General features: G+C 44.6%; 1 protein-coding gene across 1 annotated transcript; it reads left to right on the forward strand.

The window, feature by feature from the left end:
• The first annotated feature begins 12,090 nt into the window (after window positions 1-12,090).
• LOC137364006 (probable G-protein coupled receptor 139) lies at window positions 12,091-90,558 on the forward strand. Its single transcript, XM_068027498.1, has 2 exons — window positions 12,091-12,313; window positions 89,660-90,558. Exons 1-2 carry the CDS (start codon window positions 12,091-12,093, stop codon window positions 90,556-90,558), a joined length of 1,122 nt encoding a protein of 373 aa, XP_067883599.1.
• The last annotated feature ends 53,621 nt before the right edge of the window (window positions 90,559-144,179 follow it).

A 144,179-nucleotide genomic window follows, 5' to 3' on the forward strand; every position in this document is an offset into this window, starting at 1 on the left:
AACTTGCTAATACAGCCTTCCACTTCCTCACCCAAGTCATTTATAAAAATCACAAAGAGCAGAGGTCCCAGAACAGATCCCTGTGGAACACCACTGGTCACAGAGCTCCAGGCTGAATACTTTCCATCTGCTACCATCCTCTGTCTTCTATGGGCCAGCCACTTTTGTATCAAGACAGACAACTTTCCCTGTATCCCATGCCTCCTTACTTTCTGAATGAGCCTACCATGGGGGACCTTATCAAACGCCTTGCTAAAATCCATAAAGACCACATCCACTGCTCTTCCTTCATCAACGTGCTTTGCCACATCTTCAAAGAATTCTATAAGGCTTGTGAGGCATGACCTGCCCCTCATAAAGCCATGCTGACTGTCTCTAATTTAACCATGCATTTCCAAATAATCATAAATCCTGTCTCTCAGAATCCTCTCCAATAATTTGCCCACCACCGACGCAAGACTGACTGGTCTATAATTCCCAGGGTTATCCCTATTCCCTTTCTTGAACAAGGGAATAACATTTGCCACCCTCCAGTCATCTGGTAGTACTCCAGTGGACAGTGCGGACGCAAAGATCATCGCCAAAGGCGCGGCAATCTCTTCCCTCGCTTCCCATAATAACCTTGGTATTATCCCGTCTGGCCCCGGGGACTTATCTGTCCTCATTTCAATTCAAAATTTCCAGCACATCCTCCCTCTTAACATCAACCTGTTCGAGCATATCAGCCTGTTTCACGCTGTCCTCACAAACGACCAGGTCCCTCTCACTAGTGAATACCTAAGCAAAGCATTCATTTAGAACCTCCCCTACCTCCTCCGACTCCAGGCACAAGTTCCCTCCACTATCCCTGATCGGCTCTACCCTCACTCTGGCCATCCTCTTGTTCCTCACTTAAGTGTAGAACGCCTTGGGATTTTCCTTAATCCTACCCGCCAAGACTTTTTCATGTCCCCTTCTAGCTCTCCTAAGTCCATTTTTCAGTTCCTTCCAGGCTACCTTGTAACCCTCTGGAGCCCTGTCTGATCCTTGCTTCCTCACCTTAAGTAAGCTTCCTTCTTCCTCTTGACTAGCTGTTCCACATCTCTTGTCATCCAAGGTTCCTTCACCCTACCATCCCTTCCTTGCCTCATCGGGACAAACCTGTCCAGCAGTCGCAGCAATTGCTCCCGAAACAACCTCCACATTTCTGTCGTGCATTTCCCTGAGAACATCTGGTTCCAATTTATGCTCCCCAGTTCCTGCCTAATAGCATTGTAATTCCCCCTCCCCCAATTAAATATTTTCCCATCCCGTCTGCTCCTGTCCCTCTCCATGACTATAGTAAAGGTCAGGGAGTTGTGATCACTATCACCGAAATGTTCCCCCACCGCGAGATCTGCCACCTGGCCTGGTTCGTTGCCAAGCACCAAGTCCAACATAGCCTCCTGTCTGGTCGGCCTATCTACATATTGAGTCAGGAAACCTTCCTGGACACACCTGACAAAAACTGCTCCATCCAAACTATTTGCACTAAGGAGGTTCCAATCAATATTAGGGAAGTTGAAGTCACCCATGACAACAACCCTGTTACTTCTGCACTTTTCCAACATCTGCCTCCCAATATGTTCCTCCGTGTCTCTGTTGCTATTGGAAGGTCTATAGAAAACTCCCAATAAAGTGACTGCTCCTTTCCTGTTTCTGACTTCCACCCATAATGACTCAGTAGACAAACCCTCCTCGATGACCTCGCTTTCTGCAGCTGTGATACTATGCCTGATCAGCAATGCCACTCCCCCAACTCTTTTACCTCCCTCCCTATTCCTTTTGAAACATCTAAACGTCGGAACATCCAACATCCATTCCTGCCCCTGTGATATCCAAATCTCCGTAATGGCCTCAACATCGTAGCCCCAAGTACTGATCCATGCTCTCGGTTCATCAACCTTATTCCTGACACTTCTTGCGTTAAAATAGACACAGTTCAACCCATCATACTGGCTGCAACTTCACCATGCCAACTGTCTAACCTTCCTCACAGACTCTCTGCACTCTGTATCTGCCTGTTCAGCAGCTACCCCATCCACTGATCAGTAGCTCCGGTTCCCATCCCCCTGCCAAACTAGTTTAAACCCTCCCGAAGAGCTCTCCCAAACCCCCCGCCCAGGATATTGGTGCTCCTCCCGTTCAGATACAACCTTTCATTCTTGTACAGGTCCCACCTTCCCCAGAAGGTGTCCCAATGATCCACATATCTGAAGCCGTCCCTCCGACACCAGCTCTGCAACCACATGTTCAGATGCACTCGCTCCCTGTTTCCAGCCTCACTAGCACGTGGCACCAGTATCAATCCTGAGATCACTACTCTGCTCGTCCTGCATTTTAACTTCCATCCTATCTCCCTATGTTCGTTTTTCAGGTCCTCATCCCTTTTCCTAGCTATGTCATTGGTACCGATGTGTACCACGACCTCTGGCTGCTCCCCCTCCTCCTTAAGAATCCCTTAGATTCGATCCGAGACATCCCTGATCCTGGCACCCGGGAGGCAACATACCATCCCTGAGTCTCGTTTGTGACCACAGAATCTCCTGTCTGTTCTTCTAACCACTGAATCTCCTGTCACTATCGCTCTCCTATTCTCCCCTCTTCCCTTCTGAGCCAAATAGCCAGGCTCAGTGCCCGAGACGTGGCCGCTATGCCTTTCCCCTGGCAGGTCATGCCGCCCAACCGTAACCAAAACGGCATACTTATTATGGAGGGCAACGACCACAGGGGATCCCTGCACTATGCGCCTATTCCCTTTCCCTCCCCTGACGGTCACCCAGCTACCTTTATCCTGTAACTTAGGTGTCACTACTTCCCTATAACTGCTCTCCATCACGCCCTCAGCATCCTCAATGATCCGAAGTTCATCCAGCTCCAGCTCCAGTTCCCTAACGCGGTCTGCGAGGAGCTGGAGTTGGGTTCACTTCTCACAGGTGAAGTCAGCAGAGACACAAGTGGTGACCCTTACCTCCCACATCCTGCAAGAGGAGCATGCAACTGCCCTAGCTTCCATCCCCTCTGCTCTAAATTGACAATAGAGATTTAAAAATAAATAAATAAAAGAAAACCTTACCTTATCAAACCCTCCACACAACAGTCCTTTTGTTTGCTTCGGGGAGGAGAATGGGAGACACTACACGTGTAGTGTTTCGGGTTTAGCCACTGCCCGAATATATAAGTTTACTTACCCAGTAGTCCCCGTGTCCACCGAATCGCGAGGTAAGTACTTTATGCTGAAACTTACCTTCCCAGCTGCCCCCTCGCTCGCACTATCGCTGAATGAAAAGAAGCTGCTGAATCGCGAGGTCAGTACTTTATACTGAAACTTAGTTTCCCCGCTTCCCCCTGGCTTGCACTATCGCTGATCTGAAAGAAGCTGCCGAATCAAGAGTTAAGTACTTTGTACTGAAACTTATCTTCCCAGCTGCCCCCTGGGTCGCACTATCGCTGATCAAAAAGAAGCTGCTGAATCGCGAGGTAAGTACATAATACTGAAACTTACCTTCCCAGCTGCCCCCTTGCTTGCACTATCGCTGAATTAAAAGAAGCTTCCGAATCGCGAGGTAAGTACTTTGTACTGAAACTTCCATTCCCAGCTGCCCCCTCGATCGCACTATCGCTGATCAAAAAGAAGCTGCAGAATCAAGAGGTCAGTACTTTATACTGAAACCTACCTTCCCAGCTGCCACTGGCTCGCATAGGTCTCATATTCTCACACTAATGCTAATGCCGGTTAGATTATCTTTTGTTGGAGTTGGCACTTGTGTGGCGCGAATGTAATTGCCAATTTTTAGCCCGAGCCTGGATATTGCTGCATTTCTACACGGACTGTTTCAGTATCTGAGGAGTCACGAATGGCGCTGAATATTGTGCAATCGTCAGTGAACATCTGCACTTCTGATTTTATGATTGAAAGAAGGTCACTGAAGAAGCAACTGAAGATGGTTGGGCCTAGGACAAAATGTGAGGAACGCCTGGAGCTGAGATCGACCTCCAACAAACACAACCATCTTTCTTTGCGCGAGGTATGAATCCAACTGATGGAGAGTTTTTCCCCTGATTTTCATTGACTCCAGTTTTGCTAGGGCTCCTTGTTGCCATACTCGGGCATATGCTTCCTTGATGTCAAAAGCAGTCACTTTGACCTCACCTCTTGAGTTCAGCTCTTTTGTCCATGTTTGAACGAAAGCTGCAATGATGTCAGGAGCTGTGCAACCCGGGCGGAACACAACTGAGCATCTCTGAGCTGGTTATTGCTAAGCAAGTGCCGTTTCATGATGAAACGTTCAATCACTTTAATGATGATTGAGAGTGGACTGATGGGGTGGGTTGGACTCAGAGTCATACAGTCGTACAGCTTAGAAGCAGGCGCTTCGGCCCACCGCGTCCATGCCGACCATAATGCCTATCGATACTCATCCCACCTGCCTGCATTAATTTCATATCCCTCTATGCCTTGCTCATTCAAGTACCTGTCCAGATGCCTCTTAAATGTTGCGACTGTTCCTGCCTCCATCAACTCCTCAGGCAGCTCATTCCAGATACCCACTATTGTTTGTGTGTAAATTTACCCCTTTGGTCCCCTTTAACCATCCTCCCTCTAACCTTAAATCTTTGCCCAACAGTTTTAGTCACCCCTACCACGCTCTCTGGCTATCTACCCAACTATGCCTCTCATAATTTTATATCCCTCTATCATGTCCCCTCTCAGCCTCCTTCACTCCAGGGAAAACAGACCCAGCCTATCCAATCTCGTTTTATAAATCAAACCCTCCAAACCAGGCAACATCCTTGTGAATTTTTCTGCACCCTCTCTAGCTTAATCATATCTTTCCTGTAGCGCGGCGACCAGAACTGCACACTAATGCGGCCTAACTAACGTTGTGTACAACTGTAACATGACGTTCCAACTCTTGTACTCAATGCCTCAGTTGAAGAAGGCAAGCATGCCATACACCTTCTTCACCACCCTGTCTACCTGTGTTGCCACTTTCAGGGAAATATGTACTTGTACCCCAAGGTCTCTCTGCTCAAGAACACTTCCCAGGGCCCTGCCATTCACTGTATATGTTCTGCCCTGGTTTCACTTCCCAAAATGCATCACTTCACACTTGTCTGCGTTAAATTCCGTTTGTCACTCCCTTGCCCACTTTCCCAGTTGATCTATATCCTGTTGTAACCTTAGTCAATCTTCTTCACTGTCCACTATACCACCAATTTTGGTGTCATCTGCAAATTTACTAATGATGGCCCTGACATTTACATCCAAGTCATTAATATATATGACAAACAACAGAGAGCCCAGCACTGAGCCCTGCGGCACACCACTGGTCACTGGCCTCCAATCTGAAAAACAGCCCTCCACTACCACCGTCTGCCTCCTATCACCAAGCCAATTTTGTATCCAAATTGCCAACTCAGCCTGGATCCCATGTGTTCCAAACTTCTGGACCAATCTGCCATGCGGGACCTTGTCAAATGCCTTGGTAAAGTCCATGTAGACAACGTCCATTGCCCTGCCCTCGTCAATCCTCTTGGTCACCTCCACGAAAAACTCAATCAAATTCGTGAGCCTTGATTTCCCACGCAAAAAGCCATGCTGACTATCCCTAATCAGACCGTGCCTTTCCAGATGTTTCTAAATCCTATCTCTCAGAATCCCTTCCAATAGGTTTGCCACCACTGATGTAAGGCTCACCGGCCTGTAGTTCCCTGGAATGTCCCTGCTGCCCTTCTTAAATAAAGGCACAACATTAGCTATCCTACAGTCTTCAGTATTGTGCAATAAAAATGGCCAATGAATAATTTCTTTGCAAAGGTGCCTCTTCAATGCCTTTTCCTACAGTATCATCATATCCCTTTATATCGTTGGTATTTAGAAATCTGTTGATCTCTCCTTTAAGCGTACTCAATGACTGAGCTGTCACAGTCCTCTGGGGTAGATAATTCCAAAGATTTACAAATCTCTGAATAAATACATTTCTCCTCATTTCTGCCATAAGTAACTTTCCCCTTATTATGAAATTGTGTCCCCTGGTTCTAGACTCCCCAACCAGGGGAAATGTCTTAGCTGCAACTAGTCTGTCTATCCCTTTAATTATTTTGTAGGTTTCAATCAGATCACATTTCATTCTTCAAAATTGCAGTGAATGCAGTCCCAGTTTGTCCAATCTCTCCTCGTAGGACAGTCCCATCATCCAAGGAACACATTTGATGAAACTTCGTTCACTTCCTCTGGGGCATTAATACCCTTCCTTCGGTAAGGGGACTAAAAGTGCACACAGCACTCCAAGTGCTGTTAACCAATGTTTTATTCATTGCTCCTGGACTCGAAACCTCTTGCAATGGAGGCCATAATTCCATTTGCCTTCTAATTGCTTGCTGCACGTACATGTCAGCTTCCAGTGGTTTATTGACAAGGACTCCTATGTACCTTTGTATATCTACACTTTCTAATTTCTTACCATTTAAGAAATACTGTGCACATCTATTCATCCGACTAGGGTTGATAACCTCACATTTTTCCACATTATATTCTATCTGCCATGTTCTTGCCCACTCACTAAGTCTGTCCAAATCCCCTTGAAGCCGCTTTGCACCTTCCTCGCAACAGACATTCCTATCTAGTTTTGTGCATCCGCAAACTTGGAAACATTACATTTGGTCTCCACATCCAATCATTTATATACATTGTGAACAACTGGGGACAAAGTACTGATCCCTGTGGTACCCCACTAGTCACAGATTGGCAATGCGACAATAACACATTTATTCCTACATTCAGCTTTCTGCCTGTCAACCATTCTTTAATCCATGACAGTAAAATACCTCCTAGCCCATTTGCTTTAATTTTGCTAACTAACCTCCTATGGGGGACTTTATCAAAAGCCTTCTAAAAATCCAAGTATACCACGTCCACCGATTCTTCTTTATCAATTCTGTTGGTAACATCCTCAAAAAACTCCAACAGGTTCGTCAAACAAGATTTCCCATTCATAAATCCACATTGACTATGCCCAATCAGATCATTATTACCCAATTGTCCATTTATTGCATCCTTTAGAATAGATTCTAGCATTTTTCCAGCGATTATGTAAGGCTAACAGGCCTTTAATTCTCTGTTTACTCTCTCCTTCCCTTCTTAAATAGTGGGGTGACGTTGTGACCTTCCAATCTGCAGGAACTATTCCAGAATCTATAGAATTTTGGAAGATAACCACTAATGCATCCACTATTTTCATAGTTACCTCTTTCAACACTCTGGATGCAGAATATCAGGTCCTGGGGACTTATCGACCTTCAGCCCCATTAATTTCTCCAATACAAACTTCTTCCTAATACTAATTTCCTTCAATACCTCATTTCTCCTAATCCCTTGGATCTCGAATTCTGGAAGATTTCTTGTATCTTCTTCAGTGAAGACAAACACAAAGTAATTAGCTTCTCGACTATTTCTCTATTTCCCATTGTAAATTCTCCTGACTCTGCCTGTAATGGATCCACATTTGTCTTCGTGAGACGTTTCCTTTTTAGCAACCTGTGGAAGCTTTTACTGTCTGTTTTAATACTTTTTGCTAGCTTGCATTCATTTTCTCTTCTCCCTTTCTTTATCAGTTTCTTGGTCCTCCTTTGCTGTATTCTAAAATCCTTCCAATCACAGGTTTACTATTATTTTTGGTAACGTCATGGGCCTTTTCTTTTAATCTTATACAATCCGTAACATCCTTTGCTATCCATGTTGACTGCCTTTGTGTTCCAGTTACACAGATCATTGATGAGATCGCATCTGGAATAATGTGGGCAGTTTTGGTCTCCATATTTAAGGAAGGATGTCAATGCGTTGGAGGTGGTTCACAGGAGGTTTATTAGATTGATCCCTGGAATAAGCACCTTATCTTATGAGGAAAGGTTGGACAGACTGGGCTTGCTTTCACTGGAGTGTCGAAGCGTGAGGGGAGACTTGATTGAAGTTTATAAGATCTTGATCTGTCATGACAAGGTGGATGTAGGGGAGTCCAGAACTAGGGGGCACTGTTTTGTTATTAGGGGCCACTATTTTAGGACAGAGATGAGGAGATTTTTTTCTCTCTCGGAGGGTTGTGTGACTTTGGAATTCTCTGCCTCAGAAGGTGGTGGAGGCGGGATCATTGAATATTTTTAAGGCAGAGGTAGATAGCTTCTTGTTAGGCAAAGGAATCAAAGGTTATCAAGGGTAGATGTGAGTGTAGAATTCGAGACAGAAATTAGCCTTGATCTTATTGAATGGTGGAGCAGGGTCGATGGGCGGAATGACCTGATTATGCTCCTAATTCATATGTTTGTATGTTAACCTGATGCATCACCTGTCGCTAACTAAGGAAGTTAAGGATGATATCAAATTTAAAGAAAAGGCGTACAATGCTGTGAAGATTACTGGCATGTCATAACATTGGGAACAAAATGAAATTAGTAAATGATGACTAAAGAAACGAGGAAGAAATTAGAATTTGAGAGCAAACTAGCAAGAAATATAAAAACAGACAGAAAGAGCGTCTACAAATATATGACAAGAAAAAGAGTAGCTAATGTAAATGTCGGTCCCTAAGAGGTTGAGCCAGGGGAATTAATAATGGAAAAAAGACAATGGCAGAGACTTTGAACCAGTATTTTGTAACTGTCTTCAGATACTAAAAGCATCCTAAAAATAAGAGAAAATCAGAGAGGAATGGAACGGTGGAACTTAAAACAATCGCTATCAGCAAAGAAAGAAAATACGAGCTAAACTAATGGGACTAAGGCTGATAAGTCCATTGGTCCTGATGGCCTGCATCCCAGGATCATAAAAGAAGTGGTGTAAGAGAAAATGGATGCATTGGTTGTAATCTTCTAAAATTCCCTATATCCTGTAAAGGTCCCAGTGGATTGGAAGACCGCAGATGTAACACTATATTCAAAAAGCATGGAGACAGAAAGCAGGGTACTATAGGCTAATTGGCCGACATTACACCATTGGGAAAATGTTGGAATCCACCTTTCTTACTCTTTTCATGAGATCTAGGCAAGGCCAGCATTTGTTGCCCATCCCTAATTGCCCTTCAGAAGGAGTGGGATTTTGCTTCTTGAACTGCTGCAGTCCATTTGGTGCGGGTACACCCATAGTGCTGTTAGGGAGGGTGTTCCAAGATTTTGACCTAGCGACAGTGAAGGAGAACGATGGCATATTTCCCGGTAAAGATGGTGAGTAGCTTGGAGGGGAACTTTCAGGTGGTGATGGTCCCACGCACATACTGCCTTGTCCTTCCAGGTGGTCGAGGTTGCGAATTTTGAGGGTGCTGTCAATGGAGGCGTGGTGAGTTTCTGCAGTGCATCTCGGAAACGGTACACAGTACTGCCACTTTGTGTTAAGAAGTCGTAGCAGGACATTTAGAAAATCTTAGCACAAGCAAGCAGAAACATGCAAGATTATTAGGTCACTAAAAGTTACTAACCAGATTCCTAATTATTGCAATTTAGCTATTATAAATTAACAAATGACTTATTAGCATAAACTAACATGTAGCTTTATTAGACCCATTCTTTGTAGTATTGTAAAGTTGAAAATCTTAGGAGATAGGGCACAATATGGATAAGATGTCAGGGAGAGGGATTCTGGGATTATTATGTCACGTTTTAAAATGTTTACTTGCAGCAAAAGGGTGAGACCCTGAAAGCAGACAGTAAAAAAAGATTCTGTGTAGATTTGACTGGTAGTGAGAAAGACATGCTCGAAATGTAAAAGCATTGAGATAAAGTAGTCAACACGAAGGAAAATTACTTGTACAAATCTAAAAGGTTAACAGCCACCATAAAACGATCCTTGGTGAGTTAAGAAATGCATCCTTTAATACAAGACTAATCACTGATTGGGAAAGGGGAGGGTTAACTGGAAACGTACTGCTGTTTGGCAGAGAACATCAAAGACAACAAGAGACAAGTGAAACTACGAGACACACACACACACACACAAACACACACACACAGACACAGACATTGCAAAGATTGAGGACCCAAAGCTGCAAAAGAAAATAGTCATGCGCTCTTCCGCCCAGTTTCTGACATCATCTGACTATCATTAGACTGTTAATCGCTGCCTAATTTTGTAACTAATAGTTTAATCTGAAAAATTAACAAACTTGGCTTGAGCTTTGTCTTCGTAAAGTCGATTCACAACAATCTGTTGTGCTGCAAAGACTGTTTCCATCTTAGAAGGCGATTTTAAACACACCTATTTTATCAAATCTTACAGTCAATATTGTTTTATGAAAAGCAAATTGCATTTGACAAATGTATTAGAATTCTTTGAGGATGTATTGAGCATTGTATTGAGTAGATCCACAGTATTTGGATTTCCAAAGACATTCGATAAGGTGCCACATGAAAGCTTACCACACAAGGTTCATGGTTTTGGTGATAAAATGTTAACGTGGATCGACGATTGGCGACCGAACAAGAAACAGAGAGTCACGATAAATGGGGCATTTTCACTTTGGCAAATTGTAGCCAGTCGGGTGCAAGAGACAGCACTGCTGCAGTCTTAACTGTTTGCAATTTAGATTAATGACTTGGCTGAAGGGTTATAGGATATTGTAGCCAAATTTGCTCTCGATACAAGGATAGATGGAAAGGAAAATTATGATGAGGATGCAGAGAGTCTGCAAAGTGATTATAGATAGGCTAAGTGAGTAGGCAGATGGAGGATAATTTAGGAAAATGTGAGGTTATTCATTTTGGTAGGAAGACTAGAAAAGCAGAATGGCATTTAAATGAAGAGAGACTACAGATTGCTGCTGTTTAGAGGGGTCTGGGTATCCTCGTACATAAATCACAACAGAAGTTATCTTGCAGGTACAGAAAATAATTAGGAATGCAAACAGAATGTTGGCCTCGATTGCAAGGGAGATGGAAAGTCAAAATAGGGAGGTCTTGCTAGAACTGTGCATGGAGTTGGTGAGATCACACCTACAGTACTGTGTACAGTTTTATTTTCTTTAAGGAGAGATATACTTTCATTGGCAACAGTTCAGCGAATGTTCACTAGGTTTATTTCTAAGATGAAGGGGTTGTCTTATGAGGAAAGGTTAGGCAGGTTGGGCCTTTGTTGTTTGGAGTTCAGAAGAATGAGATCTGATCTTATTGAAACATATTCTGAGAGGGCTTGACAGGGTAGATGCAGAGAATGTGTTTCGTCTCTTGGGGCAATCGAGAGCTAGGGGATTCAGTTTATTTCGATTAAATGGCCTTTGGTCACGCGCCTTTTTGAAAGCCCATTTACATAACATCAACCACACTACCCTTCTCCACTCTACCTGTAACATCATTAAAGAACTCGATCAAGCTTGCCAGAAATGCTTTGCTATTGATATATCCATGCTGGTTGTCATATATCAACACATTTCTTTCCAAGCAGCAGCTATTTTCCTTCTATACTATGACCTTTTGAAGCTCCTCACTGCCGATGTTACGCTGACTGATCTATAGTTACAGGGTTTACCTATCTCTCCTTTTTTTTAAACAGGGGGTAACGTTTACAACCCTCCAGTCTTCTGGCTCCACTCCTATATATTAGGAGTGACAGATTCTGGCCTGTACCTCGGCTATTTTCCCCATTCCTTATCTCAGCTACTGCTCATACATCCCATTTATTGGAACATGGGGAGATAAAAACAGGAGTAGGTCATTCAGCCCCTCGAGCCTGTCCTGCCATTCAATGCGATCATGGCTGATCCGCGGCCTAACTCCAAATATCTACCTTGTCCCATATCCTTTAATATCCCAAACTCCTCATATATCTCCTTCAGACTGAGTAAATGATCTACTGAATTGAAATGGGTTAACTGAACCTGTTTGTTCAGTGTCTGTAATTAACGTCAGTCTCCAAGGATCCTAATTGTGCCACTGGAGTGTTGCTCCCTTCTATTAATAAGGAACTCGTTTGAACGTAATATCACATAGTGTCAGCGGGAGCATAACCTCCAGCACTAACAGAGATCTGAAACTCCAGAGAAAGAGGCGACATTCAATCTGAAAAGAAAAGATTGGAATATTGCAACGATGGTTTCGAAATTGAGAACAGTAGATTTGAATATTACATCAACTGATCAGAATCTGAAAACAGTGGATTGGAATATTACATCAATGGGCAGGAGTTTCTCCTTGGAATTTGACTATCTCCCCAGATATCATGGGACTCATTCATTAGAAACGTGGTTGTTAAACACATTTCTAATTATTCAAAGCATTTACTTTCCTATCCTCGTTATTGTTGGCGTCCCTGGTAAGTCTCTCCATCAGCTATTAATTTTATAAAACATGTTTAATTGTCGTATTGTCCTTGTCATTTACTCTCCCTTCCTCGCTGCTGTTGTTGTTCCTGGTACGTTCCTGTATCCAGCTATGAACTCCACAAAATTTTGAGACCTGTATTAAAATGTTTGTAATTTACTCTCATCTTTTCTGTTTTTGTTGTCCCTGTTCAGTTTCAATTTCCAGCTTATACATCTGTAAACCACATTTCACTGTATTACGGTTCCTGTTATGCATTTATTGTGAAGGCCAAGTCCATTGTCTTCGGTCCCCATCACAATTTCCGTTCCCACTCCAGCAATATCATCTTTGGGCAATGTTTGAGGCTGAGCAAGACTGTTCACCACCGCAGTGACCCCTTTGACCCTGAGGTGAGCTCCAACCTCAAATCGTCTCCATCACCAGTACTGTCTACTACCACATCCGTAATCTTGTCTATGTCCACCTCTACCTCAACCCATCTGCTGCATACACAATTATCCATGCCTGTTTTCCATCTAGACTTAGCTGGCAAGGCGGTGGCGTACTGGTATTGTCACTGGACTCGTAAGGCAGAAAATCAGGGTATTTGTCTGAAGGCAGGGGTTCGAATCCCACCACAGCAGAAAGTGGAATTTGAATTTAATTAATTAAAAAGCTCGTCTAAAGATGGCCATGAAGCCATTGTCGATTGCTTCAAAATTCCATCTGGTTCACTAATGCCCTTCAGGGATGGAAATCTTCGATCCTTACCAGGTCTGTTCTCCATGTGCTTCCAGACCCACAGCAATGTGGTTGACTCTTACATGCCCTCTGAAATGGCCTAGCATGCCACTCAGTTGTATCTACTCACGACGATGTCTACAAAAAGAAATTAAACCAAACGGATCACCCAGCATCGACAATGGCAAACCCAGCCCTGTCGATCCTGCAAAGTCCTACTTACTAACATCTGGCGACTTGTGCCAAAGTTGGGAGAGCTGGCCAACAGAGTAATCAAGCAACAGCTTGACATAGTCATACTCACGGAATCATACATTCCAAATAAGGTGCCTTACCATCCCTGGGCATGTCCTGTCCCACTGGCAGTGCAGAGCCAGCAGAGCTGGTGGCACAGTAGTACACAGTAGCGATGGAATTTCCATGAGAATCCTGAACATCGACTCCAGGCCTCATGGCATCAGGTCAAACATTGGCAAGGAAACATCCTGCTGATTATCACCTGTTACTCTGCCTCAGCTGATAAGTCAGTACTCCTTTGTGTTGAGCAAAACTTGGAGGAAGCACTGAGGGTGGCATGGGCGCAGAATGTACATTACTAAAAGTGGCTCAGTTATAGTACGACTGACCGATCTGGCCGAGTCCTAAAGGAGATAGCTGCCAGATTGGGTCTGTGGCAGGTGGTGAGGGGAAAACGTGCTTGACCTAGTCCTCAGCAATCTTCCTGCCACAGATGCATCTGTCCATGACAGCATTAGTAGAAGTGACCACCGCACAGTCCTTGTGAAGACGAAGTCCCGCCTTCACATTGAGGATACCCTCCATCGTGCTGTGTGGCACTATCACCGTGCTGAATGGGATAGATTTCGAACAGACATAGCATTGCAAAACTGGACATCCATGAGGCGCTGTGGGCCATCAGCAGCAGCAGAATTGTATGCAACCACAATGTGTAACCTCATGGCACAACATGTCCCCCACTCTAACATTACCATCAACCCCGGAGACTAACTCTGGTTCAATGAAGAGTGCAGGAGGGCATGCCAGGAGCAGCACCAGGCATACCTCAAAATGAGGTGTCAACCTGGTGAAGCTACAACACAGGACTACTTGCGTGTGTGCCAAACTGCGGAAGCAGCACGCAATAGACAGAACCAAGCGATCCCATAACCAACGGATCAAATCTAAGCTCTGCAGTGCCACATCCAGCCGTGAATGGTGCTGGATAATTAGACAACTAACTGGAGTAGGTGGCTCCACAAATATCCCCATCCTCAATGATGGTGGAGCCAGCGCATCAGTGCAAAAGATAAGGCTGAAGCATTTGCAACAATCTTCAGCCAGAAGTGCCGTGTTGATGATCCATCTGGGCCTCCTCCTGAAGTCCCCAATATGTCAGATGCCAGACCTCAGCCATATCGATTCGCTACATCTGATATCTAGAAACGACTGAAGGCAGTTAATGCTGCAAAGGCTATGGGTCCTGACAATTTTCTGGCAATATTACTGAGGACCTGTGCTCCAGAACTTGCCACACACCTAGCTAAGCTGTTCCAGTACAGCTACAACACTGGCATCTACCCGACAAGGTGGAAAATTGCCCAGGTCTGTCTTGTACACATAAAGCAGGACAAGTCCAACCAGGCCATTTACCACTCATCAGTCTACTCTCAATCATCAGTAAAGTGATGGAAGGTGTCATCAACAGTGCCATCAAGCAACACTAGCTTCGCAATAATCTGCTCAGTGACGCTCAGTTTGAGTTCCGCCAGGGCCACTTAGCTCCCGAGTGCATTACAGCCATGGTTCACACATGGACTAAAGAGCTGATCTCAAGAGGTGTGGTTAGAGTGACTGCCCTTGACAGCAAAGCAGCATTTGACCGAGTATGGCATCAAGTAGCCCTCGCAAAACTGAAGTAAATGGGAATCAGGGAGAAACCAATGCTGGTTGGAGTCATACCGAGCGCAAAGGAAAATGGTTATGGCTGTTGGAGGTCAATCATCTGAGTTCCATGACATCACTACGCGAGTTCCTCAGGGTAATGTCCCAGGCCCAACCATCTTCAGCTGCTTCATCAATAAATAAGGTCAGAAGTGGTGATGTTCACTGATGGTTGCACAATGTTCTGCACCATTCACGACTCCTCAGATACTGAAGCAGCCCGTGTAGAAATGCAACAAGACCTGGATAATATTCATGCTCGGGCTGAAAGGTGACAAGTAGCATTCACGCCACACAAGTGCCAGGCAGTGACCATTTCCAACAAGAGAGAATCTAAACATCTCCCCTTGACATTCAATGGCATTACCATCGCTGAATCCCCCATTATCAGCATCCTAGGGGCTACCATTGATCAGAAACTGAACTGGAGTAGCCATATAAATACCGTGGCTACAAGAGCAGGTCAGTGACTAGGAATCCTGCATCGTGCAACTCATCTCCTGACTCCCCAAATCTTGTCCACCATCTACAAGGCATAGGTCAGGAGTGTTATGGAATACTTTCCATTTGCCTGGAATGGGTGCAGCTCCAACAACTCTCTAGAAGCTCGACACCATCCAGGACAAAGCAGCCCGCTTGATTGGCACTCCATGCGCAAACATTCACTCCCACCACCGACGCACAGTGGCAGCAGTGTGTACCATCTACAAGATACACTGCAGCAATGCACCAAGGCTCCTTAAACAGCATCTTCCAAACCCGCGACCTCTACCAACTAAAAGGAAAGGGCACAAAATGCATTGAAACACCATCAAATGCAAGTTCCCTCCAATTCACACACCATCCTGACTTGGGATTACATCGCCATTCCTTCACTGTCGCTGGGTCAAAATCCTGGAACACCCTGCCTAACAGCACTGTGGGTATACCTACCTCACATGGACTGCAGCGGTTCAAGAAGGCAGGTCACCACCACCTTCTCATGGGCAATGAGGAATGGGCAATAACTGCTGGCCTGGCCAGCGACGCCCACATCCCCTGCATGAATAAAAAAATGAAATGTTGTTCCAGCCAGCCTGACAATTACAAGCCTCCATAAACGTCATCTCATCCAAATCTCTGCTGACCTATCCTCACTCACACAAAGTCCCGTTCACCTATCACTCCCGTGCTCACTGACCTACATTGGGTCCCTGTCTGGTAACACCACAATCTGAAATTCTCATCCTTGTGTCCCAACCCCTTCCATTAGTTGCAAGCATTAGCCCTTCACCGCAATCATGCAAATATTTCCCCTTCAGATATTTATCCAGTTCTTTTTTAAAGTTCATTTATTTTCCTCCATATCTCTCACTGTCATTCTGTCTCTGTCTGTGTTTCTCTTTCTTTCTTTCTTTCTATCTCCCTGTCTCTCTTTTCCTCTTCTCACTGTCTCTTTCTCATAAAATCGTAGACTTCTGCATAGCTGAAAGAGGCGATTCTGCTCATTGTGTCCATGCCGTCTCTTTTAAGGAACTATTTTATTAGTTCTGCTCCCCTCCTCTTCCCCCATAGCTTGCAAATACGTGTTTCGATAACATTTACCTTGTTCTCTTTTGAAAGTTGTTATTGAATGCGATTCTTCCATCATGTTTTCAGGCAGTGAATTCCAGTTCCCAGCAATTCCCGGTGTGGCATCAATCAGCCATTTTGGCAGATTGACACACGTATTTGGCCGACAGCCATTCTCACTGTATTTGACCGTTAACAGAGAACCAGGATGTGGTTTCTCTGTGAATGAAGGCAAACACCTCTGTTCACGGCTCATGATGTCCAGACGGACACCCTCAACACCCAACGCTACCAACCAGCCACGCACAAATAACACCTGCACACCAAAAGAAAAGGAACCACCAGAAACATCGTGGCGCATACGATAATCAAGATTACATTAACGGTTTAGACGTGAATATAGGGGGTATGATCAGTAAGCTCGCAGATGACACAAACATTGGTGGTGTCCTAAATAGTGAGGAGGAAAGCCTTAGATGACAGGACGATACAGATGGTCTTGTTAGTTGGGCGGATCAGTGGCAAATGGAATTTAAGCCTGAGAAATGTGAGGTGATGCATTTTGGGAGGACTAATAAGGCAAGGGAATATACAATGGATAGTAGGACCCTAGGAAGTACAGAGGGTCAGAGGGACTTTGGTGTACTTGCCCATAGATCACTGAAGGGAGCAGCACAGGTAGATAAGGTGATGCGGAAGGCATTTGGGATACTTGCCTTTATTATCCGAGGCATAGAATATAAACGCAGGTAGGTTATGATGGTGCTGTATAAAACGCTAGTTAGGCCACAGCTGGAGTACTGTGTACAGTTCTGGGCACCACACTATAGGAAGGATGTGATTGCACTGGAGAGGATGCAGAGGAGATTGACCAGGATGTTGCCTGGGCTGGAGCATTTCAGCTATGAAGAGAGACTGAAAAGGCTGGAGTTGTTTTCCTTAGAGCAGAGAAGGCTGAGGGCGGACCAGATTGAGGTATACAAAATTATGAGGAGCATTGAGGGTACAGATAGGAAGAAACTTTTTCCCTTAGTGGAGGGGTCAATAACCAGGGGGCATAGATTGAAGATAAGGGGCAGGAGGTTCAGAGGGGATTTGAGGAAAGAATGTTTCACCCAGAGGGTGGTTGGTATCTGGGACACACTGCCTGAAGAGGTGGTAAAGGCAGGAACCCTCACAAAATTTAAGAAGTATTTAGATGAGCACTTGAAACGCCATAGCATTCAAGACTACGGGCCACCTGCAGAAATATGGGATTAGAATAGGTGTTTGATGGCCAGTACAGACACTATGGGCCGAAGTGCCTGTTTCTGTGCTGTACAATTCTACGAAACTATGAAGAAAAAGCACTTCAGATATCTGAACCACTCGGAAGGAGCCCTCCAGCTCATGTTGGAGCAGCTGCTGAAATATGTGCTTTTCTGCTGCATCCTTCGTGTGATCACCATTGTTGGAACGCAGATCTTGCCACAAAACACCAGGAAACTACCTCAGGAGGGAAAGAAGGACTAGAAACCATTGAAACCATAGAAAATTACAGTGCAGAAAGAGGCCAATCAGCCCATCGCGTCTGCTCCAGATCAAATAAGCTAGCCACCCAATCTAATGCCACCTTCCAGCATCTGGTCCGTAGCCTTGCAGTTGCTGAATATCAGGTGCATATCCAGGTACTTTTTATAAGAGTTGAAGGTTTCTGCCTCATCCACTTATCCTGGCAGTGAATTCCGGACAACCACCACCCTATGGTGAAAATGGTTTTCCTCATGTCCAGTCTAATTCTTCTATCAATCACCTCAAATATGTGTCTCCTGGTAATTGCCCTCTCTACTAGGGGCAACAGGTCCTTCCTTTCTACTCCATCTTGGCACCTCATAATTTTGTACACCTCAATTAAGTCGCCTTCAGCCTCCTCTGCTCTAAGGAAAACAACCGTAGTCGATCCAACCTTTCCTCATTGCTGCAACATTCTAGACCTGGCAACATTATTGTAAATCTCTGTACTCTCTCCGGAACAATTATGTCGTTCCTGTAATGTGCTGACCACATCTGTATGCAATACTCCAGCTGTGGCCTAATCAGCATTTATACAGTTCCAGCGTTACATCCCTGCTTTGTTATTCTATACCTTGGCCAATAAAGGAATACATTCATATACCTTCTTTACCACTCTATCTACCTGTCCTGCTACCTTCACAGAACTGTAGACATGTACTCCAGGGTATCTCATTTCTTCTACCCCCCCAATTCCCTCCCTTTTAATGTGTATGACCTTGCTTTGTTTGCCTCCATGCACTTCTCCGGATTGACATCCACTTGCCACTTTTCCGCCCACTCAACCAAACCATTGATAACATTCTGTAGTCTGCAGCTATCCTCTCTACTATCAACTACACGGCCAATTTTTGTGTCATCTGCAAATTTCCCAATCATGCCTCCCACGTTTAAGTCCAAATTATTAATACATACCACAAACAGCAAGCGACCATTCACTGTGCCCTGTGGAACGCCACTGGAAAAAGCTTTCCATTCACAAAAACATTTATCACCACTCCACATTGTTTCCTGTCACTGAGCCAATTTTGTATCCAATTTGGCACATTCCCCTGCATCCCATGGGCTTTCATTTTATTGACCAGTCTGCCATGTGTTATCTTTTTAAATGCCTGACTAAAATCCATATAGACCACATCGACTGCACTACACTCATCAATCCTCCTTGTTACTTCCTCAACAAGTTCAAGCACGTTATCACATTCAGGTTAGTACATTCCATTCAAAAACAAAAACTCATCAAGAAAGTCGCACCCATGGCTGACTCAGGAAATTAAGGACAGTATTAAACTAAAAGAAGAAGCTTGCAATGTGGCAACAATCGTAGTAATTCTGAGGATTGGGAGTGTTTTAGAAACCAGCAAAGGGTCACCAAAAGTTTATAAAACTGGAAAAATAGAAGATGAGAGTAAACTAACCAGCAACACAAAAACAGTTTGTAAGAGCTTTGAGAAGTACATAAAACGGAACCGATTAGCCAAAGTAAACGTTGATCCCTGAGAGGCAGAGACAGAAATTATCTTGGGGAATGAGGAAATGGCAGAGGCATTGAAGAAATATTTTGTGTCCATATCAAAGGTTCCATATCAGAAACAGACGGTAACCTCGGGGGTAAAAAGAGTGGGGAAAATAAGGATATTGATAACAGCCTAGAAAATGTAATGGAGTAATGGAGTATATTTGGGAGTTGGCTGTACCCGAGACACTACACGTGTAGTGTCTCCCAGCCACCCTCCTCCTCTAACCCAAAGAAAAAGGACTCTGGAGGGTTGATAAGGTAAGTTTTTTATTTAAAAAGTTCTGTCCGTCGGATTGCTAAGCTAACAAGATTTGACTTTTTTTTTGGTTTTTCAGTAGATTTGTTGGGAATTTAGAATAGTGGGAATGGAGGTTAAGGCAGTTGAATGTTCCTCCTGCAGAAAGTGGGAGGTGAGGGTCGCCAAGAGAGTCCCTGCTGACTGCATCTGCGGGGAGTGCACCCAAATCCAGCTCCTCGAGAACCGCGTTAGGGAACTGGAGCTGGAGCTGGATGAACTTCGGATCATTCGGCACGCGGAGGGGGTTATTGAGAGGAGTTATAGGGAGGCAGTCACACCGCAGGTAAAAATGTAGGTGGATGGGTTACCGTCAGGGGAAGGAGAGGGAACCAGCAGGCAGTGCAGGGATCCCCTGTGGCCGTTTCCCTCAACAACAGGTATACCGTTTTGGATACTGTTGGGGGGGATGACTTACCACGGGTAAGCAATGGGGTACAGGTCTCTGGCACAGAGTCTGTCCCTGTTGCTCAGAAGGGAAGGGGGAAGAGGAACAGAGCATTAGTCATTGGGGACTCCATAGTTAGGGGAACAGATAGGAGGTTCTGTGGGAACGAGAGAGACTCACGGTTGGTGTGTTGCCTCCCAGGTGCCAGGGTTCGTGATGTCTCGGATCGCATTTTTGGGATCCTTAAGGGGGAGGGGGAGCAGCCCCAAGTCGTGGTCCACACTGGCACCAACGACATAGGTAGGAAGAGAGATGGGAATTTAAGGCAGAAATTCAGGGAGCTAGGGTGGAAGCTTAGAGCGAGAACAAACAGAGTTGTTATCTCTGGGTTGTTGCCCATGCCACGTGCGAGCGAAGCGAGGAATAGGGAGAGAGGGGAGTTGAACACGTGGCTGCAGGGATGGTGTAGGAGGGAGGGTTTTTGTTTCCTGGAAAATTGGGGCTCTTTCTGGGGTAGGTGGGACCTCTACAAACAGGATGGTCTTCACCTGAACCAGAGAGGAATCAATATCCTGGGGGGAGATTTGCCAGTGCTCTTCGGGGGGGGGGGGGGGGGGGTTTAAAGTAATTCAACAGGGGGATGGGAACATAAATTGTAGTACCAGTGTACAGGATGTTGAGAGTAGTGAGGTCAGGGATAAGGTTACAAAGACGCAAGAGGGCACTGGCAAGCAAGAACTTGGTTTAAAGTGTGTCTACTGCAACGCCAGGAGTATCCGGAATAAGGTGGGTGAGCTTGCAGCATGGGTTGGTACCTGGGATCTCGATGTTGTGGCCATTTCGGAGACATGGGTAGAGCAGGGACAGGATTGGATGTTGCAGGTTCCGGGATTCTGATGTTTCAGTAAGAACAGAGAAGATGGTGAAAAAGGAGGGGTTGTGTGGCATTGTTAATCAAGGAGAGTATTACGGCGGCAGATAGGACGTTTGAGGACTCGTCTACTGAGGTAGTTAAGGCCGAGTTTAGAAACAGGAGAGGAGGGGGTCACCCTGTTAGGAGTTTTCTATCGACCTCCGAATAGTTCCAGAGATGTAGAGGAATGTATAGCGAAGATGATTCTCGACAGGAGCGAGAGTAACAGGTTAGTTGTTATGGGGGACTTTAACTTTCCAAATATTGACTGGATATACTATAGTTCGAGTACTTTCGATGGGTCAGTTTTTGTTCAGTGTGTGCAGGAGGGTATTCTGACACAGTATGTAGACAGGCCAACCAGGGGTGATGCCACATTGGATTTGGTACTGGGTAATGAACCCGGCCAGGTGTTAGATTTAGATGTAGGTGAGCACTTTGGTGATAGTGATCCCAATTCGCTTAGGTTTACCTTAGCGATGGGCAGCAACAGGTAGATACCGCAGGGCAAGAATTATAGCTGGGGGAAAGGAAATTATGATGCGATTAGGCACGTTTAGGATGCGTAGGATGGGGAAAGAAACTGCAGGGGATGGGCACAATAGAAATATGGAGCTTCTTCAAGGAGCAGCTACTGCGTGTCCTTGATAAGTATGTACCTGTGAGGCAGGGAGGAAGTTGTCGAGCGAGGGAGCCATGGTTTACTAAAGACGTTGAAGCGCTTGTCAAGAGGAAGAAGAAGGCTTATGTTAGGGTGAGTGTGAAGGCTCAGTTAGGGCGCTTGAGAGTTACAAGATAGCCAGGAAGGATCTAAAGGGAGATCTTAGAAGAGCGAGGAGAGGACACGAGAAGTCATTGGCGGATAGGATGAAGGAAATCCCTAAGGCTTTCTATAGGTATATCAGGAATAAAAGAATGACTGGAGTTAGATTAGGGCCAATCAAGGATAGTAGTGGGAAGTTGTGTGTGGAACCAAAGGAGATAGGGGAAGCGTTAAATGAATATTTTTCGTCAGTATTTACAGTAGAGAAAGAAAATGTTGTCGAGGAGAATACTGTGATTCAGTCTACTAGGCTAGATGGGATTGAGGTTCACAAGGAGGAAGTGTTAGCAATTTTGGAAAGTGAGAAAATAGATAAGTCCCCTGGGCCAGATGGGATTTATCCTAGGATTCTCTGGGATGCTAGGGAGGAGATTGCAGAGCCTTTTTCCTTGATCTTTATGTCGTCATTGTCGACAGGAATAGTGCTGGAAGACTGGAGGATAGCAAATGTTGTCCCTTGTTCAAGAAGGGGAGTAGAGACAGCCCTGGTAATTATAGACCTGTAAGCCTCACTTCGGTTGTGGGTAAAATGTTGGAAAAGGTTATAAGAGATAGGATTTGTAATCATCTTGAAAAGAATAAGTTCATTAGCGATAGTCAGAACGGTTCTGTGAAGGGTAGGTCGTGCCTCGCAAACCTTATTGAGTTTTTCGAGAAGTTGACCAAACAGGTCAATGAGGGTAAAGCAGTGGATGTGGTGTATATGGATTTCAGTAAGGCGTTTGATAAGGTTCTCCAAGGTAGCCTATTGCAGAAAATACGGAAGTATGGGGTTGAAGGTGATTTGGAGCTTTTGATCAGAAATTGGCTAGCTGAAAGAAGACAGAGGGTGGTGGTTGATGGCAAATGTTCATCCTGGTGTTTAGTTACTAGTGGTGCACCGCAAGGATCTGTTTTGGGGCCACTGCTGTTTGTCATTTTTATAAATGGCCTGGATGAGGGTGTAGAAGGGTGGGTTAGTAAATTTGCGGATGACACGAAGGTCGGTGGAGTTGTGGACAGTGCCGAAGGATGTTGTAGGTTACAGAGGAACATAGATAGGCTGCAGAGCTGGGCTGAGAGATGGCAAATGGAGTTTGATGCGGAAAAGTGTGAGGTGATTCACTTTGGAAGGAGTAACAGGAATGCAGAGTACAGGGCTAATGGGAAGATTCTTGGTAGTGTAGATGAACAGTGAGACCTTGGTATTCAGGTACATAAATCCCTGAAAGTTGCCACCCAGGTTAATAGGGCTGTTAAGAAGGCATATGGTGTGTTAGCCTTTATTGGTATGGGGATCGATTTTCGGAGCCACGTGGTCATGCTGCAGCGATACAAATCTCTGGTGCGGCCGCACCTGGAGTATTGCATGCAGTTCTGGTCACCGCATTATCGGAAGGATGTGGAAGCTTTGGAAAGGGTGCAGAGGAGATTTACTAGGATGTTGCCTGGTATGGAGGGAAGGTCTTACGAGGAAAGGCTGAGGGACTTGAGGTTGTTTTCGTTTGAGAGAAGGAGGAGGAGAGGTGACTTAATAGAGACATATAAGATAATCAGAGGGTGAGATTGGGTGGACAGTGAGAGTCTTTTTCCTTGGATGTTGATGGCAAACACGAGGGGACATAGCTTTAAGTTGAGGGGTGATAGATATAGGACAGATGTCAGAGGTAGTTTCTTTACTCAGAGAGTAGTAGGGGCGTGGACCGCCCTGCCTGCAACAGTAGTAGACTCGCCAACTTTAAGGGCATTTAAGTGGTCATTGGATAGACATATGGATGAAAATGGAATAGTTTAGGTCAGATGGTTTCACAGGTCGGCGCACCATCGAGGGCCAAAGGGCCTGTACTGCGCTGTAATGTTCTAAGAAAATGTTACACCGCTTTTCAAGGATGGAGGTAAGGAGACAACAGGGAACTACAGGCCAGTTACCAAGCATCAGTCGTTGGGAAGATGCTGGAAACTAAAATTAAAGAAGTCTTAACATTGTACTTGGAAAAGCATAGGATGATTAGAACAAGTCAGCATGATTTTACTAAAGAATATTTTGTTTGACAAATTTATTAGAGTTTTTTGAGGATGTAACTGGTCGGGGAGGTAGTTGCTCGATGTTGTCTTCCTGGATTTTCAAAGGCATTTGATAAGGTGCCACATAAAATATTAATAGGCAAAATAAGGGCACTGGTGTAGGGGGTATTATATTAGTTTGGATAGAGGACTGGTTAACAGACAGGAAGCAGAGACTTGTCATAAATGGGGCATTTTCAAGTTGGCAAGCAGTGAATAGCGGGGTGCCGCAAGGATCCGTCCTGGGGCCTAAGCCGGATATTAATGACTTGGATGAAGAGAGAGAGAGTCATGTATCTATGTTTGCTGATGATACAAAGCTCGGTGGAAAGATAAGCTGCAGAAGAATTTAGAGAGGCTGTAAAGAGATATAGGCAGGTTATGTGACTGGGTACCAAGATGGCAAAGATAGATTTTTAATAGGATAAGGGTGTTTTATGCCCCTTGTTAGGTGGGAACAGACTTAACAGCAAAACAGCTTGTTGTGAATCGACTTTATTAAAACAAATAAAGAACAAAGAACAAGAACAGTACAGCACAGGAACAGGTCATTCGGCCCTGCAAGCCTGTGACAATCTTGATGCCAGCCTACACTAAAACCTTCTGCACTTCCGGGGTCCATATCCCTTTGATCCCATCCTATTCATGTATTTGTCAAGATGCCTCTTAAACGTCTCTTTGGCAGCTGCTTCCACCACTTCCCCCGGCAACAAGTTCCAGGCACTCACCACCCTCTGTGTAAAGAACTTGTCGTGCAGATCCCCTCTAAATTTTGCCATTCTCACCTTAAACCTATGTCCCCCTAGTAACTGACTCTTCCACCCTGGGAAAAACCTTCTGACTATCCACTCTGTCCATGCCACATATAACTTTGTAAACCTCTATCATGTCGCCCCTCCACCTACGTCGTTCCAGGGAAAACAATCCGAGTTATCCAACCTCTCCTCATAGCTAATGCCTTCCAGACTAGGCAACATCCAGGTTATTCTCTTCTGTACCCTCTCCAAAGCCTCCATGTCCTTCTGGTAAAGTGAAGACCAGAATTGCACGCAATATTCTAAGTGTGGCCTAACTAAAGTTCTGTACAGCTGCAGCATGACTTGCCTATTTTTATACCCTATGCCCCGACCGATGAAGGCAAGCATGCCGTATGCCTTCTTGACTACCTTCTCCACCTGCGTTGCCATTTTCAGTGACCTGTGGACCTGTACGCCCAGATCTCTCTGCCTGTCAATACTCCTAAGGATTCTGCCATTTACTGTATACTTCCCACCTGCATTAGACGTTCCAAAATGCATTATCTCACATTTGTCCGGATTAAAATCCATCTGCCATTTGTCCACCCAAATCTCCAACCGATCTATATCCTACTATATCCTCTGACAATCCTCATCACATTCCGTAACTCCACCAACCTTTGTGTCATCCGCAAGCTTACTAATCAGACCAGCTACCATTTCCTCCACATCATTTATTTATAGTACAAACAGCAAAGGTCCCAGCTCTGATCCCTGCGCAACACCTCTAGTCACATCCCTCCATTCAGAAAAGCACCCTTCCACTGCTACCCTCTGTCTTCTGTGACAGAGCCAGTTCTGTATCCATCTTGCCAGCTCACCTCTGATCCCACGTGACTTCACCTTTTGTATCAGTCTGCCATGCGGGACCTTGTCAAAGGCTTTACTGAAGTCTATATAGAGAACTGCCCTTCCTTCATCAATCATCTTCGTCACTTCCTCAAAAAACTCAATCAAATTAGTGAGCCACGATCTCCCCTTCACAAAACCATGTTTCCTCTTGCTAATAAGTCCATTTGTTTCCAAATGGGAGTAAATCCTTTCCCTAAGAATCCTCCCTAATAGTTTCCCTACCATTGATGTTAGGCTCACCGGCCAATAATTTCCTGGATTATCCTTGCCGCCCTTCTTAAACAAAGGAACAACATTGGCTATTCTCCAGTCCTCTGGGACCTCACCTGTAGCCAATGAGGGTGCAAAGTTTTCTGTCAAGGCCCCAGCAACTTCTTCCCTTGCCTCCCTCAGTATTCTGGGGTAGATCCCATCAGGCCCTGGGGACTTACCTACCTTAACGCTTTGCAAGACACCCAACACCTCCTCCTTTTTGATAATGAGATGACTGAGACTATCTGCACTCCCTTCCCTAGGCTCATCATCCACCAAGTCCTTCTCCTTGGTGAATACTGATGCAACGTACTCATTTAGCAGCTCGCCCATTTCCTCTGGCTCCACACATTCCCTTCTCTGTCCTTGAGTGGGCCAACCCTTTCCCTGGTTACCCTCTTTATCTTTATATACGTATAAACAGCCTTGGGATTTTCCTTAATCCTGTTTGCCAATGACTTTTCATAACCCCTTTTAGCCCTCCTGACTCCTTGCTTAAGTTCCTTCCTACTGTCTTTATATTCCTCAAGGGATTCGGCTGTTCCTAGCCTTCCAGCCCTTACGAATGCTTCCTTTTTCTTTTTGATGAGGCTCACAATATCTTGCGTTATCCCAGGTTCCCGAAACTTGCCAAACCTATCCTTCTTCCTCACAGGAACATGCCGGTCCTGGATTCTGATCAACTGACGTTTGAAAGACTCCCACATTTCAGATGTTGATTTACTCTCAAACAGCCGCCCCCAAGTCAAGGACAAGTTTGTTAAGTTCTCCGATAAACTATACTCACAAACTCAGGCAGTTATTAACAGTCTAACCTATATTATAGACTGAACAGCAGAGGCAACAACTCTCTCTCTTGCATCTTGTGGTCTTCAAGCCTTTGGCTCTCTCTTTCTCTACCATAAGTTCTCTTGTTGATGTTCAAAATTCTCTGCTGCATAGGGGCACAATTCAACTTATTCTGTCAGCTTTACAGTTAACCCTCCCCTCACACCAAGCATTGATCAGTCTTGTATTAAAGGAAATCTTCCTCAGAAAACCAAGGATTATTTTGTGATGGTTGACAAGCTTTTCATTTCCACTATTAATACATAAAAAAAGTCTTGGTGTTAACCACCTTATCTCAATGGTTGTACATTTCGGGGGATTCCTTATCTCACGATGAGACAAATCTATGCAGAGGCTGCCACTGCCTGCTCACAAGGCCTGACAATTTTATTGCAAGCAAGCATTTTAAAACTTTACATAAGACAGAATCTCTCTGCCTTGACATCCTACCTATACTGTGCATTATTTCCTAAGTATTTTTACTTTATCATACTGCAAAGAAGGAACCGATTGAAGCTAAATGTTAGCTCATAATCGAAGGCCATTTGTTAGTTGAAAACAGCTAGATTCCAAAAATTGGTATACCGTTTAGTAACGCTTAGCTACCTAACAATCTTACAACAATGCTAGGAAGTGTGAAGTTATTCATTTTGGTCGTAAAAAATAGAAAAGTAGAATATTTTTGAAAGGTGTGAAAGTGGTAAGTGTTGTTGTTCAGACAGACTTGGGGGTACTCGTATAAGGAACTCACAAAGTTAATATTGTTACTACCAGGTGAGAAAGAGATCTAGGGTTCCCTTTCAGCCTTCAGCTGGTCTTACTGTCACAGGGTGTTATTTTTAAACACGCTGTGTTTTTAGCTACCCCTTGGTGAATCCTTGTTCACTGCTTTCCAAGTATAAAGAAAAGAAATGAGCACAAACAGGCTTTCTTAGCTTTAAAGAAGAAAGGTGAAATTTTATTAAACTTGATCTTAAACTCTAATTCGATTAATGCTTACTGATACACAACGCGTCCACGCTAATATACATATGCAATACAAACTGGCAGATTGGGACAGAAAGTACGGAAGGAAAATAAAGTGGAGAATTTTGAGGCAATATCTGCAGAGGGTTTATTTGTTATTGTGCTTCGAGCTTGCTGTAGAGTCCTTGATTGTAGCTATAGCTGGCTTTTCGTTGGGGCCCACTAATCTTCTTAAACCTGTTCACTGCAGGAGGCTTTTCTCTCTTGAGGTTCATACGTCTTCGGGGTTTCAGTTCTGTGAGAAAGAGATGGGAACAGACAGGTAGACAGGAGGTCTTCTTTAGTCCAGAAGCAAAGAGCGTTCTGCCTGTTCAAACACTGTCTATACAATTTAAAACACCCTAAGTTGGCCAGCAGGGTGGTCATTTGGCTGACTGGTTTGACTAGGTCTGTTCTGTGTATTGTATGGGAGCAGGCAACAGATAGCCCCTTTGTACCAACACTATCTGATAATATGTAAAAATGTCTTTCCGGCCAGGAGCCTGGCAATTCCTTGCAACAGGCCTTATCTTCTTCCCAGCAACTATTTGAAAGTTAATGTCCATGTGGCAAAATGTACCTCATTCTTGGCAGGTGGGGGCCTGCATGATTACATGCATATGCAGCAGGCTAATAGGAATGCAAATGGCATGTTGACCTTTATTGCAAGGGGATTGGAGTGCAGGAATAAAGAACTCTTTCTAAAATTGTACCAGGCATTGGTGAGACCCCACCTGGAATACTGTGTGCAGTTTTGGTCTCCACGTTTAAGAAAGGATATACTTGCACTGGAGGAAGTGAAGCAAATATATGCTAAATTGGTCCCTGAGATGAGGGGTTGTCCTATGATGAGAGGCTGAGTAAATTGGGCCTATATTCTCGGAGTTTAGAAGAATGAGAGGTGATATAATTGAGACATATGAGATTCTCTAGGGCTGGATATGGTAGAATCTGAGAGGTTGTTCCCACTGGTCAGGGAATCTAGAACACGGGGGCGCAGTCTCAGGATGAAGGGCCGTTCATTCTGGACTGAGATGAGGAGAAATGTCTACACTCAAAGGATTGTGAATCTTTGGAATACTCTACCCCAGAGGGTTCTGGATGCTTCATCAATGAATACATTTAAGTCTGGGATAGATAGATTTCTGGTCTCGCAGGGAATCAAGGGATATGGGGAGCAGGCAGGAAAGTGGAATTGAAGACCAAGATCAGCCATGATCGCATTGAATGGCGGAGCAGACTCGGTGGGCAATATGGTCCACTGCTGCTCCTATTTCTTGCATTCGTATGTAAGACACGACCTTCCCCTAACAATTCCATGCTGACTGTCGCTGATCAATCTGTACCGTTATAAATGGCAGTTTATCCTATGTCTCAGAATTGATTCTAATACTTTACACACCACCGTGCTCAGATAGACCAGCCTATAATTATTTGGCATATCCTTCAAACCCTTTTCAACAATGTTACAGTGTTCACAGGCATCCAATACTCTGGCACCTCGCCTGTATCCAGTGAGGATTTGAAGATGATCCTCAGCGAATCCATTATTACCTCCCTGGCTTCCTTGAACTACCTGGGATACAATCCATCCGGCCTTGGTGAGTTATCCACTTTCAAGGATGTCAGACTGTCTCGTACTTCCTCTCCCATTTTGCTTATCGTATCTAATATTTCACACTCCTCCTCTTTTACCAAAGTGCCTGCATTATTTCTCTCCTTTGTGAAGACAGAGACAAAAAACTTATCAAGAACCCTGCCCACAACTTCGGCATCCACACATGATTTCTCTTGTACACTGTCTGACAGGCCCCAACCCTTTCCTTAGTTATCCTCTTGCTCTTAATGTACTGATAAAATATTTTTTGAGTTTGGTGGTTTCGAAGCACAAAACTTGAATACTGCTGAAAATGTTGTCGAAGCTTTTCATCTTGCACTCATCAGGACAGTTCGCAAGAATACCCAATGTAAGAGAAAGCAACAACTTATACTGCATGAGAAGAGAGTACTCATTGGTAGGCAAGTGAACTCTAATTGGTAGAGCTGTTGCCACTGAGAATGCACCAGTATCTGGTGACTGGCATTTAATTGCCAAGCTTGCTTGAAATTTATCCAGGCAGCTTGACTCAGATTGGTCAAGGCATTGCCCTGAGAAGTGAACCAGCAAATGGCTGTCAGCTATTTCGTTCAGTTGAAACAGGTGCAATGTTTGTACATATTCTTTCTGTCTGCAAAGAACAGGGCCCTGTGTATTAATATTCGTTGCTTCCAGCATGTGAAAATATGCAATGCTGTGAGCCCTGCTGATAATGTCAGCGTAATTCTTAGCACAATGTGGATTATTTAACAAATGCTGTCCAAACACGGAATCACATTTAATGTTGGGCACTGTTTTTTGAGTTTTGCAAGCACGGGCTAGTTGGGTACGACCTGTACCTTGTCTGTTGCGAACAACAGAAGGGACATGTTGTTTGATGTGATCCGCCAGTCTTTGGGACGTAGGGCTTATATACATTGTATCACACTGGCATTGATATTCATATGTCACGTTACTCATTTGTGTGATAGGCAGGACGTATATTTGGCTTAATGGCAATATCCTGTTGCGGACGAACACCACACGTGTTGCTATTGCATAGCAGCAGCGTCAAACAGCTAACTTTACCTGTTGCTCAAATGTTTGGCGTAATTTGAGGTAGACTGGGTACTTTTTTAGTGCCCAATAAGACGAACTTAGGTCTATACATAGGTTTGTGTGAAAAACAATGAGAAGTTGTTTGATCAGGGTAGCTATTGTCACGCAGGATGTCTTTAGAGTCACACGGTAATACAACACTGAAACAGGCACTTCGGCCCCTCGTGTCTGAAACAGAAACAAAGAAAATAGGAGCAGGAGCAGGCCATTCGAGCCTGCTTCACCATTCATTATGATCCTGGCTGATCATCCAACTCAGTAACCTGTTCCCACTTTCACCACATACCCTTTGATCCGTTTAGACCCAGGAGCTATATCTCACTCTTTCTTGAAAACATGCAACATTTTGGCCTCAGCTGCTTTCTGTGGAAACAAATTCCACAGGATCACCATTCTCTAGGTGATGAAATTTCTCCTCATCTCAGTCCTGAAAGGTCTATGCGGGCCATGAAGCACCTATGTGTTCTAATCTCATTTTCCAGCACTTGGCTCCTCGCCTTGTTATATGTTACGGCGTTTCAAGTGCTCATCTAGGTGCTTCTTAAATGTTGTGAGGCTTTCTGACTCTCGCGCCACTTCAGGCAGTATGTTCCCTATTCCAATGACCCTCCGGGTGAAAGCAAATTATCCTCAAATCCCCTCTAAATCTCCTGCCCTTACCTTAAATGTATGCCCCCTGGTTATTGATCCCTCCTCAAAGGGGAAATTTTTTTTCCTATCTATCCCATCAATGCTCCTCATAATTTTGTACACCTTAATCAGGTTCCCCCCTCAGCCTTCTCTGCTCCAAGGAAAACAACCCCAGCCTTTCCAGTCTCTCTTCATAGCTAAAATGCTCCAGCCCAGGCAACATCCTGGTGAATCTCCTCTGCACCCTCTCCAGTGCAATCATATCCTTTCTATAGTGTGGTGACCAGAACTGTACACAGTTCTCCAACTGTGGCTGTTTTATACAGCTCCATCATAACCTCCCTGCTCTTATATTCTATGCTTCAGCTAACAAAGGCAAGTATTCCATAATAATTAGGAACCAACTTATCACATTATCAACCACCTGTGATTGACTATTACATGCCCTCTGAAATGACCTAGCAAGCCATTCAGTTGTATCTAACCGCTACGAAGTCATTTAAAAGAAATGAAACTGGACAGACCACCCAGCATCGATCTAGGCACCAGAAACGACAACGGCAAACCCAGCCCTGTCGACCCTGCAAAGTCCTCCTTACTAACATCTGGGGGCTTGTGCCAAAGTTGGGAGAGTTGTCCCACAGACTAGTCAAGCAACAGCCTGACATAGTTATACTTACAGAATCATACCTTACAGACAATGTCCCAGACTCTGCCATCACCATACCCGGGTATGACCAGTCCCACCGGCAGGACAGGCCCACCAGAGGTGGTGGCACAGTGGTATACAGTAGGGAGGAAGTTGCCCTGGGATTCCTCAACATCGCATCTGGCCCCCAGGAAGTCTCATGGCTTCAGGCCAAACATGGGCAAGGAAACATCCTGCTGATTACCACCTGCCACCCTTCCTCAGCTGATGACTCAATACTCCTCCATGTTGAACACCACTGAGGGTGGCAAGGGCACAGAATGCACTCTGGGTGGGGACATCAACGTCCATCACCAAAAGTGGCTTGGTATCAAAACTACTGACAGAGCTGGCCAAGTCCTAAAGGACATATCTGCGAGACTGGGTGTGCGGCAATTGGTGAGGGAAGCAACACGAGGGGACAACATACTTGACCTTGTCCTCACCAATCTGCCTACCGCAGATGCATCTGTCCATGACAGTATTGGTAGGAGTGACCACCGCACAGTCGTTGTGGAGACGAAGTCCCGCCTTCACATTCCGGATACCCCCCTTCATGTTGTGTGGCACTGCGGCCATGCTAAATGGGATAGATTTCCAACAGATCCAGCAATGCAAAACTGGGCATCCATGAGGCGCTGTGTGCGATCAGCAGCACCAGAATTGTACTCAACCGCAATCTGTAACCTCATGGCCCGGCATATCCCCCACTCTGCCAACACCATCAAGCCAGGAGACCAACCCTGGTTCAATGAAGATTGCAGAAGAGCAGGCCAGGAGCTGCACCAGGCAAAATGAGGTGTCAACCTGGTGAAGCTACAACACAGGACTATCTGCATGTCAAAGTGTGTACGCAGCATGCGATAGATAGAGTTAAGCGATCCCATAACCAACGGATCAGATCTAAGCTCTGCAGTCCTGCCACATTCAGCCGTGAATGGTGGTGGACAATTAAACCACTAACTGGAGGAGGTGGCTCCACAAATATCCACATCCAGAATGATGGGGGAGCCCAGCACATCAGTGTGAAAGATAAGGCTGAAGTATTTGCGACAATCTTCAGCCAGAAGTGCCGAGTTGATGATCCATCTCGGCCTCCTCCTGATGTCCCCAGCATCACAGATGCCGGACTTCAGCCAATTTGATTCACTCCGCGTGATATCAAGAAACGACTGAAGGCACTGGGCACTGCAAAAGCTATGGGCCCTGACAATATTTCCGAAATAGTGCTGAAGACCTGTGCTCCAGAACTTGCCGTGCCCCTAGCCAAGCTGCTCCAATACAGCTACAACACTGGTATTTACCCTGCAATGTGGAAAATTGCTCAGGTACGTCCTGTACATAAAAAGCAGGACAAGTCCAACCCGGCCAATTACCCCATAAGCCTACTCTCAATCATCAGTAAAGTGATGGAAGGTGTCATCAACAGTGCCATCAGGTGGCACTTGCTTAGCAATAACATGCTCAGTGACGCTCAGTTTGGGTTCCGCCACGGCCACTTCGCCAATGACCTCATCACAGCCTTGGTTCAGACATGGACAAAAGAGCTGAACTCAAGAGGTGAGGTGAGAGTGACTGCCCTTGACATTAAGGCAACATTTGACCGAGTATGGCATCAAGTAACCCTAGTCAAACTGAAGTCAATGGGAATCAGGGGGAAAACCCTCCGCTGGCTGGAGTCATACCTAACGCAAAGGAAGATGGTTGTGGTTGTTGGAGGTCAATCATCTGAGCTCCAGGACATCACTGCAGGCATTCCTCAGAATAGTGACCTAGGCCCAACCATCTTCAGCTGCTTCATCAATGACCGTCCTTCAATCATAAAGTCAGAAGTGGGGATGTTCGTTGATGATTGCGCAATGTTCAGCAATATTCATGACTCCTCAGATAGTGAAACAGTCCACTTCGAAATGTAACAAGACCTGGACAATCTCCAGGCTTGGTCTGATACTTAGCAAGTAACATTCGCGCCACACAAGTGCCAGGCAATGACCATCTCCAACAAGAAAGAATATAACCATCTCCCCTTGACATTCAATGGCATTACCATCGCTGAATCCCCCACTAACAACATCCCAGGGGCCAACATTGACCAGAAACTGAACTGGAGTAGCCATATAAATACCGTGGCTACAAGAGCAGGTCGGAGGCTAGGAATCCTGCGGCGGGTAACTCACCTCCTGACTCCGCAAATCCTATCCACCATCTACAAGGTACAAGTCAGGAGTGTGATGGAATACTCTCCACTTGCCTGGATGGGTGCAGCACCTTCAACAATCAAGAATCTCGACACCATCCAGGACAAAGCAGCCTGCTTGATTGGCACACCATCTACAAACATTCACTCCCTCCATCACTGACGCACTGTGACAGCAGTGTGTACCATCTACAAGATGCACTGCAGCAATGCACCAAGGCTCCTTAAAAAGCACCTTCCAAACCCGCGACCTCTACCAACTAGAAGGACAAGGGCAGCAAATACATGGGAATACCACCACCTGCAAGTTCCCCTCCAAGTCACACACCATCCTGACTTGGAACTATATCGCCGTTCCTTCACTGTCGCTGGGTCAAAATCCTGGAACCCCCCTTCCTAACAGCACTGTGGGTTTACCTACCTCACACGGACTGCAGCGGTTCAAGAAGGCAGCTCACCACCACCTTCTCAAGGACAGTTAGGGATGGACAATAAATGCTGGCCTGGCCAACGACGATCACATCCCATGACTGTATAAAAAAGCAATCTACCTGTGCTGCTGCCTTCAGTGATCTGTGGACACTTACACCAAGGTCCCTCTCACCCTCTATACTTCCTAGGGCTCTACCATCCACTATATATTCGCCTGTATATTCATCTTTGATTCGCCCTATTTCAGCATCAAGCTTGCATGGTGAGCAAATGACTTGGGCCCGATTTACGATGTTGCCGATTAGCCCAATCTTATAGCCTGTGGAACTCTGAGAATCCTAACTCGGGTATTGACCAGTGAAGGTATGTTTATATTGGAGAAAATCCAGATTGTGCCCAATTGTTGAACAAATTCTCCGGACTCAGACGTTGAGAATCAAACACTTTATTGCATGATATCATGGGGATGCACACCTTATCTAAATGCGGTCCAGTGCTGCTCCCTCGAACTACAAATCGTCGCGGACTTATATAGTATAAAAGAAGCAGAGCTCGCTGTTTCACAATTAAGCATAAACCACAGGACAACCACAAGACCACCTGCAGCTCTGTGCCCTTTGCAATGTCCGAGGTCAGTAGAGCGTTAGTTCGAGCATAACACGCTAGTTCCTTAATTCAATGCCCACTCCAGACTATATCTGGCCGTTACTTCTGGCTAGGTTGCACAAACATGATAAAAGCGGAAGAGTCAGTAACGAACAGTCTGTTTTCACTTCCCCAAATCCATCCTGAGCTCTGTCCCTTCCTAAGCCAGATGATTGCGGTCAGTTGCCCTGTCTATATTTCCTGATCATTGGTTAGGTTAGCTACAAGCTGCGTCCTGTTTCTCTATTTCTACAAAGTTAAGAAATAATTAGCAAAGCTCAGAAAATTCTCCAACAGTTTAAAATAGACTGTGGTAGAGAACCCTTAACAGATTTCTCAACTCGTGCGTTAAGGCACAGACTCGGTGGGCCGACGGGCCTGTTTCAGTGCTGTATCTCTCTTTGAATGGGAGCTCATTTGCATGCTCTATTCCAAAGGTGAATTTGACCGCAGGATGGAGCACATAACGACATGTAAGGAAATTATTGTTGCGGATTCATGTATAACAAACGTATCATCTACATATCAGAAATATTCGGGAGGTAGGAAGTTAGGCGTCATTCCATTAAAAACATGCTTCTCATGGAACCCAACAAAGATGTTTGCCATTGCTGGGCCTAGAGGGGATACCATGGCAAAACCATCTATTCGGGCATATATGGTGTCGTAAAAAAATGAACACAACTTAGTTTAGTTTAGTTACACAGCACTGAAACAGGCCCTTCGGCCCACCGTGTCTGTGCCGACCATCAACCACCCATTTATGCTAATCCTATATTCCTACCACATCCCCACCTGTCCCTATATTTCCCTACCAGCTACCTATACTAGGGGCAATTTATAATGGCCAATTTACCTACCAACCTGCAAGTCTTTTGGCTGTGGGAGGAAACCGGAGCACCCGGAGAAAACCCACGCAGACACAGGGAGAACTTGCAAACTCCACACAGGCAGTACCCAGAATTGAACCCGGGTCGCTGGAGCTGTGAGGCTGCGGTGCTAACCACTGCGCCACTGTGCCGCCCCTGTGCAATGGTGGTGAGTCTAGATCATCGTGATATAGCGCTTCAGCGCAAATATCTATGGCTTTCTTAAGTGGCACATTGTTGAATAGGCTAGTAATGTCAAATTAGGACACGGAAATGGAATTGCTATCGATCTGCAAGTCCTGTATGGCCTTCACAAATGTGAAGGAATCCTTCACTGTGTATGTGGGTAACTTGCTCAAAACTGGTTGGAACAATTCGCCCAACCATTTGGCCAATTCATGTTGTGCAGAACCGGTCATAGTTAAGATGGAGCGTAGAAGGACATCAATTTAGTATATCTTGGGCAGTCATACATACGTGGAGGCAGCGAACTGTGAGGATGAACCCTGCCATATATATGATCCAACAGCGCATTGCTCTTGCACAATACCTGCAAGCGTTTTCTTTAAGCTTACTTTTAAACAAGGCTGTCCTGTCATGTTGAGCTGCCAAGCTTTGTTTGAAATTTAAACCAGGCAGCTTGACTCTGATTGGTCAAGGCATTGCCCTGAGGAAAGAACCAGCGAATGGCTGTCACCTATTTTGTTCAGCAGTAACAGGCACGATGTTTGCACATATACTTTCCGTCTGTAGAGGGTGTGGCAGTAAACCGACAGTCACCATAAACTGGTTCATTTTCCATGGCAAAGCCTCTAACAATCAGAGTTCACTTGCCAACTAATCAGCACTCTCTACTCATGCAGTATAAGTTGGTGTTTTCCATTACATTGGTTATTCTTTCAGATTGTCCTGATGAGTGCAAGACGAAAAGCTTCAACAACATGCCTCTATTTTAGGCAATCTTTGGGTTTCCTTGATTTTACCTGATAATAATTTTTCATGCTCTCTCTTTGCTTTCCTAATTTCCTTTTTTCCTCCAGCCCTACAGTTTCTATAGTCCTCTCGGCTTTCTAACGTATTACGTTTTATGACTGTCATAAGCTTTCTTTTCCTGCATTATCTTACTGATATGCTTGAAATAAGCAGGCGGATCTAGATTTGGCTGTACCACACTTTATTTTCCAGAAGGAGGAGGATGAAGTAAGCAAGATATTTCCTGGATGTCTTTGACAGGCCAGTTCGCAAAGGACAACGTTCCTTTACCACCTTGTATCCTCCACTCTCCACCATTACCTCCATCTGAGAGTCCCCATGATACCGTCCCCTTGGCCTCTATCCTGCAATAAAAACCACAAGCAAAAGCATTTCGTTATCAACTTTATCCAACAGCACATCTAATTATACAAAACAACTATTCACTTTTTGTATTCCCATGTCTTGCAGGTTCCGCTATTAGCTTATATTCCAATATAGTATTTCCATAGTGGCTCCAGCATGGTCAGTGGAAGGCTCCTGACTTTCACCGGGGAAAACTGGGGTAGGGCTTACCAGATGCCCTCAAGCAGCGATGGGGCTTGAGGGCCTGAATATGGACTGCATCACCTCGACATGAAAAGCAACCATATGGGTTGTCCGCTGCGAAACAGCAGAGTAGGTTTCATGGGAGCACAAATGTTGTCATACTGAGAGAGGACAACAGTTTTCTTTATCACTGAATCAATGGGGCAACATTTTAGCAATTCTAGTAATCTCTGGAGCACTGATCGCCGGACTGCTGAATCTGCAAATGCCTTTGAGCTCTAAGATTTGCAGCCATGATGGCAATAGTCTGAGCCTGCATGGCCGCACTGCCATGCATCTGATGACCTCTGGCTGAGCTTCTACCGCAGGACTGAGACTTAGTTGGCATCCACCTGTACTGCAGTGGGAGTTGAGACAATGGCAACCAGATGCTTTATCATGGATGAGTCCATTGGTGCTGTCATTGACTTAGTTACCACTATCACAGGGACAATATTGTGCTCTGTCATTGTTTGGAGCCAAACTCCTCCAGGCTCCTTGACAGTGGCGCCACACTGTCTCAATGGCTTACCAATGCATAGAACATCTCAGTGGGCATGCCCATCAGCGTCCTCCTATATGCTGCCCCATTGCAGTTCTCATCTGAGTTCCCTGTATCATAACTTGTTTACGTCCTCACTCTCTGGTGAGCTGACAAACAAGCTATCCTTTCTCTGAGGCCTGGCCGCAAGCCACAGATTGCCACGTTGGTCCCTAATGGGCCCTACTGTTTCTCTGGTTATCCTCTTGCCCTGAAGATACTTAAAAAACGCCTTAGGATTTTACTTTATCTTGTCATGCAATGTTTTTTCATGTCCGCTCTTCGCTCTCCTAATTATTATTTTTAAGTACCCCTCTACACTTTCTATACTCCTCTAAGGTCACCGCTGTTTTCAGCGCTCTGAATCTGCCATAAACCTCCTTTTTGTTCATGATCCAATACTCTATATCACATGACATCCAGAGTTTACTGGACTTGATGGTCTTACCCTTCACCTAAACGGGTACATGCTTGCTCTGAACCATTGCTATTTCCTCTTTACAGGCCGGTGAATCTAACGTTGGTGGTTGGGAAACTATTGGAAAACATTCTGAGGGACAGGATTAATCTCCACTTGGAGAGGCAGGACATAATCAGGAACAGTCAGCACGGCTTTTTCAGGGGGAGATCGTGTCTAACCAAGTTGAATTTTTAGAGGAGGTATCTAGATGTGTAGATGAGGGTAAAGCAGTTGATGTAGTCTATGTGAAACAAAGAACAAAGACAATTACAGCACAGGAACAGGCCCTTCGGCCCTCCAAGCCTGCGCCGATCCAGATCCTCTATCTAAACATGTCGCCTATTTTCTAAGGGTCTGTATTTCCTTACTTCCTGCCCATTCATGAATCTGTCTGGATACATCTTAAAAGATGCTATCGTGCCCGCATCTACCACCTCCGCTGGCAACGCATTCCAGGCATCCACCACCTTCTGCGTAAAGAACTTTCCACGCATATCCCCCCTAAACTTTTCCCCTTTCACTTTGAACTCATGATCCCTAGTAATTGAATCCCCCACTCTGGGAAAGAGCTTCTTGCTATCCAACCTGTCGATACCTCTCATGATTTTCTACACCTCAATCAGGTCCCCCCTCAACCTCCGTCTTTCTAATGAAAATAATCCTAATCTTCTCAACCTCTCTTCTTGCTAGCGCCCTCCATACCAGGCAACATCCTGGTGAACCTCCTCTGCACCCTCTCCAAAGCATCCACATCCTTTTGGTAATGTGGCGACCAGAACTGCACGCAGTATTCCAAATGTGGCCGAACCAAAGTCCTATACAACTGTAACATGACCTGCCTACTCTTGTACTCAATACCCCGTCCGATGAAGGAAAGCATGCCGTATGCCTTCTTGACCACTCTATTGATCTGCGTTGCCACCTTCAGGGAACAATGAACACCCAAATCTCTCTGTACATCAATGTTCCCCAGGACTTTTCCATTTACTGTATAGTTCACTCTTGAATTGGATCTTCCAAAATGCATCACCTCGCATTTGCCCTGATTGAACTCCATCTGCCATTTCTCTTCCCAACACTGCAATCTATCTATATTCTGCTGTATTTTATGAGAGTCCCCTTCACTATCTGCTACTCCACCAATCTTAGCGTCGTCTGCAAACTTGCTAATCTGACCACCTATACTTTCCCCCAAATCATTTATGTATATCACAAACAACAGTGGCCCCAGCACGGATCCCTGTGGAACACCACTGCTACTCTCTGTCTCCTGTTGCCCTGTTGGACTTCAGTAAGGCTTTTGATACAGTCCCACATTGGAGATTGTTTAAAAAGGTAACAGCCTATGGGATCCAGGGCAACTTGGCAAATTGGATCCAAAATTGGCTTCGTGGCAGGAAACAGAGGGTGATGGTCGAGGGTTGTTTTTGCGAGTGGAAGTCTGTGACCAGTGGAGTACCACAGGGATCGATGCTGGGATCCTTGCTGTTTGTAGTGTACCTTAATGACTTAGACGTGGATATAGGAGGTATGATTAGTAAGTTCGCAGATGACATGAAAATTGGTGGTGTTTTATATAGTGAGAAGGAAAGCCTTAGATTACAGGGCAATAAAAATGGGCTGGTAAGATGGGCGTAGCTGTGGCAAATGGAATTTAATCCTGAGAAGTGTGAGGTGATGCATTTTGGGAGGGCTATCAAGGCAAGGGAATATAGAATGCATGGTGGAGCCCTAGAAGTACAGAGGGTCGGGGGACCTTGGTGTACTTTTCCATAGATCACTGAAGGCAGCAGTACAGTTGAAAAGGTGGTTTTGAAAGCATACAGGATCCTTGCCTTTGTTATCCTTGCTGCGGCATAGAATATAAGAGCAGGGAGGTTATGATGGAGCTGTATCGAACGCTGGTAAGGCCACAGCTGGAGTACTGTGTACCGTTCTGATCATCACATTATAGGAAGGATGTGATTGCACTGGAGAGGGTGCAGAGGAGATTCACCAGGATGTTTCCTGGGCTGGAGCATGTCAGCTGTGTGGAGAGACTGGATAGGCTGGTGTTGTTTTCTTTGGAGTGGAGAAGGTTGAGGGGCGACCTGATTGAGGTATACAAAATTATGAGGGGTATTGATAGTATATATAGAAATAAACACTTTCCCTTAGTGGTGGGGTCAATAACCAGGGGGAATAAATTTATGGTAAGCGACAGGAGGTTTAGAGGGCATGTGAGGGGAAAACAATTCACCCAGAGGGTGGTTGTATTCCGGAATGCATTACCTGTAGTGGTGGTAGAGGTAAGAACCTCACAACATTTAAGAAGTATTTAGATGAGCACTTGAAACGCCACAGCATAGAAGACTGCAGGCCAAGTGCAGGAAAATGGGATTAGATTGGATGGGTGCATGATGGTCGGCGTGGATGTGTTCGGCCTAAGGGCCTGTTTCTGTGCTGTGTTAGTCTATGACTCTATGACGATAATTCTCTGCTTCACGAGTGACTCTCTGTTGTCTGTATTTGCTGGAATTCTCAGTAAAGTTTCTACTAAAAGAATATCAATTTTAAAATCCAAATGGACCTTTTGCTATGCTCCTTGTTAAAAGAACTGTGTGACATCTGCTGTAACCGAAATGCTCTGAACGTCTATCCAGTAAAGACTGTTCATCAAATTCGCCTGGAGACTCGAGTCACATCTGATGAATCAGCTCTGGGACACCAAACCAAGAGTTACAACCCAGCCAGTTATTTATTCCTAAGACATTTCTCTTAAAAAAAAGTCACCATTAAAATAAAACGGTTAACTGTTGGTTTTGAATTTATGTTTTTATGTATGGGGGTAAGAAAAATAAGACGTTTTAAGTTATTAGACATGAAGTTATCTCAAAGATGTTTAAGGTTTAGTTAGTTAATAAATTGGTAATTTGTTCCTTAAAGATACCTGGCTTGGTCTGTTTTATTTTGGGGGTTACTGAAATGTTTAATATCGCTAATTTCTGGTAGGTGGGAAAATTTTAATAATATGATGGGACTGTGGAGTATTGTGACTGAATTAACAGTGCATTACTGTCGTAGCATATTAAATGAGGCCTCGTCGGCAATCATATTAATTGCTCTCACATCTGGGACCATGTTAATTTCTCTTGTGTCTGGGATCCAAACCGAATCCAATGCCAATTATGTTAGCTATAAGGAGAGTAATAATTTGAAAGAGAAAACTATAACGAACCAGGTTTCTTGTGCAATAGGGTAAAAGCTGTATCATTGGAATGGCATTAGCAGTTGCAACAATTTTTGATGGGAAAGGAGAATGTGTGCCTCAGTAAATTGATAACTTTAACTAAGAATAAACGAAAACAATTGGAAGCACAATTGGGTTAGAATTGAAATCAAGTGCTAAAAAGCAGAGATATAATTGACATAATAAGCCAACATTAAAAATTAGAAGAAGAGAAGAGGAAAAAGATGACGAGGAACAAGATGAAAATAAGTCATAACGTGATGCAGTTGTTTTGGAAAGGATTCAGTTAGAAAGAAAAAACTTGAGGCTGCAAAACAATTACGAAAACTTGAATTGGAAAAAGAGGAAAGAGAGAGCACATCAGAGAGAAAGTGAAAGAGAAGAGAGAGAATTTAGGTTTAATTTAGAGATACAGCACTGAAACAGGCCCTTCGGCCCACCGAGTCTGTGCCGACCATCAACCACTCATCTATACTAATCCTACACTAATCCCGTATTCCTACCAAATCCCCACCTGTCCCGATAGTTCCCTACCACCTACCCATACTAGGGGCAATTTATAATGGCCAATTAACCGAGCAACCTGCAAGTCTTTGGCATGCGGGAGGAAACCGGAGTACCCGGAGGAAACCCACGCAGACACAGGGAGAACTTGCAAACTCCACACAGGTAGTACCCAGAATTGAACCCGGGTCGCTGGAGCTGTGAGGCTGCGGTGCTAACCACTGCACCACTGTGTTAAAAGAGATGGAACTAAGACAAATAGGTAGTCTTGAATTCAGGGAAAGTTCTAATCATGAAGAATCTGAATTCAGCCCAGGACACAGTGAAAAGATGTTAAATTTCAAAAAAGGCCATGTACCATGTGCTGGAAAGAGTGATTAGATGGGCTATTTTGTTTCAGATGGCACGGACAGGATGGGATGAATCGCCTCATATTGTGCCGTAATATTTATGTGGTTCTATTTTTTTAAGCTTTTCGTACGTTTGAGGAATGGGACATAGAGGCATTTTTCATATCTTTTGAAAAAATAGCCAAATAAATGAAATGGCCAAAGGAAAGTTGAACATTGATAATTCAGAGCAGGCTGGTAGGCAGAGCTCATGAAGCTTATGCCAAATTTTGGAGGTGGCTTCTGCAGATTATGAGATGGCAAAAAAGGCCATTCTAGTCGCATATGAGTTAGTCCCTGAAGCCTACTGTCAGAAGTTTTCAAATTTACATAGATTGGCTGGATAGACGTATGTAATATTTGAGAAAGTGAAGCAAATTAAATTTTGATCGTTGGATACGGGCATTCAAGATGGAAACCACATATCAGAACCTTGGAGAATTGATTCTCTTGGAAGAATTTTCAAATTCAATTCTTTCAGCAATGAGAACACATGTAGCTAACAAGAAAGGTTTGAAAGTTAGGCAAGCAGTGGAAATTGATGATGATTTTGGGCTAGTGATTAAACCAAAACCTTTTGTCCATCACCCCCATAAATCCAAGAATGGGCGAAAATGGGAGAGTGAAAGGAAGGCAATTAGCCGGGGGCAAAAAGGAACAGCTGGCAATGCCCCAACATCATCTCCTAAGGCCAGGAAGGAAGGTGCTGAGGGTGGAAGTGAGATCTGCAAGCTGAAGTGTTATCATTTCTGCAAAACAGGTCATCTTCATTCAGAATGCTGGAAGTTGTGAGTTAGACCCATAGGACTGGTTGCAGTACGCAAAGCTAATGCAGAGCAAAAGACTCTGACTGAGAGTATAGCAGAGCAGGCTATAGCTTTAACAGCAGCTGTAAAACCAGATACAACAACTAAAGTGAGTGGAGAGGTTAAGAATAAGATACCCAAAAGTTATAATGGATTTTTCTTCCCGGGGAAAGTAACTCCATATCCTTTAAAGTGAGGCATGATAACATAATAACATAAGAAATAGGAGCAGGAGTAGGCCATTCAGCCCCTCGAGCCTGCCTTGCCATTCAATGAGATCATGGCTGATCTGTTCCAGACTTCAACTCCTCTTTCGAGCCTGCTCCGCAAAACCCTCTACTCCCCGAGATTTCAAAAATCTCTCTACCTCCTCCTTAAATGCATTTACGGAACTAGCCTCCACAACTCTCTGAGGTAGAGAATTCCAGAGATTCACCACCCTCTGACAGAATAAATTCCTTTCCATCTCAGTTTTAAAATGTGAACCCTTATTCTGTGCCGATGTCCCTTAGTTCGAGATTCCCCCACCAGTTGCAACATATTCTCAACATCTACCCTGTCAAGCCCCCTTAGAATCTTATCTGCTTCAATAAGGTTACATCTCATTCTTCCAAATTCCAATGAATAAAGGCCTAACCTGCTTAGCCGTTCTTGTTAAGGCAACCCATCTATCCCAGGAATCAGCCGAGTGAACCGTTTCTGAACTGCCTTCAATGCTAGTACATCCTTCCTGAAATACGGGAACCAAAACTGTACGCAGTATTTGAGGTGTGGCCTCACCAACAGTTGTAACAAGACTTCGTTATTTTTTAAACTCTAATCCCCTAGCAATAAAGGCCAACATTCCATTTGCTTTCCTAGTTACTTGCTGCACCTCATGCTAACATTTTGTGGTTCATGTACAGAAATGCCTATCGATATACTCAGGGAAACAGGAGCAACCCAAACACTTTTGCTGGGGAAAGATATAACATTTCCACCAGAGAACGCCATGAATGCTAAAGTTTTAGTTAATGGAATTGGCGGGGAATACATGTTAGTGGGAATAATTCTGAACGTATCACTCGACCCTCGGCTCTGTTCAAAATGTCAAACAGTTTATCGGGTTACGCTGGTGGGGAGTAGGTCACTGGGCAGCCCAGATACCTCTCCACTGAACAAAGGAAAATCATCAATATTTATAAAGTTTCAAATAATTACTCAGCCCATCCCGGCTGGACACGGTCCAATTGTAGTGATTATAGATTACATACATTGATTAATAGAGCCAATGAAATGGGTTATTAGACATTGGAGGACTGCGTTGTCAGCTCATGGTCAGCTAGGGGGTTACTCATGCGTTCATGATGTCTTCCAGATCTCCCCACTCACCGTCCTTGGGCCTTATGTATACATAACATCTTATCTTAACCTTGTTACAGGCTGGTATCTTTGTCAGCATTCCATAAGGCATCTGCTAGAGGCCACTTGATTCGACTCTGCTGCATCTGTGCGAATCATCCCTTGCAAGGAATGTGGTCAAATTTGCTGAGTCCCATGGTGCCTTGCAAACATTTCATTGCCAGCTAGAATTATATGTTATTGGTTCTTCGTATAATATCTATTGCAGGTGCCTTTGCCCTGGGAATACACTTCAACAGCACATTTATATAAAGTGCACTTAAGGTGTGACCGCATATCTGGGATGCTAACTGCAGACGTTGTTCACAGTTTGACAGTTGAGGGTACTGAGGTACTCCCAGGAAATGATTTGGGTGGATAAAAAGTATCATTTTCTCCTATAATCACTGAGAAGCCAAGTGAAGTTAAAGAAACAGAGGAATTACAGGAACGAATTCCAGGAATATTTCTGATGTGTGGAGTAATGCGAGCAATAGTTAAACAGGTTCCATTGTCGAAGGTAAAAGAGGCACCACAAATAAATAGCCGAGAATTTGAAAGTTACTTGGGGATTATTCTTTGGCCTCCGTGTCTCTAGAGACAATGTGTAAGTGCCTGTGGGCGGTCAGTGGTTTGTGAAGCAGCGCCTGGAGTGGCTATAAAGGCCAATTCTAGAGTGACAGACTCTCCACAGGTGCTGCAGATAAAATTGGTTGTCGTGGCTGTTACACAGTTGGCTCTCCCCTTGCGTTTCTATCTTTTTCCATGCCAACTACTAAATCTATTCGACTCGCCACACTTCAGCCCCGCCTTTAAGGCTACCCACCAGCTCTGGTAATCACTAGCAACTGATTCCCAGGACTTGTGATCAATGTCACAGGACTTCATGTCGCGTTTTCAGACGTCTTTAAAGTGGAGACATGGACGGCCGGTGGGTCTGATACCAATGACGTGCTCGCTATACAATGCGTCCTTGGGGATCCTGCCATCTTCCATTCGGCTCACATGGCCAAGCCATCTCAAGCGCCGCTGAGTCAGTAGGGTGTGTATGCTGGGGGTGTTGGCCAACTCGAGGACTTCTGTTTTGGAGATACGGTCCTGCCACCTGATGCCAAGGATTCTCTGGAGGCAGCGAAGATGGAATGAATTGAGACGTCGCTTTTGGCTGACATACATTGTCCAGGCCTTGCTGCCATAGAGCAAGGTACTGAGGACAGAGGCTTGATACACTCGGACTTTTATGTTCAATGTCAGTGTGCCATTTTCTCACACTCTCGTGGTCAGTCAGGATATATCGGTGGAAGCCTTTCCCATGTGCTTGTTGATTTCTGCATCGAGAGACAAGTTACTGTCGATAGTTGAGCCTAGGTAGGTGAACTCTTGAACCATCTCCAGAGCGTGGTCGACGATATTGATGGATGGACCATTACTGACGTCCTGTCCCCTGATGCTCGTTTTCTTGAGGCTGATGGTTAGGCCAAATTCGTTGCAGGCTGCCACAATCCTGTCGATGTGTCGCTGCAGGCACTCTTCAGTGTGAGATGTTAATGCAGCATCGTCAGCAAAGAGGAGTTCCCTGATGAGGACTTTCCATACTTTGATCTTCGCTCTTAGACGGGCAAGGTTGAACAACATATCACCTGATCTTGTGTGGAGGATAATTCCTTCTTCAGAAGACTTGAACACATGTGAAAGCAGCAGGGAGAAGAAAACCCCAAAAAGTTTTGGTGCGAGAACACAACCCTGTTTCACACCACTCAGGATAGGAAAGGGGTCTGATGAGGCACCGCTATGCTGAATTGTGCCTTTCATATTGTCATGGAATGATGTGATCTTACTTAGTAGCTTTGATGGACATCCGATCTTTTCTAGTTGTCTGAAGAGACCACGTCTGCTGACGAGGTCAAAGGCTTTGGTGAGATCAATAAAAGCAATGTAGAGGGGAATCTGTTGTTTGCAGCATTTCTCCTGTTGCTGACGAAGGGAGAACAGCATGTCAATGGTGGATCTCTCTGCGCAAAAGCCACACTGTGCCTCAGGGTAGACGCGCTCGGCCAGCTTCTGGAGCCTGTTTAAAGCGACTCGAGTGAAGACTTTCCCCACTATGCTGAGCAGGGAGATTCCACGGAAGTTGTTGCAGTCACCGTGGTCACCCTTGTTCTTATAGAGGGTGATGACATTGGCATCGCGCATGTCCTGAGGTACTGCTCCCTCATCCCAGCACAGGCAAAGCAGTTCGTGGAGTGCTGAAAGTACAGCAGGCTTAGCACTCTTGATTATTTCAGGGCTATTGCCGTCCTTCCCAGGGGCCTTTCCGCTGGCAAGAGAATCAATGGCATCACTGAGTTCCTGTTTTGTTGGCTGTACGTCCAGTTCATCCATGACTGGCAGAGACTGGGCTGCATTGAGGGCGGTCTAAGTGACAACATTTTCCCTGGAGTACAGTTCGATGTAGTGCTCCACCCTGCGGTCTATTTGCTTGCGTTGTTCAGTGATTGTGTCCCCTGATTTAGACTTGAGGGGGACGATCTTCCTGACGGTTGGCCCAAAAGCTCTCTTAATGCCATCATGCATTCCTCTGAAATTTCGGGTGTGAGAGGCCTGCTGAATATGACTGCATAGATGTTGCCAGTAGTCATTTGCACAGTGCCTGGCTGTTCTTTGTGCAGCACTTCTGGCTGCTTTAAGTGCTACAGATGTTAATTCGCTGGGGGCTTTCTTGTAGTTCAGCAGTGCAATGCGCTTAGCGGCTATGACAGGTTCAAGCTCTTCAAGGTGAGATAGAAACCAGTCTGCATTCTGCTTCATACGTTTGCCTTAGGTGGTCACTGCTGAGTCATAGGTGGCGCCGTTGATGTGGGCGACGTGGTCTCTGCATCCCCTGTAGGAGTGTTGTGAAGGGCTTTTTCAAGTGAATTTTGAAACTTATGAAACAGCTGTGTGTAAGAAAGTCTGCTAGTGTTGATGCGCGGGCGGCCCTTCTGCTTGGAGTGATGCAGCTTCTTTGCTTTGAGTCCAACCTTGCTGCACATCAGGGAGTGGTCAGGGTCGCAGTCTGCACTGTGGAAGCTGCGTGTGATTTGGACACTGTTTAAAGAGGCTCACCTTGTGAAGATGAGGTCCAATTGGTACCAATGACGTGATCTTGGGTGCCTCCAAGAAACCTGGTGACAGGGTTTATTGTGAAAGAACGAGTTGGTGATGCAGAGGTTATGATAGGTACACAACTCAAGCAGTCTCTGTCCATTCTCATTCATCCTTCCAATGCCATTGCGCCCAAGGCAGGAGGGCCATGAGTCATGGTCGTTAACCACTACTTGCTCAGACACGTGCAGGATGTTAGTGAGATCAGAATTCTGGAAACAGTACTGCTCAGAAATCTGTTCAGGAACTGGATGGCCATAAATGTCCTAAAATTAGATAAACTTGTTGGCCTCAGGGTCATAAGATGGAACTTGATGGATTAGTCGAACTGTGGAAGTCACAAGCCCGACCATAGATGGACAGTGAAATAGTTGTAAAGAAAGGGAAAGCCTCTTGAAATCAATGGAATGAGGGAATCACCTGGAGGCCACTGTTGGGGATTAGATCATCCAAATGAGATGTTTTACAGTACTTCTATAATTGCAGCACAGCAAGCTTATCCAATGTTACACCGAATAGCACAGACAGCTCTAATGAAGCTGAAGCGAAAGGAGTTCCAGAATGCTATTATATAGAAAACCAGGTTTTGAGGAGGAAATGGAGAACGCCTCAAAGGCCTGCAGACTAAGTCTGGACTGTTGTTAAACAGATAACGGAACCACCTAAATATTTCCAGGAATTATTAAGGGTAGCACATGACATTTCTTTTGCAGGACATAGGGGAATTTGGAAGACTAAAGCACGAGTACGTCAACATTACTATTGGTCAGGCCATACAAATGACGTGACGCAGGTTGTGTGGCTCAGGAGCACCTTGAAACATCCCAAGTCAAATGAAAAAAATGGGCAGACAAGAATGCAAACAGCTTCAATTTTCAACCAGGGCATGGAGTATTGGTGTTTTTTACAGTTACGGGGGAACAAGTAAAAACACGGTTCAGTGGCCCATGTAAAATAATTAAAAGAGTGGGTAAGGTTCATTGATACCCCTGACCACCGGAAGATGAACTGGTTGCGCACACCAATATGTTAAAGCAATATTATTGCAGGGAGCAGGATACACCAACGCAGGTATGCCAGGTCATGGAGACTGTTGAGTAGGAAAGGGATAGTAAGGATGAGGCAGAACAAAGCCGATACAATTTCCAGAATTAACCTCCAACTATCCATTTAGGGAATGCAGAATGGCTAGGAAAATTGGACAACATGCTTTTGAACTTAAATGCAAAACAACCTGAAGGCCTAACCAGGCTTTGCACAGCATTTAAAAGAGTCTGTAGGGATACGCCAGGAGTACAACCTTAGCCACACATGATGTCGCTGTAGGGGAAACCGTTCCTTTAAAGCAACATCCTTAAGGCTTAAGTCCAGACAAACAGGCCCAAGCAAAAGCAGAAATCCAATACATGCTGGAAAGCAACTTAATCGAACCAAGTCAATGCAGCTGTAGTTAACCACTAGTCCTGCTACCTAAAGCTGACGGGTCAACCCGCCTTTGCATAGACTACAGAAATTTTAATGCAGTACCGAAGGCAGACTCCGAGACAGTTCTGCGTTTAAAAGACTGTACTAACAGAGTCGGAAGTTTCTTACCAAAATTGACTTGTTAAAGAGATATTGACAAGTTCCTTTGATTCTTCGAGCCAAAGAAATATCAGCTTTTGTCACACCTGAAAGTCATTATCAGTGCTGGGTGATGTCATTTGGGATAAAAAAATGCCCCAGTTATTTTTCAAAGATTAATGAATCAGGTGGAAGCCTGTGTTCCCAACTGTGCAGTGTATCTCGATGATGTACTAATATACAGCAACACTTGGAAGAATACTTAAACTCTGTTTGGAAAAATTGAAAGCAGCGCATAGTTTTTAGTTTAATTTAGAGATACAGCATTGAAACAGGCCCTTCGGCCCACCGAGTCTGTGCCGACCATCAACCACCCGTTTACACTAATCCTACGCTAATCCCATATTCCTATCACATCCCCACCTATCCCTATATATTTCCCTACCACCTACCTATACGAGGGGCAATTTATAATGGCCAATTTACCTATCAACCTGCAAGTCTTTGGCATGTGGGAGGAAACCGGAGTACCAGGAGGAAACCCACGCAGACACAGGGAGAACTTGCCAACTCCACACAGGCAGTACCTGGAATTGAACCCCCGTCGCTGGAGCTGTGATGCTGCGGTGCTAACCACTGCGCCACTGTGCCACATAGTGGTAAAACTGGCAAAAAAGTAGAGCAAGGACAGGTATTGCCAAAAACAGCAGAAGTACAAGCCTCATTGGAGTTTCTTATCCCTAAATCTAAACGTGAACAAAGAAAAAAGAACAAATAACAGTACAGCTCAGGAATAGGCCATTCGGCCCTCCAAGCCTGCACCGATCTTGATGCCTGCCGAAACTAAAACCTTCTGCATTTTCAGAGACCGTATCCCTCTATTCCCATCCTATTCATGTGTTTGTCAAGTTCCTCTTAAACGTCGCTATCATACCTGCATCCACCACCACCCCCGGCAGCAAGTTCCAGGCACTCACCACCCTCTGTGTAAAGAACTTGCCTCGCACATCCCCTCTAAACATTGCCCCTCTCACCTATGTCCCCTAGTAACTGACTCTTCCACCCTGGGAAAAAGCTGGAAGTAATAAGTTTTTTAGGGATGTACGGTTTTTTATAGGAAATTTGTACAGAAGTTTAGAACAGTAGTTGCTCCATTAACAGATTTGCTACATGAAAAGCAAAACAATGAACTATGGTCAGATGAATGCCAGGCATTATTTGAAAAGCTAAAGGCAATCTTAACTGGTGAACCCGTGTTGGCTGCTCCAAAATTTGCTAAACCCTTTAAAATAGCGCTCGATGCCAGCAACCTGGGGTTGGTGCAGTCCTTTGCAGGATGACGAATCGGGCATAGAAAAACCTGCAGGGTACTTTTCAAGAAAACTAAACTGCCACCAAAAAACTATTCCACTGTGGAAAAAGAAATATTAAGAATTTTACTGGCTCTCAAACATTTCGAAGTATTTTTCCAGAAAGACTACAAACAAACATTAATATGCACTGACCACAATCTATCAATATTTGGGGAAAAATGTAAAATCCGAAATGCTGAGGTATTTAGATTGAGTTTATTGTTACAGCCTTATCATTTGAAGATTGCACGTATTTCAGGGCAAAATAATGTTATTGCTGACGCTTTATCACAAATTTAACCTTGTTCAGTTACATGAATGTCGATGGTACAAAACAAAGTTCTGTAAATTATCAGTAGAGTAAATGAGGGCATGAATGTGAAAATCTATTTCGAGTGTTTTTTTTTCTAGTTTCTGTTTTGTATAGTAATGAAATTCACGTTTAAGAATGGCGTTTCATTCCGCCAAGGGCAGAGGTGTCACAGAACTGTTTTTCTGTCCTCTGTTTAAAACAGTGTTCCTTTAAAACTCGGATTAACAATAGTGTGGCAGCAGCTGCTCCTGTTTCCTAGGCAACAACAGGAGAGAGAAAAGCTCACGTGTTGTTTTGTAACTTTTGACTGTGTGTAAAAAAGCAGCTAAAAGCAGTCTGAACTGGAAACCAGCGAAGCGTGCTTACTGAAAAGAAGGATGCCCCTTCCTCTCTCAGCAGGAAAACCTACATTTTTCGTCAGGCTTTGTGTTGCCTAAGGAGAGAAAAGAAACCCGGGAAAAAGATCATTAGCATTGTTCAAATTAGTAAATTCCTTTTCACTTCGAAACTCTAAGAATTCTCTGCTTCAAGAGTGACTCTCTGCTGTCTGCTTGTGTTTGCTGGAATTCTCAGGAAAATTTATTGTAAAAGACTACCAATTTTAAAATCCTAACAGACATGTTGCTATACTCCTTGTTGAAAGAACTGTGTAATACCTGCTGACACCGAAGTGCTTTTACTGCCTATCTAGTAAAGACTGCTCATCAAATTCACCTGGAGAATTTGAGTCACATCTGACCATTCAACTCAGGGACATCTCACTAATCAGGCACGTAACTCACCAGGACTTACAACCCAGCTATTTCTGTATTCCTAAGAAACAGCTCTCTTTAAAAAAAAGCATGATTAAAAAAGAAGGTGAGCTGTTGGTTTTTTGAATTTATGTGTGTGTGCATGGACGTTCAGAGAAAGAAGAAGTTTATAAGGGCTTCAGCCACAAATTTATCTCAATATTGTTTAAGATTTAGTTTATTAATAAACAGTATTTTTTTTGTTTAAAGATACATGGTTTGGTCTGTCTTATTCTGTGGGTTATTAAAGTGTTTAATATGGCTGATTTCCGGTAGGTGGGAAACCTACATAATATGCTGCGACCTGTGGAGTATTGGGACCGAATTGACAATGCATTACTCCCGTCTCAGTTGTAACAACTTAAACAAAGGCAATTGTGAGGGCATGAAAGCAAGGCTAGCTAAAGCGAAATGGAAACCTCGGTTGAGGGATAGGTCAATACAGATACAGTGGCAGACAATGAAGGAGATATTGCAGAATACATAGAATAGATATAGCCCAACGGAAAGAAAAATTCTAAGGGGAGGACCCTCCATGCGAAGTTAATAAAAAAATGAAAAAGATAGCATCAAACTTAAAGAAAAATCACATAATTGTGAAAATATGGGTTTCAGGTCAGAAGATCGGACAAAATATGAACACATCAGCAATGAATGACTAAAAGAGAATGGCTGCACATATTCTGTTTAGCTGGAACAGGCGCGATGTGTGCACCTGTTCTTTCTGACTGCAAAGAACGGGGCGCTGTGTATTGATACGTGTGACTTCCAGTACAAGCAGCTTCTAAACAAAATAAGTGACAGGCATTCTCTGGTTTATTCCTTAGGGTAATGACTTGACTAACCAGAGTCAAACTGCCTGGCTGTTAACTGTCAGTCACCATAAACTGGTGCAATCTCCATGGCAACACCTCTACCAATCAGAGATCACTTGCCAACCAATCAGCACTCTATTCTCATACAGTATCAAGTTGTTGATATCCCTTACATTGGTGTTCTTGAGGATTGTCCTGATGAGTGCAAGAGTACAAGGAGGGATTGAAGGAGCTGTGCAGTATGGAGGTATTGAAGAAGATGTGCAGTGTGGAGAGATTGAAGCAGGTATGCAGTATGGAGGGATTGAAGGAATTGTACAGAACGCAGAAATTGAAGGAGATCTGTATGACGCAGGGATTGAAGGAAATATGCAGTACGGAGGGATTGAAGGAGATGTGCTGTGCGGAGGGATTGAAGGAGATGTGCAGTGCGGAGAGATTGAAGGAGATGCATTACTGGTTAAGGAGAATATCACAGCTGTACTGCGGGAGGGCACATCGGGGGGGCTCATGCAGTGAGGCAATATGGGTAGAGCTCAGGAATAGGAAGGGTGCAGTCGCAATGTTGGGTGCTTATTACAGGCCTCCCAACAGCCAGCGGGAGATAGAGGAGTAGATATGTAGACAGATTTTGGAAAGATGTGAAAGCATAAAGGTTGTGGTGGTGGTGATTTTAACTGCCCCATTATTGACTGGGACTCACTTAGTGCTAGGGGCTTGGATGTGGCAGAATTTGTAAGGAGCATGCAGAAGGGCTTCTTGGAACAATATGGAGATAATCCATGAAGTGTCAGAAATAAGGGTGATGATTTTAGAGCATGGATCAATACTTGGAGCTACGATGTTGTGGCCATTACAGAGTTTTGGATATCACAGGGGCAGGAATGGATGTTGGATGTTCCGGGCTTTAGATGTTTCAAAAGGAATAGGGAGGGAAGTTAAAGAGGTGGGGGAGTGGCATTGCTCATCAGGGATAGTATCACAGCTGCAGAAAGGGACGTCGTCGAGGAGGGTTTGTCCACTGAGTCATTATGGGGGCAAGTCAGAAACAGGAAAGGAGCACTCACTTTGCTGGGAGTTTTCCATAGACCCCCCAATAGCAACAGAGACACGGAGGAACAGATTGGGAGGCAGATTTTGGAAAAGTGCAGAAGTAACAGGGTTGTTGTCATGGGTGACTTCAACTTCCCTAATATTGATTGGAACCTCCTTAGTGCAAATAGTTTGGATGGAGCAGTTTTTGTCAGGTGTGTCCAGGAAGGTTCCCTGACTCAATATGTAGATAGGCCGACTAGAGGGGAGGCTATGTTGGACTTGGTGCTTGGCAACGAACCAGGCCGAGTGGCAGATCTCTCGGTGGGGGAGCATTTTCGGTGAGAGTGATCACAACTCCCTGACCTTTACTATAGTCATGGAGAGGGACAGGAGCAGACGGGATGGGAAAATATTTAATTAGTTGGGGGGGAATTACAATGCTATTAGGCAGGAACTGGGGAGCATAAACTGGGAACAGATGTTTAGGGATGTTTAGGGAGCACTTGCTGCGACTGCTGGATAGGTTTGCCCCGATGAGGCAAAGAAGGGATGGTAGGGTGAAGGAACCTTGGATGACAAGAGATGTGGAACAGCTAGTCAAGAGGAAGAATGAAGCTTACTTAAGGTTCAGGAAGCAAGGATCTGACACGGCTCTAGAGGGTTACAAGGTAGCCTGGAAGGAACTGAAGAATAGACTTAGGAGAGCTAGAAGGGGATATGAAAAAGTCTGGGCGGGTAGGATTAAGGAAAATCCCAAGACGTTCTACACTTATGTGAGGAACAAGAGGCTGGTCGGAGTGAGAGTAGGGCCGATCAGGGATAGTGGAGGGAACTTGGGCCTGGAATCGGAAGAGGTAGGGGAGGTCCTAAATGAATACTTTGCTTCAGTATTCACTAGTGAGAGGGACCTGGTCGTTTGTGAGAACAGCTGGAACAGGCTGATATGCTCGAACATGTTGAGGTTAAGAGGGAGGATGTGCTGGAAATTTTGAATGATATGAGGACAGATAGGTCCCCGGGGCCAGATGGGATATACCCAAGGATATTACGGGAAGCGAGAGAAGAGATTGCCGCGCCTTTGGCGATGATCTTTGCGTCCTCACTGTCCACAGGAGTAGTACCGGATGATTGGAGGGTGGCAAATGTTTTTCCCGTGTTCAAGAAAGGGAATAGGGATAACCCTGGGAATTATAGACCAGTCAGTCTTACGTAGGTAGTGGGCAAATTATTGGAGAGGATTCTGAGAGACAGGATTTATGATTATTTGGAAAAGCATGGTTTGATTAGAGACAGTCAGCATGGCATTGTGAGTGGCAGGTCATGCCTCACAAGCCTTATTGAATTCTTTGAAGATGTGACAAAACACATTGATGAAGGAAGAGCAGTGGACGTGGTGTATATGGATTTTAGCAAGGCGTTTGATAAGGTTCCCATGGTAGGCTCATTCAGAAAGTGAGGAGGCATGGGATACAGGGAATGTTGGCTGTCTGGATACAAAATTGTCTGGCCCACAGAAGACAGAGGGTGGTAGTAGATGGAAAGTATTCAGCATGGAGCTCGGTGGTCAGTGGTGTTCCGCAGGGATCTGTTCTGGGACCGCTGCTCTTTGTGATTTTTATAAATGACTTGGACGAGGAAATGGAAGGCTGGGTTAGCAAGTTTGCCGATGACACGAAGGTTGTTGGAGTTGTGGATAGTGTGGAAGGCTGTTGTAGGTTGTAAAGGGACATTGACACGATGCGCAGCTGGGCTGAGAATTGACAGATGGAGTTCAACCTGGAAAAGTGTGAAGTGATTCATTTTGGAAGGTCGAATTTGAAAGCAGAATACAGGCTTCAAGACAGGATTCTTGATAGTGTGGAGGAACAGAGGGATCTTGGGGTCCATGTCCATCGATCGCTCAAAGTTGCCACCCAAGTTGATAGGGTTGTTAAGAATGCGTATGGTGTGTTGGCTTTCATTAACAGGGGGATTGAGTTTAAGAGCCGCGAGGTTATGCTGCAGCTCTATAAGGACCTGGTTCGACCACACTTGGAATATTGTGTTCTGTTCTAGTCGCCTCATTATAGGAAGGATGTGGAAGCTTTAGAGAGGGTGCAGAGGAGATTTACCAGGATGCTGCCTGGACTGGCGGGCATGTCTTACGAAGAAAGATTGAGGTAGCTAGGGCTTTTCTCATTGGAGCGAAGAAGGATGAGAGGTGACTTGATAGAGGGGTACAAGATGATGAGAGGCATAGATAGAGTGGATAGCCAGAGACCTTTTACCAGGGTGGAAAGGGCTATCACCAGGGGGCATAATTTTAACGTGATTGGAGGATGGTTTCGGAGAGATGTCAGAGGTAGGTTCTTTACACAGAGAGTGGTGGGTGCGTGGAATGCGCTTCCAGCGGTGGTAGTAGAAGCAGATACATGAGGGACATTTAAGCGTCTCTTGGAGAGGTACATGGATGATAGTAGAATGAAGGGTAGGTAGTTAATTTGATCTTAGAGTAGGTTAAAGGTTCGGCACAACATCGTGGGCCGAAGGGCCTGCACTGTGCTGTACTGTTCTATGTTCTTTGCTCTAATCCAAAGTGGGATGGGGCCGTACTGGACCTGATATTTTGGAATCAGCCCGGCCAGGTGGTCGAAGTCTCAGTGGGGGAGCATTTCGGGAACAGTGACCATAATTCCGTAAGTTTTAAGGTAATTCTGGACAAGGGTAAGATTAGTCCTCGGGTGAACGTGCTAAATTGGGGGAAGGCTAATTATAACAATATTAGGCAGGAACTGAAGAATTTCAATTGGGTGCTGCTGTTTGAGTGAAAATGAATTTCTGACATGTGGGAGTCTTTCAAACGTAAGTTGATTAGAATCCAGGACCGGAATGTTGCTGCGAGGATGAAGGATAACTTTGGCAAATGTAGGGAACCTTGGATAACGAGGGATATTGTGAGCCTCGTCAAAATCAAAAAAGAAGCATTCGGAAGGGCCAGAAGGCTGGGAACAGACTTCCCTTGAGGAATATAAGGATATTAAGGATCATTAGAAAAAAGTCAGGAGGGCTAAAAGGGGTCATGAAAAGTCATTGGCAAAGAGGTTTAAGGAGAATCTCAAGGCTTTATATACGTATATAAAGAGCAAGAGGGTAGCCAGGGAAAGGGTTGGCCCTCTCAAGGACAGAGTATGGAATCTGTGCGTGGAACCAGAGGAAGTGGGCGAGGTGCTAAATGCATATTTTGCATCAGTATTCACCAAAGAGAAGGACTTAGTGGACAATGAGTTCAGGGAAGGGTGTGCAGATTGTCTGGGTCATGTCGATATCAAAATGGAGGAGCTGTTGGGCGTCTTGAAAAACACTAAGAACAAAGAACAGTACAGCACATGAACGGGCCATTCGGCCCTCCAAGCCTGCGCCGATCTTGATGCCTGTCTAAACTAAAACCTTCTGCACTTCCGGGGTCCATATCCCTCTATTCCCATCCTATTCATGTATTTGTCAAGATGCCTCATAAACGTCTCAATGGCTTCCACCACCTCCGCCAGCAAAAAGTTCCAGGCACTCACCAACTTCTGTGTAAAGAACTTGCCTCATACATCCCCTCCAAACGTTGCCCCTTTCACCTTAAACCAATGTCCCCTAGTAACAGACTCTTCCACCCTGGGAAAAAGCTTCCGACTATCCACTATGTCCATGCCGCTTATAATTTTGTAAACCTCTATCATGTAACCCCTCCACCTCCGTCGTTCCAGGGAAAACTATCCGGGTTTATTCAACCTCTCCTTCTAGCTAATGCCCTCCAGACCAGGCAACATCCTGGTAAACCTCTTCTGTACCTTCTCCAAAGCCTCCATGTTCTTCTGGTAGTGTGGCGACCAGAATTGCACGCAATATTCTAAGTGTGGCCTAACTAAAGTTCTGTACAGCTGCAGCATGACATGCCTATTTTTATACTCTATGCTTCGACCGATGAAGGCAAGGAGGCCGTATGCCTTCTTGACTACTTTATCCACCTGCATTGCCACTTTCAATGATCTGTGGACCTGTACGCCCAGATCTCTCTGCCTGTCAATACTCCTAATAGTTCAGCCATTTTCTGTATACTTCCCACCTGTATTAGATCTTCCAAATTCCATTACCTCACATTTTTACGGATTAAACTCCATCTGCCATTTCTCTGCCCAAGTCTCCAACCGATCTACATCCTGCTGGATCCTCTGACAATCCGCATCACTATCCACAGCTCCACAAACCTTTATGTGGTCTGCAAACTTACCAATCAGACCGGCTACAGTTTCCTCCAATTCATTTACATATGAGGCACAGTGACTCAGTGGTTGGCACCGCAGCCTCACAGCTCGAGGGTCCCAGGTTCGATTCTGGGTACTGCCTGTGTGGAGTTTGCAAGTTCTCCCTGTGACCACGTTGGTTTTCGCCAGGTGCTCCGGTTTCCTCCCACAGCTAAAGACTTGCAGGTGATCGGTAAAATTGGCCGTTGTAAATTGTCCTTAGTGTAGGCAGATGTTAGGGAATATGGGATTACTGCAGGATTCGTATAAATGGGTGGTTGTTGGTCGGCACAGACTCGGTGGGCCGAATGGCCTGTTTCAGTGCTTTATCATCAAATAAAATATGCAACAAATAGCAAAGGTCCCAGTACTGATCCCTGCAGAAGACCACTAGACACAGCCCTCCATTCAGAAAAGCACCCTTCCACTGCTATGACCGAGCCATTTCTGTCTCCATCTTGCCACCTCACCTCTGATCCCGTGTGAATTCACCTTTTGTACCATTCTGCCATGACGACCTTGTCAAAGGCTTTACCGAAGTCCTTGTCGACAACATCCACTGCCCTTCCTTCATCAGTCTTCTTCATCACTTACTCAAAAAACTCGATCATGTTAGTGAGACACGACCTCCCCTTCACAAAACCATGATGCCAATCGCTAATAAGTTCATTTGTTTCCAAATGGGAGTAAATCCTGTCCCGAATAATCCTCTCCAGTAATTTCCCTCTCACTGACGTAAGGCTCACCAGCCTCTAATTTCCTGGATTATCTTGCTACCCTTTTTAAACAAAGGAACAACGTTGGTTACTCTCCATTCCTCTGGAACCTCAGAAGGCTTTCGACAAAGTCGCACATCGGAGGTTAGCGTGTAAATTAAAAGTACATGGGATTGGGTTTAGTGCATTGTGAGGCACAGAAAATTGGTTGGCAGACAGGAAACAAAGAATAGGACTAAATGGGTCTTTTTTTCCGAATGGCAGGTATTGACTAGTGGGGTACCACAGGGATCGGTGCTAGGACCCAAAATACTCCTTTTTTATTATTCATTCATGGGATGTGAGCGTCGCTGACCAGGCCAGCATTTATTACCCATCCCTAATTGCCCTTGAGAAGGTAGTGCTGAGCTACCTTCATAACCGCTGCTGTCCCTGTGGGGTAGGTACACCAACAGTGCTGTTCGGAAGGGAATTCCAGGATTTTGACCCAGCGACAGTGAAGGAACGGTGATACAGTTTCAAGTCAGGATGGCGTGTGACTTGAAGCGGAACTTGCAGGTGGTGGTGTTCCCATGTATTTGCTGCCCTTGTCCTTCTAGTTGGCAGAGGTCGCGGGTTTGGAAGATGCTGTCTAAGGAGCTTTGGTGCGTAGATGGTACACACTGCTGCCACTGTGCATCGGCGGTGGAGGGAGTGAATGTTTGTGGATGGGGTGCCAATCAAGCGGGCTGCTTTGTCCTGGATGGTGTCGAGCTTCTTGAGTGTTGTTGGAGCTGCACCCATCCAGGCAAGTGGAGAGTATTCCATCACACTCCTGACTTGTGCCTTGTAGATGGTGGACAGACTTTGGTAAGTCAGGAGGTGAGTTACTCGCCGCAGGATTCCTAGCCTCTGACCTGCTCTTGCAGCCACGGTATTTATATGGCTACACCAGTTTCAGTTTCTGGTCTCCTAAGGTAGCCCCGAGGATGTTGATAGTGTGGGATTCAGAGATCGCGATACCATTGACTGTCAAGGGGAGATGGTTAGATTCTCTCTTGTTGGAGATAGTCATTGCCTGGCACTTATGTGGCGTGAATGTTACTTGCCACTTATCAAACCAAGCCTGGATATTGTCCATGTCTTGCTGCATTTCTACACGGTCTGCTTCAGTATCTGAGGAGTCATGAATGGTGCTGAACATTGTGTAATCATCAGCGAAAGACCCCACTTCTGACCTTATGCTTGACGGAAGGTCATTGGTGAAGCATTGGAAAATGGTTGGGCCTAGGACACTACCCTGCAATACTCCTGCAGTCATGTTCTGGAGCTCAGGTGATTGACATCCAGCAACCACAACCATCTTCGTTTGCGCTAGGTGTGACTCCAACCAGCCAGCGGAGTGTTTCCCCCCTAATTCCCATTGACTTCAGTTTTGCTAGGGCTCCTTGATGTCATACTCGGTCAAATGCTGCCTTGAGTTCAACTCTGTTCTCCATGTTTGAACCAAGGCTGTAATGAGGTCAGGAGCTGCGTGGCCCTGGCAGAACCAAAGCTGAGCATCACTGAGCATGTTATTGCTAAGCAAGTGCCGCTTGATGGCACTTTTGATGACACCTTCCATCACTTTACTGATGATTGAGAGTAGGCTGATGGGGCGGTAATTGGCCGGGTTGGACTTGTCCTGCTTTTTGTGTACAGGACATACCTGGGCAATTTTCCACATTGCAGGGTAAATGCCAGTACTGTAGATGTACTAGAACAGGTTGGCTCAGGGCTCGGCAAGTTCTGGTCTTCAGTACTATAATATTATTCACATTACTATTCACAATATATTAATGATTTAGATGAGGGAACTAAAACTAATATCTCCAAATTTGCAGATGACACAAAAATGGGTGAGAGTGTGAGTTGTGAGGCCGATGCTAAGAGGCTTCAGGGTGATCTGTACAAGTTGAGTGAGTGGGGAAATGCATGGCAGATACAGTATAATGTGGGTAAATGTGAGATTATCCACTTTGGTAGCAAAAACAGGAAGGCAGGTTGTCATCTGAATGGCAATAAACTGAGGGAGGTACAACGAGACCTGGGTGTTTTCGTACACCAGTCACTGAATGTAAGCATGCAGGTGCAACAGGCAGCAAAAAGGGCAAATAGTATGTTGGCCTTCACAGCAAGAGGATTCGTCTATAGGACCAGGGATGTCTTGCTGCAATTATATCGGGCTTGGTGAGGCCACACCTGCAATATTGTGGTCAGTTTTGGTCTCCTTATCTGAAGAAACATGTTATTGCAATGGAGGGAGTGCAGCGAAGGTTTACTGGTCTGATTCCTGGGATGGCGGGACTGACATACGAGGATATTATTCGCTGGAGTACAGAAGAGTCGGGGGGGGGGGGGTGGGGGGGATCTCATAGAGACCTATAACATTTTAACAGTACTTGGCGGGGTAGACTTGGAAGGATGTTTTCGATGGTGGGGGAGTCCAGAACGAGGAGTCATAATCTAAGGGTACGGGGTAAACCTTTCAGGACTGAAATGAGGGGAAGTTTCTTCACCCAGAAAGTGGTGAGCCCCTGAAATTCGCTACCACAGAAAGCAGTTGAGGCCAAAACATTATATGTTTTCAAAAAGGAGTTAGATGGAGCTCTTCGGGCGAAAGGGATCAAGGGATATGCGGGGAAAGCCGGAACAGGTTACTTCGTTGGATGATCTGCATGATCATGATGAATGGCAGAGCAGGCTCGAAGGGCCGAATGGCCGACTGCTGCTCCAATTTTCTATGTTTCTATACACTCCCTTTACCACCGACGCACAGTGGCAGCAGTGTGTACCATCTGCAATATGTTCCACAGCAACGCACCAAGGCTCCTTCGACAGAACCTTCTAAATCTCTGACCTCTACCAACTAGAAGATCAAAGGCAGCAAATTCATGGGAATGTCACCACCTTCGTTTGTCTTACAAAATACTTTAAATCTGTGCCCTCTCGTTCTTGAGCCTTTCACGAGTGGGAACAGTTTCTCTCTCTCTAGTCTGTCAAAACCCCTCATGATTTTGAATGCCTCTATAAAATCACGTTGCAGCCTTTTCTTCTCCAATGAAAACAGTCCGAACTTCTTCACCTTCTCTTCAAGCTGAAATTCCTTATCCCGGAAACTAATCTCGTGAATCTTTTCTGCTCTCTCCAATGCCCTCATATCTTTCTTCAACTAAGGCGCCCAGAACTGGACACAATATTCCAGCTGAGGTTGAACTAGTGTTTTATACAAGTTCAACATAACTTCCTTGCTCTTGTACTCTGCCTCTATTAATAAAGCCCTGGATACTATATGATTTATTACCTGCTCTCTCAACCTCTCCTACCACCTTCAATTATTCATGCACATAAACACCCAGGTCCCTCTGCTCCTGCAGCCCTTTTAGCATCTTTCCCTTTATTTTATCCTGTCTCATATGTTCTTCCGACCAAAATGAATCACTTCACATTTCCCTGCATTGAACTTCATTAGCCACCTGTCTGCCCATTCCATCAACTTTTCTATGTCCTATTGAAGTTCTACACTATCCTCCTCACAGTTCTTAATGTGTCCAAGTTTCGAATCATCTGCAAAATTTGAAATTGTGCCCTGTGCACCAAGAGTCTAGATCATTGCTGCAAATAGAGACATGTTGTCGAAGCTTTTGGTCTCGCACTGATCAGGACAATGTGCAAGAATAACCAATTTAAGGGAAAACAACAACTTATACTGAATGAGAAGAGAGTGCTGATTGGATTGCAAGTGAACTCTGAATGGTAGAGGCATTGCCATGGAGAATGCACCAGTTCATGGTAACTGACAGTTAACTGCCAAGTCTTGTTCGAAATTTAAACCAGGCAGCTGGACTCTACTTTTTCAAAGCATTGCCCTAAGGAATGAACAGCGGATGGCTGTCACTTATGCTTAGCTGAAACAGGCACAATGTGTGTACGTATTTTTTTCTATCTGCAAAGAACAGGGTCTCTGAATTGATATGTGTAGCTTAGAGCACGTGCAAATGTGCCACACTACGATCCCTGTTGACAATCTTCCATTGGCTGTCAGAGCAATCTTACAGAATATTTATCAAATGTTGTTCACTTATAGAATCACATCTCATGTTGGACACTGTATTTTGAATTTTTCAAGAACGAGCTGGTGGTTCATTAAGTGAGAGGTATGTCCTGGTGCATGGTTTCAATTTGGTGTGCCTTAAAATCACAGAATCATAGAACATCTAAGGCATGGAAAGAGGCCACTTGGCCCATTGTGTCTGTGCCGGCCGATATAGGATCTACCAGTTCTAATCCCAGCATTTGGTCCGCAGCCCTGCAGATTACGGCACATGAGGTGTTAATCCGGACTACTTTTGCATTAGTTGAGGATCTCTGCCTTAACTACCCTTTCAGGCAGTGAGTTCCAGGCCATCAACACCTTCTGGGTGACAAAGCTTTTCCTCATATCCCCTGTAATTTTTCTACCATCCCTTTAAATCTGTGCCCCCCAGGTCACTGACCTCCGTGCTAAGGTAAATAGACCCTTAACGTGCACTCTATCCAGGCTCGTAAAACTTCTATCCATTTCAATCTGATCTCCCTTCAGCTTTCTGTGTTCCGAGGAAAACAACCCCAGCCTATCAAGTCTTTCTTCATAGCTGCATTTCTCAGTCCTGGCAACATGCTCGGAATCTCCTCTGAACGCTCTGTAATGAAATTCTATTCTTTCTGTAATTACCTGACCAGAACTGCACACCATACTCAAGTTGTGGCCTCACCAATGACTTGTACAGTTCCAGCATAGCGTCCCTGCTCTTACGTTCTATGAATCGGCTGATAAAGGAAAGGATTCCATATACCTTCTTAACCACCTTATCGACCTGACCTACCTTCAGGGATCCCGTGGACATTCATTCCAAGGTCCCTCACACCCCTGGCATTGCTCAGTATTTTCTCATTGATCACCTCACACTTCTCCAGGTTGAATTCCATTTGCCACTATTCTGCCCATCTGACCCGGCCATCAATATCTTCCTGCCGCAGTATTTTGCTTTTATTTTAGTGTTAATTCACTGCCACTTCTCTGCCAGGAATGCCTACCTTGAAGAAGTTCAGCTCGCCTCTCCGAAGGGATTTTCGTTTGTCTCTTTTACCTTGTTAATCCACCCAGGATCACAGGTATCTCCGAGAAATACAACGTTCCTCGGACTGCTACTCTCGCCGCATCCTAAGATCCACACTCAGTGCTAAGCTTTAACCCTGCTTCTCTTTTCACAGAAGTTTCAGTAGAAAGTACTTACCTCTCGATTCGGCAGCTTCTTTTTGTTCAGCGATAGTGCGAGCGAGGGGGCAGCTGGGAAGGTAAGTTTCAGTACAAAGTACTTACCTCTTGATTCGGTGGTCACGGGGACTGCTGGGTAAGTAAACTTATATATTCGGGCAGTGCCTAAACCCGAAACACTGCACGTGTCGTGTCTCCCACCCATCCTCCTCCTCTAACCAAAAAAAAGGACTCTTGAGTGGAGGCTTTGGTGAGGTAAGGTTTTCCTTTATTTATTTATTTTTATTTTTTTAAATCTCTGCTGTCAATTTAGAGCAGAGGGGATGGAAGCTTGGGCAGTTGTGTCCCTGCTGACTTCACCTGTGAGAAGTGCACCCAACTCCAGCTCCTCACAGACCGCGTTAGGGAACTGGAGCTGGAGCTGGATGAACTTCGATTCATTCAGGAGACTGAGAGGGTGATAGAGAGCAGTTATAGGGAAGTAGTGCCACCTACGTTACAGGATAAAGGTAGCTGGGTGACCGTCAGGGGAGGGAAAGGGTATAGGCGCACAGTCCAGGGATCCCCTGTGGCCGTTCCCCTCAATAATAAGTATACCATTTTGGATCCGCTTCGGAGGGACATACTACCAGAGAAAAGCCACAGCGGCCACGTCTCTGGCACTGAGCCTGGCTCTGTGGCTCAGAAGGGAAGGGGGGAGAATAGGAGAGCGATAGTGATAGGAGATTCAATGGTTAGAGGAACAGACAGGAGATTCTGTGGTCGCGACCAAGACTCCCGGATGGTATGTTGCCTCCCGGGTGCCAGGGTCAGGGATGTCTCGGATCGAGTCTACAGGATTCTTAAGGGGGAGGGGGAGCAGCCAGAGGTCGTGGTACACATTGGTACCAATGACATAGCTAGGAAAAGGGACGAGGACCTGAAAAGCGAATATAGGAAGTTAGGTTGGAAGCTAAAAGGCAGCACGAGCAGAGTAGTAATCTTAGGATTGATACCGGTGCCACGTGCTAGTGAGGCCAGAAACAGGGAGCGAGTGCAAAGAACAAAGAACAATAAAGCACAAGAAGAGGCCATTCGGCCCTCCAAGCCTGCACCGATCCAATTCCGGGGCCCAAATCACACTATTGCTGCCAGGGGAGGTGGTGGAAGCAGATACGATAGCGACGTTTAAGAGACATCTTGACAAATATATGAATAGGAAGGGAATAGAGGGATATGGGCCCCGGAAGTGCAAAAGGTGTTAGTTTCGGCAGGCATCAAGATCGGCGCAGGCTTGGAGGGCCGAACGGCCTGTTCCTGTGCTGTACTGTTCTTTGTTCTTTGTTTTTTTTGTTCTATTCCCTTCCTTTTCATATATTTGTCAAGATGTCTCTCAAACTTCGCTATCGTATCTGCTTCCGCCAACTCCCCTGGCAGCAAGTTCCAGGCACTCACCACCCTCTGTGTAAAATACTTGCCTCGCACATCCCCTCGAAACATTGCCCCTCGCACCTTAAACCTATGCCCCCTAATAACTGAATCTTCCACCCTGGGAAAAAGCTTCTGACTATCTACTCTGTCCATGCCGCTCATAACTTTGTGAACCTCTATCATTTCGCCCCTCCACCTCCGTCGTGCCAGTGAAAACAATCCGAGTTTTTCCAACCTCTTCTCATAACTAATGCCGTCCAGACCACGCAACATCCTGGTCACCCTCCACTGTACCCTCTCCAAAGCCTCCACGTCCTTCTGGTAGAGTGGCGACCAGCTAAATACGTGGCTACAGAGCTGATGTAGGAGGGAGGGCTTCAGATATGTGGATCATCGGGATACTTTCTGGGGAAGGTGGGACCTGCACAAGAAGGACGGGTTACATCTGAACTGGAGGGGCACCAATATCCTGGGCGGGAGGTTTGCTAGAGCTCTTCGGGAAGGATTAAACTAGTTTGGCAGGGGGGTGGGAACCGGAGCTACGGATAAGTGGATGGGATAGCTGTTGAGCAGGCAGATACCGAGTGCAGAGAGTCTGAGAGGAAGGTCAGACAGTTGACAGGGCAAAGTTGCAGCCAGTATGATGGGTTGAAGTGTGTCTATTTTGACGCAAGAAGTGTGAGGCATAAGGGTGATGAACTTAGAGCATGGATCAGTACTTGGAACTACGATGTTGTGGCCATTACGGAGTCTTGGATATCACAGGGGCAAGAATGGATGTTGGATGTTCCGGGGTTCAGATGTTTCAAAAGGAATAGGGAGGGAGGTAAAAGAGGTGGGGGAGTGGCATTACTAATCAGGGATCGTATCACAGCTGCAGAAAGGGAGGTCGTCCAGTAAGGTTTGTTTACTGAGTCATTATGGGTGGAAGTCAGAAACAGAAGAGGAGCAGTCACTTTATTGGGAGTTTTCTATAGACCCCCCAGTAGCAACAGAGACATGGAGGAACAGATTGGGAGGCAGATTTTGGAAAAGTGCAGAAGTAACAGGGTTGTTGTCATGGGTGACTTCAACTTCCCTAATATTGATTGGAACCTCCTTAGTGCAAATAGTTTGGAAGGAGCAGTTTTTGTCAGGTGAGTCCAGGAAGGTTTCCTGACTCAATATGCAGATAGGCCGACTGGAGTGGAGGCTATGTTGGACTTGGTGCTTGGCAACGAACCAGGCCAGGTTGCAGATCTCTCGGTGGGAGAGCATTTCGGTGATAGTGATCACAACTCCCTGACCTTTACTATAGTCATGGAGAGGGACAGGAGTAGACGGCATGGGAAAATATTTAATTAGGGGAGGGGGAATTACAATGCTATTAGGCACGAACTGGGGAGCTTAAATTGGGAACAGATGTTCTCAGGGAAATGCACGACATATATGAAGAGGTTGTTTCGGGAGCACTTGCTGCAACTGCTGGATAGGTTTGTCCCGACGAGGCAAGGAAGGGACGGTAGGGTGAAGGAACCTTGGATGACAAGAGATGATGAACAGCTAGTCAAGAGGAAGAAGGAAGCTTACTTAAGGTTGAGGACCAAGGACCAGACAGGGCTCTGGAGGGTTACAAGGTAGCCAGGATGGAGCTGCAAAATGGACTTAGGAGAGCTAGAAGGGGACATGAAAAAGTCATTGTGGTAGGATCAAGTAAAATCCCAAGGCGTTCTACACGTATGTGAGGAACAAGAGGATGGCCAGAGTGAGTGTAGGGCCGATCAGGGATAGTGGAGGGAACTTGTGCCTGGAGTCGGAGGAGGTAGGGAAGGTCATAAATGAATACTTTGCTTCAGTATTCACTAGTGAGAGGTATCTGGTCGTTTGTGAGGACAGCGTGGAACAGGCTAATATGCTCGAACAGGTTGATGTTAAGAGGGAGGATGTGCTGGAAATTTTGAATGATATAAGGACAGATAAGTCCCCGGGGCCAGAAGGGATATACCCAAGGTTATCACGGGAAGCGAGGGAAGAGATTGTTGCGCCTTTGGCGATGATTTGTGCGTCCTCACTGTCCACTGGAGTTGTACCAGATGATTGGGGGATGGCAAATGTTTTTCCTTTGTGCAAGAAAGGGAATAGGGATAACCCTGGGAATTATAAACCAGTCAGTCTTACGTCGGTAGTGGGCAAATTATTGGAGAGGATTCTGAGAGACAGGATTTATGATTATTTGGAAAAGCATGGTTTGATTAGACACAGTCAGCATGGCCTTGTGAGGGGCAGGTCATGCCTCACAAGTCTTACTGGATTATCTGAAGTTGTGACAAAACACATTGATGAAGGAAGAGCAGTGGATGTGGTGTATATGGATTTTAGCAAGGCGTTTGATAAAGTTCCCCTAGTAGGCTCATTCAGAAAGTAAGGAGGTATGGGATTCAGGGAAAGTTTGCTGTGTGGATACAAAATTGGCTGGCCCATAGAAGACAGAGGGCGGTAGTAGATGGAAAGTATCCAGCCTGGAGCTCGCTGGTAAGTGGTGTTCCGCAGTGATCTGTTCTGGGACCTCTGCTCTTTGTGATTGTTATAAATGATTTGGATGAGGAAGTGGAAGGCTGGGTAGCAAGTTTGCCGATGACACGAAGATTGCTGGATAATGTGGAAGGCTGTTTTTGGTTGCAACGGGACATTGACAGGATGCAGAGCTGGGCTGAGAAGTGGCAGATGGAGTTCAACCTGGAAAAGTGCGAAGTGATTCATTTTGGAAGGTCGAATTTGAAAGCAGAATACAGGCTTCAAGACAGGATTCTTGGTAGTGTGGAGGAACAGAGGGACCTTGGGGTCCATGTCCATACATCGCTCAAAGTTGCCACCCAAGTTGATAGGGTTGTTAAGAAGGCATATGGTGTGTTGGCTTTCATTAACAAAGGGATTGAGTTTAAGAGCCGTGAGGTTATGCTGCAGTTCTATAAAGCCCTGGTTAGACCAAACTTGGAATATTGTGTTCAGTTCTAGTCGCCTCATTATAGGAAGGATGTGGAAGCTTAAGAGAGGGTGCAGAGGAGATATACCAGGCTGCTACCTGGACTGGAGGGCATATCTTACGAAGAAAGGTTGAGGGAGATAGGGCTTTTCTCATTGGAGTGAAGAAGGATGAGAGGTGACTTGGTGGAGGGGTACAAGATGATGAGAGGCATAGATAGCGTGGATAGCCAGATACTTTTTCCCAGGGCGGAAAGGGCTATCACCAGGGGGCATAATTTTAAGGTGATTGGAGGAAGGTTGCGGGGAGATGTCAGAGGTAGGTTCTTTACACAGAGAGTGGTGGGTGCGTGGAATGCACTGCCAGCGGTGGTAGTCGAAGCAGATGCATTAGGGACGTTTAAGCGACTCTTGGATAGGTACATGGATGATAGTAGAATGAAGGGTAAGTAGGTAGTTTGATCGTAGAGTAGGTTAATGTTTCGGCACAACATCGTGGGCCGAAGGGCCTGTACTGTGCTGTACTGTTCTATGTTCTAAATGCTGCCAGACCTGCTGATTCGTTCCAGCATATCGTGTTTTTCTATCAGATTTCCAGCATCCGCAGTATTTTGCTTTTATTTTAGTGTTAATTCACTGCCACTTCTCTTCCAGGAATGCCGACCTTGAAGAAGTTCTGCTCGTCTCTCCGACGGGATTTTCGTTTGTCTCTTTTACCTTGTTAATCCACCCAGGATCACAGGTATATCCGAGAAATATAACGTTCCTCGGACTGCTGCACTCGCCGCATCCTGAGATCCACACTCAGTGCTAAACTTTAACACTGCGTCTCTTTTCACAGATGCTGCCAGGCCTGCTGAATGGTTCCAGCATTTCTTGTTTTTATTACCCATATCTATCTTCCTTGTTACTTAGTCATAGAGTCACAGAGTTAAACAGCACAAATACAGGCCCTTCGGCCAATCGTGTCGAAGCTGGCCATACAGCACTCAACTATTCTAATCCCATATTCCTGTACTTGGCCTGTAGCCTTGTATTTTATGGCGTTTCAAGTGCTCATCCAAGTACTTCTTAAATGTTGTGAGAGTTCCTGACTCCACCACCTCTTCAGGCATGGTGTTCCAGATTCGAACCACCCTCTGGGTGAATAACTGGTTAATGAAATCCCCCTAAATCTGTGCCCCCTGGTTCTTGAGCATATCAATGCCCCTCATAATCTGCACACCTCAATCATGCCCCCCCTCAGCCTTCTCTGTTCCAAGGAAAATAACCCCAGCCGATCCAGTCTCTCTTCATTGCTGAAATGCTCCAGACCAGGCAACATCCTGGTGAATCTCCTCTCCACCCTCTCCAGTCCAATCACATCCTTCCTATAGTGTGGTGACCCGAACTGTACACAGTACTCCAGCTGTGGCGAACTCGCGCTTTATATAGCTCCATCATAACCTCCCTGCTCTTATCTTCTATGCCTCATTTAACAAAGGCAAGTATTCCATATGCCTTCCTAACCACCTTATTGTAAGGGGAGTAGATAGGCGGTTCTGTGGTCGAAAACGAGGCTCCCGAATGGTATGTTGCCTCTCAGGTGCACGGGTCAGGGATGTCTCAGATCGGCTGCAGAACATTCTAAAGGGGGAGGGTGAACAGCCAGTTGTCGTTGTGCACATAGTCACCAATTATATAGGTAAAAAACGGGATGAGGTACTACAAGCAGAGTTTAGGGAGTTAGGAGCCAAGTTAAAATGTAGGACCTCAGAGGTAGTAATCTCAGGATTGCGACCAGTGCCACGTGATAGTCAGAGTAAAAATGAAAGAATAGTCAGGATGAATGCGTGGCTTGAGAGATAGGGCAGGAAGGAGGGGTTCAGATTTTTGGGACATTGGGACCGGTTCTGGGGGAGGTGGGAGCATTACAAATTGGACGGTCTACACCTGGGCCGGACTGGAACCAATGTCCTTGGGGGTGCTTTTGCTAACGCTGTTGGGGAGGGTTTAAACTAATGTGGAAGGGGGATGGGAACCAATTGAGGAGGTTCAGTTGACACTAAGGAGGTAGTAACAAAAGCCTGCAAGGAACTAGATAATGAAGACAGTGTGACTAAGGGGAAGAGCAGGCAGGGAGCAGATGATGAATGTAAAGGGACTGGTGGTCTGAGGTGCATTCGTTTTAATGCAAGAAATGTAGTAGGTAAGGCAGATGAACTTAGGGCTTGGATTCGTACCTGGGAGGATGATGTTATTGCTATGACTGAGACTTGGTTGAGGGAAGGGCATGATTGGCAACTAAATATCCCACGATATCGATGCTTCAGGCGGGAGAGAGAGGGAGGTAAAAGGGGTGGAGGAGTTGCTTTACTGGTCAAAGAGGATATCACAGCTGTGCTGAAGGAGGGCACTATGGAGGACTCGAGCAGTGAAGCAATATGGACAGAACTCAGAAATAGGAAGGGTGCGGTAACAATGTTGGGGCTGTACTGCAGGCCTCCCAACAGCGAGCGTGAGATAGAGGTACAAATATGTAAACAGATTATGGAAAGATGTAGGAGCAACAGGGTGGTGGTGATAGGAGATATTAATTTTCCCAACATTGACTGGGATTCACTTAGTGTTAGAGGTCTAGATGGAGCATAATTTGTAAGGAGCATCCAGGAGGGTTTTCGAGAGCAGTATGTAAATAGTCCAACTCGGGAAGGGGCTATACTGGACCTGGTGTTGGGGAATGAGCCCGGCCAGGTGTTTGAAGTTTCAGTAGGCGACTATTTTGGGAACAGTGATCACAATTCCGTAAGCTTTAAAATACTCATGGACAAAGACGAGAGTGGTCCTAAAGGAAGAGTGCTAAATTGGGGGAAGGCCAACTATACCAAAATTCGGCAGGAGCTGGGGAATGTAGATTGGGAGCAGCTGTTTGAAGGTAAATCCACTTTTGATATGTGGGAGGCTTTTAAAGACAGGTTACTTAGCGTGCAGGAGAGACATATTACTGTGAAAATGAGGGATAGAAATGGCAAGAGTGGGGAACCATGGATGACAAGTGAAATTGTGAGACTAGCTAAGAGGAAAAAGGAAGCATACATAAGGTCTAGGCGGCTGATGAAACACGAAGCTTTGAAAGAATATCGGGAATGTAGGACCAATTTGAAACGATGAATTAAGAGCGCTAAAAGGGGTCATGAAATATCTTTAGCAAACAGGGTTAAAGAAAATCCCAAAGCCTTTTATTCATATATAAGGAGAAAGAGGGTAACTAGAGAAAGGATTGGCCCACTAAAGGACAATGGAGGAATGTTATGCTTGTAGTCAGAGAAAATGGGTGAGATTCTAAACGAGTACTTTGCATCGGTATTCACCGAGGAGAGGGACATGACGGATGTTGAGGTTAGGAACAGATGTTTGATTACTCTAGGTCAAGTTTGCATAAGGAGGGAGGAATTGTTGGGTATTCTAAAGGGCATTAAGGTGTCACAAGTCCCCAGGTCCGGATGGGATCTATCCCAGGTTACTGAGGGAAGCGAGAGAGGAAATAGCTGGTTCCTTAACAGATATCCTTGCAGCATCCTTAAACACGGGTGAGGTCCCGGAGGACTGGAGAATTGCTAATGTTGCCCCCTTGTTTAAGAAGGGTAGCAGGGATAATCCAGGTAATTATAGACCGGTGAGCCTGACGTCAGTGGCAGGGAAGCTGCTGGAGAAGATACTGAGGGATAGGATCTATTCCCATTTGGAAGAAAATGGGCTTATCAGTGATAGGCAACATGGTTTTGTGTAGGGAAGGTCATGTCTTACCAACTTAATAGAATTCTTTGAGGAAGTGACAAAGTTGATTGATGAGGGAAGGGCTGTCAATGTCATATACATGGACTTCAGTAAGGCGTTTGATAAGGTTCCCCATGGCAGGCTGATGGAGAAAGTGAAGGCACATGGGGTCCAAGGTGTACTAGCTAGATGGATAAAGAACTGGCTGGGCAACAGGAGACAGAGAGTAGCAGTGGAAGGGAGTTTCTCAAAATGGAGACGTGTGACCAGTGGTGTTCCACAGGGATCCGTGCTGGGACCACTGTTGTTTGTGATATACATTAATGATTTGGAGGAAAGTAAAGGTGGACTGATTAGCAAGTTTGCAGACGACACTAAGATTGGTGGAGTAGCAGATAGTGAAGGGGACTGTCAGAGAATACAGCAGAATATAGATAGATTGGAGAGCTGGGCAGAGAAATGGCAGATGGAGTTCAATCAGGGCAAATGCGAGGTGATGCATTTCGGAAGATCCAATTCAAGAGTGAACTATACAGTAAATGGAAAAGTCCTGGGGAAAATTGATGTCCAGAGAGATTTGGGTGTTCAGGTCCACTGTTCCCTGAAGGTGGCAACGCAGGTAAATAGAGTGGTCAAGAAGGCATATGGCATGCTTTCCTTCATCGGACGGGGTATTGAGTACAAGAGTTGTCAGGTCATGTTACAGTTGTATCGGACTTTGGTTCGGCCACATTTGGAATGCTGCGTGCAGTTCTGGTCGCCGCATTACCAAAAGGATGTGGATGCTTTGGAGAGGGTGCAGAGGAGGTTCACCAGAATGTTGCCTGGTATGGAGGGCGCTAGCTATGAAGAGACGTTGAGTAGATTAGGATTATTTTCATTAGAAAGACGGAGGTTGAGGGGGGACCTGATTGAGGTGTACAAAATCATGAGAGTTATAGACAGGGTGGATAGCAAGAAGCTTTTTCCCAGACTGGGGTATTCAATTACTAGAGGATACGAGTTCAAAGTGAAAGGGGAAAAGTTTAGGGGGTATATGAGTGGAAAGTTCTTTACGCAGAGGGTGGTGGGTGCCTGGAACGCGTTGCCAGCGGAGGTGGTAGATGCGGGCACGATGGCGTCTTTTAAGATGTATCTAGACAGATACATGAATGGGCAGTAAGAAAAGAGATACAGACCCTTAGAAAATAGGCGACATGTTTAGATAGAGGATCTGGATCGGCGCAGGCTTGGAGGGCCGAAGGGCCTGTTCCTGTGCTGCAATTTTCTTTGTTCTTTGTTCTTTGTTCTTTTTTATGATTAGATTAGATTTGAGATACAGCACTGAAACAGGCCCTTCGGCCCACCGAGTCTGTGCCAACCATCAACTACCCATTTATACTAATCCTACACTAATCCCATATTCCTACCAAACATCCCCATCTGTCCCTATATTTCCCTACTACCTACCTATACTAGTGACAATTTATAATGGCCAATTTACCTACCAACCTGCAAGTCTTTTGGCTTGTGGGAGGAAACCGGAGCACCCGGAGAAAACCCACGCAGACACAGGGAGAACTTGCAAACTCCACACAGGCAGTGCGGCTGCCTTCAGTGATCTGTGGACAGGTACACCAAGGTCCTTCTGACTTTCTGTACTTCCTTGGGTCCTATCATCCATTGTGTATTCCCTTGCCTTGTTAGTTCTCCAAAATGCATTACCTCACTGTTTTTATGATTGCATTCAATTTGCCACTGCTCCGCGGATCTTACCAGCCCATCTATATCTCCCTGTAATCTAAGGATTTCCACTTCACGATTTACAACACCACCAATGTTCGTGTCATCTACGAACTTACTGATCATATCTCCTATATTCATGTCTGAATCATTAATGAACACTACAAACAGCAAGGGTCACAGCACGGATCCCTGTGGTACAGCACTGGTCATAGGCTTCAAATCGCAAAAGCAGCCCTTGACTATTACCCTCTGCCTGCTGCCACTAAGCCAATTTTGGATCCAATTTGCCAAATTGTCCTGCATCCCATGGGCTCTTTCTTTCTTAACCAATCTTCCATGCTTACCCTTCTCAAAAGCCTTACTGAAATCCTTGTATACTGCATCTTCTGCTTTACCCTCTGTTGAAGAAAATCCAGATTGTGCCCAATTGTTGAACAAATTCTCCGGACTCAGACGTTGAGAATCAAACCCTTTATTGCATGATATCATGGGAGAGCAAACCTTACCTAAATGCGGTCCAGAGCTACTCCCAAAGAGCTACAGATCGCCGTGGACTTATGGAGTATAAACCAAGGCAGAGCTAACAGTTTCACAATTAGATAAGCACCCACAAGGCTGCCTACGTAACGGTGCACCATGCAGGGTCCGAGGTCAGCGAAACATCAGTTTCAACAATAACAAGCTAGTTCCTTAATTCAATGCCCACTCCAGACACCATATCTGGCCGTAATGTCTGATTGTGGTTAGTTGCTCTGTCTACAATTTATGACCGTTGGTTGTGGTTAGATTAGCTACAAGCTGTGTCCTGCTTTTCTGCTTCTACAAAGTTATGTAATAATTAGCAAAGCTCAGAAAATTTCTCCAACAATCCCTCCTTTTATCATACCATGATAACACAATATCATCGTATGTGGAGGGGAGAGGTATTTAAAGTAGTCATTGCAGCATTATATCTTTCCTTCCATCGCGCTGTCGCAGCCGCAAGGCCAAGCTCGCAATACATGATTGATTAATCTCAGCTTAAATGTCCCCATAAACTCTGTTCTTAAAATTCTAAAATTCTGTTCTCACAGTCCCCGCTTGACTCTTCTACAACCCTTTTAAGAATCCTTACCTTGATCCCACCTCGGTGCCTTTAATGGTCTCTCTTTGTCTCGCAACAGCCTTCAACACTCGGAGGGGTCGCACTCAATACGTCGCCTGCTTATATCACAAAGGGGCAGCGGGAACTCTGTAAAGGCATAAGTTTTGCAGGGGCTTCAATCACTTGTTTACAACATAAAAGGTGGTACACTTGTACATTTACCATGTCATTTAAACATCATTGTTACATAATCGATTGTACAAACATAATACAATTTCATAAAGTACATTGATCATCCATTTGCTCACTTTAAGTACATATGAGAAGGTTATCCAATTACCCTCTAATGGCATAACTAATTGTCCCTCCTTTTACAGAGCAAGCTCGAACACTAATTGCTTTTCGGGTAGCTGTCCAACCTGTGTTCATACATCCTCTTGCATTGCCTAATCAATTTCTTAAGTTGCCAAATTAAGTCTGTCACATATGACGCCATGATACCCAAAACCACTGTCAGGACACGGGAGATAATTCTAAACCAGGTGTGTATCTGCACGTTTGACCCCCAGTTCCATAAGTCCTCCTGCCAGGTAGAATAATTTATCTTGTCAATCTCATCTTGTAGCATCTTCGACTGTTGTTCCAGCTTGCAATGGCTTCCAGCTGCTGTCTCTCTTTACCCAAGCGTGTGAGCAATGGCTGAATAGTATATTCATATCCTCGGAGATAATTTGTCAACTCCTCCTTAATACTTTCTGTCACAGTTATCGTTTCTGTCTTTTGCTCATGGATCTGTACCAGCTCCATTTTCCCTACTCGGGTTGGTATTTGTGGGTTGAACCAAAATGTACTGTTGCTCACCGGACAAGTCCGTTTATGTCCATACTGGTACTCCTTCGCTGTGGTGGTTAAGCAATATCTCCCCTTTCCCATATAGGCCACATGGGTTAGTCCTGACAATGCTTTCCTAGTCTCCATGGTGCAATTTACAGTGGTATTAAATCCGCATTTTTGATTCTGCCGTTTTATATACAGGACGAGGACATCTGATCACCTGGTTTTCCAGACTACACTCAGACAATGGACAATGTTGGTCCAATTACCTCTTTTCCAATTTCCATAACATAGGGTAAAATATCATTGTATTTTATGTAATCTTTTCCCCTTATCACTTCTATATTTTCTACTTCATGTAATTGTATCGCTAACTTATCTCTCAGAATTACAGGTATTCCCAACACTACTCCAATACTCATAGATCCTGTATTTACACATTCCTGACCTTTCCATACCTTAAGTTTTCTGAGTTGGCACCTGATAATTTTATCATTTGTGTGACTAGCTAAGTCCTCGAACTGGGTGTAATTGATCCAAACTGGTACCTGTCCTGCATCAATTTGCCTCCAATTTTCCTTCGTTTGTTCTAACATCCACGGACCATATGTACTACAAACACTTTCATTATTTGAAATGTCATGGACCTCCTTTACCTTTTCTATGATATCATTAATAGTATGAGCATGACCTTCCCGTACTCTCACCAGTCCTGTCACTGTTTTTGACAGATCCTGTCCTACTTTAGCTACACCACTTCTGTGCCTTTTGTTCCTTTTTTAAAAACAATATCCTTTACTAGCTGACTGAGAGTTCTAACCTTCTGGTCCACATTTTCCAAATCTATAGTATTGACAATTGAAGTTCCCGTATTAAAGACTGTGGCTGCGTCATTCACTAAACTGCGTTTATGTCTCTTTCCCTTTATTATTTTCGCATTACCAAATTCCTGTCTCAACAATTGTTACAGTAATACCTTGTACAACTCTCGGGTCTTCTCAGGGCACCAGTCAGATAGCTGGATATCTGAGAAAATCAATATTACCGGTACCAACTCAAGCGTTATATTATCATATACAATTTTATGAGGTTTTATTATCGCAAGTCTATTTTCTAGTCCTGTAGTCAAGACCGGGCAAGGGAGACCAGTCACTTGTGGCTGTTGGGTCGTAACCTTACTCGTCGGTAATGCGGATGTGGGGTTAACCGTGGGGGTTGGTGCTTATTGTCTGTTTAATCTCATAACCAGAAATAGGAACAGTCCTTTTTTTTAGAGCTTTAATATCTTGTGCTAGGGGAGTTCGAGGATTGGCTGCACACACTTTTGCTCTGTCTCATGCTTTCCCTGTGTTATTATTATTCCCAAATAAGAAACGTTTTCCTTCATTATCGGTGCAATTTTCAGCTTAACTTTCACTCTAACCTTCTGAAGGAAGGTGGAATATCGATGGATTATTATAAAATCCCTGGGAGAGACACGTCCAGATGTACTGTTGTCCCTTGAACGTAAATGCAAATTTAGTTTGACACTCTTGTGCCAACTGTATGGACCCGAACCCATTGCTAATGTCCAACACAGTAAACCACAGATTTGTTATTTTCTAAAACTTTGATTGTCCTCTTAAATATCAGATAAATTTCCCTTTTAGTGCTTTAAATAACCACTCATATCAATTAAATTTTGTTATTGATTTCAATTTCTTATGCCCAGACTTGGTTGTACTTTTTGTACGTTAAGGACAGAAATGCTTGCAACTATCTTTTCTTCTCAAGCATTTTGTCTCATTGATAAAGATGCTATGATATTTGATGTCTGCAATTAAGTTTTAAATTCTCAAAGCTGCTGGATCTCTTGTTCTGGCATCAGTTCTCATGTGGCCTTGGAACCTGCCGTCACCTGCTTAAAAAGAATCCATTGTGGCTCTGCCCCTGAGCCCAATGGGTTAATTTGTCCAATTCTATCTGTCAACTTAGAAATGTAAAATTTGGCAACGTCCAATATGTATAAATTTGACTCTCAGCAATGCAAAAAGCTGCAGCGAGTTAAGTTCTTTGTTTGTCTCCAAGGGGGCAGAGCAAAACATTCTCAGCTACGTCACTTTACAAAACCTTTCTTTTCTGATCGAAAAGAACTATCTATTTTAAACCTTTTCAATCCTTTTGGTATCCTTAGGGTTTAAAAACAACAAAATCATGTGTAACATATTTCAACTTCAAAGGAAAGCATCTCCATCAGGAAAGACAGCATTTTAGATTAAACTCCAATTGTTTCCAAACTTTTTGTATCTCTTGTCAGAGATTCCTAATCCAAGGAATTTTACGACAAAGATGATTCCAATTCCAATTCATTGCAATAATATTTAAAAATCAAAACTGCCGATGTTATATGAGTGAGTCCTCTGTCCAGAACTTAAGACTCCTCCAAAACTCGACATGCTAAACTTGAAAGTTCATTGTGGTTGCAAATGACATTTCCAGTTCTTCAACTTAAACAGGTCAATTAACCTTAACAGTATTAATTCAATTCATACTTATTAACTTATAATACTTATTAACTACACACAGAACAGAATAGCACGTGCTTATTTTAAAAGATAGGTAAATTACATCATTTTCTTGCTCTTTCTTCAGGCGCCTTTTCAAATGACTGTAATAAAACCAAAAACTAAAGAAAAAGTTATTTAACATTCTTACAACAAAAGACTTAACACTAGGTCCTTACACAAACTTTAATCTTTTTAAACAGACAGAATCTTTCCTATATCTCCTTTTCTATCCTTTCTTTCCCTTAAAACAGTATAACAGTCAGTGAAACATGTTTTCAAATTTAGACTGTAAAATAAAACAATAGCAGAGCTTCCAATTAAATCAATGTTCCAAACCCCAAATTAGATTTCTGACAGACATCTTCAGACCTTCAAGGCTGCAGCTTATCCCTCAGAAAATTGTTCATTGCCTTTTTACAGTTGCAAAACCAACTAAAAATAAAAACTTTAACTTAAAATATAATTCAATTTTATATCCCATTCCTGGGTGCACAATCTTAAATCGAAATGAACACACTCAACAATCACTTTTCACACTCATTCAATTCCAAACAACTTAATAGACTCATGCTTTTAACATTAAAGCCAGACAACAAAGAGTTAACGACAGTCAGTTCTGCAGAATACAAGCTGTTCTTCCCAGTTATTCAATTCATTCGCGGAAGCTTCCGACATTCTCACAGTCGAATCAAAAACACAGTTACTTGTTTTTACTCTCACACATTCCTATCTTTAAAACACATATTTACCGTGGCGCTTCTGCGTCTCCTTCGAGGGGGCAAACGGACGTGGGTCGCCTTTCTCCAGAGGACATGGTTTACTTGTCCCTGGGGGCAACCCTTCCTTCTTGGAAGCCGTTGAGTCCACTCTTACTTCTACTTTCTCAAAACCTTCTAAATTTACGAGTTCTTTTCTATGAATCAAGTAGCATTAAAACACAGGAAAACAAACAAGACACAACAAACAAATAGACACAAGGATACGAACAGGCGCAGTTAATGTTAAATTCTCAAGGTCAGCTAACTGGCACACCCCTCTCTCTCAGGCGAACGCTCTTTCGTTCTCCCTCCGTCCCACAGCCTCTCTCTCTGGGGCCAGATTCCGGCTCGTGTACTCAGGAGCAACGATCATGTGCCTGTCGGGTCAATTTGGCAGTTTAGTTACAGCCCCAGTCGTTCACCGTCCCAGACAGTTGTCCTAACTCCTTCTGTCCCACAGCCTCTTTACTCCACCCGGTGGAGGAACAGCTCGTGCAAACTCAAATTAGGATCACCAAATTCCCGGAATTTGGTACTACTACTACACCGAATTCGCCACATTTTACTGGATTTTCCACTTATCTCCTTTTCAACTTCCCTTCGCTGAATTTTAGATCTTTTCTGATCAGGTTTCAGCCAATTCTTCCTTGACCCCTTTGTTCCCTTCGCCCACTTAATTCCTGGCCTTCACGTGGGACGCAGTTGTCCTCTTAATTCCGGCTCAGGCTGGGTGATTGGGATATCAGGGTCGCAGAAAAGTTGACTTACCCCTGATCCTGTCAATTATTTCTTCAATAGGTTCTTTTGGATCCCGTGAAGTCAGGGATCCTGCCGACTACGCCAAACTGTTGAAGAAAATCCTGATTGTGCCCAATTGTTGAACAAATTCTCCGGACTCAGACGTTGAGAATCAAACCCTTTATTGCATGATATCATGGGGGGGGGGGGGCACACCTTACCTAAATGCGGTCCAGAGCTACTCCCAAAGAGCTACAGATCGCCGTGGACTTATATAGTATAAACAAAGGCAGAGCTAACAGTTTCACAATTAGATAAGCACACACAAGACTGCCTACGTAACGGTGCACCATGCAGGGTCCGAGGTCAGCGAAACATCAGTTTCAACAATAACAAGCTAGTTCCTTAATTCAATGCCCACTCCAGACACCATATCTGGCCGTAATGTCTGATTGTGGTTAGCTGCTCTCTCTACAATTTATGACCGTTGGTTGTGGTTAGATTAGCGACAAGCTGTGTCCTGCTTTTCTGCTTCTACAAAGTTATGTAATAATTCGCAAAGCTCAGAAAATTTCTCCAACACCCTCATCGACACATCTTGTGACCTCCTCGAAAAATTCAATCAATTCAGTTAGACACGATCACCCCCTGACAAAGCCATGCTGACTATCCCTGATTAATCCCTGCCCATCCAAGTGGAGATTAATACTGCCCCTCAGAATTTTTCCAATATTTTCCCAACCACTAATGTTAGACTTACCGGCCTGTAATTACCTGTTTTTCCCTACTACCCTTCTTGAATAATGGTACCACATTCGCTGTTTTCCAGCGCTCTGGTACCTGTCCCGTGGCCAGAGAGGATTTAAAATTTAAAACTCCCTGCTATTTCCTCCCTTGCTTCACCTAACAGCCTGGGATACATGTCATCTGGTCCTGAGGATTTATCTACTTTTAAGCCCGCTAAAAAAACTAATATTCCCTCCCTTTCAACGCTCATATGTTCAAGTATATCCCCCTCCCTGATCTCTACACCTACATCATCCTTCTCCATAGTGAAGACAGATGAAAAGTAATCATTTAAAACCTCACCTATGTCCTCTGACTCCACACACAGATTGCCACCTTGGTCCCTAATGGGCCCTACTCTTTCCCTGCCTTTCCTCTTACCCTGAATATATTTATTAAACGCCTTGGGATTTTCCTTTATCTTGCCAACCAGTGTTTTTTCATGTCCCCTCTTCGCTCTCCTAATTACTTTTGTAAGTACCACTCTGCACTTTCTATACTCCTCTGGTGCCTCCGCTGTTTTCAGCGCTTGGTATCTGCCATAAGCCTCCTTTTTTTCCTGATCCTATTCTCTATATCCCTTGACATCCAGGGTTCCCTGGACATGTTGGACCTACCCTTCACCTTAATGGGTACATGTTGGCTCTGAAGTCCCACAAATTCCTCTTTGAATGACTCCCACTGGTCTGGCGTAGACCTTCCTACAAGTAGCTGCTCTCAGTCCACTTTGGCCAGAATCTGTCTTAGTATATTGAAATCGGGTTTCCCCCAATTCAGTACCTTTATTTCTGGTCCATCTTTGACCTTTTCCATAACTACCTTAAATCTTACAGAGTTATCGTCACTATCCCTGAAATGCTACCCCACTGACACTTCTATCACTTGACCTGCTTCATTACCAAGGATTATGTCCAGTACTGCCCCTTTTTTTTAAAGAACATTACAGCGCAGTACAGGCCCTTCGGCCCTCGATGTTGCGCCGACCTGTGAAACCATCTGACCTACACTATTCCATTTTCATCCATATGTCTATCCAATGACCATTAAATGCCCTTAAAGTTGGCGACTCTACTACTGTTGCAGGCAGGGCGTTCCACGCCCCTACTACTCTCTGAGTAAAGAAACTACCTCTGACATCTGTCCAATATCTATCACCCCTCAACTTAAAGCTATGTCCCCTCGTGTTTGCCATCAGCATCCGAGGAAAAAGACTCTCACTATTCGCCCTATCTAACCCTCTGATTATCTTATATGTCTCTATTAAGTCACCTCTCCTCCTCCTTCTCTCCAATGAAAACAACCTCAAGTCCCTCAGCTTTTCCTCGTAAGACCTTCCCTCCATACCAGGCAACATCCTAGTAAATCTGCTCTGCAACATTCTCTTGTAGGACTTTCTACATCCTGGGTCAAAAAGCTCTCTTGTATGCATTTTAAGAATTCTGCCCCTTTAAGCCGTTTGCACTAAGACTACCCCAGTTAATATTGGTGAAGTTGAAGTTCCCTACTATTATTACCCTATTATTTTTACACCTCTCTGAGATTTGCCGACATACCTGCTCCTCTATCTCATCCTGACTGTTTGTAGGCCTGTAGTACACATGCATCCAGCTGATTGCCACTTTTTGTTTTTAAGTTCTACCCAAATGGCCTCATTTGAGTAACATTCTAAGATTTATTTATTTTAAATTAATTTATTAATTAGTGCTAAAAATGTCAGTTAGAGGGGTAAAGTGCTTCACCTGTGAGATGTGGGAGGTCCGTGATGCTCCCAGTGTTTCGGACGACTACATCTGCAGGAAGTGTACCCAGTTTCAGCTCCTCACAGACCGCATGGATCAGTTGGAGCAGCAACTGGATGCACTTACGAGCATTCAGGTGGCAGAAAGCGTCATAGACAGGAGTTTTAGAGAAGTGGTTACATCCAAGGTACAGGAGGATAGATGGGTGACCGCTAGAAGGGGCAGGCAGTCAGTGCAGGAATCCCCTATGGCTATCCCCCTCTATAACAAGTATACCGTTTGGGACACTGTTGGTGGGGGGAATGAACGTTGAGGGGAAAACAACTGCAGCAGCCAGAGCAGTGGCACCAGGGCTGGCACTGTTGTTCAGCAGGGAGGGACAAAGCCAAGAAGAGCAATAATTATAGGGAACTCTATAATCAGGGGCACAGATAGGCGCTTCTGTGGATGTGAAAGAAACTCCAGGATGGTAGGTTGCATCCTTGGTGACAGGAGCAAGGATGTCTCTGAACGGACAGGGGGCATCCTGAAGGGGGCGGTTGTACAGTCAGAGGTTGTGGTACACATCGGTACCAATGACACAGGCAGGAAGAGTGACTAGGTCCTGCAGGGGGAGTTTAGGGAGTTAGGTAGAACGTTAAAAGACAGGACTTCTCGTGTTGTAATCTCTGGATTACTCCCTGTTCCACGTGCCAGTGAGGCTAGAAAAAGAATGATGGTGCAGCTAAACACGTGGCTGAACTGCTGGTGTAGAAGGGAGGGTTCAGATATCTGGACCATTGGGATATTTTCAGGGACTGGTGGGACCTGTACAAGAAGGACGGGCTGCATCTAAACTGGAGGGGCACAAATATCCCGGCTGGAGGTTCGCTAGTGTCAGTCGGGAGGGTTTAAACTAGTGTGGCAGAGGGGTGGGAACCAGAGCAGTCGGACAACAGGTGAAATAATTGAGGGCGATCGAGTAAATAAGGCCAGTAAGACCAAGAGGAAGAGCAGGCAGGGTGATGTTGCGGAGCACAGCAGGACTGGTGGTCTGAAGTGCATTTGTTTCAATGCGAGAAGTATAACAGGTAAGGCAGATGAACTCAGAGCTTGGATTAGTACTTGGAACTCTGATGTTGCTGCTATTGCAGAGACTTGGTTGAGGGAAGGACAGGATTGGCAGCTAAATGTTCCGGGATTGAGAAGCTTCAGCTGGGATAGAGGGGGATGTAAAAGGGGTTGTGGAATTGCATTACTGGTGAAAGAGAATATCACAGCTGTACTGCGGGAGGACACCTCGGAGGAGTCATGCAGTGAGGCAATATGGGTGGAGCTCAGGAATAGGAAAATGCAGTCACGATGTTGAGGGTTTACTGCAGGCCTCCCGACAGCCAGTGGGAAGTAAAGGAGCAGATATGTAGACAGATTTTGGAAAGATGTAAAAGTAACAGGGTAGTTGTGGTGGGTGATTTTAACTACCCCTAGATTGACTGGGACTCAGTTAGTGCTAGGGGCTTGGATGAGGCAGAATTAGTAAGGAGGATCCAGGAGGGCTTCTTGAAACAATATGTAGATAGTCCAACTGGGGATGGGGCTGTACTGGACCTGGTATTGGGGAATGAGCCCGGCCTAGTGGTCAAACACTCAGTAGGGGAGAATTTCGGGAGCAGTGACCATAATTCCATAAGTTTTAAGGTACTTGTGGATCAGGATAAGAGTAGATCTCGGGAGAAGATGCTAAATTGGGGGAAGGCTAATGATAACAACATTAGGCAGGAACTGAAGAATTTAGATTGGGGGTGGCTGTTTGAGGGTAAATCAACATCTGACATGTGGGAGTCTTTCAAACGTCAGTTGATTAGAATCCAGTACTGGCATGTTCCTGTGAGGAAGAAGGATAATTTTGGAAAGTTTCAGGAAGCTTGGATTACGAGGGATATTGTGAGCTTCGTTAAAAAGAAAAAGGAAGCATTGGTAAGGGCTAGAAAGCTGGCAACAGACGGAGCCCTTGAGGAATATAAAGAAAGTAGCACGGAACTTAAGAAAGGAGCCAGGAGGGCGAAAAGAGGTCATGAAAAGCCATCGGCAAACAGGATTAAGGAGAATCCCAAGGTGCCTTAGACGGATATAAAGTGCAAGAGGGTAACTAGGGAAAGGGTTGGCCCACTCAAGGACAGAGAAGGGAATCTATGTGTGGAGCCAGCGGAAATGGGCGAGGTACTAAATGAGCACTTTGCATCAGTATTCACCAAAGAGAAGGACTTGGTGGAAGATGAGCCGAGGGAAGAGAGTGTAGATAGTCTCAGTCATCACATATCAAAAAGGAGGATGTGCTGGGTGTCTTGCAAAGCATTAAGGCAGATAAGTCCCCAGGGCCTGATGGGATCTACCCCAGAATACTGAGGGAGGCTAGGGAAGAAATTGCTGGGACCTTGACAGAAATCTTTACATCCTCATTGGCTACAGGTGAGGTCCCAGAGGACTGGAGAATAGCCAATGTTGTTCCTTTGGTTAAGAAGGTTAGCAAGGATAATTTAAGAAATTATAGGCTGGGGGGACTTCCGTCAGTGGCAGGGAAATTATTGGAGAGCATTCTTCGGGACAGGATTTACTCTCATTAGGAAACAAACGAACTTACTAGCAAGAGGCAGCATGGTTTTGTGAAGGGGAGGTAGTGTCTCACGAATTTGATTGAGTTTTTTGAGGAAGTGACGAAGATGATTGATGAAGGAAGGGCAGTGGATGTTATTTATATGGACTTTAGTAAAGCCTTTGACGACAAGGTCCAGCATGGCAGACTGGTACAAAAGGTGAAGTCACATGGGATCAGAGGTGAGCTGGCAAGATCAATACAGAACTGACTCAGTCAGAGAAGACAGAGTGCAGCAGTGGAAGGGTGCTTTTCTGAATGGAGGGATGTGACTACTTGTGTTCCACAGGGAACTGTGCTGAAAGTTTTGCTCTTTGTAGTATATATAAATGATTTGGAGGAAAATGTTGCTTGTCTGATTAGTAAGTTTGTGGATGACACAAAGCTTGGTGCAGTTGTGGATAGTGATGAGGATAGTCAAAGGATGCAGCAGGATATAGATCGATTGGAGACTTGGGCAGAGAAATGGCAGATGGAGTTTAATCTTGGCAAATGTGAGGTAATGCATTTTGGAAGGTCTAATGCAGGTGGGAAGTATACAATAAATGGCAGCACCCTTAGGAGTATGGACAGGCTGAGGGATCTGGGCGCACAGGTCCACAGGTCACTGAAAGTGGCAATGCAGGTGGATAAGGTAGTCAAGAAGGCATACGCCATGCTTGCCTTCATCGGTCGGGGCCTAGAGTATAAATATTGACAAGTCATGCTGCAGCTGTACAGAACTTATTGAGGCCACTCTTGGAATATTGCGTGCAATTCTGGTCGCCACACTACCAGAAGGACATGGAGGCTTTGGAGAGGGTACAGAAGAGTTTTACCAGGATGTTGCCTGGTCTGGAGGGCATTAGCTATGAGGATAGGTTGAATAAACTCGGATTGTTTTCACTGGAACGACAGAGGTGGAGCGGCGACATGACAGAAGTTTACAAAGCTATGAGCGGCATGGACAGAGTGGATAGTCAGAAGCTTTGTCCCAGGGTGGAAGTGTCAGTTACTCGGGGACATAGGTTTAAGGTGAGAGGGGCAAAGTTTAGAGGTGATGTGCGAGGCAAGTTCTTTACTCAGAGGGTGGTGAGTGCCTGGAACCTGCTGCCGGGGGAGGTGGTGGAAGCACGTAGGATAGCGACGTTTAAGAGGCATCTTGACAAATACATGACTAGGATGGGAATAAAGGGATACGTTCCCCGGAAGTGCAGAAGGTTTAATTTTGGCAGGCATCTAGATCAGCGCAAGCTTGAATGGCCGAATGGCCTGTTCCTGTGCTGTACTGTTCTTTGTTCTTTGAGTGACCACCGCAAGTCCTTGTGGAGACGAAGTCCCGCATTCACATTGAGGATACCGTCCATCGTGTTGTGTGGCACTATCACCGTGCTAAATGGGATAGATTTCGAACCTATATAGCAATGCAAAACTGAGCATCCATGAGGCGCTGTGGGCCATCAGCAGCAGCAGAATTGTACTCATCCACAATCTGTAACCTCATGGCCCGGCATATCCCCCACTCTAGCATTTCCATCAAGCCAGCAGACCAATCCTGGTTCAATGAAGAGTGCAAGAGGGCATGCCAGGAGCAGCACCAGGCATACCTCAAAATGAGGTGTCAACCTGGTGAAGCTGCAACCCAGGACTACTTGCATGCCAAACTGCTTAACAGAATGCGATAGAAAGAGCTAAGCGATCCCATAAGCAACGGATCAGATCTAAGCTCTGCAGTCTTGCCACATACAGTCGAGAATTGTGGTGGACAATTAAACAACTAACTGGAGGAGGTGGCTTCACAAATATCCCCATCCTCAATGATGTGGGAGCCCAGCGCATCAGTGCGAAAGATAAGGCTGAAGCATTTTCAACAATCTTCAGCCAGATGTGCCGAGTGGATGATCCATCTCAGCCTCCGCCTGAAGTCCCCAGCATCACAGATGCCAGACTTCAGCCAATTCGATTCACTCCACGTGATATCAAGAAACGACTGAAGGCACTGGACACTGCAAGAGCTGTGGGCCTTGACAATATTCCGGCAATAGTACTGAAGACCTGTGCTCCAGAACTTGCCGGACCCCTAGCCAAGCTGTTCCAGTGCAACTCCAACACTGGCATCTACCGTGCAATGTGCAAAATTGCCCAGGTCTGTCCTGTACACCAAAAGGAGGACAAGTCCAACCCGGCCAATTACCGCCCCATCAGCCTACTCTCAATCATCAGTAAAGTGTTGGAAGATGTCATCAACAGAGCCGTCAGGCGACATTTGCTTAGCAATAACCTGCTCAGTGACTCTCAGTTTGGATTCCGCCAGGGCCACTCAACTCCTGATCTCATCACAGCCTTGGTTCAAACATGGAGAAAAGAGCTGAACTCAAGAGGTCCGGTGAGATTGACTGCCCTTGACATCAAGGCAGCATTTGACCGAGTACGCCATCAAGGAGCCCTAGCAAAACAGAGGTCAATGGGAATCAGGGGGGAAACCCTCCGCTGGCTGGAGTGATACCGAGCGGAAAGTAAGATGGCTGTGGTTGTTGGAGGTCAAGCTCCAGGTCATCACTGCAGGAGTTCCTCAGGGTAGTGTCCTAGGCCCAACTATCTTTGGCTGCTTCATCAATGACCTTCCTTCAATCATAAGGTCAGAAGTGGGGATGTTCGCTGATGATTGCACAATGTTCAGCACCATTCGTGACTCCTCAGATACTGAAGCAGTCCGCGCAGAAATGCAGCAAGACCTGGACAATATCCAGGCTTGGGCTGATAAGTGACAAGTTACATAGACACCACACAAGTGCCAGGCAATGGCCATCTCAAACAAGAGAAAATCCAACCATCGCCCCTTGACATTCAACGGCATTACCATCGCTGAATCCCCCACTATCAACATCCTATGGGCTACCATTGACCAGAAACTGAACTGGACCAGCCATATAAATACCTTGGCTACAAGAGCAGGTCAGATGCTGGGAATCCTGAGGTGAGTAACTCACCTCCTGACTCCCCATAGCCTGTCTACCATTTGCAAAGTATAAGTCAGGAGTGTGATGGAATGCTCTCCACTTGCCTGGATGGGTGCAACTTCAACAACATTCAAGAAGCTTGACACCATCCAGGACAAAGCAGCCCACTTGATTGACACACCATCTACAAACATTCACTCCCTTAACCACCGACCCACAGTGGCAGCATTGTGTACCATCTACAAGATGCACTGCAGCAATGCACCAAGGCTCCTTAGACAGCACCTTCCAAACCCGCGACCACTTCCAACTAGAAGGACAAGAGCAACAAATACATGGGAACACCACCACCTGAAAGTTACCCTCCAAGTCACACACCATCCTGACTTGGAACGATATCACAGTTCCTTCACTGTCGCTTGGTCGAAATCCTAGAACTCCCTTCCTAACAGAACTGTGGATGTACCTACCCCAAATGGACTGCAGCGATTCAAGAAGGCAGCTCACCACCACCTTCTGAAGGGCAATTAGGGATGGTCAATAAATGCTGGCATAGCTAGTGACGCCCACATCCCTTGAATGAATATAAAAAAACAATCCTTAATTAACCTGCACCTTTCGAAGTGACAGTTTATCCTGTCGCGCAGAATAGATTCCAATAATTTGCGCACTACTGAGGTTAGACTGACTGGCCTGTAATTATTTGGTCTATCCTTCGCTGCCTTTTTAAACAGAGATGCAACAACAAAGGGGGTGATGAGCCATGATTACATTGAATGTCGGGGCAGTTTCAATCGGATGAACAGCCTACTCCTACTCCTATGTTCCTAAGTGAAGCCTCTGGACCTGAATGAATCAGGACCTATCACTTCTTCGTAAACATCTCCCCAAATTAAAAGCAATGTCTTTTGTGTGATTATCCACAGACTAGTGCTTTACATTAAGAATTATTTACAAGCCAAATCCAGGAAGCTTCTGGTGACTTATTTTTTTAAAAACCCACAAAGTTCAGCATCTCTTCAAGATTCATAATGAATCAATGTTAATAATTCAAATGTAAGTCCTTGAAACATATTTCACACCAAAAAATGGATGTACTCTTGTAACACACCCAGTGCAGCATATCCAGGCATCACGATCTATGGCCTGCCCTTTCCACTGCTGATGGTCGGTGTAGCACACACACTTGTTCAGGGTATCCTTGTAACATTTACATGAGGCTCCTCTGTTCCGTTTACCAGTGGTCAGTTATCCGTGCAACACGATCTTGGTCAGGCAACTGTTGTCCGTCTGGGCAATGTGACCCACCCAACGTAGTGGTTTTGCCGGAGAATGGCCTCAATGCTGGTGATGTTTGCTATTTCCAGGACTTCAATGCATGTGATCTGGTCCTGCCAGTGTGTCTTGATGATGCAGAGCCAGCGCTGATGGAAGCGCTCTAGAAGGCGTACATGATGGCCATCTGGAACCCATGACTCGCCATCATACCGAAGGGTGATGAGGACTACAGCTTTGTACACTTTGAGTTTAGTTTGTACATTTCAGTACATCACTGGATATACAGTTGCAAATCGTTCTCACTGTTCAGTCAAACTAATAGCTTTGCTCAGAGTGATGTATAATTTCCTGTTTATTTCTGTTCCTCACAGTTAATTTGGTGACAATTGTGGTCCTGTCTCGGAAAAAGTGTGGTCTCTCCAAATGTGTCACTCAATACCTGGTGGCCATGGCAGCGGCAGATCTACTGGTCATCATCCTTGACCTGATGCTGAGGCAGATTCCAATTGTCTTTCGGGAACAGCTTCTTTTCATGTGGAACCTCCGTGTATGTAATATTCACGCCGTCCTGCTTTATGCAGCCACAGACTGTTCTGTCTGGTTCACCGTCACTTTCACCTTTGATCGATTTGTGGTCATTTGTTGCCAGAAGCTGAAAAGTAAATATTGCAACGAGAAAACGGCGCCTGTGGTTCTGGGAACAGTGACTGTGCTGAGCTGTTTAAAGAATATTTTCTGGTACTTTATGTTCAGGAATGAATATATGATGCTGATCCTTCCATGGTTTTGTTTTGTAACACAAGAGATTGCACAATCCCGGATGTGGGCGATAATTGAGACACTTCACCACATTCTAACCCCATGTGTTCCATTTGTCCTCGTTCTACTGCTCAATGCTTTAACTGTCAAATGCATTTTAGTGACCAGTAGAGCCCGCTGGAGACTTCGGAGCCACAACAATGGGTACAGTCCCAGAGACCCAGAGATGGAGAGCCGAAGGAAGTCTATCATTTTATTGTTTGCCATCTCGGGGAATTTCATACTGCTGTGGGCAATGTTTATGGTGTATTCTATATGGATCCGAATGTGGAGTATGGGAGATCAGTCTGTATATATACCTTTTTATGTACAACAAATGGGAGTCATGCTTCAGCTCCTGAGTTGCTGCACAAACACTTGTATTTATGTAGTGGCGCAGACTAAGTTTAGGGAGCAGTTGAAGAATGTGGTGAAATATGCCTTTGCTGTAATTGTTAGATTCATGAAATAATGTGAAAAACTGAAGCATTTCGAGCATCAGAAATCTAGCCCACCTCATTTTATGCTCAGCCAATGCTCCATCACTAGCTTCGCGATATCGTAAATTGCTGCTGTGAATTCGGAATCTGTCGTCTGTCGTCAGCATAAAATGACCAAAGAAAAATCACTTAAACTGATCGTAGCAAATATCACTTAAAATGGTCACAATAAATATTATTTAAACTGGTTGCAGCAAATATTACTTGAAATGATCACAGAAAATAGCACTCAAAGTTTTCACAGCAAATATCCCGTAAAGTACTCACAAATATCCTTTCAATGGATAAAGCAAACATCACTTAAAACTGCCATTGCAAATATCACTGAAATGATAAAAACGAAAAACACTAAATGGACGTTGGAAATGTCACATTGATTAGCCACAGAAAATGTAATTTTAAATGGTCACAGGAAATATCGCTTAAAATATTCAAAGCAAATATCACAAGCACTGAACACAACGGTCAAAACAAATATCAATTAAAATTTTCCAAACAAATGTCAATCAAAATTGTCGCAGCAAATATCACTTAAAATGTGCAGAGCAAATATTGTTTGAAATGATTGCAATAACTATCTCGTTTAATGGTCACAAATATTCATTAAACAGGAGACGGTAAATGCCCTGAAGAAAGTTCACAGCAACTATTATTTAAAATGGTCAAATATCACTTACAATGGTCACAGCAAATGTTGCACAAAATGATCACAAATATCCCTTAAAATGAACAGAGAATAGATCACTTAAAATGGTCAAAATGAATAACACTTAACTGGGCATAACAAATATCGCATGGAGTAGCCATAGGAAATATCACTTAAAATGTTTACAGCAAATATCACTTACGATGAACACAACATATATCAATCAAAATGGTCACACAAAATATCTCTGGAAATGTTCAAAGCAAATATCATTTAAACAAGTAACCGTAAATATCACAAAAAAGTGACAACAATTATCTCTAAAAATGCGAACTATACACAGCAAATAACACTTACAATGAAAACAACTTATATCAATTAAAATGGTCACAGAAAATATCTCTTAAAATGCTACGTTCAATAATTGTTTTTAGCGATTATCATTTAAGTGATTTTAGCAATGGCAGCTTTAAGTAAAGTTTGCTTTGTGCATTTAAAGGATATTTGTTGCCATTTTATGGATATTTGCTGCGGCAAATTTGAACAAATAACAAAGAACAGTACAGCACAGGAATGGGCCATTCGGCCCTCCAAGTCTGCGCCGATCTTAATGCCTGCCTAAACTATAATCTTCTGCACCTCCGGGGACCGTATCCCTTTATTCCCATCCTATTCATGTATTTGTCAAGATGCCTCTTAAACGTTGCTATCGTACCTGCTTTCACCATCGCCCCCGGCAGCAAGTTCCAGGCACTAACCACACTCTGTGTAAAGAACTTGCCTCGCACATCCCCTCTAAACTTTGCCCCTCTCACCTTAAACCTATGTCCCCTAGTAACTGACTCTTCCACCCTGGGAAAAAGCTTCTGACTATCCACACATAACTTTGCAAACCTCGATCATGTCGCCCGTCCACATCTGTCGTTCAAGTGAAAACAATCCGAGATTAGCCAACCGAATGCCTTCTTGACTACCTTATCCACCTGCGTTGCCGCTTTCAGTGACCTGTGGACCTGTACGCCCAGATCCCTCTGCCTGTCAATACTCCTAAGGGTTCTGCCATTTACTGTATACCTCCCACCTGCATTAGACCTTCCAAAATGCATTACTTCACATTTGTCAGGATTAAACTCCATCTGTCATTTCTCTGCCCAAGTCTCCAACCGATCTATATCCTGCTGTATCCTCTGACAATCCTCAACACTATCCTCAACTGTACCAACATTTGTGTCGTCCACAAATCTTACTAATCTGACCAGCTACATTTTCCTCCAAATCATTTATATATACCACAAACAGCAAAGGTCCCAGCACTGATCCCTGCGGCACACCACTAGTCACATCCCTCCATTCAGAAAAGCACCCTCCACTGCTACCCTCTGTCTTCTATGACTGAGCCAATTCTGTGTCCATCTTGCCAGCTCACCTCTGATCCCATGTGCCTTCACCATTTGTCCCAGTCTGCCATGAGGGACCTTGTCAAAGGCTTTACTGAAGTCCATATAGATAACATCCACTGCCCTTCCTTCATCAATAATCTTTGTCACTTCCTCAAAAAAATCAATCAAATTAGTAAGACACGACCTCCCCTTTACAAAACCATGCTGCCTCTCGCTCTAAATCCATTTGTTTCCAAATGGGAGTAAATCCTATCCCGAAGAATCCTCTCTAATAATTTCCCTGCCACTGACGTAAGGCTCACCGGCCTATAATTTCCTGGATTATCCTTGCTACCCTTCTTAAACAAAGGCACAACATTGGCTATTCTCCACTCCTCTGGGACTTCACCTGTAGCCAATGAGGATGCAAAGATTTCTGTCAAGGCCCCAGCAATTTCTTCCCTTGCCTCCCTCAGTATTCTGGGGTAGTTCCCATCAGGCCCTGGGGACTTATCTACCTTAATGCTTTGCAAGACACCCAACACCTCCTCCTCTTTCATAAGGAGATGTTTAAGACTATCTACACTCCCTTCCCTTGGCTCATCGTCCACCAAGTCCTTCTCTTTGGTAAATACTGATACAAAGTACTCATTTATTACCTCGCCCATTTCCTCTGGCTCCACACATAGATTCCCTTCTCTGTCCTTGAGTGGGCCAACCCTTTCCCTAGTTACCCTCTTGCTCTTTATATACGTATAAGCAGCCTTGGGATTTTCCTTGAACCTGTTGGCCAATGACTTTTCATGACTCCTTTTAGCCCTCCTGACGCCTTGCTTAAGTTCATTTCTACTGTCTTTATATTCCTCAAGGGATTCGTCTGTTCCTAGCCTTCCAGCACTTACGAATACTTCCTTTTGCTTTTTGACAAGGCTAACAATATCCCGCGTTATCCAAGATTCCCGAAACTTGCCAAACTTATCCTTCTTCCTCACAGGAACATGCTGGTCCTGTATTCTAATCAACTGACGTTTGAAAGATACCCACATGTCAGATGTTGATTTACCCTCAAACAGCCGCCCCCAATCTAAATTCTTCAGTTCCTGCCTAATGCAAAGAACAAAGAACAAAGAACAGTACAGCACAGGAACCGGCCATTTGGACCTGCAAGCCTGCACCCATCTTTTCGCCTGCCTAAACTAAAACCTGCTTCACTTCGGGGGGCCGTATCCCTCTACTCCCATCCTGTCCATGTATTTTATATTGTTATAATTAGCCTACCCCAAGTTAGCACTTTCACCCGAGGACTACTCTTATCATTATCCACATGTACCTTAAAACTGACGGATTTATGGCCACTGTTCCGAAATGCCCCCCTACTGAATCTTCAACCACCTGGCCGGGCTCATTCCCCAATACCAGGTCCAGTACGGCCCCATCACAAGTTGGACTATCTACATATTGTTTCAAGAAGCCCTCCTGGCGGCTCCTCACAAATTCTGCCACATCCAAGCCCCTAGCACTAAGTGAGTCCCAGTCAATATAGGGAAAGTAAAAATCACCCACCACGACAACCCTGTTATCTTTACATCTTTCCAAAATATGTCTACATATCTGCTCCTCTACCTCCTGCTGGCTGTTGGGAGGCCTGTCATAATCCCCCAACATCGTGACTGCACCCTTCCTATTCCTGAGCTTCACGCTTGTTTGCCTCCCTGCACGACCCCTCCGAGGTGTCCTCCTGCAGTACAGCTGTGATATTGTTCTTAGCAAGTGATGCAACACCCCCACCCCTTTTACATCCCCCTCCATCCCGCCTGAAGCTTCCAAATCCTGGAACATTTAGCTTCCAATCCTGTCCTGCCCTAAACTTAGTCTCTGTAATAGCAACAACATCATGGTTCCAAGTACTAATCCAAGCTCTAAGTTCATCTACCTTACCTGTTATACTTCTCACATTGAAACAAATGCACTTCAGACCACCAGTCCCGCTGTGCTCCACAACATCAACACCTGCTCTTCCTCTCAGTTTTACTGGGCTTATTTCCTAGTTACCCTTCATTTATTTCACTTGCTGTACCACTGCTCTGGTTCCCACCCCCCCTCACTAGTTGAAACCCTTCCAAGTGACGCTAACAAACCTCACAACCAGGATATTTGTGCCCCTCCAGTTTAGATGCAACCTGTCCTTCTTGTACAGGTCCCATCTGTCCCTGAAGAGATCCCAATGGTCCAGATATCTGAAACCCTCCCTTCTACACCGGCTGTTCAGCCATGTGTTTAGCTGCATTACCCTCCTGTTTCTAGCCTCACTGGCACATGGCACAGGGAGCAATCCCGAGACGACAACGCTAGAGGTCCTGTCTCTTAACTTTCTACCTAACTCCCTAAACTCCCCCTGCAGGACATCGTCACTCTTCCTGCCGATGTCATTGGTACCGATGTGTAACACAACCTCTGGCTGTTCACCCTCCCCTTTCAGAATACCCCCTGTCCGTTCAGAGACATCCTTGACCCTGGCACCAGGGAGGCAGCATGCCATCCTGGAGTCTCTTTCACGTCCACAGAAGCGCCTATTTGTGACACTGACTATAGAGTCCCCTATAACTATTGCTCTTCTGCGATTTGTCCCTCCTTGCTGAACAACAGTGCCAGCTGTGGTGCCACTGCTCTGGCTGCTGCTGTGTTCCCCTGATAGGCCATCCCCCCAACTGTATCCAAAACGGTATACTTGTTAGAGAGGGAGATAGCCACAGGGGATTCCTGCACTGACTGCCTGCCCGTCCTCGCGGTCACCCATCTATCTGCCTGCACCTTGGGTGTAACCACTTCTCTAAAACTCCTGTCTTTGATGCTTTCCGCCACCTGCATGCGCCTAAGTGTATCCAGTGGCCGCTCCAACGGATCCATGCGGTATGTGAGGAGCTGCAACTGGGTACACTTCCTGCAGACGCAGTCGTCTGGAACGCTGGATGCGTCATGGACTTCCAACATCTTACAGGTGAAGCAATTCACCCCTACAATTGACATTTCAAGCACTAAATAATAAATTAATTTAAAATAAATAAATACTTATTAAATCCTTACTAAATTGTTATAATTAACTGCATGGTCCCTAGTGCTAGCTTAATACCATACATATTAAATGCTGAATGAAGAAAGAGGAAGCACTGAGGATAAAGGGAGAACAGAGACAGAGAGAGAACTGAAGACAGAGAGAGAAATGAATTCAGAGGGAGAACTGAAGACAGGATGAACTGATCACAGAAAGAGAACTGAAGACAGATGGAGTAATGAAGACAGAGGGAGAAATGAAGAAAGGGTGGATTGAAGACACAGAGAGGTCACAAGTCAGAGGGAGATTGTCGACGGAGAGAGAGCTGAAGTCAGAGGGAGAACTGAAGACAGGGTGAACTGATCACAGAAAGAGAATTGAATGCAGATGGAGTAATGAAGACAGAGGGAGAAATGAAGAAAGGGTGGACTGAAGACAAAAAGAGATCTAAAGTCAGAGGGAGAACTGAAGACAGAGAGAGAAGTGAAGTCAGAGGGACAACTGAAGACAGGGTGAACTGATCACAAAAAGAGAACTGAAAACAGATGGAGTAATGAAGACAGAGGGAGAAATGAAGAAAGGGTGGACTGATCACAGATAGAGAACTGAATGCAGATGGAGTAATGAAGACAGAGGGAGAAATGAAGAAAGGGTGAACTGAAGACACAGAGAGATCTAAAGTCGGAGGGAGACTGTCGACAGAGAGAACTGAAGTCAGAGGGAGAACTGAAGACACGGTGAACTGATCACAGAAAGAGAACTGAAGACAGATGGAGTAATGAAGATAGAGGTAGAAATGAAGAAAGGGTAGACAGATCACAGATAGAGAACTGAACGCAGATGGAGCAATGAAGACAGAGGGAGAAATGAAGAAAGGGTGGACTGAAGACGCAGAGAGATCAAAAGTCAGAGGGAGAACTGAAGACAGAGAGAGAAGTGAAGTCAGAGGGAGAACTGAAGACAGGGTGAACTGATGACAAAAAGAGAACTGAAGACAGATGGAGTAATGAAGACAGAGGGAGAAATGAAGAAAGGGTGGACTGATTGCAGGAAGAGAACAGAATGCAGATGGAGTAATGAAGACAGAGGGAGAAATGAAGAAAGGGTGGACTGATTTAAGAAAGAGAACTGAATGCAGATGGAGTAATGAAGACAGAGGGAGAAATGAAGAAAGTGTGGACTGAAGACACAGAGAGATCTCAAGTCAGAGGTAGAATGCCGACAGAGAGAGAGCTGAAGTCAGAGAGAGAACTGAAGACAGGGAGAACTGATCACAGAAAGAGAACTGAATGCAGATGGAGCAATGAAGACAGTGAGAAATGAAGAAAGGGTGGACTTAAGACACAGAGAGATCTTAAGTCAGAGGGAAAGTATTGACAGAGAGCGAGCTGAAGTCAAAGGGAGAACTGAAGAAATGGTGGACTGAAGACACAGAGAGATATAAAGTCAGAGGGAGACTGTCGACAGAGAGAACTGAAGTCAGAGGGAGAACTGAAGGCAGGACGAACTGATCACAAAAAGAGAACTGAAGACAGATGGAGTAATGATGAAAGGGTGGACTGAAGACACAGAGAGATCTAAAGTGAGAGGGAGACTGTCGACAGAGAGATGGCTGAAGTCAGACGACGAACTGAAGGCAGGGTGAACTGATCACAGAATGAGATCAGAATGCAGATGGAGCAATGAATACAGAGGGAGAAATGAAGAAAGGGTGGACTGATTACAGGAAGAGAACAGAATGCAGATGGAGTAATGAAGACAGAGGGAGAAATGAAGAAAGGGTGGACTGAAGACACAGAGAGATATAAAGTCAGAGGGAGAATGTCGACGGAGAGAGAGCTGAAGTCAGAGGGAGAACTGAAGGCAGGGTGAACTGATCACAGAAAGAGAACTGAATGCAGATGTAGTAATGAAGACAGAGAGAGAACTGAAGACAGGATGAACTGATCACAGAAAGAGAACTGAATGCAGATGGAGTAATGAAGACAGAGGGTGAAATGAAGAAAGGGTGGACTGATCACAGAAAGAGAACTGAATGCAGATGTAGTAATGAAGACAGAGAGAGAACTGAATACAGGATGAACTGATCACAGAAAGAGAACGGAATGCAGATGGAGTAATGAAGACAGAGGGAGAAATGAAGAAAGGGTGCACTGAATACACAGAGAGATATAAAGTCAGAGGAAGACTGTCTTCAGAGAGAGAACTGAAGTCAGAGAGCGAACTGAAGACAGGGTGAACTGATCACAGAAAGAGAACTGAATGCAGATGGAGTAAAGATGACAGAGGGAGAAATGAAGACAGGGTGAACTGATCACAGAAAGAGAACTGAATGCAGATGGAACAATGAAAACAGAGGGAGAAATGAAGAAAGGGTGGACTGAAGACACAGAGAGATCTAAAGTGAGATTGCGACTTTCGACAGAGAGAGATCTGAAGTCAGAGGGAGAACCGATGGCAGGGTGAACAGATCACAGAAAGAGAACAGAATGCAGATGGAGTAATGAAGACAGAGGGAGAAATGAAGAAAGGGTGGAATGATCACAGAAAGAGAACTGAATGCAGATTGAGAAATCAAGAAAGAGGGCGAAATGAAGAAAGGGTGGACTGAAGACACAGAGAGATCTAAAGTGAGAGGGAGACTGTCGACAGAAAGATGGCTGAAGTCAGACGGAGAACTGAAGGCAGGGTGAACTGATCACAGAAAGAGAACAGAATGCAGATGGAGTAATGAAGACAGAGGGAGAAATGAAGAAAGGGTGGAATGATTACAGGAAGAGAACAGAATGCCGATGGAGTAATGAAGACAGAGGGAGAAATGAAGAAAGGGTGGGCTGACGACACAGAGAGATATAAAGTCAGAGGGAGACTGTCGACAGAGAGAGAGCTGAAGTCAGAGGGAGAACGGAAGGCAGGGTGAACTGATCACAGAAAGAGAACTGAATGCAGATGTAGTAATGAAGACAGAGAGAGAACTGAAGACAGGATGAACTGATCACAGAAAGAGAACTAAATGCAGATGGAGTAATGAAGACAGAGGGTGAAATGAAGAAAGGGTGGACTGATCACAGAAAGAGAACTGAATGCACATGTAGTAATGAAGACAGAGAGAGAACTGAATACAGGATGAACTGATCACAGAAAGAGAACTGAATGCAGATGGAGTAATGAAGACAGAGGGAGAAATGAAGAAAGGGTGGACTGAAGACACAGAGAGATATAAAGTCAGAGGAAGAATGCCTTCAGAGAGAGAACTGATGTCAGAGAGAGAACTGAAGACAGGGTGAACTGATCACAGAAAGAGAACTGAATGCAGATGGAGCAATGAAAACAGAGGGAGAAATGAAGAAAGGGTGGACTGAAGACACAGAGAGATCTAAAGTGAGATTGCGACTTTCGACAGAGAGAGAGCTGATGTCAGAGGGAGAATTGATGGCAGGGTGAACTGATCACAGAAAGAGAACTGAATGCAGATGTAGTAATGAAGACAGAGGGAGAAATGAAGACAGGGTGGAATGATCACAGAAAGTGAACTGAATGCAGATGGAGTAACGAAGACAAAGGGAGAAATGAAGAACGGTTGGACTGAAGACACAGGGAGATCTTAAGTCAGAGGGAAAGTGTTGACAGAGACAGAGCAGAAGTCAGAGGGAGAACTGAAGAAAGGGTGGACTGAAGACACAGAGAGATATAAAGTCAGAGGGAGACTGTCGACAGAGAGAACTGAAGTCAGAGGGACAACTGAAGGCAGGGTGAACTGATGACAAACAGAGAACTGAAGACAGATGGAGTAATGAAGACAGAGGGAGAAATGATGAAAGGGTGGACTGATTACAGATAGAGAACTGAATGCAGATTGAGAGATCAAGACAGAGGGCGAAATGAAGAAAGGGTGGACTGACGACAAAGAGAGATCTAAAGTGAGAGGGAGACTGTCGACAGAGAGATGGCTGAAGTCAGAGGGAGAACTGAAGGCAGGGTGAACTGATCACAGAAAGAGAACAGAATGCAGATGGAGTAATGAAGACAGAGGGAGAAATGAAGAAAGGGTGGACTGATAACAGGAAGAGATCAGAATGCAGATGGAGTAATGAAGACAGAGGGAGAAATGAAGAAAGGGTGGACTGAAGACACAGTGAGATATAAAGTCAGAGGGAGACAGTCGACAGAGAGAGAGCTGAAGTCAGAGGGAGAACTGAAGGCATGGTGAACTGATCACAGAAAGAGAGCTGAATGCAGATGTAGTATCGAAGACAGAGAGAGAACTGAAGACAGGCTGAACTGATCACAGAAAGGGAATTGAATGTAGATGGAGTAATGAAGACAGAGGGTGAAATGAAGAAAGGGTGGACTGATCACAGAAAGAGAACTGAATGCAGACGTAGTAATGAAGACAGAGAGAGAACTGAAGACTGAATGAACTGATCACAGAAAGAGAACTGAATTCAGATGGAGTAATGAAGACAGAGGGAGAAATGAAGAAAGGGTGGTCTGAAGATACAGAGAGATCTAAAGTGAGATTGCGACTGTCGACAGAGAGAGAGCTGAAGTCAGAGGGAGAACTGATGGCAGGGTGAACTGATCACAGAAAGAGAACTGAATGCCGATGTAGTAATGAAGACAGAGAGAGAACTGAAGACAGGATGAACTGATCACAGAAAGGGAATTGAATGTAGATGGAGTAATGAAGACAGAGGGTGAAATGAAGAAAGGGTGGACTGATCACAGAAAGAGAACTGAATGCAGATGTAGTAATGAAGACATAGAGAGAACTGAAGACAGAATGAACTGATCACAGAAAGAGAACTGAAATCAGATGGAGTAATGAAGACAGACGGAGAAATGAAGAAAGGGTGGTCTGAAGATACAGAGAGATCTAAAGTAAGATTGCGACTGTCGACAGAGAGAGAGCTGAAGTCAGAGGGAGAACTGATGGCAGGGTGAACTGATCACAGAAAGAGAACTGAATGCCGATGTAGTAATGAAGACAGAGGGAGAAATGAAGACAGGTGGACTGATCACAGAAAGTGAACTGAATGCAGATGGTGTAATGAAGACAAAGGGAGAAATGAAGAAAGGTTGGACTGAAGACATGGAGAGATCTTACGTCAGAGGGAAAGTATTGACAGAGACAGAGCTGATGTCAGAGGGAGAACTGAAGAAAGGGTGGACTGAAGACACAGAGAGATATAAAGTCAGAGGGAGACTGTCGACAGAGAGAACTAAAGTCAGCAGGAGAACTGAGGGCAGGGTGAACGGATCACAAAAAGAGAACTGAAGACAGATGGAGTAATGAAGACAGAGGGAGAAATGAAGAAAGGGTGGACTGATCAAAGAAAGAGAACTGAATGCAGATGGAGTAATGAAGACAGAGGGAGAAATGAAGAAAGGGTGGTCTGATCACAGAAAGGGAACTGAATGCAGATTGAGAAATCAAGACTGAGGGCGTAATGAAGAAAGGGTGGACTGAAGACACAGAGAGAGCTAAATTCAGAGGGAGACTGTCGACAGAGAGAGAGCTGAAGTCAGTGGGAGATCTGAAGGCAGGGTGAACTGATCACAGAAAGAGAACTGAATGCAGATGGAGTAAAGATGACAGAGGTAGAAATGAAGAAAGGGTGGACTGATCACAGAAAGAGAACTGAATGCAGATGGAGTAATGAAGACAGAGGGAGAAATGAAGAAAGTGTTGACTGAAGTCACAGAGAGATCTCAAGTCAGAGGGGAAATATCGTCAGAGAGAGAACTGAAATCAGAGAGAGAACTGAAGACAGGGTGAACTGATCACAGAAAGAGAACTGAATGCAGATGGAGTAAAGATGACAGAGGTAGAAATGAAGACAGGGCTGACTGATCACAGAAAGAGAACAGAATGCAGATGGAGTAATGAAGACAGTGGGAGAAATGAAGACAGGGTGGACTGATTACAGGAAGAGAACAGAATGCAGATGGAGTAATGAAGACAGAGGGAGAAATGAAGAAAGGGTGGACTGATCACAGAAAGAGAACTGAAAGCCGATGGAGTAATGAAGACAGAGTGAGAAATGAAGAAATGGTGGCCTGAAGACACAGAGAGACATAAAGTCAGAGGGAGACTGTCGACAGAGAGAGAGCTGAAGTCAGAGGGAGAACTGAAGGCAGGATGAACTGATCACAGAAATAGAACTGAATGCAGATGTAGTAATGAAGACAGAGAGAGAACTGAAGACAGGATGAACTGATCACAGAAAGAGAACTGAATGCAGATGGAGTAATGAGGACAGAGGGTGAAATGAAAAAAGGGTGGACTATTCACAGAAAGAGAACTGAATGCAGATGGAGTAATGAAGGCAGAGGGAGAAATGAAGAAAGTGTGGACTGATCACAGAAAGAGAACTGAATGCAGATGGAGTAATGAAGACAGGGGAGAAATGAAGAAAGGGTGGACTGATCACAGAAAGAGAACTGAATGCAGCTGTAGTACAGAAGACAGAGAGTGAACTGAAGGCAGGGTGAACTGATCACAGAAAGAGAACTGAATGCAGATGGAGTAATGAAGACAGAGGGACAAATAAAGAAAGGGTGGACTGATCACAGAAAGAGAACTGAATGCAGATTGAGAAATCAAGTCAGAGGGAGAAATGAAGAAAGGGTGGACTGAAGACACAGAGAGATATAAAGTCAGAAGAGACTGTCGACAGAGAGAGAGCTGAAGTCAGAGGGAGAACTGAAGGCAGGGTGATCTGATCACAGAAAGAGAACTGAATGCAGTTGGAGGAATGAAGACAGAGTGTGAAATGAAGAAAGGGTGGACTGATCACAGAAAGAGAACTGAATGCAGATGTAGTAATGAAGACAGAGAGAGAACTGAAGACAGGATGAACTGATCACAGAAAGAGAACTGAATGCAGATGGAGTAATGAAGACAGAGGGACAAATAAAGAAAGGGTGGACTGATCACAGAAAGAGAACTGAATGCAGATTGAGAAATCAAGTCAGAGGGAGAAATGAAGAAAGGGTGGACTGAAGACACCGAGAGATATAAAGTCGGAAGAGACTGTCGATAGAGAGAGAGCTGAAGTCAGAGGGAGAACTGAAGGCAGGGTGATCTGATCACAGAAAGAGAACTGAATGCAGTTGGAGGAATGAAGACAGAGTGTGAAATGAAGAAAGGGTGGACTGATCACAGAAAGAGAACTGAATGCAGATGTAGTCATGAAGACAGAGAGAGAACTGAAGACAGGATGAACTGATCACAGAAAGAGAACTGAATGCAGATGGAGGAATGAAGACAGAGTGTGAAGTGAAGAAAGGGTGAACTGATCACAGAAAGAGAACTGAATGCAGATGTTGTAATGAAGACAGAGAGAGAACTGAAGACAGAATGAACTGATCACAGAAAGAGAACTGAATGCAGATGTAGTACTGAAGACAGAGAGTGAACTGAAGGCAGGGTGAACTGATCACAGAAAGAGAACTGAATGCAGATGTAGTAATGAAGACAGAGAGAGAACTGAAGACAGGATGAACTGATCACAGAAAGAGAACTGAATGCAGATGGAGGAATGCAGACAGAGTGTGAAATGAAGAAAGGGTGGACTGATCACAGGAAGAGAACAGAATGCAGATGGAGTCATGAAGACAGAGGGAGAAATGAAGAAAGGGTGGACTGAAGACACAGTGAGATATAAAGTCAGAGGGAGTCTGTCGACAGAGAGAGAGAGAGTTGAAGTCAGAGGGAGAACTGAAGGCAGGGTGAACTGATCACAGAAAGAGAGCTGAATGCAGATGTAGTATTGAAGACAGAGAGAGAACTGAAGGCAGGATGAACTGATCACAGAAAGGGAATTGAATGCAGATGGAGTAATGAAGACAGAGGGTGAAATGAAGAAAGGGTGGACTGATCACAGAAAGAGAACTGAATTCAGATGGAGTAATGAAGACAGAGGGAGAAATGAAGAAAGGGTGGACTGAAGACACAGAGAGATCTAAAGTGAGATTGCGACTGTCGACAGAGAGAGAGCTGAATTCAGAGGGAGAACTGAAGGCAGGGTGAACTGATCACAGAAAGAGAACTGAATGCAGATGTAGTAATGAAGGCAGAGGGAGAAATGAAGACAGGTGGACTGATCACAGAAAGTGAACTGAATGCAGATGGTGTAATGAAGAAAAAGGGAGAAATGAAGAAAGGTTGGACTGAAGACACGGAGAGATCTTACGTCAGAGGGAAAGTATTGACAGAGACAGAGCTGAAGTCAGAGGGAGAAATGAAGAAAGGGTGGACTGATGACACAGAAAGATATAAAGTCAGAGGGAGACTGTCGGCAGAGAGAGTGCTGAAGTCAGAGGGAGAACTGAAGGCAGGGTGAACTGATCACAGAAATAGAACTGAATGCAGATGGAGGAATGAAGACAGAGTGTGAAATGAAGAAAGGGTGGACTGATCACAGAAAGAGAACTGAATGCAGATGGAGTAATGAAGACAGAGGGAGAAATGAAGAAAGTGTGGACTGATCACAGAAAGAGAACTGAATGCAGATGGAGTAATGAAGACAGAGGGAGAAATGAAGAAAGGGTGGACTGATGACACAGAGAGATATAAAGTCAGAGGGAAACTGTCGACAGAGAGAGAGCTGAAGTCAGAGGGAGAACTGAAGGCAGGGTGAACTGATCACAGAAAGAGAACTGAATGCAGATATAGTAATGAAGACAGAGAGAGAACTGAAGACACGATGAACTGATCACAGAAAGAGAACTGAATGCAGATGGAGGAATGAAGACAGAGGGTGAAATGAAGAAATTGTGGACTGATCACAGAAAGAGAACTGAATGCAGATGGAGTAATGAAGAGAGAGGGAGAAATGAAGAAAGTGTTGACTGATCACAGAAAGAGAACTGAATGCAGATGGAGCAATGAAGACAGAGGGAAAAATGAAGAAAGGGTGGACTGAAGACACAGAGAGATCTCAAGTCAGAGGGAGAATGTCGACAGAGAGAGAACTGAAGTCAGAGAGTGAATTGAAGACAGGGTGAACTGATCACAGAAAGAGAACTGAATGCAGATGGATTAAAGATGACAGAGGGAGAAATGAAGAAAGGGTATACTGATCACAGAAAGAGAACTGAATGCAGATGTAGTAATGAAGACAGAGAGAGAACTGAAGTCACAGAGAGAACTGAAGACAGGGTGAACTGATCACAATAAGAAAACTGAAGACAGATGGAGTATAGAAGACAGAGGGAGAAATGAAGACTGGGTGAACTGATCGCAGAAAGGCAACTGAATGCAGATTGAGAAATCAAGACAGAGGGCGTAATGAAGAAAGGGTGGACTGAAGACACAGAGAGATATAAAGTCAGAGGGAGACTGTCGACAGAGAGAGAGCTGAAGCCAGAGGGAGAGCTGAAGGCAGTGTGAACTGATCACAGAAAGAGAACTGCATGCAGATGTAGTAATGAAGACAGAGAGAGAACTGAAGACCGGATGAACTGATCACAGAAAGAGAACTGAATGCAGATGGAGTAATGAAGACAGAGGGAGAAATGAAGAAAGGGTGGACTGATCACTGAAAGAGAACTGAATGCAGATGGATTAATGAAGATAGAGGGAGAAATATGAAAGGGTGGACTGAAGACACAGAGGGATCTAAAGTCAGAGGGAGAATGTCGACAGAGAGAGAGCTGAAGTCAGAGGGAGAACTGAAGGCAGGGTGAACTGATCACAGAAAGAGAACTGAATGCAGATGGAGTAATGAAGACAGAGGGACAAATAAAGAAAGGGTGGACTGAAGACACAGAGAGATATAAAGTCAGAAGAGACTGTCGACAGAGAGAGAGCTGAAGTCAGAGGGAGAACTGAAGGCAGGGTGATCTGATCACAGAAAGAGAACTGAATGCAGTTGGAGGAATGAAGACAGAGTGTGAAATGAAGAAAGGGTGGACTGATCACAAAATGAGAACTGAATGCAGATGTAGTAATGAAGACAGAGAGAGAACTGAAGACAGGATGAACTGATCACAGAAAGAGAACTGAATGCAGATGGAGTAATGAAGACAGAGGGACAAATAAAGAAAGGGTGGACTGATCACAGAAAGAGAACTAAATGCAGATTGAGAAATCAAGTCAGAGGGAGAAATGAAGAAAGGGTGGACTGAAGACACAGAGAGATATAAAGTCAGAAGAGACTGTCGACAGAGAGAGAGCAGAAGTCAGAGGGAGAACTGATGGCAGGGTGATCTGATCACAGAAAGAGAACTGAATGCAGTTGGAGGAATGAAGACAGAGTCTGAAATGAAGAAAGGGTGGACTGATCACAGAAAGAGAACTGAATGCAGATGTAGTAATGAAGACAGAGAGAGAACTGAAGACAGGAGGAACTGATCACAGAAAGAGAACTGAATGCAGATGGAGGAATGAAGACAGAGTGTGAAATGAAGAAAGGGTGGACTGATCACAGAAAGAGAACTGAATGCAGATGTAGTAATGAAGACAGAGAGAGAACTGAAGACAGAATGAACTGATCATAGAAAGAGAACTGAATGCAGATGGAGTAATGAAGACAGAGGGAGAAATGAAGAAAGGGTGGACTGATCACAGAAAGAGAACTGAATGCAGATGGAGTAATGAAGACAGAGGGAGAAATGAAGAAAGGGTGGACTGATCACAGAAAGAGAACAGAATGCAGATGGTGTAATGAAGACTGAGGGAGAAATGAAGAAAGGGTGGACTGATCACTGAAAGAGAACTGAATGCAGATGGAGTAATGAAGATAGAGGGAGAAATATGAAAGGGTGGACTGAAGACACAGAGGGATCTAAAGTCAGAGGGAGAATGTCGACAGAGAGAGAGCTGAAGTCAGAGGGAGAACTGAAGGCAGGGTGAACTGATCACAGAAAGAGAACTGAATGCAGATGGAGTAATGAAGACAGAGGGACAAATAAAGAAAGGGTGGACTGATCACAGGAAGAGAACTGAATGCAGATTGAGAAATCAAGTCAGAGGGAGAAATGAAGAAAGGGTGGACTGAAGACACAGAGAGATATAAAGTCAGAAGAGACTGTCGACAGAGAGAGAGCTGAAGTCAGAGGGAGAACTGAAGGCAGGGTGATCTGATCACAGAAAGAGAACTGAATGCAGTTGGAGGAATGAAGACAGAGTGTGAAATGAAGAAAGGGTGGACTGATCACAAAAAGAGAACTGAATGCAGATGTAGTAATGAAGACAGAGAGAGAACTGAAGACAGGATGAACTGATCACAGAAAGAGAACTGAATGCAGATGGAGTAATGAAGACAGAGGGACAAATAAAGAAAGGGTGGACTGATCACAGAAAGAGAACTGAATGCAGATTGAGAAATCAAGTCAGAGGGAGAAATGAAGAAAGGGTGGACTGAAGACACAGAGAGATATAAAGTCAGAAGAGACTGTCGACAGAGAGAGAGCAGAAGTCAGAGGGAGAACAGAAGGCAGGGTGATCTGATCACAGAAAGAGAACTGAATGCAGTTGGAGGAATGAAGACACAGTCTGAAATGAAGAAAGGGTGGACTGATCACAGAAAGAGAACTGAATGCAGATGTAGTAATGAAGACAGAGAGAGAACTGAAGACAGGAGGAACTGATCACAGAAAGAGAACTGAATGCAGATGGAGGAATGAAGACAGAGTGTGAAATGAAGAAAGGGTGGACTGATCACAGAAAGAGAACTGAATGCAGATGTAGTAATGAAGACAGAGAGAGAACTGAAGACAGAATGAACTGATCATAGAAAGAGAACTGAATGCAGATGGAGTAATGAAGACAGAGGGAGAAATGAAGAAAGGGTGGACTGATCACAGAAAGAGAACTGAATGCAGATGTAGTACTGAAGACAGAGAGTGAACTGAAGGCAGGGTGAACTGATCACAGACAGAGAACTGAATGCAGATGCAGTAATGAAGACAGAGAGAGAACTGAAGACAGGATGAACTGATCACAGAAAGAGAACTGAATGCAGATGGAGGAATGAAGACAGAGTGTGAAATGAAGAAAGGGTGGACTGATCACAGGAAGAGAACAGAATGCAGATGGAGTAATGAAGACAGAGGGAGAAATGAAGAAAGGGTGGACTGAAGACACAGTGAGATATAAAGTCAGAGGGAGACTGTCGACAGAGAGAGAGCTGACGTCAGAGGGAGAACTGAAGGCAGGGTGAACTGATCACAGAAAGAGAGCTGAATGCAGATGTAGTATTGAATACAGAGAGAGAACTGAAGGCAGGATGAACTGATCACAGAAAGGGAATTGAATATAGATGGAGTAATGAAGACAGAGGGTGAAATGAAGAAAGGCTGGAGTGATCACAGAAAGAGAACTGAATGCAGATGTAGTAATGAAGAAAGAGAGAGAACTGAAGACAGAATGAACTGATCACAGAAAGGGAATTGAATGTAGATGGAGTAATGAAGACAGAGGGTGAAATGAAGAAAGGGTGGACTGATCACAGAAAGAGAACTGAATTCAGATGGAGTAATGAGGACAGAGGGAGAAATGAAGAAAGGGTGGACTGAAGACACAGAGAGATCTAAAGTGAGATTGCGACTGTCGACAGAGAGAGAGCTGAAGTCAGAGGGAGAACTGATGGCAGGGTGAACTGATCACAGAAAGATAACTGAATGCAGATGTAGTAATGAAGACAAAGGGAGAAATGAAGAAAGGTTGGACTGAAGACACGGAGAGATCTTACGTCAGAGGGAAAGTATTGACAGAGACAGAGCTGAAGTCAGAGGGAGAAATGAAGAAAGGGTGGACTGATGACACAGAAAGATATCAAGTCAGAGGGAGACTGTCGGCAGAGAGAGTGCTGAAGTCAGAGGGAGAACAGAAGGCAGGGTGAACTGATCACAGAAAGAGAACTGAATGCAGATGTAGTAATGAAGACAGAGAGAGAACTGAAGACAGGATGAACTGATCACCGAAATAGAACTGAATGCAGATGGAGGAATGAAGACAGAGTGTGAAATGAAGAAAGGGTGGACTGATCACAGAAAGAGAACTGAATGCAGATGGAGTAATGAAGACAGAGGGAGAAATGAAGACAGGATGAACTGATCACAGAAAGAGAACTGAATGCAGATGGAGGAATGAAGACAGAGTGCGAAATGAAGAAAGGGTGGACTGATCACAGGAAGAGAACAGAATGCAGATGGAGTAATGAAGACAGAGGGAGAAATGAAGAAAGGGTGGACTGAAGACACAGTGAGATATAAAGTCAGAGGGAGACTGTCGACAGAGAGAGAGCTGAAGTCAGAGGGAGAACTGAAGGCAGGGTGAACTGATCACAGAAAGAGAGCTGAATGCAGATGTAGTATTGAAGACAGAGAGAGAACTGAAGACAGAATGAACTGATCATAGAAAGAGAACTGAATGCAGATGGAGTAATGAAGACAGAGGGAGAAATGAAGAAAGGGTGGACTGATCACAGAAAGAGAACTGAATGCAGATGTAGTACTGAAGACAGAGAGTGAACTGAAGGCAGGGTGAACTGATCACAGAGAGAGAACTGAATGCAGATGCAGTAATGAAGACAGAGAGAGAACTGAAGACAGGATGAACTGATCACAGAAAGAGAACTGAATGCAGATGGAGGAATGAAGACAGAGTGTGAAATGAAGAAAGGGTGGACTGATCACAGGAAGAGAACAGAATGCAGATGGAGTAATGAAGACAGAGGGAGAAATGAAGAAAGGGTGGACTGAAGACACAGTGAGATATAAAGTCAGAGGGAGACTGTCGACAGAGAGAGAGCTGACGTCAGAGGGAGAACTGAAGGCAGGGTGAACTGATCACAGAAAGAGAGCTGAATGCAGATGTAGTATTGAAGACAGAGAGAGAACTGAAGGCAGGATGAACTGATCACAGAAAGGGAATTGAATATAGATGGAGTAATGAAGACAGAGGGTGAAATGAAGAAAGGCTGGAGTGATCACAGAAAGAGAACTGAATGCAGATGTAGTAATGAAGAAAGAGAGAGAACTGAAGACAGAATGAACTGATCACAGAAAGGGAATTGAATGTAGATGGAGTAATGAAGACAGAGGGTGAAATGAAGAAAGGGTGGACTGATCACAGAAAGAGAACTGAATTCAGATGGAGTAATGAGGACAGAGGGAGAAATGAAGAAAGGGTGGACTGAAGACACAGAGAGATCTAAAGTGAGATTGCGACTGTCGACAGAGAGAGAGCTGAAGTCAGAGGGAGAACTGATGGCAGGGTGAACTGATCACAGAAAGATAACTGAATGCAGATGTAGTAATGAAGACAAAGGGAGAAATGAAGAAAGGTTGGACTGAAGACACGGAGAGATCTTACGTCAGAGGGAAAGTATTGACAGAGACAGAGCTGAAGTCAGAGGGAGAAATGAAGAAAGGGTGGACTGATGACACAGAAAGATATCAAGTCAGAGGGAGACTGTCGGCAGAGAGAGTGCTGAAGTCAGAGGGAGAACAGAAGGCAGGGTGAACTGATCACAGAAAGAGAACTGAATGCAGATGTAGTAATGAAGACAGAGAGAGAACTGAAGACAGGATGAACTGATCACCGAAATAGAACTGAATGCAGATGGAGGAATGAAGACAGAGTGTGAAATGAAGAAAGGGTGGACTGATCACAGAAAGAGAACTGAATGCAGATGGAGTAATGAAGACAGAGGGAGAAATGAAGACAGGATGAACTGATCACAGAAAGAGAACTGAATGCAGATGGAGGAATGAAGACAGAGTGCGAAATGAAGAAAGGGTGGACTGATCACAGGAAGAGAACAGAATGCAGATGGAGTAATGAAGACAGAGGGAGAAATGAAGAAAGGGTGGACTGAAGACACAGTGAGATATAAAGTCAGAGGGAGACTGTCGACAGAGAGAGAGCTGAAGTCAGAGGGAGAACTGAAGGCAGGGTGAACTGATCACAGAAAGAGAGCTGAATGCAGATGTAGTATTGAAGACAGAGAGAGAACTGAAGGCAGGATGAACTGATCACAGAAAGGGAATTGAATGTAGATGGAGTAATGAAGACAGAGGGTGAAATGAAGAAAGGCTGGAGTGATCACAGAAAGAGAACTGAATGCAGATGTAGTAATGAAGAAAGAGAGAGAACTGAAGACAGAATGAACTGATCACAGAAAGGGAATTGAATGTAGATGGAGTAATGAAGACAGAGGGTGAAATGAAGAAAGGGTGGACTGATCACAGAAAGAGAACTGAATTCAGATGGAGTAATGAGGACAGAGGGAGAAATGAAGAAAGGGTGTACTGAAGACACAGAGAGATCTAAAGTGAGATTGCGACTGTCGACAGAGAGAGAGCAGAGGTCAGAGGGAGAACTGATGGCAGGGTGAACTGATCACAGAAAGAGAACTGAATGCAGATGTAGTAATGAAGACAAAGGGAGAAATGAAGAAAGGTTGGACTGAAGACACGGAGAGATCTTACGTCAGAGGGAACGTATTGACAGAGACAGAGCTGAAGTCAGAGGGAGAAATGAAGAAAGGGTGGACTGATGACACAGAAAGATATCAAGTCAGAGGGAGACTGTCGGCAGAGAGAGTGCTGAAGTCAGAGGGAGAACAGAAGGCAGGGTGAACTGATCACAGAAAGAGAACTGAATGCAGATGTAGTAATGAAGACAGAGAGAGAACTGAAGACAGGATGAACTGATCACCGAAATAGAACTGAATGCAGATGGAGGAATGAAGACAGAGTGTGAAATGAAGAAAGGGTGGACTGATCACAGAAAGAGAACTGAATGCAGATGGAGTAATGAAGACAGAGGGAGAAATGAAGAAAGTGTGGACTGATCACAGAAAGAGAACTGAATGCAGATGGAGTAATGAAGACAGAGGGAGAAATGAAGAAAGGGTGGACTGATGACACAGAGAGATATAAAGTCAGAGGGAGACTGTCGACAGAGAGAGAGCTGAAGTCAGAGGGAGAACTGAAGGCAGGGTAAACTGATCACAGAAAGAGAACTGAATGCAGATGTAGTAATGAAGACAGAGAGAGAACTGAAGACAGGATGAACTGATCACAGAAAGAGAACTGAATGCAGATGAAGGAATGAAGACAGAGGGTGAAATGAAGAAATTGTGGACTGATCACAGAAAGAGAACTGAATGCAGATGGAGTAATGAAGACTGAGGGAGAAATGAAGAAAGTGTTGACTGATCACAGAAAGAGAACTGAATGCAGATGGAGCAATGAAGACAGAGGGAAAAATGAAGAAAGGGTGGACTGAAGACACAGAGAGATCTCAAGTCAGAGGGAGAATGTCGACAGAGAGAGAACTGAAGTCAGAGAGAGAACTGAAGACAGGGAGAACTGATCACAGAAAGAGAACTGAATGCTGATGTAGTAATGAAGACAGAGAGAGAACTGAAGTCACAGAGAGAACTGAAGACAGGGTGAACTGATCACAAAAAGAAAACTGAAGACAGATGGAGTAATAGAAGACAGAGGGAGAAATGAAGACTGGGTGAACTGATCGCAGAAAGTGATCTGAATGCAGATGTAGTAACGAAGACAGAGGGAGAAATGAAGAAAGGGTGGTCTGATCACAGAAAGGGAACTGAATGCAGATTGAGAAATCAAGACAGAGGGCGTAATGAAGAAAGGTTGGACTGAAGACACAGAGAGATATAAAGTCAGAGGGAGACTGTCGACAGAGAGAGAGCTGAAGTCAGAAGGAGAGCTGAAGGCAGTGTGAACTGATCACAGAAAGAGAACTGAATGCAGATGTAGTAATGAAGACAGAGAGAGAACTGAAGACCGGATGAACTGATCACAGAAAGAGAACTGAATGCAGATGGAGTAATGAAGACAGAGGGAGAAATGAAGAAAGGGTGGACTGATCACAGAAGGAGAACTAAATGCAGATGGAGTAATGAAGACAGAGGGAGAAATGAAGAAAGGGTGGACTGATCACAGAAAGAGAACTGAATGCAGAGTGAGAAATCAAGACAGAGGGCGAAATGAAGAAAGGGTGGACTGAAGACACAGAGAGATATAAAGTCAGAAGAGACTGTCGACAGAGAGAGAGCTGAAGTCAGAGGGAGAACTGAAGGCAGGGTGATCTGATCACAGAAAGAGAACTGAATGCAGTTGGAGGAATGAAGACAGAGTGTGAACTGAAGAAAGGGTGGACTGATCACAAAAAGAGAACTGAATGCAGATGTAGTAATGAAGACAGAGAGAGAACTGAAGACAGGATGAACTGATCACAGAAAGAGAACTGAATGCAGATGGAGTAATGAAGACAGAGGGACAAATAAAGAAAGGGTGGACTGATCACAGAAAGAGAACTGAATGCAGATTGAGAAATCAAGTCAGAGGGAGAAATGAAGAAAGGGTGGACTGAAGACACAGAGAGATATAAAGTCAGAAGAGACTGTCGACAGAGAGAGAGCAGAAGTCAGAGGGAGAACAGAAGGCAGGGTGATCTGATCACAGAAAGAGAACTGAATGCAGTTGGAGGAATGAAGACACAGTCTGAAATGAAGAAAGGGTGGACTGATCACAGAAAGAGAACTGAATGCAGATGTAGTAATGAAGACAGAGAGAGAACTGAAGACAGGAGGAACTGATCACAGAAAGAGAACTGAATGCAGATGGAGGAATGAAGACAGAGTGTGAAATGAAGAAAGGGTGGACTGATCACAGAAAGAGAACTGAATGCAGATGTAGTAATGAAGACAGAGAGAGAACTGAAGACAGAATGAACTGATCATAGAAAGAGAACTGAATGCAGATGGAGTAATGAAGACAGAGGGAGAAATGAAGAAAGGGTGGACTGATCACAGAAAGAGAACTGAATGCAGATGTAGTACTGAAGACAGAGAGTGAACTGAAGGCAGGGTGAACTGATCACAGACAGAGAACTGAATGCAGATGCAGTAATGAAGACAGAGAGAGAACTGAAGACAGGATGAACTGATCACAGAAAGAGAACTGAATGCAGATGGAGGAATGAAGACAGAGTGTGAAATGAAGAAAGGGTGGACTGATCACAGGAAGAGAACAGAATGCAGATGGAGTAATGAAGACAGAGGGAGAAATGAAGAAAGGGTGGACTGAAGACACAGTGAGATATAAAGTCAGAGGGAGACTGTCGACAGAGAGAGAGCTGAAGTCAGAGGGAGAACTGAAGGCAGGGTGAACTGATCACAGAAAGAGATCTGAATGCAGATGTAGTAATGAAGACAGAAAGAGAACTGAAGACAGGATGAACTGATCACAGAAAGAGAACTGAGTGCAGATGGAGTAATGAAGACAGAGGGAGAAATGAAGAAAGGGTGGACTGATCACAGAAAGAGAACAGAATGCAGATGGTGTAATGAAGACTGAGGGAGAAATGAAGAAAGGGTGGACTGATCACTGAAAGAGAACTGAATGCAGATGGAGTAATGAAGATTGAGGGAGAAATATGAAAGGGTGGACTGAAGACACAGAGGGATCTAAAGTCAGAGGGAGAATGTCGACAGAGAGAGAACTGAAGTCAGTGAGAGAACTGAAGACAGGGTGAACTGATCAAAGAAAGAGAACTGAACGCAGATGTAGTAATGAAGACAGAGGGAGAAATGAAGACAGGTGGACTGATCACAGAAAGTGAACTGAATGCAGATGGTGTAATGAAGACAAAGGGAGAAATGAAGAAAGGTTGGACTGAAGACACGGAGACATCTTACGTCAGAGGGAAAGTATTGACAGAGACAGAGCTGAAGTCAGAGGGAGAACTGAAGAAAGGGTGGACTGAAGACACAGAGAGATATAAAGTCAGAGGGAGACTGTCGACAGAGAGAACTAAAGTCAGCAGGAGAACTGAAGACAGGATGAACTGATCACAGAAAGAGAACTGAATGCAGATGAAGTAATGAAGACAGAGGGTGAAATGAAGAAAGGGTTTACTATTCACAGAAAGAGAACTGAATGCAGATGGAGTAATGAAGGCAGAGGGAGAAATGAAGAAAGTGTGGACTGATCACAGAAAGAGAACTGAATGCAGATGGAGTAATGAAGACAGAGGAAGAAATGAAGAAAGGGTGGACTGATCACAGAAAGAGAACTGAATGCAGATGTTGTACTGAAGACAGAGAGTGAACTGAAGGCAGGGTGAACTGATCACAGAAAGAGAACTGAATGCAGATGGAGTAATGAAGACAGAGGGACAAATAAAGAAATGGTGGACTGATCACAGAAAGAGAACTGAATGCAGATTGAGAAATCAAGTCAGAGGGCGAAATGAAGAAAGGGTGGACTGAAGACACAGAGAGATATAAAGTCAGAGGAGACTGTCGACAGAGAGAGAGCTGAAGTCAGAGGGAGAACTGAAGGCAGGGTGAACTGATCACAGAAAGAAAACTGAATGCAGATGTAGTAATGAAGACAGAGGGAGAAATGAAGAAAGTGTGGACTGATCACAGAAAGAGAAGTGAATGCAGATGGAGTAATGAAGACTGAGGGAGAAATGAAGAAAGGGTGGACTGATGACACAGAAAGATATAAAGTCGGAGGGAGACTGTCGGCAGAGAGAGTGCTGAAGTCAGAGGGAGAACTGAAGTCAGGGTGAACTGATCACAGAAAGAGAACTGAATGCAGATGCAGTAATGAACACAGAGAGAGAACTGAAGACAGGATGAACTGATCACAGAAATAGAACTGAATGCAGATGGAGGAATGAAGACAGAGTGTGAAATGAAGAAAGGGTGGACTGATCACAGAAAGAGAACTGAATGCAGATGGAGTAATGAAGACAGAGGGAGAAATGAAGAAAGTGTGGACTGATCACAGAAAGAGAACTGAATGCAGATGGAGTAATGAAGACAGAGGGAGAAATGAAGAAAGGGTGGACTGATGACACAGAGAGATATAAAGTCAGAGGGAGACTGTCGACAGAGAGAGAGCTGAAGTCAGAGGGAGAACTGAAGGCAGGATGAACTGATCACAGAAAGGGAATTGAATGTAGATTGAGTAATGAAGACAGAGGGTGAAATGAAGAAAGGGTGGACTGATCACAGAAAGAGAACTGAATTCAGATGGAGTAATGAAGACAGAGGGAGAAATGAAGAAAGGGTGGACTGAAGACACAGAGAGATCGAAAGTGAGATTGCGACTCTCGACAGAGAGAGAGCTGAAGTCAGAGGGAGAACTGATGGCAGGATGAACGGATCACAGAAAGAGAACTGAATGCAGATGTAGTAATGAAGACAGAGGGAGAAATGAAGACAGGTGGACTGATCACAGAAAGTGAACTGAATGCAGATGGTGTAATGAAGACAAAGGGAGAAATGAAGAAAGGTTGGACTGAAGACACGGAGAGATTTTACGTCAGAGGGAAAGTATTGACAGAGACAGAGCTGAAGTCAGAGGGAGAAATGAAGAAAGGGTGGACTGATGGCACAGAAAGATATAAAGTCAGAGGGAGACTGTCGGCAGAGAGAGTGCTGAAGTCAGAGGGAGAACTGAAGGCAGGGTGAACTGATCACAGAAAGAGAACTGAATGCAGATGTAGTAATGAAGACAGAGAGAGAACTGAAGACAGGATGAACTGATCACAGAAATAGAACTGAATGCAGATGGAGGAATGAAGACAGAGTGTGAAATGAAGAAAGGGTGGACTGATCACAGAAAGAGAACTGAATGCAGATGGAGTAATGAAGACAGAGGGAGAAATGAAGAAAGTGTGGACTGATCACAGAAAGAGAACTGAATGCAGATGGAGTAATGAAGACAGAGGGAGAAATGAAGAAAGGGTGGACTGATGACACAGAGAGATATAAAGTCAGAGGGAGACTGTCGACTGAGAGAGAGCTGAAGTCAGAGGGAGAACTGAAGGCAGGGTGAACTGATCACAGAAAGAGAACTGAATGCAGATGTAGTAATGAAGACAGAGAGAGAACTGAAGACAGGATGAACTGATCACAGAAGGAGAACTGAATGCAGATGGAGGAATGAAGACAGAGGGTGAAATGAAGAAATTGTGGACTGATCACAGAAAGAGAACTGAATGCAGATGGAGTAATGAAGACAGAGGGAGAAATGAAGAAAGTGTTGACTGATCACAGAAAGAGAACTGAATGCAGATGGAGCAATGAAGACAGAGGGAAAAATGAAGAAAGGGTGGACTGAAGACACAGAGAGATCTCAAGTCAGAGGGAGAATGTCGACAGAGAGAGAACTGAAGTCAGAGAGAGAACTGAAGACAGGGTGAACTGATCACAGAAAGAGAACTGAATGCAGATGGATTAAAGATGACAGAGGGAGAAATGAAGAAAGGGTATACTGATCACAGAAAGAGAACTGAATGCAGATGTAGTAATGAAGACAGAGAGAGAACTGAAGTCACAGAGAGAACTGAAGACAGGGTGAACTGATCACAAAAAGAAAACTGAAGACAGATGGAGTATAGAAGACAGAGGAAGAAATGAAGACTGGGTGAACTGATCGCAGAAAGGGAACTGAATGCAGATTGAGAAATCAAGACAGAGGGCGTAATGAAGAAAGGGTGGACTGAAGACACAGAGAGATATAAAGTCAGAGGGAGACTGTCGACAGAGAGAGAGCTGAAGCCAGAGGGAGAGCTGAAAGCAGTGTGAACTGATCACAGAAAGAGAACTGAATGCAGATGTAGTAATGAAGACAGAGAGAGAACTGAAGACCGGATGAACTGATCACAGAAAGAGAACTGAATGCAGATGGAGTAATGAAGACAGAGGGAGAAATGAAGAAAGGGTGGACTGATCACAGAAAGAGAACAGAATGCAGATGGTGTAATGAAGACTGAGGCAGAAATGAAGAAAGGGTGGACTGATCACTGAAAGAGAACTGAATGCAGATGGAGTAATGAAGATAGAGGGAGAAATATGAAAGGGTGGAATGAAGACACAGAGGGATCTAAAGTCAGAGGGAGAATGTCGACAGAGAGAGAGCTGAAGTCAGAGGGAGAACTGAAGGCAGGGTGAACTGATCACAGAAAGAGAACTGAATGCAGATGGAGTAATGAAGACAGAGGGACAAATAAAGAAAGGGTGGACTGATCACTGAAAGAGAACTGAATGCAGATTGAGAAATCAAGTCAGAGGGAGAAATGAAGAAAGGGTGGACTGAAGACACAGAGAGATATAAAGTCAGAAGAGACTGTCGACAGAGAGAGAGCTGAAGTCAGAGGGAGAACTGAAGGCAGGGTGATCTGATCACAGAAAGAGAACTGAATGCAGTTGGAGGAATGAAGACAGAGTGCGAAATGAAGAAAGGGTGGACTGATCACAAAAAGAGAACTGAATGCAGATGTAGTAATGAAGACAGAGAGAGAACTGAAGACAGAATGAACTGATCACAGAAAGAGAACTGAATGCAGATGGAGTAATGAAGACAGAGGGACAAATAAAGAAAGGGTGGACTGATCACAGAAAGAGAACTGAATGCAGATTGAGAAATCAAGTCAGAGGGAGCAATGAAGAAAGGGTGGACTGAAGACACAGAGAGATATAAAGTCAGAAGAGACTGTCGACAGAGAGAGAGCAGAAGTCAGAGGGAGAACTGAAGGCAGGGTGATCTGATCACAGAAATAGAACTGAATGCAGTTGGAGGAATGAAGACAGAGTGTGAAATGAAGAAAGGGTGGACTGATCACAGAAAGAGAACTGAATGCAGATGTAGTAATGAAGACAGAGAGAGAACTGAAGACAGGATGAACTGATCACAGAAAGAGAACTGAATGCAGATGGAGGAATGAAGACAGAGTGTGAAATGAAGAAAGGGTGGACTGATCACAGAAAGAGAACTGAATGCAGATGTAGTAATGAAGACAGAGAGAGAACTGAAGACAGAATGAACTGATCACAGAAAGAGAACTGAATGCAGATGGAGTAATGAAGACAGAGGGAGAAATGAAGAAAGGGTGGACTGATCACAGAAAGAGAACTGAATGCAGATGTAGTACTGAAGACAGAGAGTGAACTGAAGGCAGGGTGAACTGATCACAGACAGAGAACTGAATGCAGATGTAGTAATGAAGACAGAGAGAGAACTGAAGACAGGATGAACTGATCACAGAAAGAGAACTGAATGCAGATGGAGGAATGAAGACAGAGTGTGAAATGAAGAAAGGGTGGACTGATCACAGGAAGAGAACAGAATGCAGATGGAGTAATGAAGACAGAGGGAGAAATGAAGAAAGGGTGGACTGAAGACACAGTGAGATATAAAGTCAGAGGGAGACTGTCGACAGAGAGAGAGCTGAAGTCAGAGGGAGAACTGAAGGCAGGGTGAACTGATCACAGAAAGAGAGCTGAATGCAGATGTAGTATTGAAGACAGAGAGAGAACTGAAGGCAGGATGAACTGATCACAGAAAGGGAATTGAATGTAGATGGAGTAATGAAGACAGAGGGTGAAATGAAGAAAGGGTGGACTGATCACAGAAAGAGAACTGAATGCTGATGTAGTAATGAAGACAGAGAGAGAACTGAAGACAGAATGAACTGATCACAGAAAGAGAACTGAATGCAGATGGAGTAATGAAGACAGAGGGAGAAATGAAGAAAGGGTGGACTGATCACAGAAAGAGAACTGAATGCAGATGTAGTACTGAAGACAGAGAGTGAACTGAAGGCAGGGTGAACTGATCACAGACAGAGAACTGAATGCAGATGTAGTAATGAAGACAGAGAGAGAACTGAAGACAGAATGAACTGATCACAGAAAGGGAATTGAATGTAGATGGAGTAATGAAGACAGAGGGTGAAATGAAGAAAGGGTGGACTGATCACAGAAAGAGAACTGAATGCAGATGTAGTAATGAAGACAGAGGGAGAAATGAAGAAAGGGTGGACTGAAGACACAGAGAGATCTAAAGTGAGATTGCGACTGTCGACAGAGAGAGAGCTGAAGTCAGAGGGAGAACTGATGGCAGGGTGAACTGATCACAGAAAGAGAACTGAATGCAGATGTAGTAATGAAGACAAAGGGAGAAATGAAGAAAGGTTGGACTGAAGACACGGAGAGATCTTACGTCAGAGGGAAAGTATTGACAGAGACAGAGCTGAAGTCAGAGGGAGAAATGAAGAAAGGGTGGACTGATGACACAGAAAGATATCAAGTCAGAGGGAGACTGTCGGCAGAGAGAGTGCTGAAGTCAGAGGGAGAACAGAAGGCAGGGTGAACTGATCACAGAAAGAGAACTGAATGCAGATGTGGTAATGAAGACAGAGAGAGAACTGAAGACAGGATGAACTGATCACAGAAAGAGAACTGAATGCAGATGGAGGAATGAAGACAGAGGGTGAAATGAAGAAATTGTGGACTGATCACAGAAAGAGAACTGAATGCAGATGGAGTAAAGAAGACAGAGGGAGAATTGAAGAAAGGGTGGCTGATCGCAGAAAGAGAACCGAATGCAGATAGAGTAATGCAGACAGAGAGAAAACTGAAAACAGGGTGAACTGATCACAGAAAGGGAACTGAATGCAGATGGAGTAAAGGTGACAGAGGGAGAAATGAAGACAGGGTGAACTGATCATAGAATGAGAACTGAATGCAGATGGAGTAATGAGGACGGAGGGAAAAGTGAAGACAGGGTGAACTGAACACAGAAGGCGAACTGAATGCAGATGGAGTAATGAAGACAGAGGGAGAAATGAAGAAAGGGTAGACTGTAGACAAAAAGAGATCTGAAGTCAGCGGGTGACTGTCGACACAGAGAAAACTGAATTCAGAGGGAGAACTGAAGACAGGGTGAACTGATGATTGAAAGAGAACTGACGACAGATTGAGTAATGAAGACAGAGGGAGTAATGAAGAAAGGGTTAATTGATCACAGAAAGTGAACTGAATGCAGATGGAGTAATGGAGACAGAGTGATAAATGAAGAAAGGGTGGACTGAAGGCAAAGGGAGATCTAAAGTCAGAGGGAGACTGCTGACAGCGAGAGAGCTGAAGTCAGAAAGAGAACTGAAGAAAGGGTGGACTGAAGACACATAGAGATATAAAGTCTGAGGGAGACTGTCGACACAGCGAACTGAAGTCAGAGGGAGAACTGAAGTCAGGGTGAACAGATCACAAAATGAGATCTGACGACTGATGGAGCAATGAAGACAGAGGGAGAAATGAAGACATGGTGGCTGATCGCAGAAAGAGAACTGAATGCAGATAGCGTAATGCAGACAGAGAGAGCTGAAGACAGGGTGAACTGATCACAAAAAGAGAACTGAATGCAGATGGAGTAAAAATGCAGAGGGAGAAATGAAAACAGGGTGAACTGATCAAAGAAAGTGAACTGAATGCAGATGGAGTAATGAAAACAGAGGGAGAATTGAAGAAAGGGTGGACTGATCACAGAAAGAGAACTGAATGCAGATGGAGTAATGAAGACAGAGGGAGAAGTGAAGACAGGGTGAACTGAACACAGAAAGAGAACTGAATGCAGATGGAGTAATGACAGACAGAGGGAGAATAGAAGAAAGGGTGGACTGAAGACAAAAATAGATCGAAAGTCAGAGGGTGACTGTCGACACAGAGAAATCAGAAGTCAGAGGGAGAACTGAAGACAGGGTGAACTGATGATTGAAAGAGAACTGGCGACAGATGGAGTAATGAAGACAGAGTGAGAAATGAAGAGAGGGTCATTTGATCACAGAAAGAGAACTGAATGCAGATGGAGTAATGAGGACAGAGGGAGAAATGAAGAAAGGGTGGAATGATCACAAATAGCGAAATGAAGACAAATGGAGTAATGAAGACAGAGGGAGAAATGAAGAAAGTATGGACTGACTACAGAAAGAGAAGATGAATGCAGATTGAGAAATCAAGACAGAGGGCGAAATGACGAAAGGGTGGACTGAAGACACAGAGAGATCTAAAATCAGAGGTACACTGTCGACAGAGAGAGAGCTGAAGTCAGAGGGAGAACTGAAGGCAGGGTGAACTGACCACAGAAAGAGAACTGAATGCAGATGGAGTAATGAAGACAGAGGGGGAACAGAAGAAAGGGTGGAGTGAAGACACAGAGAGATCTAAAGTCAGAGGAAGACTGTCGACAGAGAGAGAGCTGAAGTCAGAGGGAGAACTGAAGGCAGGGTGAACTGATCACAGAAAGAGAACTGACTGCAGATGGAGTAATGAAAACAGAGGGAGAACTGAAGAAAGGGTGGACTGATCACAGAAAGAGAACTGAATGCAGATGGAGTAATGAAGACAGAGGGAGAAATGAAGAAATGGTGGACTGAAGACAAAAAGAGATCTAAAGTCAGAGGGTGACTGTCGACAGAGAGAAAACTGAAGTCAGAGGGAGAATTGAAGGCAGGTTGAACTGATCACAGAAAGAGAACTGAATGCAGATGGAGTAATGAGGACAGAGTGAGAAATGAAGAAAGGGTTCACTGAAGACAAAAAGAGATCTAAAGTCAGATGGTAACTGTCGATAGAGAGAAAAATGAAGTCAGAGGGAGAACAGAAGACAGGGTGAACTGATGACAGAAATAGAACTGACGACAGTTGGAGTAATGAAGACAGAGGCAGAAATGAAGACAGTGTGCACTGATCACAGCAAGTGAACTGAATGTAGATGGAGTAATGAAGACAGAGGGTGAAATGAAGAAAGGCTGGACTGAAGACACAGAGTGATCTAAAGTCAGAGGGAGACTGCTGACAGACAGAGAGCTGAAGTCAGAGGGAGAACTGAAGAAAGGTTGGACTGAAGACACAGAGAGATCGAAAGTCAGAGGGAGTCTGTCGACAGAGAGAGAACTGAGGTCAGAGGGACAAATGAAGACAAGGTGAACTGATCACAGAAAGAGAACTGAATGCAGATGGAGTAATGAAGACAGAGGGAGAAATAAGAAATGGTGGACTGATCACAGAAAGAGAACTGAATGCAGATGAAGCAATGAAGACAGATGGAGAAGTGAAGAAACGGTGGACTGATCACAGAAAGAGAACTGAATGCAGATGGAGTAATGAAGACAGAGGGAGAAATGAAGAAAGGGGGAACTGAAGACACAGAGAAATCTAAAGTCAGATGGTGACTGTCGACAGAGAGAAAAGTGATGTCAGAGGGAGAACTGAAGATAGGGTGAACTGATGACAGAAATAGAACGGACGACAGATGTAGTAATGAAGACAGAGGCAGAAATGAAGATAGGGTGGACTGATCACAGAAAGTGAACTGAATGTGGATGGAGTAATGAAGACAGAGGGAAAAGTGATGAGAGGGTGAAATGATCACATAAAGAGAACTGAATGCAGATGGAGTTATGAAGTCAGAGTGAGAAATGAAGAAAGGGTGGACTGAAGACAAAAAGAGATCTAAAGACAGATGGTGAATGCCGACAGAGAGAAAATTGAAGTCAGAGGGAGAACTGAAGACAGTGTCAACTGATGACAGAAATCGAACTGACGACAGATGGAGTAATGAAGTCAGAGGCAGAAATGAAGACAGGGTGGACTGATCACAGAAAGTGAACTGAATGTAGATGAAGTAATGAAGACAGAGGGAGAAATGAAGAAACCGTGGACTGATCCCTGAAAGAGAACTGAATGCGGATGGAGTAATGAAGACAGAGGGAGAAATGAAGAAAGGGTGGACTGAAGACACAGAGAGATCTAACGTCAGAGGGAGACTGTCGACAGAGAGAGGGAGCTGAAGTCAGAGGGAGAACTGAAGGCAGGGTGAACTGATCACAGAAAGAAAACTGAATGCAGATGGAGTAATGAAAACAGAGTGAGAAATGAAGAAAGGGTTCACTGAAGACAAAAAGAGATCTAAAGTCAGATGGTGACTGTCGACAGAGAGAAAACTGAAGTCAGAGGGAGAACTGAAGACAGGGTGAACTGATGACAGAAATAGAACTGACGACAGATGGAGTAATGAAGACAGAGGGAGAAATGAAGACAGGGTGGACTGATCACAGAAAGTGAACTGAATGAAGATGGAGTAATGAAGAGAGAGGGAGAAATGAAGAAAGGGTGGACTGAAGACACAGTGTGATCTAAAGTCAGAGGGAGACTGTTGACAGAGAGAGAGCTGAAGTCAGAGGCAGAATGGAAGAAAGGTTGGACTGAAGACACAGAGAGATCTAATGTCAGAGAGAGTCCGTCGACAGAGAGAAAACTGAGATCAGAGGGAGAACTGAAGACATGGTGAACTGATCACAGAAAGAGAACTGAATACAGATGGAGTATTGAAGACAGAGGGAGAAATGAAGAAACGGTGGACTGATCACAGAAAGAGAACAGAATGTAGATTGAGTAATGAAGAGAGAGAGAGGACGGAAGACAGGATGAACTGATCACAGAAAGAGAACTGAATGCAGATGAAGCAATGAAGACAGGTGGAGAAATGAAGAAACGGTGGACTGATCACAGAAAGAGAACTGAATGCAGATGGAGTAATGATGACAGAGGGAGAAATGAAGAAAGGGAGAACTGAAGACACAGAGCAATCTAATGTCAGATGGTGACTGTCGACAGAGGGAAAACTGAAGTCAGAGGGAGAACTGAAGACAGGGTGAACTGATCTCAGAAAGCGAACTGAATGTAGATGGAGTAATGAAGACAGAGGGTGAAATGAAGAAAGAGTGACTGATTACAGAAAGAGAACAGAATGCAGATGGAGTAATGAAGACAGAGGGAAAAGTGACGACAGGGTGAACTGATCATAGAAAGAGAACTGAATGCAGATGGAGTAATGAAGACAGAGTGAGAAATGAAGAAAGGGTGGACTGAAGACAAAAAGAGATCTAAAGTCAGATGGTAACTGTCGACAGAGAGAAAACTGAAGTCAGAGGGAGAACTGAAGACAGGGTGAACTGATGACAGAAATAGAACTGACGACAGATGTAGTAATGAAGACAGAGGCAGAAATGAAGATAGGGTGGACTGATCACAGAAAGTGAACTGAATGCAGATGGAGTAATGAAGACAGAGGGTGAAATGAAGAAAGGGTGGACTGATTACAGAAAGAGAACTGAATGCAGATGGAGTAATGAAGACAGAGTGTGAAATGAAGAAAGGGTGGACTGAAGACAAAAAGAGATCGAAAGACAGATGGTGACTGCCGACAGAGAGAAAATTGAAGTCAGAGGGAGAAATGAAGACAGTGTGAACTGTTGACAGAAATAGAACTGACGACAGATGGAGTAATGAAGACAGAGCCAGAAATGAAGACAGGGTGGACTAATCGCAGAAAGTGAACTGAATGTAGATGGAGTAATGAAGAAAGAGGGAGAAATGAAGAAACGGTGGACTGAGCGCAGAAAGAGAACTGAATGCAGATGGAGTAATGAAGACAGAGGGAGAAATGAAGAAAGGGTGGACTGAAGACAAAAAGACATCTAAAGTCAGAGGGTGACTGTCGACAGAGAGAATACTGAAGTCTGAGGGAGAACTGAAGGCAGGTTGAACTGATCACAGAAAGAGAACTGAATGCAGATGGAGTAATGAGGACAGAGTGAGAAATGAAGAAAGGGTTCACTGAAGACAAATAGAGATCTAAAGTCAGATGGTGACTGCCGACAGAGAGAAAACTGAAGTCAGAGGGAGAACAGAAGACAGGGTGAACTGATGACAGAAATAGAACTGACGACAGATGGAGTAATGAAGACAGAGGCAGAAATGAAGACAGTGTGGACTGATCACAGCAAGTGAACTGAATGTAGATGGAGTAATGAAGACAGAGGGTGAAATGAAGAAAGGGTGGTCTGAAGACACAGAGTGATCTAAAGTCAGAGGGAGACTGCTGACAGAGAGAGAGCTGAAGTCAGAGGGAGAACTGAAGAAAGGTGGGACTGAAGACACAGAGAGATCGAAAGTCAGAGGGAGTCTGTCGACAGAGAGAGAACTGAGGTCAGAGGGAGAACTGAAGACAAGGTGAACTGATCACAGAAAGAGAACTGAATGCAGATGGAGTAATGAAGACAGAGGGAGAAAGAAGAAATGGTGGACTGATCGCAGAAAGAGAACTGAATGCAGATGGAGTAATGAAGACAGAGAGAGGACTGAAGACAGGATGAACTGATTACAGAAAGAGAACTGAATGCAGATGGAGCAATGAAGACAGATGGAGAAGTGAAGAAACGGTGGACCGATCACAGAAAGAGAACTCAATGCAGATGGAGTAATGGAGACAGAGGGAGAAATGAAGAAAGGGAGAACTGAAGACACAGAGAAATCTAATGTCAGATGGTGACTGTCGACAGAGAGAAAAGTGATGTCAGAGGGAGAACTGAAGACAGGGTGAACTGATGACAGAAATAGAACTGACGACAGATGTAGTAAAGAAGACAGAGGCAGAAATGAAGATAGGGTGGACTGATCACAGAAAGAGAACTGAATGCAGATGGAGTAATGAAGACAGAGGGAGAAATGAAGAATCGGTGGACTGATCCCAGAAAGAGAACTGAATGCGGATGGAGTAATGAAGACAGAGGGAGAAATGAAGAAAGGGTGGACTGAAGACACAGAGAGATCTAAAGTCAGAGGGAGACTGTCGACAGAGAGAGAGAGCTGAAGTCAGAGGGAGAACTGAAGGCAGGGTGAACTGATCACAGAAAGAGAACTGAATGCAGATGGAGTAATGAAAACAGAGGGAGAACTGAAGAAAGGGTGGACTGATCACAGAAAGAGAACTGAATGCAGATGGAGTAATGAAGACAGTGAGAAATGAAGAAAGGGTTCACTGAAGACAAAAAGAGATCTAAAGTCAGATGGTGACTGTCGACAGAGAGAATACTGAAGTCTGAGGGAGAACTGAAGGCAGGTTGAACTGATCACAGAAAGAGAACTGAATGCAGATGGAGTAATGAGGACAGAGTGAGAAATGAAGAAAGGGTTCACTGAAGACAAATAGAGATCTAAAGTCAGATGGTGACTGCCGACAGAGAGAAAACTGAAGTCCGAGGGAGAACAGAAGACAGGGTGAACTGATGACAGAAATAGAACTGACGACAGATGGAGTAATGAAGACAGAGGCAGAAATGAAGACAGTGTGGACTGATCACAGCAAGTGAACTGAATGTAGATGGAGTAATGAAGACAGAGGGTGAAATGAAGAAAGGGTGGTCTGAAGACACAGAGTGATCTAAAGTCAGAGGGAGACTGCTGACAGAGAGAGAGCTGAAGTCAGAGGGAGAACTGAAGAAAGGTGGGACTGAAGACACAGAGAGATCGAAAGTCAGAGGGAGTCTGTCGACAGAGAGAGAACTGAGGTCAGAGGGAGAACTGAAGACAAGGTGAACTGATCACAGAAAGAGAACTGAATGCAGATGGAGTAATGAAGACAGAGGGAGAAAGAAGAAATGGTGGACTGATCGCAGAAAGAGAACTGAATGCAGATGGAGTAATGAAGACAGAGAGAGGACTGAAGACAGGATGAACTGATTACAGAAAGAGAACTGAATGCAGATGGAGCAATGAAGACAGATGGAGAAGTGAAGAAACGGTGGACTGATCACAGAAAGAGAACTGAATGCAGATGGAGTAATGGAGACAGAGGGAGAAATGAAGAAAGGGAGAACTGAAGACACAGAGAAATCTAATGTCAGATGGTGACTGTCGACAGAGAGAAAAGTGATGTCAGAGGGAGAACTGAAGACAGGGTGAACTGATGACAGAAATAGAACTGACGACAGATGTAGTAAAGAAGACAGAGGCAGAAATGAAGATAGGGTGGACTGATCACAGAAAGAGAACTGAATGCAGATGGAGTAATGAAGACAGAGGGAGAAATGAAGAATCGGTGGACTGATCCCAGAAAGAGAACTGAATGCGGATGGAGTAATGAAGACAGAGGGAGAAATGAAGAAAGGGTGAACTGAAGACACAGAGAGATCTAAAGTCAGAGGGAGACTGTCGACAGAGAGAGAGAGCTGAAGTCAGAGGGAGAACTGAAGGCAGGGTGAACTGATCACAGAAAGAGAACTGAATGCAGATGGAGTAATGAAAACAGAGGGAGAACTGAAGAAAGGGTGGACTGATCACAGAAAGAGAACTGAATGCAGATGGAGTAATGAAGACAGTGAGAAATGAAGAAAGGGTTCACTGAAGACAAAAATAGATCTAAAGTCAGATGGTGACTGTCGACAGAGAGAAAACTGAAGTCACAGGGAGAACTGAAGACAGGGTGAACTGATGACAGAAATAGAACTGACGACAGATGGAGTAATGAAGACAGTGGCAGAAATGAAGACAGGGTGGACTGATCACAGAAAGTGAACTGAATGTAGATGGAGTAATGAAGACAGAGGGAGAAATGAAGAAAGGGTGGACTGAAGACAAAGTGTGATCTAAAGTCAGAGGGAGACTGTTGACAGAGAGAGAGCTGAAGTCAGAGGCAGAACTGAAGAAAGGTTGGACTGAAGACACAGAGAGATCTAAAGTCAGAGAGAGTTTGTCGACAGAGAGAGAACTGAGGTCAGAGGGAGAACTGAAGACAGGGTGAACTGATCACAGAACGGGAACTGAATGCAGATGGAGTAATGAAGAGAGGGAGAGGACTGAAGACAGGATGAACTGATCACAGAAAGAGAACTGAATGCAGATGAAGCAATGAAGACAGGTGGAGAAATGAAGAAACGGTGGACTGATACAGAAAGAGAACTGAATGCAGATGGAGTAATGAAGACAGAGGGAGAAATGAAGAAAGGGAGAACTGAAGACACAGAGAAATCTAATGTCAGATGGTGACTGTCGAAAGAGAGAAAACTGAAGTCAGAGGGAGAACTGAAGACAGGGTGAACTGTTGACAGAAATAGAACTGACGACAGATGTAGTAATGAAGACAGAGGCAGAAATGAAGACAGGGTGGACTGATCACAGAAAGTGAACTGAATGTAGATGGAGTAATGAAGACAGAGGGTGAAATGAAGAAATGGTGGACTGATTACAGAAAGAGAACTGAATGCAGATGGAGTAATGAAGACAGAGGGAAAAGAGACGACAGGGTGAACTGATCACATAAAGAGAACTGAATGCAGATGGAGTAATGAAGACAGAGTGAGAAATGAAGAAAGGGTGGACTGAAGACAAAAAGAGATCTAAAGACAGATGGTGACTGCCGACAGAGGGAAAATTGAAGTCAGAGGGAGAACTGAAGACAGTGTGAACTGATGACAGAAATAGAACTGACGACAGATGTAGTAATGAAGACAGAGCCAGAAATGAAGACAGGGTGGACTGATCACAGAAAGTGAAATGAATGCAGATTGAGTAATGAAGACAGAGGGAGAAATGAAGAAACGGTGGACTGATCCCAGAAAGAGAACTGCATGCAGATGGCGTAATGCTGACAGAGGGAAAAATGAAGAAAGGGTGTACTGAAGACACAGAGAGATCTAAAGTCAGAGGGAGACTGTCGACAGAGAGAGAGCTGAAGTCAGAGGGAGAACTGAAGGTAGGTTGAACTGATCGCAGAAAGAGAACTGAATGCAGATGGAGTAATGAAAGCAGAGGGAGAACTGAAGAAAGGGTGGACTGATCACAGAAAGAGAACTGAATGCAGATGGAGTAATGAAGACAGAGGGAGAAATGAAGAAAGCGTGGACTGAAGACAAAAAGAGATCTAAAGTCAGATGGTGACTGTCGACAGAGAGAAAACTGAAGTCAGGGGGAGAACTGAAGGCAGGGTGAACTGATCACAGAAAGAGAACTGAATGCAGATGGAGTAATGAGGACAGAGTGAGAAATGAAGAAAGGGTTCACTGAAGACAAAAAGAGATCTAAAGTCAGATGGAGTAATGAAGACAGAGGGAGAAATGAAGAAATGGTGGACTGATCGCAGAAAGAGAACTGAATGCAGATGTAGTAATGAAGACAGAGAGAGGACTTAAGACAGGATGAACTGATCACAGAAAGAGAACTGAATGCAGATGGAGTAATGAAGACAGAGGGAGAAATGAAGAAAGGGAGAACTGAAGACACAGAGAAATCTAATGTCAGATGGTGACTGTCGACAGAGAGAAAACTGAAGTCAGAGGGAGAACTGAAGACTGGGTGAACTGATGACAGAAATGGAACTGACGACAGATGTAGTAATGAAGACAGAGGCAGAAATGAAGAAAGGGTGGAGTGAAGACACAGAGAGATCTAAAGTCAGAGGGAGACTGTCGACAGAGAGAGAGCTGAAGTCAGAGGGAGAACTGAAGGCAGGGTGAACTGATCACAGAAAGAGAACTGAATGCAGATGGAGTAATGAAAACAGAGGGAGAACTGAAGAAAGGGTGGACTAATCACAGAAAGAGAACTGAATACAGATGGAGTAATGAAGACAGAGGGAGAAATGAAGAAAGGGTGGACTGAAGACAAAAAGAGATCTAAAGTCAGAGGGTGACTGTCGACAGAGAGAAAACTGAAGTCAGAGGGAGAACTGAAGGCAGGTTGAACTGATCACAGAAAGAGAACTGAATGCAGATGGAGTAATGAGGACAGAGTGAGAAATGAAGAAAGGGTTCACTGAAGACAAAAAGAGATCTAAAGTCAGATGGTGACTGTCGACAGAGAGAAAGCTGAAGTCAGAGGGAGAACTGAAGACAGGGTGAACTGATGACAGAAATAGAACTGACGACAGATGGAGTAATGAAGACAGTGGCAGAAATGAAGACAGGGTGGACTGATCACAGAAAGTGAACTGAATGTAGATGGAGTAATGAAGACAGAGGGAGAAATGAACAAAGGGTGGACTGAAGACACAGTGTGATCTAAAGTCAGAGGGAGACTGTTGACAGAGAGAGAGCTGAAGTCAGAGGCAGAACTGAAGAAAGGTTGGACTGAAGACACAGAGAGATCTAAAGTCAGGGAGAGTTTGTCGACAGAGAGAGAACTGAGGTCAGAGGGAGAACTGAAGACAGGGTGAACTGATCACAGAACGGGAACTGAATGCAGATGGAGTAATGAATGGAGAGAGAGGACTGAAGACAGGATGAACTGATCACAGAAAGAGAACTGAATGCAGATGAAGCAATGAAGACAGGTGGAGAAATGAAGAAACGGTGGACTGATACAGAAAGAGAACTGAATGCAGATGGAGTAATGAAGACAGACGGAGAAATGAAGAAAGGGAGAACTGAAGACACAGAGAAATCTAATGTCAGATGGTGACTGTCGACAGAGAGAAAACAGAAGTCAGAGGGAGAACTGAAGACAGGGTGAACTGATGACAGAAATAGAACTGACGACAGGTGTAGTAATGAAGACAGAGGCAGAAATGAAGACAGGGTGGACTGATCACAGAAAGTGAACTGAATGTAGATGGAGTAATGAAGACAGAGGGTGAAATGAAGAAATGGTGGACTGATTACAGAAAGAGAACTGAATGCAGATGGAGTAATGAAGACAGAGGGAAAAGTAACGACAGGGTGAACTGATCACATAAAGAGAACTGAATGCAGATGGAGTAATGATGACAGAGTGAGAAATGAAGAAAGGGTTGACTGAAGACAAAAAGAGATCCAAAGACAGATGGTGACTGCCGACAGTGGGAAAATTGAAGTCAGAGGGAGAACTGAAGACAGTGTGAACTGATGACAGAAATAGAACTGACGACAGATGGAGTAATGAAGACAGAGCCAGAAATGAAGACAGGGTGGACTGAAGACACAGAGAGAGCTAAAGTCAGAGGGAGAACTGAAGGCAGTGTGAACTGATCACAGAAAGAGAACTGAATGCAGATGGAGTAAGGAAAACAGAGGGCGAACTGAAGAAAGGGTGGACTGATCACAGAAAGAGAACTGAATGCAGATGGAGTAATGAAGACAGAGGGAGAAATGAAGAAAGGGTGGACTGGAGACAATAAGAGATCTAAAGTCAGAGGGTGACTGTCGACCGAGAGAAAACTGAAGTCAGAGGGAGAACTGAAGGCAGGGTGAACTGATCACAGAAAGAGAACTGAATGCAGATGGAGTAATGAGGACAGCGGGAGAAATGAAGATAGTGTGGACTGAAGACACAGAGAGATCTAAAGTCAGAGGGCGACTGTCGACAGATAGAAAACTGAAGTCAGAGGGAGAACTGAAGACAGGGTGATCTGATGACAGAAAGTGAACTGACGACAGATGGAGTAATGAAGACAGAGGGAGAAATTAAGACAGGATGGACTGATCACAGAAAGTGAACTGAATGCAGATGGAGTAATGAAGACAGAGGGAGAAATGAAGAAAGGGCGGACTGAAGACACAGAGAGATTTAATGTCAGAGGGAGACTGTTGACAGAGAGAGAGCTGAAGTCATAGGGAGAACAGAATAAAGGGTGGACTGAAGACAAAGAGAGATGTAAAGTCAGAGGGAGACTGTTGACAGAGAGAGAGCAGAAGTCAGAGAGAGAAATGAAGACAGGGTGAACTGATCACAGAAAGAGAATTGAAGACAGATGAAGTAATGAAGACAGAGGGAGAAATGAAGACAGAGTGGACTGACCACAGAAAGTGAACTGAATGCAGATGGAGTAATGAAGACAGAGGGAGAAATGAAGAAAGGGCGGACTGAAGACACAGAGAGATTTAATGTCAGAGGTAGACTGTTGACAGAGAGAGAGCTGAGGTCAGAGGGAGAAATGAAGACAGGGTGAACTGATCACAGAAAGAGAAATGAAGTCAGATGGAGTAATGAAGACAGAGGGAGAAATGAAGAAAGAGTGGACTGATCGCAGCAAGAGAACTGAATGCAGATGGAGTAATGTAGACAGAGGGAGAAATGAACAAAGGTTGGACTGAAGACAAAAAGAGATCTAAAGTCAGAGGGAGACTGTCGACAGAGAGAAAACTGAAGTCAGAGGGAGAACTGAAGACAGGGTGGACTGATCACAGAAAGTGAACTGAATGCAGATGGAATAATGAAGACAGAGGGAAAAATGAAGAAAGGGTGGACTGATCGCAGAAAGAGAACTGAATGCAGATGCAGTAATGAAGACAGAGGGAGAAATGACGAAAGGGTGAACTGATCACAGAAAGAGAACTGAATGCAGATGGAGTAATGAAGACAGAGCGCGAAATGAAGAATGGGTGGACTGAAGACATAGAGAGATCTAAAATCAGAGGGAGACTGCCGACAGAGAGAGAACAGAATTCAGAGGAAGTACTGAAGACAGGGTGAATTGATCACAAAATGAGAACTGAAGACCGATGGAGTAATGTAGACAGAGGGAGAAATGAAGACAGGGTGAACTGATCACAGAAAGAGAACTGAATGCAGATGGATTAATGAAGAAAGAGGGAGAAATGAAGAAAGGGTGGACTGAAGACAAAAAGAGATCTAAAGTCAGAGGGAGTCTGTCGACAGAGAGAGAACTGAGGTCAGAGGGTGATCTGAAGATTGGGTGAACTGATGACCGAAAGAGAACAGACGACTGATGGAGTAATGAAGACAGAGGGAGAAATGAAGACAGGGTGGACTGATCACAGAAAGTGAACTGAATGCAGATGGAGTAATGAGGACAGAGGGAGAAATGAAGAAAGGGTGGACTGAAGAAACAGAGAGATCTAAAGTCAGAGGGAGACTGTTGAAAGAGAGAGAGCTGAAGTCATAGGGAGAACAGAATCAAGGGTGGACTGAAGACAAAGAGAGCTTTAAAGTCAGAGGGAGACTGTCGACAGAGAGAACTGAAGTCAGAGGGAGAACTGAAGACAGGTTGAACTGATCACAAAAATAGAACTGAAGACAGATGGAGTAATGAAGACAGCGGGAGAATTGAAGAAAGGGTGGACTGATCACAGAAAGTGAACTGAATGCAGATGGACTAATGAAGACAGAGGGAGAAATGAAGAAAGGGTGAACTGATCACAGAAAGAGAGCTGAATGCAGATGGCGTAATGAAGACAGAGGGCGAAATGAAGAAACGGAGGACTGAAGACACAGAGAGATCTAAAATCAGAGCGAGACTGACGACAGAGAGAGAACAGAATTCAGAGGAAGTACTGAAGACAGGGTGAACTGTTCAGAAAATGAGAACTGAAGACCGATGGAGTAATGAAGACAGAGGAGAAATGACGAAAGGGTGGAAAGATCACAGAAAGAGAACTGAGTGCAGATGGAGTAATGAAGACAGAGGGAGAAATGAAGACAGGGTGAACTGATCACAGAAAGAGAACTGAATGCAGATGGATTAATGAAGACAGAGGGAGAAATGAAGAAAGGGTGGACTGAAGACAAAAAGAGATCTAAAGTCAGAGGGAGGCTGTCGACAGAGAGAGAACTGAGGTCAGAGGGAGATCTGAAGACTGGGTGAACTGATGACCGAAAGAGAACAGACGACAAATGGAGTAATGAAGACAAAGGGAGAAATGAAGATAGGGTGGACTGATCACAGAAAGTGAACTGAATGCAGATGGAGTAATGAGGACAGAGGAAGAAATGAAGAAAGGGTGGACTGAAGACACAGAGAGATCTAAAGTCAGAGGGAGACTGTTGAAAGAGAGAGAGCTGAAGTCATAGGGAGAACAGAATAAAGTGTGGACTGAAGACAAAGAGATATTTAAAGTCAGAGTGAGACTGTCGACAGAGAGAACTGAAGTCAGAGGGAGAACAGAAGACAGGGTGAACTGAGCACAAAAATAGAACTGAAGACAGATGGACTAACGAAGACAGAGGGCGAAATCAAGAAAGGGAGGACCGAAGACACAGAGAGATCTAAATTCAGAGGGAGACTGCCGACAGAGAGAGAACAGAATTCAGAGGAAGTACTGAAGACAGGGTAAACTGATTACAAAAAGAGTACAGAAGACCGATGGAGTAATGAAGACATAGGGAGAAATGACGAAAGGGTGGAAAGATCACAGAAAGAGAACTGAATGCAGATGGAGTAATGAAGACAGAGGGAGAAATAAAGACAGGGTGAACTGATCACAGAAAGAGAACTGAATGCAGATGGATTAATGAAGACAGATGGAGAAATGAAGAAAGGGTGGACTGAAGACAAAAAGAGATCTAAAGTCAGAGGGCGACTGTCGACAGATAGAAAACTGAAGTCAGAGGGAGAACTGAAGACAGGGTGATCTGATGACAGAAAGAGAACTGACGACAGATGGAGTAATGAAGACAGAGGGAGAAATTAAGACAGGATGGACTGATCACAGAAAGTGAACTGAATGCAGATGGAGTAATGAAGACAGAGGGAGAAATGAAGAAAGGGCGGACTGAAGACACAGAGAGATTTAATGTCCGAGGGAGACTGTTGACAGAGAGAGAGCTGAAGTCAGAGGGAGAAATGAAGACAGGGTGAACTGATCACAGAAAGAGAAGTGAAGGCAGATAGACAATGAAGACAGAGGGAGAAATGATGAAAGGGTGCACTGATCGCAGAAAGAGAACTGAATGCAGATGGAGTAATGAAGACAGAGGGAGAAATGAAGACAGGGTGAACTGATCACAGAAAGTGAACTGAATGCAGATGGAATAATGAAGACAGAGGGAAAAATGAAGAAAGGGTGGACTGATCGCAGAAAGAGAACTGAATGCAGATGGAGTAATGAAGACAGAGGGAGAAATGACGAAAGGGTGGAAAGATCACAGAAAGAGAACTGAATGCAGATGGAGTAATGAAGACAGAGGGAGAAATGAAGACAGGGTGAACTGATCACAGAAAGTGAACTGAATGCAGATGGAATAATGAAGACAGAGGGAAAAATGAAGACAGGGTGGACTGATCGCCGAAAGAGAACTGAATGCAGATGGAGTAATGAAGACAGAGGTAGAAATGACGAAAGGTTGGAAAGATTACAGAAAGAGAACTGAATGCAGATGGAGTAATGAAGACAGAGGGAGAAATGAAGACAGGGTGAACTGATCACAGAAAGAGAACTGAATGCAGATGGATTAATGAAGACAGATAGAGTAATGAAGAAAGGGTGGACTGAAGACAAAAGAGATCAAAAGTCAGAGGGTGACTGTCAGCAGAGAGAAAACTGAAGTCAGAGGGAGAACTGAAGACAGGGTGAATTGATGACCGAAAGAGAACAGACGACAGATGGAGTAATGAAGACAGAGGGAGAAATGAAGACAGGGTGGACTGATCACAGAAAATGAACTGAATGCAGATGGAGTAATGAAGACTGAGGGAGAAATGATGAAAGGGTGGACTGAAGACACAGAGAGATCTAAACTCAGAGGGAGACGGTCGACAGAGAGAACTGAAGTCAGAGGGAGAACTGAAGACAGGGTGAACTGATCACAAAAATAGAACTGAAGACAGATGGAGTAATGAAGACAGCGGGAGAAATGAAGAAAGGGTGCCTGATCGCTGAAAGAGAACTGAATACAGATCGAGTAATGAAGAAAGAGAGAGAAATGAAGAAAGGGTGGACTGAAGACACAGAGAGTTCTAAAGTCAGAGGGAGACGGTCGACAGAGAGAACTGAAGTCAGAGGGAGAACTGAAGACAGGGTGAACTGATCACAAAAATAGATCTGAAGACAGATGGAGTAATGAAGACAGCGGGATTAATGCAGAAAGGGTGCCTGATCACAGAAAGAGAACTGAATGCAGATGGAGTAATGAAGAAAGAGAGCGAAATGAAGAAAGTTTGGAATGAAGACACAGAGGCATCTAAAGTCAGAGGGAGACTGCCGACAGAGAGTGAATTGATGTCAGAGGGAGAACTGAAGACAGGGTGAACTGCTCACAAAAAGAGTACTGAAGACAGATGGAGTAATGAAGACAGAGGGCGAAATGAAGAAAGGGTGGACTGATCGCAGAAAGAGAACTGAATGAAGTTGGAGCAATGAAGACAGAGGGAGAAACGAAGAAAGGGTGGACTGATCACAGAAAGAGAACTGAATGCCGATTGAGAAATCAAGACAGAGGGCGAAATGAAGAATGGGTGGACTGAAGACACAGAGAGAATTATAGTCAGAGGGAGACTGTCGACAGAGTGAGTGCTGAAGTCAGAGGGAGAACTGAAGACAGGGTGAACTGATTACAGAAAGAGAGCTGAATGCAGATGTAGTAATGAAGTCAGAGAGAGAACCGAAGACTGGATGAACTGATCGCAGATAGTGAACTGAAAGTAGATGGAGTATTGAAGACAGAGGGAGAAATGAAGAAAGGTGGACTGAAGACACAGAGAGATCTAAAGTCAGAGGGAGACTGTTGACAGAGAGAGAGCTGAAGTCAGAGGGCAACTGTAGAAAGGGTGGACTGAAGACACAGGAAGATATAAAGTCAGATGGAGGCAGTCGACAGAGAGAACTGAAGTCAGATGGAGAACTGAAGACAGGGTGAACTGATCACAAAAAGAGAACTGAAGACAAATGGAGTAATGAAGACAGAGGGAGAAATGAAGAAAGGGTGGACTGATCACAGAAAGGGAACTGAATGCAGATTGAGAAATCAAGACAGAGGGAGAAATGAAGAAAGGGTGAACTGATCACAAAAGAGAACTGAAGACAGATGGAGTAATGAAGACAGAGGGAGAAATGAAGAAAGGGTGGACGGAAGACACAGAGAGATCTAAAGTCAAAGGGAGACAGTCGACAGCGAGAGAGCTGAAGTCAGAGGGAGAACTGAAGACAGGGTGAACTGATTACAGAAAGAGAGCTGAATGCAGATGTAGTAATGAAGTCAGAGGGAGAAATGAAGAAAGGGTGGACTGATCACAGAAAGAGAACTGAATGCAGATGGAGTAATGAAAATAGAGGGAGAACAGATGAAAGGGTGGACTGATCACAGAAAGTGAACTGAATGCAAATGGAGTAATGAAGAAAGAGGGAGAAATGAAGAAAGGGTGGACTGATGATAGAAAGAGAACAGAATGCAGATGGAGTAATGAATGCAGATGGAAAAGTGAAGACAGGGTGAACTGATCACAGAAAGTGAACTGAATGCAGATGGAGTAATGAAGAAAGAGGGAGAAATGAAGAAAGGGTGGACTGAAGACCAAAATAGATCTAAAGTCAGAGGGTGACGGTCGACAGAGAGTAAACTGAATTCAGAGGGAGAACTGAAGACAGGGTGAACTGATGACAGAAAGATAACTGACGACAGATGGAGTAATGAAGACAGAATGAGAAATGAAGACAGGGTGGACAGATCACAGAAAGAGAACTGAATGCAGATGGAGTAACGAAGACAGAGGGAGAAATGAAGAAAGGTGGACTGAAGACACAGAGAGATCTAAAGTCAGAGGGAGACTGTTGACAGAGTGAGAGCTGAAGTCAGAGGGAGAACTGAAGAAAGGGTGGACTGAAGACACAGAGAGATGTACGGTCAGAGGGAGGCAGTCGACCGAGAGAACTGAAGTCAGAGGGAGAACTGAAGACAGGGTGAACTGATCACAAAAAGAGATCTGAAGACTGATGGAGTAATGAGGACAGAGGGAGAAATGAAGAAAGGGTGTACTGATCACAAAAAGAGAACTGAAGGCAGATGGATTAATGAAGACAGAGGAAGAAATGAAGAAAGGATGGACTGAAGACACAGAGAGATCTAAAGTCATAAGGAGACTGTCGACAGAGAGAGAGCTGAAGTCAGAGGGAGAACTGAAGACAGGGTCAACTTATCAAAGAAAGAGAACTGAATGCAGATGTCGTAATGAAGACAGAGAGATAACTGAAGACAGGATGAACTGATCACAGAAGGAGAACTGAATGCAGATGGAGTAATGAAGACAGAGGGGGAAATGAAGCAAGGGCGGACTGAAGACACAGAGAGATCCAAAATCAAAGGGAGACTTTCGAAAGAGAGAGAACTGAAGTCAGATGGAGAACTGAAGACAGGGTGAACTGATCACAAAAGGAGAACTGCGGATAGATGACGTATTGAAGACAGAGGGAGAAATGAAGAAATTGTGGACTAATCCCAGAAAGAGAACTGAATGCAGATGGAGTAATGAAGACAGAGGGAGAAATGAAGAAAGGGTGGACTGAAGACACAGAGAAATCTAAAGTCAGAGGGAGACTGTCGACGGAGGGAGAACAGAAGGCAGGGTGAACTGATCACAGAAAGAGAACTGAATTCAGATGGAGTAATGAAGACAGAGGGAGAAGTGAAGACAGGGTGAACTGATCACAGAAGGAGAACTGAATGCAGATGGAGAAATGAAGAAAGAGGGGGAAATGAAGCAAGGGTGGACTGAAGACACAGAGAGATCCAAAATCAAAGGGAGACTTTCGAAAGAGAGAGAACTGAAGTCAGATGGAGAACTGAAGACAGGGTGAACTGATCACAAAAAGAGAACTGAAGACAGATGGAGTAATGAAGACAGAGGGAGAAATGAAGAAAGGGTGGACTGAAGACACAGAGAGATCTAAAGTCAGAGGGAGACTGTCGACAGGGAGAGAGCTGAAGTCAGAGGGAGAACTGAATGTAGGTTGAACTGATCGCAGAAAGAGAACTGAATGCAGATGGAGTAATGAAAGCAGAGGGAGAACTGAAGAAAGGGTGGACTGATCACAGAAAGAGAACTGAATGCAGATGGAGTAATGAAGACAGAGGGAGAAATGAAGAAAGGGTGGACTGAAGACAAAAAGAGATCTAAAGTCAGAGGGTGACTGTCGACAGAGAGAAAACTGAAGTCAGGGGGAGAACTGAAGGCAGGGTGAACTGATCACAGAAAGAGAACTGAATGCAGATGGAGTAATGAAGACAGAGAGAGGACTGAAGACAGGATGAACTGATCACAGAAAGAGAACTGAATGCAGATGGAGTAATGAAGACAGAGGGAGAAATGAAGAAATGGTGGACTGATCGCAGAAAGAGAACTGAATGCAGATGGAGTAATGAAGACAGAGAGAGGACTGAAGACAGGATGAACTGATCACAGAAAGAGAACTGAATGCAGATGGAGTAATGAAGACAGAGGGAGAAATGAAGAAAGGGAGAACTGAAGACACAGAGAAATCTAATGTCAGATGGTGACTGTCGACAGAGAGAAAACTGAAGTCAGAGGGAGAACTGAAGACTGGGTGAACTGATGACAGAAATGGAACTGACGACAGATGTAGTAATGAAGACAGAGGCAGAAAAGAAGAAAGGGTGGACTGAAGACACAGAGAGATCTAAAGTCAGAGGGAGACTGTCGACAGAGAGAGAGCTGAAGTCAGAGGGAGAACTGAAGGCAGGGTGAACTGATCACAGAAAGAGAACTGAATGTAGATGGAGTATTGAAAACAGAGGGAGAACAGAAGAAAGGGTGGACTGATCACAGAAAGAGAACTGAATGCAGATGGAGTAATGAAGAAAGAGAGAGGACTGAAGACAGGATGAACTGAACACAGAAAGAGAACTGAATGTAGATGGAGTAGTGAAGACCGAGGGAGAAATGAAGAAAGGGTGTACTGAAGACACAGAGAAATCTAAAGTCAGAGGGAGCATGTCGACATGGAGAGAACTGAAGTCAGAGGGAGAACTGAAGGGAGCGTGAACTGATCACAGAAAGAGAACAGAATGCAGATGGAGTAATGAGGACAGAGGGAGAAATGAAGAAAGAGTGGACTGAAGACACAGAGAGATCTAAAGTCAGAGAGAGTCTGTCGACAGAGAGAGAACTGAGGTCAGAGGGAGAACTGAAGACAGAGTGAATTGATGACCGAAAGAAAACAGACGACAGATGGAGTAATGAAGACAGTGGGAGAAATGAACACAGGTTGGACTGATCACAGAAATTGAACTGAATGCAGATGGCGTAATGAGGACAGAGGGAGAAATGAAGAAAGGGTGGACTGAAGACACAGTGAGATCTAAAGTCAGAGAGAGGCTGTTGACAGAGAGAGAGCTGAATTCATAGGGAGAACAGAATAAAGGGTGGACTGACGACACAGAGAGATCTAAAGTCAGAGGGAGACTGTCGACAGAGAGAACTGAAGTCAGAGGGAGAACTGAAGACAGGGTGAACTGATCACAAAAATAGAACTGAAGACACATGGAGTAATGAAGACAGCGGGAGAAATGAAGAAAGGGTGAACTGATCACAGAAAGAGAACTGAATGCAGATGGAGTAATGAAGACAGCGGGCGAAATGAAGAAAGGGTGGACTGATCACAGAAAGAGAACTGAATGCAGATGGAGTAATGAAGACAGAGAGAGGACTGAAGACAGGATGAACTGATCACAGAAAGAGAACTGAATGTAGATGGAGTAGTGAAGACCGAGGGAGAAATGAAGAAAGGGTGGACTGAAGACACAGAGAGATCTGAAATCAGAGGGAGACTGCCGGCAGAGAGAGAACAGAATTCAGAGGAAGTACTGAAGACAGGGTGAACTGATCACAAAAAGAGAACTGAAGACAGATGGAGTAATGAAGACAGAGGGAGAAATGAAGAAATGGTGGACTGATCGCAGAAAGAGAACTGAATGCAGATGGAGAGCTGAAGTCAGAGGGAGAACTGAAGGCAGGGTGAACTGATCACAGAAAGAGAACTGAATGCAGATGGAGTAATGAAAACAGAGGGAGAACTGAAGAAAGGGTGGACTGATCACAGAAAGAGAACTGAATGCAGATGGAGTAATGAAGACAGAGGGAGAACTGAAGAAAGGGTGGACTGAAGACAAAAAGAGATCTAAAGTCAGAGGGTGACTGTCGACAGAGAGAAAACTGAAGTCAGAGGGAGAACTGAAGGCAGGGTGAACTGATCACAGAAAGAGAACTGAATGCAGATGGAGTAATGAGGACAGAGGGAGAAATGAAGATAGTGTGGACGGAAGACACAGAGAGATCTAAAGTCAGAGGGAGTCTGTCGACATAGAGAACACTGATGTCTGAGGGAGAACTGAAGACAGCGTGAACTGATGACAGAAATAGAACTGACGACAGATGGAGTAATGAAGACAGAGGGAGAAATGAAGACCGGGTGGACTGATCACAGAAAGTGAACCGAATGCAGATGGAGTAATGAAGACAGAGGGAGAAATGATGAAAGGGTGTACTGAAGACACAGAGAGATCTAAAGTCAAGGGAGATTGTTGACAGAGAGAGAGCTGAAGTCAGAGGGAGAACTGAAGAAAGGGCGGACTGAAGACACAGAGAGATATATGGGCGGCGCAGTGGCGCAGTGGTTCGCACCACAGCCTCACAGCTCCAGGGACCCGGGTTCGATTCCGGGTACTGCCTGTGTGGAGTTTGCAAGTTCTCCCTGTGTCTGCGAGGGTTTTCTCCGGGTGCTCCGGTTTCCTCCCACATGCCCAAGCCTTGCAGGTTGATAGGTAAATTGGCCATTATAAATTGACACTAGTATAGGTAGATGATAGGGAAATATAGAGACAGCTGGGGATGTTTGGTAGGAATGTAGGATTCGTATAAATGGGTGGTTGATTTTCGGCACAGACTCGGTGGGCGAAGGGCCTGTTTCAGTGCTGTATCTCTAATCCAATAAAGTCGGAGGGAGACCGTCGACAGAGAGAACTGAAGTCAGAGGGAGGACTGAAGACAGGGTGAACTGATCACAAAAAGAGAACTGAAGACAGATGGAGTAATGAAGACAGAGGGAGAAATGAAGAAATGGTGGACTGATCGCAGAAAGAGAACTGAATGCAGATGGAGTAATGAAGACAGAGAGAGGACTGAAGACAGGATGAACTGATCACAGAAAGAGAACTGAATGCAGATGGAGTAATGAAGACAGAATGAGAAATGAAGAAAGGGTGGACTGATCACAGGAAGAGAACTGAATGCAGATGGAGTAATGAAGACAGAGGGAGAAATGAAGAAAGGGTGTACTGAAGACACAGAGAGATCTAAAGTCAGAGGGAGACTGTCGACAGAGAGAGAACTGAAGTCAGAGGGACCACTGAAGGCAGGGTGAACTGATCACAGAAAGAGAACTGAATGCAGATGGAGTAATGAAGACAGAGGGAGAAATGAAGAAATGGTGGACTGATCGCAGAAAGAGAACTGAATGCAGATGGAGTAATGAAGACAGAGAGAGGACTGAAGACAGGATGAACTGATCACAGAAAGAGAACTGAATGCAGATGGAGTAATGAAGACAGAGGGAGAAATGAAGAAAGGGAGAACTGAAGACACAGAGAAATCTAATGTCAGATGGTGACTGTCGACAGAGAGAAAACTGAAGTCAGAGGGAGAACTGAAGACTGGGTGAACTGATGACAGAAATGGAACTGACGACAGATGTAGTAATGAAGACAGAGGCAGAAAAGAAGAAAGGGTGGACTGAAGACACAGAGAGATCTAAAGTCAGAGGGAGACTGTCGACAGAGAGAGAGCTGAAGTCAGAGGGAGAACTGAAGGCAGGGTGAACTGATCACAGAAAGAGAACTGAATGTAGATGGAGTATTGAAAACAGAGGGAGAACAGAAGAAAGGGTGGACTGATCACAGAAAGAGAACTGAATGCAGATGGAGTAATGAAGAAAGAGAGAGGACTGAAGACAGGATGAACTGAACACAGAAAGAGAACTGAATGTAGATGGAGTAGTGAAGACCGAGGGAGAAATGAAGAAAGGGTGTACTGAAGACACAGAGAAATCTAAAGTCAGAGGGAGCATGTCGACATGGAGAGAACTGAAGTCAGAGGGAGAACTGAAGGGAGCGTGAACTGATCACAGAAAGAGAACAGAATGCAGATGGAGTAATGAGGACAGAGGGAGAAATGAAGAAAGAGTGGACTGAAGACACAGAGAGATCTAAAGTCAGAGAGAGTCTGTCGACAGAGAGAGAACTGAGGTCAGAGGGAGAACTGAAGACAGAGTGAATTGATGACCGAAAGAAAACAGACGACAGATGGAGTAATGAAGACAGTGGGAGAAATGAACACAGGTTGGACTGATCACAGAAATTGAACTGAATGCAGATGGCGTAATGAGGACAGAGGGAGAAATGAAGAAAGGGTGGACTGAAGACACAGTGAGATCTAAAGTCAGAGAGAGGCTGTTGACAGAGAGAGAGCTGAATTCATAGGGAGAACAGAATAAAGGGTGGACTGACGACACAGAGAGATCTAAAGTCAGAGGGAGACTGTCGACAGAGAGAACTGAAGTCAGAGGGAGAACTGAAGACAGGGTGAACTGATCACAAAAATAGAACTGAAGACACATGGAGTAATGAAGACAGCGGGAGAAATGAAGAAAGGGTGAACTGATCACAGAAAGAGAACTGAATGCAGATGGAGTAATGAAGACAGCGGGCGAAATGAAGAAAGGGTGGACTGATCACAGAAAGAGAACTGAATGCAGATGGAGTAATGAAGACAGAGAGAGGACTGAAGACAGGATGAACTGATCACAGAAAGAGAACTGAATGTAGATGGAGTAGTGAAGACCGAGGGAGAAATGAAGAAAGGGTGGACTGAAGACACAGAGAGATCAGAAATCAGAGGGAGACAGCCGGCAGAGAGAGAACAGAATTCAGAGGAAGTACTGAAGACAGGGTGAACTGATCACAAAAAGAGAACTGAAGACAGATGGAGTAATGAAGACAGAGGGAGAAATGAAGAAATGGTGGACTGATCGCAGAAAGAGAACTGAATGCAGATGGAGTAATGAAGACAGAGAGAGGACTGAAGACAGGATGAACTGATCACAGAAAGAGAACTGAATGCAGATGCAGTAATGAAGACAGAGGGAGAAATGAAGAAAGGGTGGCA

The sequence above is a fragment of the Heterodontus francisci genome, unplaced genomic scaffold (assembly GCF_036365525.1).
Source record: "Heterodontus francisci isolate sHetFra1 unplaced genomic scaffold, sHetFra1.hap1 HAP1_SCAFFOLD_851, whole genome shotgun sequence".
In the NCBI taxonomy this organism is placed as follows: Eukaryota; Metazoa; Chordata; class Chondrichthyes; order Heterodontiformes; family Heterodontidae; genus Heterodontus; species Heterodontus francisci.

Excerpts from the sequence above, each read along its gene's own strand:
- LOC137364006 (XM_068027498.1), top strand. The coding sequence starts at position 12,091 with ATGGTTTCGAAATTGAGAACAGTAGATTTGAATATTACATCAACTGAT. Across the intron at positions 12,314-89,659 it reads CGTTATTGTTGGCGTCCCTG|TTAATTTGGTGACAATTGTG; the intron begins GTAAGTCTCTCC and ends TGTTCCTCACAG.